Source organism: Eucyclogobius newberryi, unplaced genomic scaffold (genome assembly GCF_026437365.1).
Source record: "Eucyclogobius newberryi isolate DKJ021-1_F unplaced genomic scaffold, fEucNew1.0.hap1 SCAF_2, whole genome shotgun sequence".
Lineage (NCBI taxonomy): Eukaryota > Metazoa > Chordata > Actinopteri > Gobiiformes > Gobiidae > Eucyclogobius > Eucyclogobius newberryi.
The window spans coordinates 20,206,607-20,320,115 of NW_027315834.1; the positions used below are offsets into that span (position 1 = coordinate 20,206,607).

At 40.9% G+C, this 113,509-nt stretch overlaps 8 protein-coding genes across 18 annotated transcripts; 4 read left to right on the plus strand and 4 right to left on the minus strand.

Annotated features, from left to right (window-relative positions):
• Positions 1-3,877: 3,877 nt before the first annotated feature.
• On the minus strand, positions 3,878-16,075 carry mctp1b (multiple C2 domains, transmembrane 1b). 7 transcript variants are annotated; one of them, XM_072454214.1, is made up of 23 exons: positions 15,542-16,075; positions 14,863-14,874; positions 10,553-10,682; positions 10,343-10,485; positions 10,189-10,268; positions 9,504-9,627; positions 9,346-9,390; positions 8,586-8,624; positions 8,147-8,314; positions 7,952-8,082; positions 7,079-7,265; positions 6,912-7,005; positions 6,748-6,850; positions 6,559-6,661; positions 6,391-6,492; positions 6,256-6,330; positions 5,967-6,086; positions 5,772-5,882; positions 5,490-5,543; positions 5,309-5,418; positions 5,130-5,239; positions 4,949-5,046; positions 4,085-4,451 (listed from the first exon to the last, which is right to left on the minus strand). In XM_072454214.1, exons 1-23 carry the CDS (start codon positions 15,971-15,973, stop codon positions 4,380-4,382), a joined length of 2,643 nt encoding a protein of 880 aa, XP_072310315.1. In that variant the 5' UTR covers positions 15,974-16,075; the 3' UTR covers positions 4,085-4,379. The 7 variants fall into 7 exon arrangements, 6 of the variants coding, with proteins under 6 accessions (XP_072310310.1, XP_072310311.1, XP_072310313.1 ...); XM_072454209.1 differs by lacking the exons at positions 14,863-14,874; positions 15,542-16,075 and adding an exon at positions 13,372-13,699 and having other exon boundaries at positions 3,878-4,451; XM_072454210.1 differs by lacking the exons at positions 14,863-14,874; positions 15,542-16,075 and adding an exon at positions 13,372-13,698 and having other exon boundaries at positions 3,878-4,451; positions 8,147-8,311.
• Positions 16,076-17,837: 1,762 nt separating this feature from the next.
• On the minus strand, positions 17,838-23,038 carry septin5b (septin 5b). Of its 2 annotated transcripts, none has more exons than XM_072454217.1 (11): positions 22,752-23,038; positions 21,528-21,618; positions 20,959-21,045; positions 20,757-20,880; positions 20,208-20,342; positions 20,020-20,137; positions 19,468-19,569; positions 19,290-19,386; positions 19,071-19,206; positions 18,356-18,458; positions 17,838-18,194 (listed from the first exon to the last, which is right to left on the minus strand). In XM_072454217.1, exons 1-11 carry the CDS (start codon positions 22,797-22,799, stop codon positions 18,132-18,134), a joined length of 1,104 nt encoding a protein of 367 aa, XP_072310318.1. In that variant the 5' UTR covers positions 22,800-23,038; the 3' UTR covers positions 17,838-18,131. The 2 variants fall into 2 exon arrangements, with proteins under 2 accessions (XP_072310318.1, XP_072310319.1); XM_072454218.1 differs by lacking the exon at positions 22,752-23,038 and adding an exon at positions 22,599-22,746.
• A 13,632-nt stretch (positions 23,039-36,670) lies between these two features.
• cldn5b (claudin 5b) lies at positions 36,671-37,375 on the plus strand. Its single transcript, XM_072454220.1, has one exon. The coding sequence runs from the start codon at positions 36,699-36,701 to the stop codon at positions 37,344-37,346; it is 648 nt and encodes a 215-aa protein (XP_072310321.1). The 5' UTR covers positions 36,671-36,698; the 3' UTR covers positions 37,347-37,375.
• A 1,099-nt stretch (positions 37,376-38,474) lies between these two features.
• Positions 38,475-42,451, minus strand: acads (acyl-CoA dehydrogenase short chain). Its single transcript, XM_072454219.1, has 10 exons — positions 42,363-42,451; positions 41,353-41,513; positions 40,524-40,673; positions 40,333-40,444; positions 40,070-40,221; positions 39,790-39,960; positions 39,579-39,716; positions 39,344-39,439; positions 39,220-39,276; positions 38,475-39,135 (listed from the first exon to the last, which is right to left on the minus strand). Exons 1-10 carry the CDS (start codon positions 42,388-42,390, stop codon positions 38,983-38,985), a joined length of 1,218 nt encoding a protein of 405 aa, XP_072310320.1. The 5' UTR covers positions 42,391-42,451; the 3' UTR covers positions 38,475-38,982.
• A 198-nt stretch (positions 42,452-42,649) lies between these two features.
• crybb1 (crystallin, beta B1) lies at positions 42,650-44,937 on the minus strand. Its single transcript, XM_072454222.1, has 6 exons — positions 44,779-44,937; positions 44,430-44,572; positions 44,111-44,229; positions 43,843-43,975; positions 43,607-43,749; positions 42,650-43,117 (listed from the first exon to the last, which is right to left on the minus strand). The coding sequence occupies exons 2-6, from the start codon at positions 44,550-44,552 to the stop codon at positions 42,940-42,942; spliced, it is 696 nt and encodes a 231-aa protein (XP_072310323.1). The 5' UTR covers positions 44,553-44,572; positions 44,779-44,937; the 3' UTR covers positions 42,650-42,939.
• Positions 44,938-46,068: 1,131 nt separating this feature from the next.
• Positions 46,069-47,701, plus strand: cryba4 (crystallin, beta A4). Its single transcript, XM_072454377.1, has 6 exons — positions 46,069-46,188; positions 46,439-46,482; positions 46,730-46,848; positions 46,998-47,139; positions 47,223-47,365; positions 47,473-47,701. Exons 2-6 carry the CDS (start codon positions 46,444-46,446, stop codon positions 47,618-47,620), a joined length of 591 nt encoding a protein of 196 aa, XP_072310478.1. The 5' UTR covers positions 46,069-46,188; positions 46,439-46,443; the 3' UTR covers positions 47,621-47,701.
• Positions 47,702-50,355: 2,654 nt separating this feature from the next.
• grk3 (G protein-coupled receptor kinase 3) lies at positions 50,356-83,540 on the plus strand. 2 transcript variants are annotated; one of them, XM_072454225.1, is made up of 21 exons: positions 50,356-50,745; positions 55,766-55,842; positions 70,925-70,998; positions 71,167-71,268; positions 72,075-72,149; positions 72,357-72,418; positions 72,495-72,546; positions 72,986-73,077; positions 73,156-73,255; positions 73,333-73,411; positions 73,708-73,838; positions 74,182-74,276; positions 74,362-74,469; positions 76,047-76,113; positions 77,578-77,678; positions 78,330-78,396; positions 78,634-78,729; positions 79,167-79,329; positions 79,401-79,537; positions 80,220-80,333; positions 80,405-83,540. In XM_072454225.1, exons 1-21 carry the CDS (start codon positions 50,633-50,635, stop codon positions 80,564-80,566), a joined length of 2,067 nt encoding a protein of 688 aa, XP_072310326.1. In that variant the 5' UTR covers positions 50,356-50,632; the 3' UTR covers positions 80,567-83,540. The 2 variants fall into 2 exon arrangements, 1 of the variants encoding a protein (XP_072310326.1); XR_011928131.1 differs by lacking the exon at positions 80,405-83,540 and adding an exon at positions 79,638-79,673 and having other exon boundaries at positions 79,167-79,537.
• Positions 83,541-84,390: 850 nt separating this feature from the next.
• On the plus strand, positions 84,391-110,550 carry LOC140367662 (unconventional myosin-XVIIIb-like). 3 transcript variants are annotated; one of them, XM_072454226.1, is made up of 44 exons: positions 84,391-84,530; positions 85,483-85,624; positions 87,118-87,266; positions 87,336-87,716; positions 87,876-87,939; positions 88,460-88,569; positions 88,642-88,809; positions 89,010-89,220; positions 89,296-89,438; positions 89,518-89,618; positions 89,707-89,770; positions 89,882-90,026; positions 90,143-90,310; positions 90,421-90,511; positions 90,583-90,775; positions 94,898-94,978; positions 95,054-95,174; positions 95,263-95,410; positions 95,668-95,851; positions 95,921-96,071; positions 96,509-96,618; positions 96,688-96,753; positions 96,837-96,965; positions 97,131-97,274; positions 97,417-97,506; positions 97,571-97,690; positions 97,830-97,935; positions 98,244-98,368; positions 98,441-98,595; positions 98,668-98,791; positions 98,870-99,070; positions 99,144-99,254; positions 99,770-99,874; positions 100,308-100,469; positions 100,554-100,667; positions 103,320-103,436; positions 103,515-103,598; positions 103,790-103,927; positions 104,004-104,189; positions 108,237-108,370; positions 108,454-108,495; positions 109,007-109,189; positions 109,313-110,247; positions 110,345-110,550. In XM_072454226.1, exons 2-43 carry the CDS (start codon positions 85,588-85,590, stop codon positions 110,235-110,237), a joined length of 6,381 nt encoding a protein of 2,126 aa, XP_072310327.1. In that variant the 5' UTR covers positions 84,391-84,530; positions 85,483-85,587; the 3' UTR covers positions 110,238-110,247; positions 110,345-110,550. The 3 variants fall into 3 exon arrangements, with proteins under 3 accessions (XP_072310327.1, XP_072310328.1, XP_072310329.1); XM_072454227.1 differs by lacking the exon at positions 108,454-108,495; XM_072454228.1 differs by lacking the exon at positions 85,483-85,624 and having other exon boundaries at positions 84,397-84,530; positions 87,120-87,266.
• Positions 110,551-113,509: the final 2,959 nt, after the last annotated feature.

Genomic DNA, 113,509 nt, shown 5'->3' on the forward strand with positions numbered 1-113,509 from the left:
CCTCACCCATGCTCTCACTCAGACCCGTGGAGACTTCTTTCATTCTTTCATTCTTTCATTCTTTCATTCTTTCATTCTTTCATTCTTTCATTCATTCTTTCATTCTTTCATTCTTTCTTTCTTTCGCGCTTTACTTTGCAGGTCTGCTCACAGCCTCATATAAAAAGCCCTCAAAAGACAAGCATGGAATTTTTCATTGCAGTATTTTGCTCAAATAAGATAATTAGATCCAAATAAAATTTTAATTGTCGTTTTTCTTTTTAAAGAAAATATTGTCCTATCAGTTCAATTATGAACTACATCTATTTTGTTCATTGTAAACTGCAATACTGATATAAAGCGGGACTTTTGTATTTTTTATACAATATATTCATCATATTTATGAGATTGTTGGTTTGGGATTAGGTTTGTTTATGTTTAGGAATAGTTTATTGAGATTAGGAATTTTGGAATGTTAGAGTTCATTGAAATCATCAAATTGTTTTTTTTAATTGACTGTTTATTTTAGACAAAATTATTTCACATTTTGGATAACATTAGGGTTAGGTTTGGAAACCATTCATTGAGTTAAACTAAGAGCTTTGGCACATTAAGTGCTGAATGTATAGGTTTAATAATAACAATAACTTCCTGTTCAAAACTGCAGAACTGCAAAGCCCCGCCTTTCATAGCCACATTTCACAAGCAGCAGATGTCATCTTCAGCTTGTAAACACCCAGCAACAGTGGTATGTTTAAAACAAATGTACTTTAATGTTGATAGCACAATAATGAAACTGTTTTACACCGATTTTTTTTTTAACTCTATGCATTCAGTGCTAAGGTGCAGCGGTGTCCAAAAATAAAATAAACTTGTAGGGCTAGGTGGCAAGATATTTCAAATATAGACATACCTAATTGTGTGGAAACTCATCCCTTGTGGACTGAATAATGTCTCCCCCCCTTCCGGGCGAAGGTTTGTAATGCCTCGATTGAAGACCAAGAGAGGCATTACATCCTTTGTCCCACCAAGTATTCTCAATAAACACTGTATTTGAATGTCACCTATCTGTGTTCTTCAGCAGTTTCTATATGTTTTCCTTTACCTTGTGTAATGTTTTTATGTGCTCTCATGTGCAGGACAAATTCCCCTCAGGGAAATAAAGGTTTGCACTAATTCATTCATACATGTTTTTAAATTTACAAAGTGCTTTCATGACATTTTAGAACACTACATGTGTAAGTCGGAGTCTTAACTTTCCAAATGATCAGAACTAAGCTCAGGGATGTAGGTGGGAATAGGGGGTAGGTGAAAACAAGACTTTTGTGAACACTTGAGCCTGAAAAAAAACATGTATGAATCAATCAATATATAACTAAAACTAATGATGCGGAAACACTGTTTATTATAATGTATTTTGCATTCATGTTTCCTTTAAGGGTCCGAATACCAGAGAGTTCACGTGTTAGACATATATTCTTTAACCCAAAACTTGTATGTTGTGATAGCTTCCCATTCACCAGGTGTTAGCTGCACTACTTTATCTACAGTACTAATGTCCTCATTAGAATATAATTCACAAACTATATTAATATATGTATTCAGTTAAAAATTCACAGTGCTGGGTGTTTTTTTTTTATTACAATGTAATATATTGAATGGTTTTCTCATCCATTAGAGCACATCTTGAATTGATGCACTCATTGAAAACTGTGTTGAGTTGAACCAAACTTGTATCTGTATTTTTTTATGTCCTTTAGCCCCATATAGGCATTGTTGGACAGGACAGTGTAGCGTGAAATGGGGACTGGGGAAGGACATTGCAGCCGGAATTTAACTCACAACGCTGCGGCCTGGCATGTGTGCTATGCTCACTCAGCCACCAGACACATCCTGAATATACTCTCACCTCACCCTCTGCGGGTGGTCCCCCTTCAAGCTCAGGTCCTCTACCACTGTGCAGTATCTTTTCTGTTCCTATCACTGCACTTTTCTGGACCGAGATGTCTGATGTTTTTCTTGGGATCTGCTCAAGCCATTCCTCCAGTTTGGGGGTCACTGCCCCATGTGCTCCGATCACTACGGGCACCACCGATACCTTCACGCTCCAGACCTTCTCCAGCTCCTCTCTAAGGCCTTGATATTTCTCTAGTTTCTCATGTTCCTTTTTCCGGATGTTTCCATCCCATGACACTGCAATGTCCACCATCACGGCTTTCCTCTGACCCTTGTCAACCACCACTATGTCCGGTTGGTTCACCATTATAATTCGGTCTGTCTGTATCTGGACCTTGGCTCGGTCGTTCTCCACCACCTTTGGAGATGTTTCCCACCTTGTCGTTGGGGTCTCCAGCCCGTACTCTGCGCATATGTTTCTGTACATATATATATATATATATATATATATATATATATATATATATATATATATATATATATATATGGCCTCGTCCCTTTGCTGTTCCTAGCACTGAACTTCTCACCATGCATGGAGGGTTCATCCCGAAATCCAGCACCCTGAGACTGTACACTAGCCGTAAGGAAGGAGGCCATGAATTAGTGAACACCAGATCAATAGAGGCCCAGATCTACCACACTAGACAAGACCCAAGGTGTAGGCTGTGCAAAGGGGGCCCTGAGACCATCCAGCTCATAAGATGCAGGGACAGCATACATGGAGTGCCATAACCAGGTGGCTGCCATAGTGTACAGAAACATCTGTGCAGAGTAGGGACTGGAGACCCCAAGGACAGAAGTGAGAAACACTTCCAAAGGTGGTGGAGAACGACCGAGCCAAGGTCCTCTGGGACTTCCAGATACAGACAGACCGAAGTGGTAGTGGTGGACATTGCAGTACCATGGGATGGTAATATACAGAAAAAGGAACATGCTGGAGATGCTGGAGAAGGCCTGGAGCATGAAGGCGAAGTACAAGAAATAATATACGCTGCCATTCAAGTAATTGTGGATTAGTAAAACAGTAACTACACTAGACATGCTTCACATGGCAGAACACATTGACAAACTATTAAGAGTGAGGGCAAGTAAATGATCAAACAAATGAGCTCAAACTTTGTTTCAGTGACTCACGGGGCGGTAGCTCCAGTTGTTGTTTTGAAAGAATTAATACCAATAATATAATGCACAAACAGAAACACAGAAACAACAGTTAGTCTGGGCTTTGAATGGGGCAGAGATTAGCTGCTGGGACTTGATCTTGACCTTATACAGTAGATGAGATACAATGAACTCGGGTGTGTTTGTTCATGAGGTGATAAGGCAAAGAATTAATTCACAATTCAGAAGCCGAAATGTAAAACATGTGAACATGCCATGTTTTTCTCTTTAAATTATATGTTACCCTTGGTTTATTCAGTTCAGAAGTCTCGTGAGTATGAATGAAAGCTTATACCATAGACCGTGTTAATGTGAGTGTGTTCTGAGTTGCCAAGGTGAAACTCTCACTGCTCCAAGTACTGGAGTATGGAGACGGGCGCCCTCTGCTGGTCAAACACTGACTCACACTCTTCTACTTGAAAAAACTGACAATTGAAATGTTTTATTACGTTGAATGTAATGATAGTGAAAGACAGAACGCAACTTGCGCAATTATCAACAAAAAATAAAACATCAGAGAGTAAAGTTATAAAATACATCTGATTTTAATAGTGACGTAAAAGGCTAACATTATTTTATAAATGCTCTTGAATAAATATCTTGCTTTTTGTGTGTGTTTATTTCTTCAAAAAATAGATTTTCATGCAAGTTTAGTTCAACTTTTACTTGATTGCTTTTCCTCGGAATACTGAAAATATCTACAGGTGCAAAACAAAGACGGATCAGGTTGATTTACACATACATGCAGTCCATTCACAACACTCAGAATGGGGCAAACGTTCACCTCTGTAAGAAGACAGTATCAGGCAGATTTAAGTAAAGAAGGATCAATGATGTGGTAATAACAATGTTCCAGCATGGTGGATTTAATGGGGTAAAGGGCAAATACAGGTCAGTGACCACATATGCAAATATGTCTGTCATGAGCATAATGGATGAGATGGTAAAAACAGTGCCAGTCTGTCACACTGGAGCAGAAACACCACAGACATGCAAAAATATGTAACAAATGTTTTGGGATACAAAAAATCCCATGCAACATCTCCACACCTTTGTACAGGCATGCTTGTAACAGACACACATGCATTTGCATAATAGTGCTGTATGAAAATAAATGTATCCAATCCATTTTTTTTTAAATGTTAAAATATATTATTTTTTCCTTCAACAAAACAACTCAAAAATACAGCACACAATCCACACGTATAACAAACATATAGTGAAAATAAAACAGGTCATAGTAGTTTTGTTTTGGAGTATTCCCGCAGAGGAATATCACTTGGTTAGCTGGGATAAGTCCTTCTGCGTTTGTTGGGACTTTGTCCAGGCTCCACTTTGAGCTCTCGATACTGCATCTAAGCACAAACACATATCCAGTGTGTTCAGTTAAGATTCTGATTGGATCAGATCACCTCTTTGTCAGGATGCAGACATAGATGTTGTGATATCCCAGCATAAGTAGCACAGTATCTCATATATCAAACATTGCCCCACAACATTGTAAAACAGATCTCACAGTGACTCTGACATAAGGGATTAGTACACCCCGACCTGTTAGTGGGTTGGATATTGGAAGCAAGTTTCAGGCGTAAGGTTTCCTTGATGATGTGAAGAAAGTAGAATAGGTAGATAAACATAAGGATTTTGAGAGGGTAATAGTGATAACTGTCACAGATAAATTATCTGCAACTATTGCTTTTGTTGTCCATTTCTCACAAAACTGTCAAATGAACCAAAATCAATAAGAGAATGGCACAAAAAGCTATATTAAAACTATGTGTTGTACATAGAGCTAACATTTATAAAAACATGTCCATATTAGACATGTTAATGGTGTATGATCTATACCTACCATTTGTACATCTGAGGGCACTCTGGAGAGGAAGTCAAGAAGCTCGTTGTTGTCAATCATGTACGGATCCCGAAGCTTCTTTGTAAATTTATTTATACCTGAAGAATAAAAAAGAGTTTTTAAAACCAGTATAAGATTATACAATGTTGTGACAGTGTTTGAGTGTATTCAGAAGACCCACCCCAGGCGAGCACGAGGTATCTCAGTGGTATGAGGTAGAGGAGAACAGTGGACAAACATAAGGCAAAAATGGCCAACCAAGAAAGAAAAGGCACTGTCCAGTTTATTGTGCTACAACAGGAGCAACAAGAAACAGTTAGATAATGTAGGAATACCCACATGAACTTGCAAAATACCAACTTTTTGATCCTCTCTCCAAATGACGCCACTTCATCCAAAGCATTCTGCACACTGACAAACACATCCTGGATTGCATAGAGTTTATCCATGAAGCCTTTGGGCTCTGATTCCTAACGACAAACAGAAAATAATAATATTGATTTTCATATTAAATACATATGAGGTTAAAGTTTTACAATACCTTGTCATCTTTGTCTTCATCTTCATCTTCCCATTCAAACATGGCCTCCACCGACTGTGAGATGGCACAAAATATTTGTAAGATTTTTTAAGGCAACAATATCTGATTCAAATGTAATTTGTACTGCACAGAATCATCCATTGACATTTTTAAAGTTCCATTGAATCAAACAGACAATCTGAATGAAAGTGAACAAATATTGAACTTTTGTATTTGTTCATATAATGTTAACATGTAATTGAAACAAGTAAAAGCATGTGTGTAATTAGTCTTGTATCTCACCGTGTCAGCAGGGTCTCGGGTCATGGAGAAGATGCAGTTCCAAATGAGCAGCAGCAACAGCGCAAACGGCAGCATGTACAGCTCAAAGTTCCACACAACCACCACAAAAATCTGAAAGGACCGAGGACAAGATTATAAAGGACATTTGTACATTTGCTGATGATAAACATGCATTTGTGTCTTATTACAGCACACCACAAAGGACAAGAGACTCCTCTGTGCAGATTCCCATTCAAAACAGCTGTTGATATACGTCCCATAACTAAACAGGACCATGATGCACCTCTTCACACGATTAAAGTTCTGCTGCAGCAACTGGAAGGCACAAAAGTACGAGCAATTATTTTTGTGTTGCCTTTTCTTTAATTTGACTGTATAGATTGAAACTAGATTTAAAATTTAACAAAAAAGTGCCTATAATAACTGCATTAAGTTTGTTATTTGTGTGTCACAGAAGAAACTTGGGAGAAGTTCAACGCAGTACCTGCTTTGAGACTTTATGCTCTTCTTCAATGTACTTCTGCTCTGCTGGTACTACAGACCTAAACGCTGCCTTCACCTGCGAAAAGACACAACATTGAATGGAACCGTTATCTATGTTCAAATATCAGACTCCTACTTTGTTGTAGATCACATCGATTTCCAGAAAGAGGAGGCCTTTGGTTGGTCCCGTCAACTGTTTGTTTTTCAATGCGTATCCCTTTTGTTCACCATTTCGTACCTGCATTTATACAACAAAATTAGGCTGTACTGCAGTTTGTCAACCACACCAGGAAGCTTTACTCACTCGTAACAATGGGATGGCTACTTTCCCCAAAAAATCTGCACTTCTGTCTCTGTCTTCATCAAACACGGTCACCTCCAGTACAGAGTGGATGTCCTTTACGTTACTGACAACACAAACAAAACCAATACATAATAATACATTTGTTTGAACCGAATGCAACATACATCTGACTAGACGACAGAGACTTACAACGTGAAGACTTTGTTCCACTCAGGGCTGAGGTTCTTGTAAACAGTATGTGTCTGTAATCTGTCATTATTCAGCTCCAAAACACAGAATGGATCACTTTTACCTGAAAGAAACCAGATGTGTCACACTCTCATTGGCCCATCGTATAACGGAGAAGCCTTTACCGGTGACGTCTGCAGCCATGAGGGCTTCAGCTCTCAACACCTTCACTTGCACAATGCCAACATCTTTCATCTTGGAGAATGACTTGAGTACACCCTTGAGGAGAATAATAGTTTATTAACAGGTCTTTCCACCAGTATTTCCATTGACTCTGATGTGTTTGACGTACATATCGCCGGAGAATCTCGCTGTGCTCCAGGGGGTCGTCCAGTGGCGTCACAGAAAGATCAGCGATGGACACGTGTGATGAGGCAGTGAGTGTGACCAGAAGCACTACAAACCCCCGAGACTCCTCGAGGGGGAGCTCCAGGTGATGAGTTTGCTCCTTGGCCAGAGTGGACAAGTCTAGTTGACAACTACAATAAACAAAACAGATGGGACAAATGTATATGAGGTGGATGGATTATCACAGGCAGCAATTTCAATATCCTTCATTATTATAGATACATTATGGCAGCTTTTTGGTAGCATCAGGCATTGTAGGCTGTCAATTTCTCTATGTTTGGACATTTTCACCCACATAAAGGTGTCATGATGGTCATAATGGCTCAATTTCGACACTGAAGAATATTATAAAACAATTTAAATACAACAACGGTAATTTAAAAAAAAAAAAAAAAAAAAAATAGGTCAAGGTTTTAGACAAGAGGCAGAAGTTTTAAACACAAAATATTTGTACTTTCTCTCTTAAACATTGTGGTCTTGTACTAGTTCTGACAAAGCTCAAGACCATTTTAAACCTGTTCAGGAAAGAAAAAATGATGTCCTGTTATTGTGTTTTTTTCAGAATCAATACTTCAAATAAGTATCTAATTCTAACATTAGTTTTAGTATCGATTCGTATCTGATTTTCACTTTTTGACAACCCAAGTCCTGATCTTACAAACTTTGTTCAACAATGAATTTCTACTCATAAGAGAGATAAAAGGTTGATTAATCTGTATTATTAACTTTTTGTGAACTACGGTTATTGTTGACTCAAAACAATAACTCACTGTTTTGCTCATTAAGTCAGTGCAAAACAGTGAGTAAAAGCATTTACCGCCCAATGAAGTCATCTCTGCGCCCCGTGTCCCTGTCCCACACTGTGATCTCCAACACCTCTCCAGTCTCTTCGTACAGGTGCAAGTCAAACTGCTCCCTCCACTGGGGATTCAGAGTCTTTGGCATGGTCTACAGACAGAAAAAGGTTAATATAAAAGTTTAATGTCGTGACACAGCAAGGAGCTACCCTTACCTTGCTCTTGTACTTCTGGTGTCCCAGTCTAAACCTGGCGTACGGGTCACTCAGCCCATTCGGGTCCATGGGAGTGAGAGTTCGACCCTCAATAAGTGCAATATTAACAATCCCGCGCCACAGCTGCGATTTCCGGTGCTGCTCGGACAGACGTGTGGATTGCTGCTGCTTGTCAACACACAGAGAAGAAAGGTGCATCTCAGAACATGAACCTCCTCTGCACATCAAAAAGCAGTCGCGGATTTGACAGATTTGACAAGTGATGAGCTGCCGTGTTCCTTCAGTATCTCTGGAGCTTGTGAATAGTTGTACACCTTCAGACCGTTTTAGGATAAAATGTTGTCCTACTTAAACATGGACAATACAAGGATGTAACATGCACTGACCACAACACAGATGGGAATAGAGTGCACAGTCTCATGGCAACAACATCCTTTACCTTAGTGGACCGTTTCCAAGATCTCCTGAGCAGCATTGTCTGAACATACATCAAAGTTATTAAAATACATACGGCCATAATACTGTTTGTGTCTTTAGAACCACTAGAGGGAACTTCAGGACCACTACAAGGGCTACTCTAAAGCACTATGGCAGCAGCTCATTTATGATAAAAAATGATATGTTTTAAAATACTTTTGTCATACACACTGTGGTCCATATTCTTTCCTCACCTGCGATGTCCCAAATCTTTATTTTTTATGTCTGACTCGGCCTACTTGGGATGTGACTGTGCCTCCTCTTCCAGACGGGATAAGACAGCGCATGATTTATTTTAAAACACTGAATAAAACATTATACTGAGAAGCTGCATTTAAAGTCTGGATACACTGGCCCCATTTGCATGAAAGTTAAATGTTGGTTTATTTAATTTTCATAATTCAGTCACAAATCTGAAGAATAAATTAGGATGAGAGTATTAATTAAATGTACCAGAAAGATTCTAGTAAGAAAAAATCATTTAAAAACCCATGAACTGGGCCAAAACGAATGCGTCAGGGATCTGCGTCTATTACTAATCTGTTTTATTCATTGGACGCGAGCTACAGACACACTTTGGCTCAAAATCACAGTAAATCACACATAATCCAGCACAATTTTAGCTCATTTATGGCCTGTAGTATTGATCTAAGGGAAGGATTCTATCAAGGACGTGCTATTTGGCATTTCAAGGACTTTCTGTTTATTTCTACGAGACTCACTTTATTCACATAGGGTTTCCACCGATAAGCCTTAACCTCAAGTTGCTGTAGAAGAAAAGCGGCCCAGAAACGTTACCCTCAATACCAAATATAATGCACTACTTGATTTTGTAAGGCTTAGATTTGATTGAAATATGTGGGCAAGTGAAGTTACAAACCATTGAGTCCCGCCGTTCCTCGAGGGGACTGTGTTTCGGGGTGAGTGTGACATTGATCTCCAGACTGCCCAGATCTTCATCCGGCAGGTGAGGATCCTTCAAAGGCAGAGTGATGGGAATTGTCCTGAAATATGGACAAAATATAATCCAGGTCATATATATTTAGATGTATTTGAATACACTTATATCACACAAAGGCACAAAGACAGAGATTATGAGGTAAGTTCTTCTGATATCTCTTTGGGTTTAAATTATTTTGAGTGAGATTTCTGTGCTATACGGCAAATTAGAGGGAAATAATATCACGATTTGTTGTTTAAAAAGTTCAAAAAGGGCTCATTCCGGTCACCACAGCAGGCAGCGGTCTTACATTGACCCTAAGTGCATGGCTTGAAAAGAATATCTACATATCGTCATCCACATAATCAAAGAAACAGGGGGATGTGATTGATACTTCTTTATATCCCAGGCCAACATTGTCAATAAGACTTTGCCCCTAATGTTTTGCCTGGTAAAATAAGTTTAAATGCGTGTTCAGCACCGTGTGACAGTTGTAAATTGAAATGTGTAAAAGCCTCGAAACATGATCAAATATACAAAATATAAATTATTTACAAATACCTGCCCATTCAAGCACATAAAGGCTCATTTGTAATTATTAGGCCGTTACAATGACGTGTCCTACCTTTGCTGCTCTAAAGATTCCAGGTACAGGTAAGCTGAGCCCATGAAATCGTCTTGAAGGCCAAAGTCATAGTCAAAAACCTTGTGAAGTTATAAAACTGTTGCAAATTACTGACATTTTTTGTAGAATAAAAAGGTTTTCCACATTTCTTTACCTTAATATACAAAGGCTCGGATAAAGAATCCAGCACCAATGTTGTCTTCTCATCCCACACAGGGTTGAGATTTTTGTGGATTGTTTTGCTCTTGAACACTTCTTTACCTCCAAGCTTAAACTTCACATAAGGATCGCTGGTACCTAGAAGAACAAATAGAGAGTTTCTACAGATCCGTAACATCAATAAACACTACAGGTTGTAGTCTACCTCCTCTGTCCCGAATGGCCAGGTTGTGGCCCCTCTTCAGCTCAACTTCCAGTTTGTACATCCCGGCACAGGACACTTGATCCTGAGTGCCGCAGGCTCCTGCCCCGCTGGCGGCGCCGGCACCCACTCCCTAAAATCATAAATAATGTAGTTATCATGAGCACCACAATATAAAACGGATGTATCAGGTCAACATCCACATGAAGATACAAACAAGTCACTTACAAACAAACAATTAAAGCTTTTTCTGAAGAGTCAAGAATGAGCCTTCTCTGTTGGGTCTGCACCGCATCTGCCAACGACTTACACTGAAATGTCTCATTCACACTGCAACCATCTCTAGGGTAACCACTGACAGGAAATTACACCAGAGCTTCCTCCCAACCTCCAAAGTGCTGTTTATCTGATATTCTGTCCATTTAGTGTATGCTTTCTACAGCTTGCATCACCTCTGATGTTGAAGATTAGATGAAGATCATCATCTAATTTCAGATGCTGTCATTAATGTCAACAGTGTTACAGAAGTAGTTTGATGTAAACATAAGAGCAATAATATTGCTCTTATGTTATTATTATTATGTGCTTGAAGAGTGTGAGTAGTGCTTTCAAATATTGCAGTTTCATTCCATCTATTGTTATTTCTTGGCAGAATGTATCCAGGTCTGATGGTGAGAGAATGTCAATGCAACCATTCACAGCACAACAGCCACTTCTTGAGATTATGAAAGACCGATTGTTTCAAGAATTTACAAGGTGTGACAAGATTTACGATCCTAATGGTAACTTATACAATAGCACTTCTACTAACATAATATTGTGTTTCAGATGTGTAGAATTGGATGAGCTGTATCTGCCTCATTAAATATGACTATATACATGACTATATGTGACTGTGAATGTAATAAATGGACTAAATCCAGTTCAGGATGAGATTATTAAACCTGTTTGATAAGAATATAAGGTTTAAAGCTGCTGGTATTTACTGTTTATATCAGTCGATGTAACATCGACAGACAGGAAACACACATTCAAAGTAATCCATCAAGATGATCTCATCCATCATGTGAACTGTGGTGTGAGGCAAAGGTAGATGTGTTCTACACTATTTTGGCACCAGATTGTGTTGCAGATGTGCAAACACGCTCACCTATTATAGAAACACACTCTGTGGCTGGGGACCTCCTCTTGACCTAACACTATTCTCATCTCTGTACTTTGCTTCCTGATTTAGTGCCACAGGACTTAATCCACAGTAAGCTGCTGGTTAACTCTGGAAGCCCAGTTATTCCTGTAACATAAACACGGGTCACTGTTGATTTGACTCTTTTTTGGGCCCTAGAGCCATCCCCACAAAGTCAATTTGACTACCAAAAGATCGATACATTTTAACCTCTGTGCTATGAAGAGGTATTTTAAATGAAAATGGCCACATAAACAAAATGACCACTGTCTTTGTATAGCACACATTTACATGTTAACACCGCTCTGTACCCATGCCACTTTTGAGCTGATACACGTCTGACCAAACAAAAGCAGAAGAACCACAATGTAATGTGTTTGATATTTAGGTGAAGCCTTGTTGCATCGACAGCACATTGGTCATTAAGATGAGCAACTGCAGCATCACCACAAATCTTCTTCATAGCCACACCACTCACTCTCTAACAGGCTATTCCAGCCTCAAGAGATCATTAACATTAATAATGCTTCCATGATCGACAACAGGGATCAATACAACGAGAGAACAAGAGACAGCCAAACACACATTTTATTCACAACACCCACAAAGAAGTGCAACAGTGTGAAACTGGAAGAGATGCTGACGATGTTTCTGAAAGAGTGCATGTCAGCAGGAGAAACACAGAGACAAACACACACTTCTGAAAGGGTTATTCAGCTTGAAATGTCTATCAACCACATCGTTCCAAGCCTGGATAAATGTCAGTACCAAGAAGAGCATCTGGGAGCATCTGGGTAAAGGTATGGAATATCAATATATGGATTATAGCATTTAAGAAATCAAACTTTCTGAATAATAAATAAAATAAAAGTATGATCTGGCCACATAAACAGCCAGATAAAATGCAGTTTGACTTTTTCAAAGTATCAGATCGAACTGAAATTGTTGCTGCTTAGGATTCTCGCCATTAGTATTTTTTGGTTCTTACTAAATATGACTGAATATTATTACTGAATATTATGACCTGAATAATCACAATTATCAATTAAATGAATAAGCTTTACATCACTAGATTTGTGTAGCTGCATCTAATGTGATTTTATGATATGGCAGGACAATTTTGAGAATAGTATCTTCAATTTGTAGTGAATGTTTTAATTGTACAATAATGTTCAAAGTTCACATTTGAAACAAGTCCTGGAGCAACATTTGAGAGAAGACTGACATATAAAGTGCTAAACATAAGAATCCCATCATGCGTTTCACTTTGTAGAGATCTAAACTATAGGTGTAGCAGGTTTTAGACATGATCACACAATATTTAGTTTTTTTTTGCAGAGGAAAATTGTGATTTAGATTCTATTGCGACATATTCCCCATTGCCCTACTTTATGGAATTCCCAATAGCCAATAATACATTCACACTTGGATTTACAAAGAATATGAAAAATAAAAATGTAACCGTATGGATAATATAATACTCACTTGAAACTCAAAAGTGTCACTAAACATATATAGAAGTACTTAAGTATTAGCAGCAGGCGAAAGGAGAATAAAAGCAAGACAAGACTGTACTGAAGCCTGCTGGAAACACTTCTACATTTCTCTACACGTTGTAAGGTGAAGTCAATGCCCTCACCGACAGCAGGCGTCCACATCTTGAGACCAGGAAGGACTCATCTGCCGACGCACAGCGGAGCAAGCTACGTAAGGCTTGATGGGACTCTGCCACCGGGGCCTCTCTTACAAAACGATCCAGGGTCAGTCACAGCGCAGCAATATTCATACAGACAAAGTGGTTGAATAAGGTTCTGAGAGTTCGAGGATTTCACATGAGATGAGAATAAGATCTCGCTTCCACGACACAGATCTGAAGTCTAGGTCCACACAAACAGCTAAAGTAGTTAATGAAAACCAGCCCTCATCAGCAGCCATGTGCAAGGAGAGGGACAGAGGGAAAGGAGGCAGGAGCGCAGTGGGAGGAGCGCGGAGATCGTCTGCTGGGTTCAGTGTTAATCCTTCAGTGAGTAAGCCTAATAACGCTGGGTTACAAAGGTGTCAGGGTGCTAAGTCTCCCCAGGTCACTTTGGTGCAGCCTCATTACACAATAAAATGAATAACATTTAGCACTAGCAAAACACATTTTAACACATCTTAATAACTGCTAAAACTGTTTGCTCAACATGAGGAGATGAATATTGGCAAAGTCGTGCATTATGCTTATTTAAGTTATTACGTTATTGAGAAAGGCTTTCATAAGGAATCACAATTTAGATTTGTATCACAATTCATGCACACATAAAGGGACAAGCGTGAATATACATTTCATAAACATGACCTATCTGTGTCCCCACATACAAGCTAAACACGGTCAAATCAAATATACGTTTCACTGATGATAACTACAATGCTTATTTAATCGTATGGAATCAGAAAGCAGAATGAGCTTCACACGAGTCTCTCATTTGTGTTGCCAGTTTGAGCGCTGACATCCACATCTCTCTGATCTGAATGGTCTCTACCTAAAGCACCTGCACCACTCATGAATCGGAGCTAGTGCAGCCTCTGCAGCTCTGCGAGGAAACTCTGCAGCTTCTGAGCTAAATATGAGGCCTGTCCTAAATACTGAGAAGGAGAAAAACATGTGTCCTCTATCTGCAGGTTAAGGCTCTGGCCACAGGTTCAGTTGTGATTATAGTTCATTTTTTTAAACCAGTAAGAGCATGGGTTATATATGAATCCTTTAATATTTTAGTAAAGCTTATAAATGTTAATATAAGATAGGATCGTTGAAAAATGGTTATATCCACCTGTTACTCACTCAGAGCACGACAGAGGCTGACCAATAGGACGAGGGGAAGAGGAAAAGTGTCTGTGTTTAGTTTGCTGTAAATTAAACTGATTAAACACAATCTAATTTTCTTCATCTTCTCCCCCAGCCCTATATCCTGTTCAGGAATATACTCAATACCAATTTTGATACTGCAGTGATCATTTGAAAAGGCTCCTTTTTAGACATTAGATGTTTTCAACACAATGTAATAGACTTTATTTACCGTGCAGATTTATACTCGATAAAGATCATTTAATTGATTTTGAGAACACTATTTCATACTAAATACAATACTACAGCAGAATCTCTCTGGTCAGTTAATATCATTCATTATCAATATATTATCAATGGTGCTAAACTGTTGATTGGGAGATACAGATGTGTGCATATGTGTAAACGGTGTCTCATGTAACATTGCTCATTGTGCACTAGGTAACGAGTCAACTATTACAAAGAGCTGATCAAATCTCCCAGAGCAGCCTTCTGCTTTAGGTGACACTGACACAAAAAGTCCTCTGTTTGACAGACAAAGCCGGATTAAGACCGTGTAAGATTAAAATGAGTTAAATAGTGGTCTGTGAAAGCAGTGTAGTGTGCTTTTGTGACCTTTATATTTCAAATATATAACAAATATTTAAATAATTCTAATTTGTATCATTGCATATGGGCTACTGTTCTGTATTGTTACACATGCCTTGGAGGAGTGCACATCTTATCAGCCTCTGCTCATGAAGCTGGAGTTAAAGGGGAATATTGCAACAATCTAAAGGCATATTTTAGAAAATGGGGACGTGACTCATCATGCAGCTTCCCTGTGATGCTTCTTAAAGTCCAACAGGCTGTTGAATGGGTTCATAGTGTCACTACAACATGCTTTAGAAATCATAGTGATGCTGCTCACGAGCAGCCTGCAGAGGTCCAGTCTCACCTGTGCGTCCTCCTCCTGCTTCTCCCGCGGTGTTTGCGGCTGTGACACGGCCGCCTGCTTCTCATCTGCCCCGCTGTCCTCACGCCTGGTCGGCTCTGGCAGAGCCTCCATGCACGCAGAGCCCAGAGACGAGCTCTTGTGGTGGCAGTGCACCAGCTGTGCCACAGTGGGCTTGTGCGGGCTGCTCGGGGGGCGTCTTGGGCTTGGATGAGCGCGGACATTGTCTCCGTCTGGAGCGTCCAGACCCGCGGCGTCAGGGAAAAGCAGGTCGGGCTGAGAAGAGGAAATCACCCGGTCCAAAGCAGCGCTTTGCTTCCATTTGATCTTCTTGAACATCCGCATACCTCGCTCTTTTTTGTCCTCGGACTCCCTTGATCCCAGTTTCGGACTGAGCAGCGGTTTGGCTTTGGCTTGAAACTGCTTCCATATTGTGTTTTGTTGGGACGAGCTCTCGCGGTCATCTTTCTCACCCCGCTCCATTTCCAGACAGGCTGGTGGTCGCACAGGAGTCAAAGCCACAGCCCCCGCGGTCTCCAGCTCCTCTCTCAGTCCCAGTAAAGACCCTGCCTCTCAGGCGGGACCAGCCCCTCTCACAATATTTACTAGCGCAGTGTCCCAGCCACATAAACTGCGCCTCGGGCACATTACAGGGGCCAGAGGACAAACCCCGGCCTTTGGGGCCATGGCCAACAGAGAAACTTTATTCATTTGCTTGTTGTTATTTTAGAGGGGAGACTTGACGGTTTAGTCTTTCCAAACGTACAAATCACAGCTTCTTTTTTTATTCTTTATTGCAAATATGCTCCTAAATCATGTACAAAATGTCCAGTGGGTTTTCATGCACTACACATACACCTAGTATTAAAATACTCACAATAAATGAATACATTACAAAACATAGTGTGGCTTTTACCCTGGTTCATATGTGTTTGGCCAAAAAAGATACAGCCTTGACACAGAAATGAATGTCTTTAGCAGGTTTGTGGTATTCAAACTAAAAGAGTCACAACCGGGTAATAGATCATTCAGAATGGACATGACTCATTTTCAAAAAGCACATGTTGGAATGTAAAAGACAGCAAATAAAAGTGCAAAACATTCAATTCAGGTTATTAGTGGACAAATCTACAGTGGCCTAACAAAGTGCACATCTTCTCATACTCGCTTGGCTACTGACTGCTTTAAAAACGACATTCCTAAAGGTCTTGCATGCTATAATTGTTTGGAGACATTATATTTGTGTCAGTGGTTATTGTGTGGTATAGATCTGAGTAATAGATTAGTTTAACATTCGTCACAGGTTTTTATCTGAGGAATAGGCAGTGGTGGAATTTTGTTACTTGAGTAAAAGTACAGATATAGGACCAACAAAATACTCAGGTAAGTGCTGATGTGGAAAAATATAATCTGGCCCTTTGCCTTTTTTAATTTTCGATTCAATTCAATTTCAATTTGATTTATTTTTAACACCTAAAGTCACAGCCTGACACAACCCCTCCTTGCCAGGAAATTTACATGTCCGGACATCCTGGATGACCAGGATGACCAGGATGACCAGGATGACCAGGGCCAGGCCCTCGTTTGATTTCACACTAGGACAAAGACAGCAAGACATGTGAATTGAATTAATGCAAATGTTAATTCGCCACCTGATTTACCGGTATCTCTCCCTGTGTGTTGGGTCATGTGACTTATGTATATTTATATTGGGACCTGGGACGAGAGAAGAGAGAACATGTAATGTACAAGAGAGAGAGAAATGCCTGATTAAATCATTGAGACAAAGTAACTCGCTTCCTTGCCTTATTTTTGCTACTACAGTGCATATGACAGGTTCTCTAAGGATGACTTTGTTTGGTGGGATAGAACCTGTGGTGAATATTTATCATAGTTTTGCATCAGTCAAGTTGCAGTTTGTGCAGAAAATCAAAATCAAAAAATCTAAATTTTCAATGGCAGGAAGTAGAGCTGAGTTCTAAAACAGAATCCCTCTGTGATGTCATCAATAAGCGACGTTTCAAAATAAAGGGACAATTTACACGCAACTGACACATTTTGTCTGACAGTTTAAACAACAATTTAACAAAATAAATGTAGTATCAGATATTATTATTTGTCAAATTATAACTGTTGTGCAATTTATATGAATTTTGGCTCTTGGTTATGGTATGGTTGTAACAGTCGTGGGATTACATCTACCTCTATCACATCTGCTGCTCATGTCCAACCAGGAAGTAACATTATAAAGTCACCAAAATGTTCAAACTGGGGAAAAACAGAAACCATAAATATAATCATGTATATTCTACTCTGTCACATGCACTTTAAGTAAAAGTATGTCTGACTCCCTTCTATTGGAAAAACGACACCTCTTTCGCTGTAACTGCTGCTGTGAGGATTGTCACTCATAAAATGTCCGTATTAAAAAGCACTTGCACAGTCTATGGCTTGAACTCAAAACCTTCAGGTAGAACGTCACCATGAATGTGCTGAAGTATTTTCTACTTTTCAGTCAAGTAAAACAACATTTTTAGTGGAATAGAAAGTACACATACATACAAATTCTACCTAAGTGCAGCGCTTTTACTTTTATACTGCGTAACTTTCCACCACTGGAAACAGGTCAGTGTAACATCGGTCACAGGTCCTGCTCGTGCATTTGCCGCTGCATCTTCTGAAGCATCTGCTGCATCCTCCTCAGCTGCAGTAACACAACACAGAAGACGTTGTGTGAGAGACAGCTTACATAAGATAAGAGCACATGTGGGTCGTGCCTTCTCGTCAGCATGTGCGTTACATAAACCCCGGTTCAATGCATTATCCACCAAGGGATTATTAAATTGGCCATTGTTGTAAATTCACCTCTTCGTCTTTCTTTTGGATGAGCTTCTCTGTCTCTACGTCTGGTGTGGGCAGAGGCAAGATGGGAATGGGGCTCTCCACTCTCGTGTCCGAACTCATTTTGCTGTAATAAAAATATATTATTCATAGTATTGATCATAATTTGTAAGGGAAATGCACTAGCGATAATGAAAAGCACTCCTTTTTCAACACAAAATAACAGCAGCTTCTGTAATATTAGAACGTTTTCTTTTACTAAGTCAAGACCATTTTAAAACTGCTTAAATACCTGTTCAAATTACTATCAAGTTTTAAATTAATTACTATCCGGGTATTGATTGTTTTGAGCATAACAATATTCTAAACATTGTATATTTAAGGTAATACAAAAATAACAGCACAGTTCAATAATACAAACTAGCTCTACAGATTAATGAGATTTGTTCTTTTCTTCAAATTTAAAGATTGTAGTAATAATACAATATATACAAAGAGAGGATGCAAATGCCCCGAAATAATCCCGCACACTTGTAACAGTCGTTTATTTGGTATCTATCTTAATTTGTTGAACTAGATGTACATTAAGAATTAAGCCTTTGTTAATGCTTTATTTAGGCTATTAAAAGAGTAGTTAGCATAAAGTGTTACCATTCACTTTGACGGTGAGAGTCAGAGTGACTTTTTTATTCCTAGTATCTAAAAAACGTGACTGTGACCTCATATCTGCTCCTCCCACCTGGCCATGGTCTGAATGCACTGTGCTCTGTAGTTCTCATAGTGGCAGTCGTTGGTTATGTCCTTCAAGTCGTGCATGTGAGTCCTTATTAGCATGGTCCTCAGCTTCACAAAGTCACAGTGGGCGGGGTTCTCCACTGTAAACAGAACGCCATTAGCATTGCCGTGAGCACATGCATTTCTGCCACGTGGGATATGCAGAGATTTCCCATTTCTTTACCCTCCACAATGCCCCACGGGTACAGCCGGCCTCTCACTCTCTGACCCCGGGCCTCCACCACTGTGTTGCTGCCAATCACGGCAAACGGAGTGCTCTCCTACAACACACCAAGAGCCTTTTAATGTAATATTCATAAAGGCAGATCAGTTGGAGTAAGCACATTTAGGAGAGGGCTCACCTTCAGCTCTCTATCTTGCTGTTTGAACTCTTCGTCCTCGTCAGAGTCGCACTCTGGGAACTGGTAGATCTTTATCCCACACTTATCTATTTCCTCCCTCAGCTGCAAATGCAATGTGCTCGTATTAATACAAATTGCTGTCCTACACCAAATGCCAACATTAAGAGAGAGAGCGCAAGTAATCTGAGTCACTCGCAGCTAAAATGAGAATGGAAACTGAATACAAATCTAATCACCCACACTCCAGAACTTGATTGTTACTGCATTACAAACATAAACTGTATTTACCAGTCAACCTGAGTGTTCACTCCCAACCTTTTCAACACATTTATACATGTCATTAGCAAATATTTTCTGTCTGCATCCCTTCCTATTTAATTAACCAGGCTGTGCACAATGCAGATTATATGTGTGCAGGGTGACACATCAGATCAGCCTTGTAGCTGTAGAACCAAGATTTGCGTTAGAAAAAACTAAAACAACTTAATTTAAATGTTTTTCGACTATTCAAAAGAGTTGATTTTGCAAGCAGAATAATTATCCAGGCTTTACCCGCTCTTTAAACTTCTTTATCTCGATGGGGGTCAAACAGTCGGCCTTCGCGATGAGAGGTACTACATTAACTTTATCCTGCAGTATTTTCATGAACTCCATGTCAACTGGGCGAAGTCTGTAGGGCAAATTATGCTTCATGATGCAAATAAATGAGTAAAATTGACATTAACTGTGCAGTGTGTTACCCATGTCCAAATGGAGGGATAAAGTAGAGGCAGCAGTGCACCCTGTTGTCCTGGATGTTCTTCCTGTTGAGACCACTCTCATCTCTAAAGTATTGCTCAAACTGCTGGTTGATGTAGTCTGTGACCGGCTGCCAACTGGGAAACACAATGGATGTGTTATTTATTTATTATGGAAAGTAGGTCAACTGTCTGACCAGATTTGTTATAAGAGTTGATAAATCTTCCACCTAGCATCATCATTTGCATATAATGTGGCATACGTAGATGGTGGAGTGGTAGAAGCTGTTTGCTTTCACCCAGCTGCCCACATGAATGTGTGAGTGGTCAGAGGCTGTAGGTGCAAGATTGTCTCTACTCCTAAGATGCATTGGCTACAGAGAGAAAATAATGAATGAACTTGTACAAAACAAATCATTAACGATATTGATACTTCTGCCAAGCGTTCTTCCTTGTATGTAAGATTCTCCTCGAATACAATAAAAGTCTATGTGCACATTTGAGCAGGATAGAGAACCCTGTTAATTTTGCGTACAGTGAAAAGGCTGTTACCATTCCGTGTTGTTGACTGCATCTCCAAACCCTGGCGTGTCCACTATAGTTAGTTTGAGCTTCACTCCCTTCTCTTCAATGTCCACTGTGTGCTTGGTGATCTCCACTGTCTGACTGATTCGCTCTTAATAAAAAGACACAGTGTGTTAGCTTGATTTATTTTGTGCACAATATTACGCACTTTAAGAGACAGGCGACTCACCCTCTGCGTTGAGAAGTTTGCGGTCCTTATGCAGATCTGTCAGGAACAAGCTGTTTACTAAGGTGGATTTACCCAGACCAGACTCACCTGGGACACAAACATGAGGAGGGTGTTTTAGCATTTAATTACATTTATATTTAACCATGCATATACGTAGTACTTTTGAATAAAATCAAGACATTTATTTAAAAATATAATAAGTATCCAGGTTTGGAACCCTTAAGCTTTGGAAAGGCCAAACCAAAAAGATACGACCAAATTATTGGAAAAGTAATAAACTAACACGAAAAGTAGATTAAATTTTAAGTAGATTACATTGCTTGAATGTAACTTGTCTGTTCCTGCTTTTCTACATGGATATTTAACCTATATATGTCATAGACATGCTGTGATATTTTCTAGATATTTTAGCAAAGAGAAAAAAAACTGTAATTTAAAACATGCAAGATAAGTGATTTAAATGCCATACTGTGGAACATTCAAGGCACACTAGCAACCTCTCCATGGAGACAAACAGGTGACCAACTCTCCACCAGAAAAGTTACAGTGCACTTTTAAATTGTTCTTACCTGCAACCATGAGGGTAAAATCAAATCCTTTTTTGACTGACTTCCTATGCAATTGATTGGGCAGTGAAGCAAACCCAACATACTCTTTTTCCTAGAAAACACACATTTAGGAGTCAGGGAATATATTTTCTACTGTCATGACTTGTCTTTAATAGTGCCTTTAAAGAAAGGTTTTTTGAAGTATTCATAATTCCTTCTAAAGTTCAAATATTGCATCTATCTGTATGAAAAAGTCTTTATTTAGGTACAAAGAGTAAGGATGCATCTACAATAAAAAGTAAAATAAAATGTAAAATAAACATTTGATATGTCCAGTGAGGATATATCTTGTTTCATGCAGAATACATCAGTGTCTTTGGAAGCTCTGATAAATTGCACCCACACATAATTCACAAATAAACACCAATCCAGACGGCTGCTGTGTCTGTGTTCCCTGGTCTGACTAAGCCTCAGCACCGGCCACCAACAGGACATGGAGGAAGATGCACGGATGAGAAGTAGAACTGAGACTCAAGGAAAACATGCTTCTCCCTCTATTATAAACTAAACTATAAAAATGATTTGCTAAGTCACTGTGCATCTCCTCCTGTCTTTTTGTCTCAGATCCAATCCTGACATAATCATCTCCAAATAAGCAGCATTGGGGTAAACGTGTGTGTAGTGTGTCCATCTCATTAGTAGAAATCCAATGTTAATTATTTCAACCTTCAATTGATAATCAAAATACTATCATTGTCAAACAAACAAAAGATAAATACATGAGTTTATTATTACTAAATGAGTCTGATTAGCCTGCATTGTGCCTTGTTCATTATTATTGTAGGGTTATTCATAAATGTGTATATTCGATCATACATAAACTGAATATTGTTCATGAATATCTTTGCCTAGTCTGCTGTGTTATGTTCATAATTATCATCATTATTACTATTGTTATATTATAAGCTGTAGCACACATTTGTATTGCAAGATCACTGCAATAGGCCTGGCTGATACAGTGTATACAAATGTACTAATCTCATTGAAAGCTTAGGTACGATGCTAACCAATGCAAGCAGGAAAGTGGCCTACCTCAGGATCTTCTGAGCCATAAAGTCACATTCCAGGGGAAAGCAGCAGTTCATCAGAGAGCGCGCGCAGCAGCCACGTCCCAGCATTGCAGACAAGAAGCAGAGCGTTTAAAAACAATAGGAATATTAGTATGTTTGAGATGATGTGCAGCACGTGAGGCTCACCTGCCCGGGGCGCGCGGCTCCTGTACCTGCCTGACATTTTGGACACAGTGGGTAACAAACGCGTCGGGACTGCTGGAGGAGGAGGAGGGCTGGTCCTGCAGGAGACGCGGCTGTCTCGTGATGCCCTGTGGCGCACAGCGAGCGGCCCGCACAGCAATGGACGCACACGAGCACAAAACGATCTCGTCACATAACAGTGAGCATCCCCTGTAGCGTTTTTGGACCAAAGCTTCACACGACAAGTGGAGCGGACCGTAATTTTGTATTGGCGTGAACAAAAGAATGGCAGTTCAGTAATAGCGCCACCAGGGGGCGGTGTTACTCCGCTGGCGCGACGTGAACGAGTGACCCAGTTATTTACATCTAATATGCAGCATCGACTGTTTAAACATTCAAACAGGCCTACATTATTTTTGACTGACGTTGGGACAAGAGGATTGCATTTTATGTGTGGTTTACTGCAGTGCATTAAATACTCAACATCCAAGATTGTAATTGTCTACACGGTTTCTTTCATTTTCAATCTCCCCTTTTTCTTTCCAAGATTACCCCTCAAAACTGTCAATATAGTGCTAAGAAATAACACTTTAAACTACCAATTTAGTGCTCCAATATCTGCTCTCAAGAGGCCTATACAACAGACAATAGAGCGTTAGGCTACCACAGTGTGACGCCGTTCACCTAAATATGGATCAGTGTAAAGAAATCAATGAACAAGTGATGGAATTAAGCCTACATGCCACTCCTAACGTGTAATTGTGAGTGTGTCTTGTTCAAAAGGAGGCGGTAGATTGGGAAAGTTTCTTCTAATTGCAAACAGCCAGAAGCCAACAGCTGCTCCACATTCAGTGCATCCCCATAAACATGTCAATCACATCCCAGCATCCTGTTTGTCTGACACTTGCTAATCTCCAAGTAAAGTGCTGGTGCGGTCAGTGACAGGAGGTGATAGACATTGCAGTGGGACGGAATAGGGAGGCAGAGGAGAGCACAGTCGTGGAACAATGATGAGAACGAGGAGTTAGGGGCGGCAACAAGCCACCGTAACCCAGTGTGTTTCCTGTGCTACCACCCCAGCTGCTTCTGGTGGGAGGCACACAATAAGACCTCCGAGATGATATATATGGACCTGCAGAGTGGTGCATGCAAGCCATGAATCAGATGCAAAATCATGTGTGAGTCCTGGTTCATTTCCTGAGGTTTTTATATATATATATTTAGTCAATTAATAAATCTCTTTGTTTTACCCAAATATTTAACAGACGGCGAAAAATGTATGATGAAGTTGGGTCTATGTTATGAAACAAAAAAGAAGCCATATCGTACCTGTATTAGACTATGGAGATGTTTTATACATGCTTTAGACACTGTGTACCGTGGAGCCCTGAGATTTGGGACAAACTTAAAAGCGTCCACGCATCGCTGCTTTCCCATGGGAAAGTTGGTTGGACTTTTATGTCTCTGCACAGACTGAAGCCTTTTTGCCTCTTCATTCACATATTTCCCTTGGTCTCTGACTTGGTGAACAATGGTCTCAGAGCCTCTTCATGCTCCGTCTCCAGAGTCAGGGCTGAGCTGCACCGTCATAGAATATAGAATGAACTGAAAACTCCCAAATTAGACTTTGCACAATGGTTTCAAAAAATATGAACAAGGCACTGACTACAACTGAAGCTTTTTCTACTAAGGCACTGTTAAATGTCTTGGAATAAATGCTTTTCATGTTCCTACTTGAATTGAGCTTTCCTTGACAATGTGTGATCTTGAATGTGGATTGTCCCAAGGATTCTCTGTTGTTTGATGAATTGAAATGAACTGCCTCATGGACAGGACTCTCAGAAATATATATATTTTTTGTCTTTAATTAGGCTTTCCTGTTGAAACAGTTAAAATAAATAAAAATAAATGTGGGGAAAATTCTGAAAAGAGGCTAGAGAAATGTGGGGGAATGCAATGGTCTCAATGCTAAATCAACTATTCATTAGATTACAAGCAGGCAGTACATTTGTGTGGATTATAATTGAGATATATCTCCTTTCACATTTATTCAGGCTTGGGTTTGGGCACAAATCTCAGATAATATTGCAACATGGTATAGTAGCATTACAAGAGCGGCAGGATCAAGTTACAGAAGGTACCGTCTGTGTCACTTCTGTCGACTTAAGGACTGAAACAACTGTATTTTAACGTCTGTATTTACAAGTGGACAAGTGGATCCTGTGTGCATTGACTTGGATCAGAGGGAGCCTGAACATTCATGAGGCCAGGACGTGTGCAATGCATCCCTGTCTCAGCCACCACCAGCACGCATTGGGGAAATACTTATTGTTCTGACCATGCTGTTTCTGCATTCTGCAGAGACTGCGGAGACGTAAAACCAAGGAAGCAAAGGAAACTCATTACTCTTATTTATTCAGAGTGTGAGTCTGCTGAATACCAAGAAAAGCCTACATCAGTCAGTACATGTAAATCAACAGTCTACAACTATTATAAGTCTAACACAGTTATGGTAATTATCAAAACGAAAGTTAAAGAAATGACGTGTTTTCAAAGAAGGGAAACTGTTGGAAGACAGAATGTGGAAGAAGATATGGATTGATTTTGTTTACCTCTGTGATTGTGTCGGATGGAGACAGGAAATAATACTGACACATAGGAAATGGGCTGATGCTCTAGATAAGGCCAGAAAATGGCTCCAGGATTGAAAACAAGCCCACACTGGAGTGGCCCCATGGTCATCAGAAAAGGAATGACGTGTTTATGTTGTTTACACTGTGGAAGCTCACAAGAACGGTAATGACTAATGTGTGTTCAAATTTAAATTTGACTGTGAAAACTCATTTGACTACGGTTTGTGTTTCATAGAAGTATAAATTGCACAAAATATATATCTGCTCATTCATTCAAATAGATCATATGAACATTTGGCGTCATATCCCTCAATTGTCCATGTTCCATCGTAGAAAAAGATTCAATTGTAGTTATCTGGACACTGTTTTGAAGACGTTTTGATTATATTTTGTACATTTACTATGTTATGAGTGTAGGTTTTCACAATTTGCTTGAAGCCAGATCACAATTTTGATTTCATCTCGACTGATAGGTTCTGTATCTTTAAAGTGCTTTAGAGACGTTAATAATGTAATCTGCTTCTTCTGAAAGTTGACACCTCACATTGATTTGTCACTCACTCAACTCGAGAAATCTTGTTGTTGTTGTTGTTGTTGTTGTTTTATGTCGGTTGGCATCCGAGTGTTGCATTACCGCCAGACTTTATTCCTCAGACGTTTCGTAGTCCTCAGACTCTGTCGTAGTCCGTAAAAGTACTCCTCCCATTGCTTTGGTTGTTGTTGTTGTTGTTGTTTTATGGCGGTTGGCATCCAATTGTTGCATTACCGCCAGACTTTATCTTTTAGCAGACAGCTGCATTAAATAGGGGTTTCAGAATTATGGGAAATGATGACCGTGTTGCCCCGACACTGCATTCTCTTAGACTTTATTCTCTTAGACTTTATTCTCTTAGACTTTATTCTTTAGGCTGTATTCCTTAGACTTTATTCTTTAGACTTTGTTCTTTAGACTTTATTCTTTAAACCCCCTCCTTCCTGTACCTCCGTCACCAACAGAGACCCACCGCTAATGCTGATGCTAACGCTAATGATAATGCTAAGACCACGGCATGAGAGGAAATGTTCCATCAAAATAAAAGAGGAAGAGGAAGTGAAGGCATTCATTGCACGCCTGCAAGCCAATTGTGAAAATACACAATATCTGCAATGCACTTTTTTTCATGGCGTCTCGAGGAGAATATAATCCATGAGTTTCAAACAAATCAGACAATGTTGAGTTTTTCACACAATGGGTAGGGGGCGCTATAGAGTAAATTTATTACATGGTATTAATTATTTCCAGTCAGACCATAAAAACGCATTAGTGAGTGAAATATGAGCTCCGTAGATCAATTCCTTTAGGCGTGACTTGTCCTTTAAAAAACAGGAAATAAAGCCTTTTTTGGGGCGTGTTACGCAGAGACCGTAAGGAATATATTTTTTTTCCCCAAATATTTATTCAATATCAATGTCTTTAGATGCAAAAAGTGTTGTTTTGAGTTGGATCGAACAAAAAACCTAGGACAAGTACGATTTTGGAAAAAAAAAAGGTGCCACTTTGATTCAACATGGCTGACTTCCTGTTTATCATAGAGCACTGCTGCCAGGTGTGTTTTACTCGTCAAAGGTTAAAGGTAGCTCTATCACTGTCCCAAGTGTCATGTGCCTAGGTCAAAGATTAAGAGTTTTATGTTTTTTTCTTTTTTGAACTAGTCGGCACTTTTGCGACGGGCGTTCTCGCAAGCTCCATTTTATCCGAGTTCGGGCCGAGCCGATCGCGTCTATGTCCCCATGTGGGACATTCAGCAATGTTCAGGGGGTCAAAAATGCCCGAGTTGTGGCAAAATGACCATGATTAATAATAATAATTAAAGCTGTGGTAGCAGCGATGATGGCTCTTGCCACCCGCGCGACCACCTTCCCGCCCGACCGCCTTCCCGCCCGACCGCCTTCCCGCGCGACCGTGTTTTGATCGCAATTGCCCCGACGCTGCATTCTCTTAGACTTTATTCTTTAGACTTTATTCTTTACACCCCCTCCTCCCTGTACCTCTGTCACCTAGCAACAGAGATCCGCCGCTAATGCTGATGCTAACGCTAATGCTAAGACCGCGACACGAGAGGAAATGTTCCATCAAAATGATGACGCGTGCTTGCCCTTATGACGCGGTCTTGCCTCCACCGATAGAGGTGGGGGGTGTTGGAGACTGAGCCGAGGATGAGGAGCAAGAGGATGTTCTAACGCGCTTTGACTTCATGGGCCTAGAAACACCAAAGTGATGGAAGAAGGACTTCTAAAGGATAAAACGACAAAGACGTCCCATGACCTCATGGGCTTTGTAAAACAACAAAGACGTCCCATGACCTCATGGGCTTTGTACTTCCAAAGCACCGAACGTCAAAGAGGGAGAGGAAGATGAAGAAGAGTCTCCCTGGAATAAAGCCGGTTGGTCTCTGGCTTTACGGACTACGACAGTCTGAGGACTACGAAAAGTCTGAGGAATAAAGTCTGGCGGTAATGCAACAATTGGATGCCAACCGCCATAAAACAACAACAACAACAACAACAACAACACAACAACTATTCTAGTCACAAAGACATATCATGACCTCATGGGCTTTGTAACACCAAAGCAATGGGAGGAGTACTTTTACGGACTACGACAGAGTCTGAGGACTACGAAACGTCTGAGGAATAAAGTCTGGCGGTAATGCTACACTCGGATGCCAACCGCCATAAAACAACAACAACAACAACTACGAAACGTCTGAGGAATAAAGTCTGGCTGTAATGCAACACTCGGATGCCAACCGCCATAAAACAACAACAACAACAACAACAACAACCGCCCGTCAGTTTGGAGATTCGAGGAAAGGAGATAGTCTGTATCAGTCTGTAAACACTGCGGGAATCAATCAAAAAAACACTCTGGGTACATGTATGAAGCACAAATAGCAATGTAAGAAGGTTAAAAGCTCTGAAAAGTCGATTTTGCATGTTATGGGACCTTTGAGGAAGGAATATCTTTTTTTTTAATATATATTTTTTTAAATTTCAATGTCTCTAGATGCAAAAAGTGTTGTTTTGAGCTCGATCGGACAAAAAACCTAGGACAAGTTCCTATAAGTGATCTGTTCTTCTGTATCTACCTCTGTATCTACCTGCGTTGCACCAATGAAATTTCCCCATGTGGGACAATAAAGGAATATCTTATCTTATCTTAAGTACGATTTTCGCGGCGCCACAGAGTTTCATGTTTTTTCTTTTTTGAACTAGTCGGCACTGTTGCGACGGGTGCATATTCGAATTCGGGGCCGAGCCGATCGCATCTATGTCCCCATGTGGGACTTTTCATCGATGTTCAGGGGGTCAAAAATGCCCGAGTTGTGGCAAAATTACCATGAATAATAATAAGAAGAATAAGAAGAAACCAGGCGAGAACAAATAATATATCTTTTGAATAGGAAAATGTCCTCAAAACGTCACATATAACAGAAACTGAACTCCATGAATATACGAGACAGGTGCATCCTGCTATAACCATGTTACCATGTTATCCGGCTAGTGCAGTGACACATGCCTTAGGCAACTCCCTCTACTGTGTCACTGTGTCACGATGAAAGCCCCATTAACCTTCATGCTTAGTGACCACATCTCTTCCTCAATCACACACACAATACCCAAATGATTCATATTATGAGCAGAGGCTGTGAATCATGACTCATTTCATACACTTCAATATCCAAAAGCAAAGTAGATCACAAGGAAATGGTTAAAGTCACAGAAAGCTCTATTATTTTAGACATTTCTCAAATAAATCCAGCCAATTAAGTATCAGTATTTTTGGTCGCTTTAAACAAAAGTTAGGAAAGGCTAAGATTTTTTTTAACTGTATCATTCAGCAGGGTAGGGAAGGTAGATAACACAAAATGTATTTTAAACTGACGTGCAAAACAATGTAATCTGATGACAACATTACAGAGGCCTAACACATCCACCAGCATCAAAAAATGCAGCCGGTGACTCCAAACTGGATAATAAAAATGTGTATTACAGAGAGAAGGTGAGAGTATCCTCAGTGGCTCTTGGAACAATGGTGTGGAAGGAAGTGAAAAGAGACAGGACATCCTACAGCGGCTTCTCTGACCTGCCTGCAGCTGCCCACACCTCACTCTCTGTATGCATTTGTCACTTTTAATAAAGGACCAAATCATCACTGCAAATAAACAACTATAACTGTTGACAACTGTTGATGTCACAGATAAGTATAAACCCTAAATTCTCTTTTATCTTTAAATATTAAGTTTTAACCTTTAGGTGGTTTCTTCTAGAGAGAGGAATAGTGTTACAAACATTCGAACAATGCATGTTTCCTTGCTTAACTATGGTAAACAAACCCAAAAAAAAGTAAACTTTGGTTTGGTTGTACATGTAAACTTTGTGTTTTAGTTGTATATGTAAAATTTGTGTTTTAGTTGTACATGTAAAGTTTGTGGTCATACATGTAAAGTTTGTGGTCATACATGTAAACTTTGTGGTCATACATGTAAACTTTGTGGTCATACATGTAAACTTTGTGGTCATACATGTAAAGTTTGTGTTATGGTTGTACGTGTAAACTTTCTGTTATAGTTTCATATGTAAATTTGTGTTATGGTCGTATGTGTAAAGTTTGTGTTATATTATGGGTGCACATGAAAACGTTGTGTTTTGGTCGTGAATGTAAACATTGTGTTATAGTTGTACTTGTAAACGTTGTGTTATAGTTGTACTTGTAAACGTTGTGTTATAGTTGTACATGTAAACGTTGTGTTATAGTTGTACTTGTAAACGTGTTATAGTTGTACATGTAAACATTGTGTTATAGTTGTACTTGAAAACGTTGTGTTATAGTTGTACTTGTAAACAATGTTATAGTTGTACATGTAAACGTTGTGTTATAGTTGTTCTTGTAAACAATATGTTATAGTTGTACATGTAAACGTTGTGTTATAGTTGTACTTGTAAACGTTGTGTTATAGTTGTACTTGTAAACGTTGTGTTATAGCTGTACATGTAAACGTGTTATAGTTGTACTTGTAAACATTGTGTTATAGTTGTACTTGTAAACGTTGTGTTATAGCTGTACATGTAAACGTTGTGTTATAGTTGTACTTGTAAACATTGTGTTATAGTTGTACTTGTAAACAATATGTTATAGTTGTACATGTAAACGTTGTGTTATAGTTGTACTTGTAAATATTGTGTTATAGTTGTACTTGTAAACGTTGTGTTATAGTTGTACATGTAAACGTTGTGTTATAGTTGTACTTGTAAACGTTGTGTTATAGTTGTACATGTAAACATTGTGTTATAGTTGTACTTGAAAATGTTGTGTTATAGTTGTACTTGTAAACAATGTTATAGTTGTACATGTAAACGTTGTGTTATAGTTGTTCTTGTAAACAATATGTTATAGTTGTACATGTAAACGTTGTGTTATAGTTGTACTTGTAAACGTTGTGTTATAGTTGTACTTGTAAACGTTGTGTTATAGCTGTACATGTAAACGTTGTGTTATAGTTGTACTTGTAAACATTGTGTTATAGTTGTACTTGTAAACGTTGTGTTATAGTTGTACTTGTAAACATTGTGTTATAGTTGTACTTGTAAACGTTGTGTTATAGCTGTACATGTAAACGTTGTGTTATAGTTGTACTTGTAAACATTGTGTTATAGTTGTACTTGTAAACAATATGTTATAGTTGTACTTGTAAACGTTGTGTTATAGTTGTACTTGTAAACATTGTGTTATAGTTGTACTTGTAAACATTGTGTTTTAGTTATACTTGTAAACGTTGTGTTATAGTTGTACATGTAAACATTGTGTTATAGTTGTATTTGAAAACGTTGTGTTATAGTTGTACTTGTAAACAATGTTATAGTTGTACATGTAAACGTTGTGTTATAGTTGTTCTTGTAAACAATATGTTATAGTTGTACTTGTAAACATTGTGTTATAGTTGTACTTGTAAACGTTGTGTTATAGCTGTACATGTAAACGTTGTGTTATAGTTGTACTTGTAAACGTGTTATAGTTGTACATGTAAACATTGTGTTATAGTTGTACTTGAAAACGTTGTGTTATAGTTGTACTTGTAAACAATGTTATAGTTGTACATGTAAACGTTGTGTTATAGTTGTTCTTGTAAACAATATGTTATAGTTGTACATGTAAACGTTGTGTTATAGTTGTACTTGTAAACGTTGTGTTATAGTTGTACTTGTAAACGTTGTGTTATAGCTGTACATGTAAACGTGTTATAGTTGTACTTGTAAACATTGTGTTATAGTTGTACTTGTAAACGTTGTGTTATAGCTGTACATGTAAACGTTGTGTTATAGTTGTACATGTAAACGTTGTGTTATAGTTGTTCTTGTAAACAATATGTTATAGTTGTACATGTAAACGTTGTGTTATAGTTGTACTTGTAAACGTTGTGTTATAGTTGTACTTGTAAACGTTGTGTTATAGCTGTACATGTAAACGTTGTGTTATAGTTGTACTTGTAAACATTGTGTTATAGTTGTACTTGTAAACGTTGTGTTATAGTTGTACTTGTAAACATTGTGTTATAGTTGTACTTGTAAACGTTGTGTTATAGCTGTACATGTAAACGTTGTGTTATAGTTGTACTTGTAAACATTGTGTTATAGTTGTACTTGTAAACAATATGTTATAGTTGTACATGTAAACGTTGTGTTATAGTTGTACTTGTAAACATTGTGTTATAGTTGTACTTGTAAACATTGTGTTTTAGTTGTACTTGTAAACGTTGTGTTATAGTTGTACATGTAAACATTGTGTTATAGTTGTACTTGAAAACGTTGTGTTATAGTTGTACTTGTAAACAATGTTATAGTTGTACATGTAAATGTTGTGTTATAGTTGTTCTTGTAAACAATATGTTATAGTTGTACTTGTAAACATTGTGTTATAGTTGTACTTGTAAACGTTGTGTTATAGCTGTACATGTAAACGTTGTGTTATAGTTGTACTTGTAAACATTGTGTTATAGTTGTACTTGTAAACAATATGTTATAGTTGTACATGTAAACGTTGTGTTATAGTTGTACTTGTAAACGTTGTGTTATAGCTGTACATGTAAACGTTGTGTTATAGTTGTACTTGTAAACGTTGTGTTATAGCTGTACATGTAAACGTTGTGTTATAGTTGTACTTGTAAACATTGTGTTATAGTTGTACTTGTAAACAATATGTTATAGTTGTACTTGTAAACGTTGTGTTATAGTTGTACTTGTAAACATTGTGTTATAGTTGTACTTGTAAACATTGTGTTTTAGTTGTACTTGTAAACGTTGTGTTATAGTTGTACATGTAAACATTGTGTTATAGTTGTACTTGAAAACGTTGTGTTATAGTTGTACTTGTAAACAATGTTATAGTTGTACATGTAAACGTTGTGTTATAGTTGTTCTTGTAAACAATATGTTATAGTTGTACTTGTAAACATTGTGTTATAGTTGTACTTGTAAACGTTGTGTTATAGCTGTACATGTAAACGTTGTGTTATAGTTGTACTTGTAAACATTGTGTTATAGTTGTACTTGTAAACAATATGTTATAGTTGTACATGTAAACGTTGTGTTATAGTTGTACTTGTAAACGTTGTGTTATAGTTGTACTTGTAAACATTGTGTTATAGTTGTACTTGTAAACATTGTGTTTTAGTTGTACTTGTAAACGTTGTGTTATAGTTGTACATGTAAACATTGTGTTATAGTTGTACTTGAAAACGTTGTGTTATAGTTGTACTTGTAAACAATGTTATAGTTGTACATGTAAACATTGTGTTATAGTTGTTCTTGTAAACAATATGTTATAGTTGTACTTGTAAACATTGTGTTATAGTTGTACTTGTAAACGTTGTGTTATAGCTGTACATGTAAACGTTGTGTTATAGTTGTACTTGTAAACATTGTGTTATAGTTGTACTTGTAAACAATATGTTATAGTTGTACATGTAAACGTTGTGTTATAGTTGTACTTGTAAACGTTGTGTTATAGCTGTACATGTAAACGTTGTGTTATAGTTGTACTTGTAAACGTTGTGTTATAGTTGTACTTGTAAACGTTGTGTTATAGTTGTACTTGTAAACATTGTGTTATAGTTGTACTTGTAAACGTTGTGTTATAGCTGTACATGTAAACGTTGTGTTATAGTTGTACTTGTAAACATTGTGTTATAGTTGTACTTGTAAACAATATGTTATAGTTGTACATGTAAACGTTGTGTTATAGTTGTACTTGTAAACATTGTGTTATAGTTGTACTTGTAAACTTTGTGTTATAGCAGTACATGTAAACATTGTGTTATAGTTGTACTTGTAAACATTGTTATATTGTTGTACATGTAAACTTTGTGTTTAATGTCGTACATGCGAGCTTGTGTTTTGGTTGTCCATGGAGGAGGAAGCATCTGTGCTCTTGTTGACGTGCATGTCCCAGATGCACAGGGCTAATCAGTGGTCATCATGCAGCCAGCGAGGACACTTTTGAGAAGGATTATGATTGTTGCACTTGTGTTATTCAGTCAACAGGAACACATTTTCTAAAGCCTCAGCATTCCATGTGAGTGTGTACGTGACCGGACCATCTAAAGTGAAGGCTTATAATGAGGCTTCCAGATGCAATTTTTAATTTTTATAGTTTTTCAGTTTGAAGACACACAAAACACAACAACAGGGGGACACGACCTGGAGCACTACCCTGCCACTACCCCTTTCCAAAATCAGTGAGTGAGTCAAGTGATTGTTAATTTTGATTCTTAATATTGGACCATCGTAGAGGGTCCCAATATTTTTCATTATTAAATCATCTATTTTAAATTTGGTTACTGCACTTTAAATTTGGTTACTGCACTTTAAATAGATTAGTCCAGCTAACAGAGTCAAAAGCTTTCTCAGCGTCCAGACTTCTTATTACTGCTTTGGTTTGTTGTTTCTTTATATGGTTCATATGTGTAAATATCGTCTTCTGTTATCTTGTGTTTGTCGTTTGTTAATAAATCCTGTCTGATCATCATGAATAAAATTTTGAGCATTTGTTCCTTTCTTTTGGGACATAAATTTGTCTATTTGAGGCACAGTCAAGTCGGTCCTTCCCTTCTTTAGGTATTAACAATATGATGGCTTCCTTCCAACTCGGAGGGATCTGAGCTTTTCTGGGCCCAGTTAAAAGTTGATAAAAGCAAAGGAGTAAGTGTGTGTTTAGAGCTTTATAGCACACTGAGGTAAACCAGTTACTCCCTAGAAATGTATTGTTTTTTTAGTCTTTTGATTGCATTTTGAATTTCAGTAGTTGTTATTTCAGCACACAATTTTGTGTTTTGTTCTTCGGTCATAGCAGGTAAATTGAGAGTGTCCAAACATTTTTGCATTTCTCAGTCTTTGTTTCCTGATGTTTGGAGAAAGGATTCAAAACTGCCTTTGCTGCGTCCCAGAGGATGGGTGAAGAAACTTCACCATTGTCATTTTCCTCTATGTACAATGTTCTTTGTGATAATTTTCATTAATTGTGGGTCATTAAATCTCTCATTAAAGTGCATTATTTTTTTGGTTATTTTCCAAATCTACAGTGGTGTAAATAGGAGCATGCTCACTTAAATCTATTGTACCTATGTGTACCTCAGTAATTTTGTTGAAAATAAAAAGTAGTCGGAAAAATGTGTATATTGGCGGACATTAGCCTCTCTCCAGATATTGATCAACTCTATCTTATGTATTAATTAACAACATTTATCATTTATAGATTTACCAGCACTTTGTGAACTTGAGACATCCAATGTCAGCTGAACATGTAAGTTCCAGTCGCCGCGAGGCTTTAAAATGTGAAGCTTAAAGATTATGTTAATTAATTTGACCAAAATTAAGTCCATACAGTGATTTTATTTTGTCCTAGGGGACTTCATACACTAACATTGCTTAACATAATATTTGTGTTCACCTTGTGGATTCTTCCACACATGCATCACGCTCTTAAATTAAGTTTTGCTCTATTTCAGGACAAGCAACTCAATGCAAGTAATGTAGAATTGTTTTGGCTGAGGGCTACACTTGTTAATGTGAACTGTTTTCAGTGATTGTCTGCTTTTGATGCATAGCATGAACAAGAACCTGCTTGAAAACAAACTAGAAGCATTTTAACCTTTTTTTTCCTGTATTTAAAAAAAAAAAATCTAATGAAGTACACATTTACAAAGACAGGCTATGTAGTGGGTTATGTAGTAGTATCATGGTTGATCTTGAAAACCATAAGATTACCGATTCATTAAAAACAGTCAAACAAATGATCATTGATGAATTAATAAGCTGTGTATAGAATTTACTGGAAGGCCATTTTATCTCATTTTACATAGATGTTTCAGCAAATGTCACACACATCTGCCCTAGGCATCGTTTGAGTGGGCTGAATAGTGTCCAGAGCATTCTGGGATGTAAACAGTACGGTTGTGGCTAAATTGTGCCAAGATCGTGCATCCCATAAATAATCAGTGCAATTAGAAAAGGTGTGGTTCTGCTTTTATCACTACATCACAGAGTAGAGCGGGGTCACATAAACTGGGACAGATGAGGATGTGCTTTATTTAAAATCTCAAGGAAAATACATCATAATTACAGAGACTTTAAGTGTGTCATGCAGAGGATATGTATGTAAGGTGAAATCAGGCAAAAAGGAGGTCCTCAAAAAACACAAACAGACGGAGCTGAGGGAACATTTCAACAGCAGACTGGACACAATAGAGCATTTCAACATGTGCTCTAGTCCTTGACAGTATCCTGTAGGTGTGTGTGTGGCAAAAAGGGTATAGAGTTAAAATCGGTGACGCTCACAAGGGGAATGCACCCAGAGGTTGCTTATGGGTAAAGAGAAATGTTTTCTCTCGAGATTTTATCGGATAAACATTACAAGGTGTGCCAAATGGTTTGAAAGAACATATATTTTTTAAATAGTATGTAATTGTTTTGTATTATTATTTAAAAATGGATTTGTATGTGGACCAATGAAAGTCTGATGGCCAGAAAGATCAAGTGAACCGTCTTTATTGCGCTGTGCCAGTGCCACACGCGCTAGCCCCCGCTGCTCTTCTCTGATTGGCTAAACCAAAGATACGGCGATCGCTGATTGGACCAAAGTTTTAGATTTTAGCAGCTGTCTTTAGAGTGCAACACTTTAAATGGAACGTTCACCTCAGTGAACCCAAACTTCAGAAAGCTGACCGAGGAGAGCGCAGCTTCATAGCCAAGAGATCAGACGGAGGTGAACCATGCTCGCCGCGTGCCTGGAGGTCCTCGGTTTGGCCCTGTGTGTGGCCGGTTCTCTGCTGGTGATGATCGCCTGCGGGCTGCCCATGTGGAAGGTTACCGCTTTCATAGACTCCAACATTGTGGTGGCTCAGACCATTTGGGACGGTCTTTGGATGTCCTGCGTGGTTCAGAGTACGGGGCAGATGCAGTGCAAAGTGCATGACTCCGTCCTGGCCCTCACTCAAGACCTCCAGACGGCGCGCGCACTGACCGTGATCTCGGCCGTGCTCGGGGTGGTCGGGCTCACCGTGACCGTGGCGGGAGCACAGTGCACCAACTGCCTCAAGGACGAGATGGTGAAGGCCAGGGTGGTGAACGCTGGCGGAATCATCTACATCGTCAGCGGGCTGTTCGTGCTCGTGCCTCTCTGCTGGATGGCCAACAACATCATCGTGGACTTCCACAACCCGCAGATCCCCCCGTCCAAGAAGAGGGAGATAGGAGCGTCCATCTACATCGGCTGGGCGGCCACGGCCCTGCTGCTGCTGGGGGGGACGCTTCTGTGCAGCTCTTTCACACAGGGCGTCAGAGGCACGTACCCGATCAAATTCACACCTACCAAACCCATCTCAACCAACGGAGGCTTTGATAAGAAGCACTATGTATAAACTTTAACCTATGATAGAGGACATTTGTTTTTGATAAGGTGTTGAGCTGAAACATCTCAAACATGGACATTATAGTGTCTGAATGCGCTCGTGTGGGTTTTCTCATCAGCAGTATGCTGAAATCACATTTTAAGCGGCTAGTCTACTATGACATTTAAAACAATAATTTCCAAACGAAAAATGATAAACAGTAGCCACCGGCGGAATAGGCCTAGACAAATAATAGTGCAGTGATAATCTGACATCTGCTGTTCAGTTGTAGGGTTTGGACGCATCTCCGCTCCCCATTGTAACTATTGTTTTACTTGTCCCACTGGACTCATTTCAGCTTGGTTCCCACAGTGCGCTACAGCTGACCCTGAGGCCTGGTCAGACTTTGTATACAGCCGGTGTAATGAGGAGGAAGGACCATGTACATTTTTACTCTGTGTTTAATGTTGCTTGTTTTGTAATAAAACCTTTTTTTCTAATAAACTATCAACTCAATTATAGTTCAATTTTTGTAATGGCCAAAATCACAACAGCGGTTGTCCTGGGGGGCGACAGTGAAAAGGGAATAAACAATGTGCATAAGGACTTGGCAATGTTTAAGGGTCCCCTTTCCTTAGACCCCCCTTCTCGGCCAGGAAAAACTACAAAACCTTCTTGTGTGCTTTACTTTAATACACCAGTCAAAATTAGAGCATTATTGTGAAGTTCAGTTGATTATTGGGTGAGTTTCTGTTCTCTAGCTATTAAGAGAAACAAAAGCAGAGCATCAAGTAATATCTGATGATGTAGTCATTGAGCGCCTGGTCACTTGTGCAAGCACCAAGAGTTCCATCAAGAGACATGACCTGTATCTAGAGCATTAAGACCTTTATCCTGGACCAGAAGTACGTAAGCAATTTGATACACAGACAAATATTTTAGCTTAATTTATAATTCTCTGCCAATAATTTGTATTTAGATTTCCAGAATGTAAAATTCTGAAAAAACAAAAAGATTCTCCTAGAATGCCTTTCCAAACACCTAGGCAAACTGCAATTTCTGTTTATTACAAAGTATAATATTAACATTATTATAAAAATCCTTATTGTCATTCACCAAACACTTTAAAAGGCACAACATTGCACTCTAGTGGTGACATGTAGGCATTTTCAACCATAGTATTTACTGGTAACTTACTTTTATAGAGCTCAGAATTGAAGGCTGGTGAAGGCCAGGTGCAAAATGTCCATAGGGTTACATTAGAAAAAGGGTCATGAAACAACCCGATGGTACAGTAAATACATTCGTCACCAATGGTGAATATATTCAACACACTGTAATAAGTTAATGAATGAATGCTGCGTTTAGTATTTTAGCATATTAAAAACTCCATTGGTGTAACATTTGGCTGATTGAAAATGCAACACAAGGCCTATATGACCATACAATCCAGAGGTCTATTCTTGAGGCAAGAATGTCCTTGAGTTCTCAATCAAATATTAATCCACAATCGTCACCAGGATGTTGGTTTGTGATAACAAATATCATAAATTAACCTATAAACCAATTTATTTACAATGCACTTTTACAGGTTCCACAGAAGCTTTTTAAATTATTCAGTTATTGAATGCTTTCCGATTACAAATCACACCCAGTCTCACCATTGTTATTGTTTGTATTCTTTCAGTATCTGTCCTGCGATTACCAGCCTTTGGATCTCACTCGTGCCCTCATAGATTTCTGTGATGCGAGCATCTCGATAGTGTCGTTCCGCTGGCATGTCGTTAACATAACCCATTCCACCCAAAATCTGGATTGCCTAAATGTGAAATTACATACACTGTATAAATCAAACTGTTTCATTTCTGGCTGGGACCAAAATTATATATCCTTTTTTTCTCACCTGATGTGAGCAGAAAGTTGCAGCCTCTGATGCAGCTAGCTTAGCCATTGCGGCTTCCTATGGAAATTAAAAAAGGGCCGTCAAAAACATATTGATGCGCAGTTTCTCAATGAGACTCATGTACCTTTGTGTAAGCTTTCTTGGAATCTCTGAGAAGTGCCGCTTTCCATGTGAGCAGACGCGCACTTTCAATGGCTACAGCCATGTCAGCAAGCTTGAACTAGAACATTCAAATATTTGTTTGCAATAAATAAAAGTATTAGTACATATTATTTAAAAAAAATAAAAAGTTTTGGTTTTATATTGATTTACTAAATAAACACAATAACGTCAAAAACATGTTTTTGACGCTTCCTTACCTGTATTGCCTGCAGCCGGCCGATGGGTGCTCCAAATGCAGTACGTTTGTGTGCATAGTCTGCAGCGCAATCTAGTGAAGCCTGAGCAATACCCAGAGCCTGGGCTGCTATTCCTATACGTCCACTGTCAAGGGTTTGCTGCATTAAGTCACACAATATGTTATCTAAGGTCTAAAAAGTGATAGAATTGTAAATGAATGATTTTAGTTACCATGGCAATCTTAAACCCAGCACCACGAGGCCCCAGCATGTTTGTGAGTGGTACCCTGCAATCCTCTAGGATAATGTTGGCAGTTGATGAAGCTCTAATTCCCAGCTTATCTTCCTTCTTCCCAAGAGACAATCCTGGGTGAGGCATCGGGACGAGGAATGCACTGATACCCTGAGATATTGCAGACAGAATTTTAACTTCAGGAGTAGGCACAAAGGGGACAATTACAGAACATGTGGATAAATGTAAATGAATATTATTATTTTTTTAAATGTCATGCCTTATGTTTTAGTTTCTTATCGGTTGTGGCAAATACTACAGTAGCTGAAGCATCCCAGCTGTTGGTGATCCAGGCTTTAGTGCCGTTAAGCACCCACTCTTCTCCCTCTTGGTGTGCCATTGTAGAAGCAGCACCCGCATCACTGCCATTACCTAGAATCAAGGACAAGTGTAATTTTAATGTATATATTCATATGTCCAAATAAATGTCTCCCCATGATCTGGAGAAGTAGTGTAACTACAAAAACAATGAAACATAATTACCTGGCTCACTAAGTGCAAAACAGCCTACTTTCTCCCCTGTAGTGAAAGGTGATATCCACTCCTTTTGCTGCTCTTCAGTTCCAAATTTCAAAATTGGCCCTATGTAAAGTGACTAGCAAGATGAAAGATTGGGGACAAACGTTTAAAAGTTTAAAAGAGTACACACATGTGCACACAGACTATATTCTTACATTATTGACAGAGACGACGACTCCAGTGCTGGCGCATCCTCTGCTGATTTCTTCCATGGCCAAACTGTACGCAAGATAGTCCATTCCAGCTCCACCCAGCTCCTCTGGCACTTCAATAGACATTATACCCATTGCACCCAACTCATGGATCTAGAGGTGAACATTTTGATTTAGCGTTGCAACAGTGTCTAAACACTTTTATTATTATATTTATTTATTGTTCGACAAAGAGGGTCTTGACTTTTTTACAGTTATGAAAGGCCTTCATTCATTCCCACATTGAGACTTTTAGGTAATAAGATTATTTTGTGGAGCCAATCCCTAACAAAAATGATGAGTTTCAACATTTGTGGATCATAAGTTTTAACATTTCTAAATCTCAATCTCCCATAGGTTTAGACACCTGGCCTCCATCTGAAATTATCACAATATCTATTTATAGAATGTGAAAACAACCAAAAATACTTTTTTGTTGACAGTGTTCATCTTTGTAAAACACAGATACATACATTATATACATATATATATATATATATATATATATACACATTATATATATATATATATATATTATATACATTATATACATTATATACATATATATATATATATATATATATATATATATATATATATATATATATATATATATATATATATATACATTATATACATTATATATATATATATACATATACATATATACATATACATATATACATATATATATATATATATATATATATATATATATATATATATATATATATATATATATATATATATATATATATATACACACACATACATATATAACAGTTAGATATACTTGTTTGACTGGGTAAGAATGCTCTTTGTCTAGTTTTGAAGCAATGGGGAACAGCTCTCGGTCAGCGTAATCTCTGCAGGTTTGTCTCAGGATTTGATGCGTCTCTGGTAACTCTGCTAACTGAGACAATCTCCGACAGCCATTTGCACCTAAGGCAAAAACTGTGGAGAAAACAAGGAGTTATTGCACATATACCGTTATTAAAATGCATGTCTTTCTTCAGAAAAAGTGCTATCTGGATCTTCCCAGCCCTATTCTTTTATGATAATAACAATACACTACATTGCATTGTATAGTTCACGACTAGCTGTCATTTCTGAGTAATAAGAGCCAGCTGAGGCCACAAATTGCCCAAAGCAACCAGAAGGGACACAAGGTTATAATGGGCTCAATCATTCACATGGTTCATGTTATGTCTAATTCAATGTGATGGAAAGGCATTTGATATTAGACGCCAAAGAACTGCACATTGACTAAGGTTTGTATAATAGTTACGTTGCTGCAGATGTTATAATTTCCTTCCATGTCATAATATAGGTGAAAGGTCACCACTAGTCACCTTGTTTGGAAAGAAACAAACTGAAACACAAAGATGTGTAGTATTATATTTGGTAAACAAATTATGAGCAGCTTGAATTATCTGCACGTAACTAACAAAGATTTACATGTTTTACAGACTATTATGGTCACTGCTCGTGGTAATATTGTGTATCCCCAGGCAACCTCGGGTGCAAACTAAAGTAATTTTGCTTGCTGTGAAGAGGGAGTATGTTTGATATAATATTGTTAGATATATGTGACGGATATAGCTTTTTTATGTTATGAAAGGTTTCCCGAGCAAACTGTTACATAGCCCCGGCTATGCTAACCAAACAAATGTAGCCCTATGCTAGCCTGAGGACGTCCAGCTAAAGTTATGTCTAAATTGAAACCGATTATTCAATACTACGAGATCATTATTCATTCAGCTAACGTTTACAAATCACACACTGAGTATGGTTGACACGCACCTCTTCTTGCTTTAAAAAGCGCCGCCATAGTTCTCACTAACAGCACACGACCAGAGCCCGTGAAGTAAACTGCTGCGTTTGAGTGCAGTCGGAAACACTACTGACATCCCAGGCTTATGTGTACCTCGTCTAGTATGTCAGTTCAAGTTCAGAGAATGTGAACTTATGTTTTTATTTGTTCACAAATTAAACAATAATACAATTATATAAAGTATGCGTCAGTGCCTTTTGTCAAAATAAGTGAATAATGTATTCCCATAATTAATGAAAATGTAAAACTTGAGCTCATCCAAACAAGAAGATCTTTAATAAAGTCTATCCAGCCATGATTGATTGAGATTTTTCACAAGATGTTTATTTTTAAGCACCAGTGGATAGATATATCATTGGTCCTGCAAGAAATTCAGGCATAAAAGTCACTTAATGTTGTCCAGTGTATTGCTCTGATTCTGTCTTTCCTTTGGGATGGAGCAATGACAATAAAAGCTTTAGGAAAGAAATGGTGAAAAAGCCTTTGAAGAAATAAAAATATTAGGGAGCTGGAGACAGGACACCAGACTGCCTGAAGGTGTCACATTCACTTGCTGGCAGAGGTGAAGGTGAAGCATCCTCTCTGGTGGAACTGCATGTCCCTGATGCGACGCATGGACTGGATCTGGGGCTGGAAAGCGCAGAAGTCGTTGTAGTGTCTGTAGTCACCACACTCAAACAGGTACTGGTAGCCTCTGTAGCCAGGGTACTGATAGCCCACCCAACTGTGTTAAACAGAAGAGAAAAATAGGTTAGTTTTTTGGGACTTTTTGTCTCTATAAAACGTTGTGACTGATTTCGGAATTTGTGTATTTTAGTGACTTTTTCGTGATTGGATTTTCTGTCATAAATTGATTACCAAATTTCCAAGTTACTGTGTCTGTATTTTCCATAGATCAACAAACCTAGACACAGACACAGAAAACACCATGCAGTCAGCCTTCAACCTTGTGATGACATGGCATGGGGGTTTTCATAAACCACTACATTGTAGAGACATTCCAGGCCTGCAGCTTCCTCTAAAATAAAGGTCTACACAACAAATATTGCACAGAGTTTGGCCTTTATAAGTATGAGTTTCCAGGCTGTGTGATAAAGCCTTTTCTCATGGTCAGACTGTTTTAAACAGAGGCATGCTGTTTGACTTTTGTGAAAATTAGCAGTTTAAGCAGTATGCACTGCAATAATCACGGTTTGTGTGTTTGTGTACTTACGCTCCTCCAGGCACCCTCACGCTGCCCACTCTGTCACAGAAGCCGTGCGCCCAGAGGGTGGGCACATCATCCTCCTGGATCTCCATCTTGTTGCCCTTGAAGTCGGAGAGCTCATACAGGCAGATCTTGTGCTCCATGCTGTCCTGTGGGATCAGACAAATGTCAAGGTTTTAAAATTAGTTTTGTGATAACAATGTAACATAATATATATATATGATGATACTAAAAACATATACCATGCGGATGGGCCTGAGGGACATGAGGCAGTCGCTGCGGTAGGAGTTGCTCCAGGTATCCCAGCGAGGATACTCTCCCTTCTCCAGGATAAACATCTCCCCACGGAAGTTACTCTGCTCAAAAGCAACAAAGCTGGAGAAGAAGGGGCACCCGGTGCAGTGGAGGCATAAGTCAGAGGAGGACAAAAAAGGGAAGATATCAAGAATATGAGTGATTGGTATGCAGATAGACTAAGTAAACCTGGGGGATGTGCGTGTGTTTGCTTACGGGCCACACTCCACGATGATACTACGCACTCTATCCATGCCACGGTCACACATGTTCATGCACTCATTCTGGACTTCAATCATCCTGCCCTGGAAGTTCTCCTGGTCGAAGAGCATGATCTACCAGGGAGAGATACCAAATACTCATCAGCGGATAACAACACATTTTAATACAAATGAAACCACCTGGATACATATATAGGAAACACTTATTTTAATTTCAAGTCAGTTGTTGCTAATTAAACAGTACGTTTGTGTTTAATAAATTACAAGTAAAGTCTAATTAAAATCCATTGACATTTAGGTGCCTATATACTCACCCTGTAGGATCCCATTCCAGGGTCTCCGGTCTTGGTGGCCTTGCTGGAAGCAGCTGGAGCAGGGGTTCCTTTGTCCTTGGCATCAGTGCCCTGGCTGGAGGCGGACTTGGCAGACTGAGACATGGTATGGGGCTCAGGAGAGTCTGACATAAAACAAATAGAGGCAAAGTATGAACGAACAGAACAGGGGGAGTTCATGATGTTTTTAGGATTTTAACATTTGAGCTTTGGGTTTTGATGCCATTATTATGGCTACTTTCCCGGTGGAGTTTCAGTATGGGCAGTCACTCTGCAGTACATAACTACACGCAATATACATGTTATGGCGTGTGTCTGCATGTATCCTTACCTGCGTTAGTATAGCTTGTAGTGCCGTGTTAGAGTGGCTGGCTCGTGCTGGTCCCTTCAACCCACTACACAGGCTTTTATACTCTGGCAAAGGCCAAACCTGGAGGCTCAACGCACAATAAAAAGGCTCTCGTCATCATAGTGGCCAGCATCAAAGCCACGGGTCATCATGAAGCCTAGAAAACACTGCTAGCCTCTCTCTGGCAAGCCTGTAAGCATTTCATTGTCAAAAGAAACCACTGAGTAAAGCATTTCCTCCATGTGTGGCAGGGCTCAAGCCGTATGCTATAGAGCATGTAAAAAAGTGGAATGTATAGGTAATCCTTCTTCTCTGTCACCACCACAACTAATCTTCTACTATACTAGCTTAGGTTTGAAATAAACTTTGTTCCATAATAGAAATGTATATCCCAACATCTAGACAAGCAGCCATAAAGTGTGTTTGTCCATTTTGTCTTTTATGTTGCGCTTCCCCTATATTTTCCGAACCGAGTCTTTACAACGGTAACATGTTTCTTTAACAATTATGAAATAACACTGTGTTAAAGACGTCTTTAAAAAGTATTTGATTGCACACAAACCCCTGTATCATATGATAAGAAATAATTGTCATTTCATGTCTGGGTTAATCTATTTTGTTATGAAATGTTAACCATTCTGGGTTTTTGTTTATCACTGCACAAGAAAAGCCTACTTTTTCCCCTTAATATATAACGAGAACTGGGAAAACATTTTATTTTTACAAATTGAATAAGCATTGATAATAAAAATAATAACAACATTATTATTATTATTATTATTAATGTTATTATTATTAATAAGATAAGATAAGATAAGATATTCCTTTATTGTCCCACATGGGGAAATTTCATTGGTGCAACGCAGGTAGATACAGAGGTAGATACAGAAGAACAGATCACTTATAGGAAGTCTGAAAAACACTTTCAGTAGAAGATCTCCTATAAATAAATAAAAACTCCCATAGACAAATAAATAAATACCATTTCATGTTATTAATAATAATAACATGCTTATTATAATAATAACATGCTTATTATTGATTAACAATAATAATAATAATACAATTATTAATATTCACTTTATGCAGAGGAAAAAGTACAACGGATAAGCAAATTCATTACTAAAAGACAGTTATGAAAACTAAAGTCTCATAAATAATTTACTTCCAATTACTAAATGACTGGTGTCCTGCTGCAATAATGTGAGGTTTGCACTTCTACCCCAGTACAAATTAATGCCACTTTTGTTATGAGTGACAAAGACTAGGCCCCTCCCTGCTGCTGACCCGGAGCTTTCAGCATGGCCTCTTGCCAGGGGAGGCTTTAAAAGGGTGGGGGCGCGTGGTTGCTCTCACTCTCACAGCAGGACATCCCCAGAGCATCAAAGCAAGGTGAGTCCCTGTCCCACAGACAGTACAGGCATCTGCCCCAAACACAGGAACCTTTCGATGTCTATTCCCTGTCAAAACTAAAGATTGTGGAGATAGATTTTTATAAAAGAGGCTACCTATGCTACATATATATTTTTAACGATATACATCTTAATCAGGTAAATCAGTCATATTGTAACACACACCTCTACAACTACATTGTGTCGTTTGCAAGCCTAGATTTCAATTATGATTTATCTATTTCTTTCAGACAAGATGACTCACCATTGTACCAAGTTCTCCGGCCACTGGAAGGTAAGTTTGAGCTTTAAACAGTGTTACATTTTACAGTTAAACATTTGACCAGCCGTGTTGATAGTGTTGAATGCTGGTATAATCTAGAAATAAGTTTTGTCATCTGAGAATATTATTTAATATGCGATCCTCTTGTTCAAATCATCTAGATAGAAGCTTTATCTTATTTCTTTAAAGTAGATATAATTAGTAGTCCTACAACATACCATTTGAGTGAATTAAAGCTGTACATGCACATCTATTCCAGATCATCGTCTACGATGAGGAATGCTTCCAGGGTCGCCGCCATGAGTTCACTTCTGAGTGCTGCAATGTGATGGAGTTTGGATTTGAGAGTGTGCGTTCCCTAAGAGTGGAAAGTGGAGCGTAAGTACTGTACAATACATAAACAATATCAACAATAATGTGTAATGTAGAACTTGAAGGTTCTTAATTGTGTAGTCTTTTCCTTCATAATGCAAACAAGCCTCTTGAGACAAGTAATGAAAGAGTGTTTTCATTAATGTTTTCTTCAGCTGGGTGGGTTATGAGCATGCCTCCTACCAGGGACAGCAGTTTGTGCTGGAGAGGGGAGAGTATCCTCAGTGTGATTCATTTGGTGGAAGCAATGCCTATCACATCGAGAGAATGACCTCCTTCAGACCTATTGCCTGTGCTGTGAGTCAAACATTCCAAATAAACATCGAATAATCTATAGTATCTAACCTATAATTCTGACATTTATGTTTTATTTTTTGCAGAACCACAGAGAGTGTCGTATGACTATCTATGAGCGTGAGAACTTCCTTGGCCGCAAGGGTGAGCTCAGTGACGATTACCCTTCCCTCCAGGCCATGGGCTGGTGCAACAACGAAGTTGGCTCTTTCAAGATCCAGTCTGGAGCGTAAGCGTCCTCACTAAATACAATTGTTTTCTTTTATTTTTTGAACTTTTAGAAATAATAGTAAATCTCTTTCAGAATATGTTTTAATGTGTTCCATTTATTTACAGATTTGTGTGCTACCAGTACCCTGGTTATCGTGGATACCAGTATATCATGGAGTGTGATCGTCACTGTGGAGAGTACAAACACTTCAGGGAGTTTGGGTCCCACTGCCAGACCCCTCAAATCCAGTCCATCCGCCGTATTCAGCAGTAACCACATATGCAAAGCCTTTTCCCTTCTCTTTTGACCACTGCTGCTTCCAAGTGCTGAATAAACTGTCTTTCTTAAACCCTATTCCCTTTTACCAATGTATTTGTTTTACATTGAAAAAACAACACTTTTTTAAACTTTAAAGTAAAAACAATGATGCTGTACAAAACATTAGCCAAAATGAAACCAATTTTGAATGCTTAATCTTATAATATAAAATACATTTATTAAGTAGGCATACGAAGTGTTAAGCTATTGATTTATTTGAACACCTTTATATATATTATATGGGTTTCTAGACAAGTGCACATGCCGTAGGCCTCTACTGACCGCATTACAGGAGGAAGTCATGTTTGGCCCTCCATGGTTTGGCCCTAAATTTACCAACTTTATTGCATTACCACAAATGACCAAGGGAAGGCGGTGTAGTCCCATTAAAACTACGAGTGACGCATTGAGCTCAGTGTATACCAGTATTTATTCAATTCAATTTCATATTCAATGTCTCGCAGTCTCGGTATTGGTGGAAACTTAAAGCAACATTATGTAACTTTCTGTATGTCACCTGCATCATTTTATGGAAATAGAAAGCTAAAACCACACTTCTGACCATTCGCCATGGAGATAGATAGGGCAGGCCAACGCGTCATGGTATACTGTGGGAAATGATTTCCAAAGAAACAACATTTCCATGGAAACAAGCAGGATGGTGGGGATGTAAACCTGCTTCAAGTTTTCTGTGCAATTAAAATACACGTTTTAGTAAAAAGTTACCTTCTGGGGTTTAAAGCTACAGCACAGTTTCTCTTCTCACAAAATCTCTTGATTTTTAACTACTACTACTACTACTACTACTACTACTACTACTACTACTACTACTACTACTACTACTACTACTACAACAACAACAACAACAACAACAACAACAACAACAACAACAACAACAACAACAACAGCAACAACAACAACAGCAACAACAACAACAACAACAACAACAACAACAACACATTACCCATAACAGAGGCCTCCCTTTCAACCCGGGTTCAGTTTCTGAAAAAGATCCAGTCCGTGTTTTGCAATTCTCCACGTCGCAATGAGAGGAAGTTGAAGCACCAAAAAAGCCCAGGCAGGAGGCATGTGCACACCATGGTGACACTGCACTCCAAAATACTGACATGACTATAATACTCACTGTACTAAATGTATTGTCCTTGTGATCTATAAAGGGCGCTTATTACTTGCCACTCAGCGTCTGTTTATTCAGCCCCTTTAAAAACACCACATTCAACTCACAGATCGTGCGTCTTTTGTCGGACTGTGAGAGAAGAGTGTTGCCAATCCTCCCATGGTTTAACTTGTTTGTTCACTTTAACCACGACAAAAGGGTGTCTCGGTCACAAATGAGCAGTGTGCAGCCCAGTTCCATCATCTCGCCGTGAGCCCTCCCCTCGTCCACCGTCAGTCTGCGCCACCATCAGCTCAGAGGTGCTGTGCAAAGTGTGCATGGTCTGTGGGCGAGCGGGGACTGTCTCTGGAGCTCTGGGACAAGACACGCACACATGGATTAACTTCGACTTTTTGCAGTCTTACGCCTTTTTCCACCTAGACTCGCTCTAACTGCTCTGGGAAGGGTACACACACTTCCCCTTTTAGACAGGCCACTTAAGTCGCCTCCGCTAGCGTTTGAACCAACTAAATCGGTGCCTGAAATCGTGCCCGTGCTAATCTCCCCGTGAGTGCTAATGCTTTCGAGCAGCGAGGCACACCGGAGGCTTCTGCGGGAGCTGAAGCGCGTAGACGCGCACAGCGACTGATCCGCACCTCGCGCTGAGTTAGCTACGGGCTAACAAGTCTCATTTTGCTAGCAAGTCTCGTCGAAGCTAACGTTAACTAGCACATGAATCTAACACCAGACACACCGAGGGGAAAACGGCCCTGCTCTGGATGTGTGGATTTTACTTTCCCTCGTAACCAAGAATAGTTGTTTTTTCCCCCTCTCTCAGCTGTTTTTGGTGCTAGATCACCCGATTCGCTTCATCTTTTCGCCGACGTTTTTAATGATTGATGAGCCGATAAGGAACCTTAACCATTACACAGGAAGCGGCGACCACGGGAACATAAACAACTGCAGTGCGTGGATTTCTGGGGCTTCAATCATGACTCTCTGGGCCACTCTTTTTAGCGGTGCGTGTGCGGGTTTGCTTCTGACGTGTGTCGAATCTGTGGCTCTTTGAGGGGAGAAAACACACGGAGCCCAGTCACTTTAGAGGAGAGTCGTCGCCCAGCATCGCTTAAGTTTTTTCGGACGCGAAGAGGTCTCACTGCGCCGTCTTCGCCCGGCGCAAGAACAGACTCATCTGTGCAGTGCAAACCGCGAACGCACGTTGTCTCAAAACCGAGGACATCGCCGCTTGTAATCGAAGGAAAACGACGGGCTTGTGCCGCTCAGGAGGCAAAACCAGCGCGTCTCCCATCAAGTGGACTGGGCCGACAACCCCCCCCGGAGACCTGTAGGAGTTGACAGCTGTCTCCAGACCATCTTCGTGTGTGTGTGTGTTTGAGCCACATTGCATCTGTATGAGGAAGTGCTGCGTAAAACCACGACTGCAGCTCTGCACGCACCATCACAATCTCCTGTGCAGATTTGAGCCTAAATGACGCTGCAACCATTAGAATCCGAATCAGAGAAGGTTTATTGCCATTGCCAATGAACAGAATTCACAAACGTAGGCGCTTGCTTTGTGACCCTGCGTATGCCTTTTGTATTGACCTGTCACCATTTGGGTTTATGGCAACACTTTGGGTTTCTGGATCATGATTTGAGGGGGAAATAAGCCGACCAAGACAACGCCACATTTCCACTCATATCGACGGTGAACTGTGCCATTCGCTCCGCTGGTGCTGTCACCGCGACCATTGATGCTCCTCACATCTGATGGACTTTGTTTTCTGATCCCCTGAAACAACTCTCTCGAACCCAGTGTTTTATCGATTTGATCGTTCCAGGGTCGAAAGATGGCGGACCTCGAAGCAGTGCTCGCCGATGTGAGTTATTTGATGGCGATGGAGAAGAGCAAATCTACTCCAGCGGCCCGGGCGAGCAAGAAAATTATCCTCCCTGAGCCCAGGTAACCCGATTTCATCAGGTTATTTTTTCTTGTTTTCCCCCCCCATTTTGTTTATAATCTGTTCTATCTATAGTTGTATGAGACTTGTGTTAGGTTTCCTCTCAAATATTGTACAGATATTATTTGATATGGGTTAATTAAGATACAACTGGAGCTCCTACGTGTGACAGCCAGCGTGTTGTCTTATTCACCTGCCCCACTGACACTGCACTACAAAAGGGGTATTATTGGGTTCTTATAGCTCATCTGTTTGTTTGTGTCAGTCAACATGCACTGCTTGTTGTGTTGTAGCCTTTTTTCAGAACAATGTGGCCACAGGCCAATACTAGATTAGGGTTTGTTGGCTTAAATGGCCTAATTCATTCCTAATACAAAGATGCAACTCACTTTTGTGTGCTCAGTGCATACACCTCTGGCCCAAGGCCGAGTGGAGGCTCTTTGTAGCCTGGTGGTGTAACATGCTACAAGAGTGAAGAGGATGTGGTTACAATTTGGTTATTTGAAGTTACTTTTCATAGAGGGTTTAGTGAGCTGATGGAACTATTTGGTTATAGTCAAATTACTACTGTTGTATGCAAGACGCGCCTACTCCAGTTATACCTATAAAATAACTGCATATTATAGTATTTTGTACATTTGTGTACAGTGTAATAGATTTTACATTAGAATCCAATGAAACAAATGTTGGTATTTATTTTAGTTGCTAACTCATTCAGTTTGTTTGCTTCGCAATATGGTGCAACACTGATATGAATAGGATTCCCCCCAAAAAAGTAAACTATAAAATACACTTTTAAGTGGCATTCAAATAAGATATTAAATAAAAATAGACTTTGAATATGAATAGACTCGGAATATAAACGCAATGCATAGTGACCCGTTCTGCTAGGCTGTAAACCACATTGACCCATGCATGAGATCAATTACAACATTGTCTTGTGACAACATTTTATACTTTATATTTTAAAGCCATATGTCTATATTACAGATGATAAACCAGTAACTTAATTGTTGTGCAAACATTGACCTATTATAGAAAGGAGAAGAAACTATTTCATCAAGTCTTTAGATTCTGAGGTAAAATGTTAAAAGCATGCAATATTTTCTCATCAATTGCTAATTTTCATTTTAAAGTGTTAGATTAGAGTTTCCTGTCATGCAGCAGAGATGTTCAAGAAAATGCACCAGCCCATATAAATGCTCTTCAACAGAAACGCAAAGCAATTGTTAAGACTGACAAAACCACTATCATTTTTTATGTCCGTGTAATCCCTCATTCGCCCAGGAGTGTTCCATTGTAGAAAAGGATTCAGTTCTGGAGACATGTTTTTAGAAAATTATGACTACAACTGAATTTCTTTCTACAATATAATGCTCAGCACCAATGAAATTTCCCCATGTGGGACAATAAAGGATTATCTTATCTTATCAGTGCTATTTTAGTTGTGTCACAATGCTCTGCTAATTTACAGTAAACTTACCAGAAGTTGAAGGTGAGTCTGGGCTTTTACCAGTGAGTTACTTATGCCCCCTTTCCTCACCTGAACAACTCTTTCAGCAAAAATCATAAACTTTGCTGAAGATTCTTCCACGTCTGAACAGTGTTTTTAAAGAATAGTAAGTATATAGGTTAGTCGATTTGAAATCGGTCTTATTTGTCATCACAAAATCTTGCAACAATCTATACAACATTTTATGGACACTATATCTGATATATATGATGATGTTATACATTGTTACAATAGACTGCTTTTTATTTTTAATATATTTAATCAAGGCATCAACAGAAGTAAAAACACAATGGAAATAATTATGGTAATTTTAGTGAAATCATGATAGCAACATAAAAAGATAAATGAGTTCATGATGATCTGAATCCCGAATGCCCTCTGATGATTGAGCCTCATCCACTGAGTCTTCTCTGGGATCTACAGGTCATAACATGGAACGCCATCACTGCCATCTGGGTTTGTTTTCTCATTGTAGAGAAATACCTTTGTGCACTGCACTTTCAAATGTACTTAAAAATGTATCCTGATGTTTTATTCTTAAAGCCCCTCTCATAGATGCTGTATTGTGGTTATTGAGCTGCAGTCAGCATAACCCTGAGCTCAGACTGCACGCGGAGCAGCTGCGGTGCGGAGGCGCTAAAGCATTTTTAAAAGCATTCAAAGCAAGGAGAGTAGCTCAGACCAAACTCAAAGCACTGCAGAGGCCGTAGCAGAGGTGCCACAGTGCTCTGCATTCTTTCTGTTGACTGTCTAGTTTTACCTAATTGAAATGGTTTCTTCTCCTTATTCCTATATAAATGGTTACCGTAGTTAACTTATGGCATTAACACACTCACAAATAAGATAAGATATTCCTTTATTTAATGCAACTTTTTATTTTATTTTTTTCAGTCAACAAGCATGGATAATCCTAAAACAGGGCTGCTTATTTAGATAGATCCCATTAACTGAAAGCGGTGCAATCAGCAAGTCTTCCTGTGTCACTTACGTGATAATAATATTGTGGTTATCTGGTGTTGATGTTCTACTCCTATTGATCAGCGGAGCCATTGCCGCGTTAAATGCCTTTTCACTGGATAACTCAATTAGATCTCTTACATTACACTCTATACAAACAGTTTACTAACTATGGGTTTTTGGGGGTGCCGTTAAATGTACCATTTGGAAGATCGTGTGGTGCTGCAACATTCTCTACAGGCCAGGGCTGTGTCCTCTGGCAGAGAGGTGTGATTTTGAGAGCAATACCAAAGACGGTCCAGATGAGAGGCATGGGGGAAGGCTAATGGAAATGTTGTCACGTCAGTGAAAAAGTTCAGCTTAATGAAAGGTGTACTTTTGTGTTTTCATTGTTGAACTTGAGCTTAATTGCAAGGTCTACACAGGAACAATGGTTGGCTAAGATGTGTGAAGCATTTGGATTGTTTTGTACAAACTTAATCTATATTGACATTTCAAGAGAAAATTGTAGAATTTTGCTAAACATGGAGTTTTGCCCATTATCTAAAATTATGGAAATGGATTTCATTATATGAGGTGTTTCACAAAATAGTAATATTGAACTTTGTCAGTGTTTTTTATCATCCCAAAATCAAGTAGAAAATTATTCATTTTGTCAAAACCTAAAACCACCCAAAAAACACATGTTGGTAAAAAGTACAAACACTATTGATAGAAGTTATTACTTAGAAATGTATTTACTTGTACATATACAACTCTATATATTTGTACCTTATTTTACACAAGGTTTCACAAGCAGAGAAGTGGCTGGAGATAATGGGGCAAAGGGGTATGTTATTCCAGGGACTGTGGGGTCCAGAATTAGACTTTCTTCCTATTATTATATTGTTTTTAAAGGAGGCCCACATGAGCTTTCTTGCCCCAGCTCCTCAAAAGTCTATCAACCGGATATTTATACTGTAGTTATCTACTGCAAAGTTTTAATTTTCAGGCTCTCAATTGTGTGCCTTATGCAATACCCTTTGTCAGGTACTCCAAGCACAGAGGCAGCCATCATGAGAGGAGTGGAGCTATGTTTGACTTCATGTTCAGAAATGACACGCCAGATCAAATAATGTTAAACATTTGCTGTAGTCTCTTTCCATCTGAAATGGCTCTAGTCTATTTGATGGGCAACCCTATAGCTTTATCACTAATTAGGGAGATCTGAAGCTGGACATATACTGGACACATTGGACACTCAACAGCACCCTTCTCTGGGCCGCAAAACGTGACTGAAGTAAACAAAAAGAAGAGGATGTTCCTCTGGGCTTAATGTTTGTACTAATACATAGATGACTTGAACATGGTTCTATGCAAATGCTAACAATGCTTCACTATTTGTTAAAGCCTAAACTCTCACCCATCAATGGGGATAACTAAATAGGATGTGATCACTGTAGCCTCTCTTGGTGGTTATAGTGCAGTTCTCTTTGTATGTAAAACATGTTATGATTTAACATATTACTCAATACAGATTATACAATTATGAGTAATAAAATTATCATTATTACATTTATGCACTGGCAATTGTATGTCTGTTTTTGCCATCCATTTTCGGGTGAGTGTTTCAATTCAATTTATTTTGTAAAGCCCAAATTCACAACAACAGTTGCATTGGGGTGCATTCCTAAATTGTTGTTGTTATTCATTTACACAGTGTATTTTTATAAACAACAGTTTTTCACCTTCAAGGCATTGGTCAATAAGAGAAGCATCTTAACCAGCTTTCACAGGAATTAAGCAAATTAATGGAAACTGTCCCAGAGCATCCCCTGTCCATAGACCCTCCTGCTCAGCAAGGAAAATATACAAAAAACTCAGTGTGAAAAAGTAGAAACCCCTGGTAGAACCACAGTGAAGGACAGATCCCACGGACGGACAGGCTGCAGATGATCCAGGACTGACACGCTTCTATTTGAAGATGGTTTGGGGAAGATGATTACTATAATTATTTATTATTATTTATTTAATAATTATTATTTATTATTATTAATTCAATTTATTTTGTAAAGCCCAAAAATAAATTGTAACGGGCCAACTGATCAATACAAGATGAAACAAAACACTCCACCATGACTATTCGATGTGTGCCTGTTGATTTTATACCGTCTCCAAGATAAGAATCCATATGTAAAATTATATTGCTTGGACATGAGAGCCTTGTGGAGGTGTTCGTGGATGCAGCCAAGCCTGGTCAGTTCCCTTATGTGTCAGTTCCCTTGGCATCATGATGCTGTTGTAGTGTTAATGGGCCCGTGGAGGGGGTGTTAATTGTTTCTTTCTCCCCACACTCCTCATTAAAGCTTGTTCCCAGGGAAGCATGTATCTCTCCAGGATCCCCTCAGTTTCCCCTGTGGCTCTGCTCTCTTGTGGAGTTAATTTTGTGTGAGGACTGGTGCAATGTGACTTCTTAACCTAGTCCAAGATCAGGACATGAACTCTAAGGTTTCTTATTTTATTCCAAAAATCTCTTGATTCTGATAGATAATACTTTTTTTTTCTCTCCACAGTATTCGCAGTGTGATGCAGAAATACCTTGAAGAGAGAGATGAACTAACGTTTGACAAAATTTTCAACCAGAAAATTGGTGAGTTAAATCTCTCATAATACTGTATGCTAATCTGAATACTTGTTTTAATTCACACGTTCATGGTCACACAAAGGGTGGTTCCACTGGTTCACATACAGTAATTTCTCGGATGCTTTCCTTCTAGGGCTGTAGTAGGGGCAGGCGATATGCCAAAAAACCTTATCAACATTTTCTAGAGCTAAAATGTCTCTGATCTGCACAGCGTTTGTTTTTGACTAAGAACACAATTTAGATTTGATCATGAGTACCATTTTATATACCGTATTTTCCGCACTATAAAGCGCACGTAAAAGTCTTTAACGTTCTCAAAAGCCGTCCGTTCGTTTAATAGTCCGGTGCGCATAATATATGGTTTATTTCTGGTTGCGCTTACTGACCGCGAAGATATTTTGTGTGGTACACGGTGTATAAAGAAGATTTGGGACACGAGACGCGGATGCGCGACTATATTTACAGTACTCCGGCACACGGCACACGCGACACTTTGTCAAAACGTAAACAACATTTTCAGTCAGGCACAACGCAGACACCTACCGGTGATGGCCCAAGATGGCTGCTGCCTAGAGACCATTGGAACTCTTATATTATGCGCTTACGGGCTGTGGGAATCAAAAGGCCGGAATCATCACTGAACTGGCGCGTGGATCCGAGATGTGGGATCACATGACCAAAGAGATTTTAGCAGGGAGCACTATCGGCGCTTTGGCTGCTTTTACCATTATGCGCCCCAGCAGACATTAAACCGGGACACGGGGCGTAAACAATCGGGGCTGTCCCAGGTAAACCGGGACGTCTGGTCATAGCTATGCAGGATGTACTTCGGCACATTTGAAGGATTTGATGATGAGGAATGAACTGAAAAAGTGAGTGTATTGTGTTATATTTTACGTGTTGCAACTGAACGAGGCTGGGAGTTGTTGTGAATACGCTCACGTGTCTTTTAGCGATAGCAGAGTGTGTTTTGATGTTGAACAATGTTGATCTGAATGAGTTGAACGCGTTTCATAAAGCTCAACTGACTCTGACTTATCGTCTGTTTTGTTTCTTATGCGCTTTATCGTCCAGTGCGCTTTATGTTTGGACCAGTACAAATGGTACACAGATAGCTGATGGTGCGCTTAAAGGTCCCATAACATGCAAAATCGACTTTTCAGAGCTTTTAACCTTCTTACATTGCTATTTGTGCTTCATATAATATATTCCTTTATTGTCCCACATGGGGAAATTTCATAAGTGATATATATATGTACCCAGAGTGTTTTTTTGATTGATTCCTGCAGTTTTTAGCTATATTACAGACTATCTCCTTTCCGCGAATCTCCAAACTGACAGGCGGTGGGGCAAGACCGCGTCATAAGGGCAGGGCGGGCGGGCGGGGCACACACGCGCTCTGAGACTACGTCACGGGTTGGGCGGGGGAGCCAGATCGCTCTTCGCAAGGGTGGGAGCGAATATCAAACCAAGCCGTTTGCATTTCCGGGTTGGTGAGGGGGTCCAAGGTCTGGGTGATATTTCTTAACTATTATGTTAAGGGTGTTGCACAACCCTTATTATTATCAATTATACACTTAAGATAGACTACGAAACGTGAAAAAAGCATGTTATGGCACCTTTAATAATCCGGTGTGCTTTTTCGTGTGCAAATTACGGTATGTTATTATGAGGTTAATGATGATAATCTCCTTACTGTGATTTATTTGAATCCACCTGTCTTTCACTCAGAGCCTTATGCCCTGTTCACACCAAAGCGTCAAAAGCATTCAGTTTGCATTCAAAGTCTATGTAAATGTGCGTCTTCGGCGTCCTGCGTTTTTGGCGGCGCGATTCCTCAGTTTTTGTGGCGCAAATCCTGCATTTGAGCGTCGTACGCTGGGCGTTTTGGATGCACTGGACGCATGTCCAGAGGGTGCGGCGCGGCAGCCAATCAGAGATTACGCTCCCGTGACATGCTACGCACTACCCGGAAGAAGACTCGAAACAAACCCTGCAGCGATTAAAAAAAAAAAATCCTTAAGACGCAGCTCCTGGAGCTGTCCCAGACATACCGGAGCCCTCAGTTTTTGGAAACCAAAAGCCACTCTACTCTCTCAACTTTGTTCGCCATAACACCACGAGAAAAGCATCACGGCAATACTCCTCCACTGCACATGTGCGCTGGACGCCTCGGACGCACGTCTGCTGGTGAGTGTATTTTTCGGACGCGCGTCCAGGGCATCTGCCTTCAATTGTACAGGCGTCCAACTTCTGCGTCGGGCGCGAATTTGACCCCCGGTCTGAACGCACTATTAGGCTATGATCAGACTGCTGCGCCAAAATCACACAATATGTCTCTAGTTGTTTGTACTAGACACTAGGGGTCTCAACACAATGCATTGCACACAGGGACAGAGAACTGGCACAGAGCACATAAGTATATCCGGAAAAACATCTGACCAAACTGCTCTAAAGACCCAGAAACGCGTGGAATATCATAAGCACAGGCTAAATGCATCAAGGCCTTAGACGCTCAAGATGCGCCGCGCCAACCGCCTGGAACGTACCGCAGAAATAATGAGCGGCCTAGACGCGCATCCTCCATAGACTTTGCATGTAAACATTCTGAATGCAACATTACAGAGGCTGGCCAATAGGACGAGTGGGTAAAAGTGTTGTCTTAGCGTAGAGCTGAATCACAGTAGAGGCTATGCACCTACATTCATTTCTTGATGTGGCAGAGAGTGGCTTTGCTTTTTTGGCCTAATTTTGCTGGCCAAAAACTGAAAGTAGTAAGTCGTCATAGTTTCGACCTAGCAAGCGCATTTGCTAAATGGCAGTTGGAGATTTAGGACATTTCAACTTGTTTAACATTAAAAAACTGCGCATTTAAGATGATGGGTAACAAGTTCAACTATGTATTGTCTGTCTGTATCAGCGATATATGTGAGCGTAACCTGCAATGTTGCTGTGGTTTTTTACTACTGATGACTTGATGTGCTTTTAGATGTTCGTTACAAGCTACCGTACTTTTCAGGCTATACAGCGCTCCTGAATAAAAGCCATGCACATAAAATTCATGAAGAAAATAGAACTTGTACATATACGTGGGTACCTGACTATAAACCGCAGGTGCCCACGTTGTAACATGAGATATTTACACTTAAACGCGGTAGTGCTGCGTCTTTTGCACCCGGGGCTCTTGCGCTGCGGGACTAATTGGACAAATTTCTCGGTGAATATGAGTTGGATTGTAATAAAACACAGCATTTTGAAGATTAATAAACAAAGAACATGCTGCAGCTCTCCCTACTGTCCCCTCTGTCCTTGATTACCTGATTAATGTATTTACCTGTGTCTGTGTCTTCACATAGGGAATCATCTGCTCCTGAGCTCGTACTTATAAGATATTCCTTTATTGTCCCACATGGGGAAATTTCATAGGTGCAACGCAGGTAGATACAGAGGTAGATACAGAAGAACAGATCACTTATAGGAAGTCTGAAAAACAGACTTATTCATCGAGTGTTACGTTGTAACATGAGATATTTACACAGAAATATGGTCCACAGTAGTGATGCACATGTTGGCTTTTGGCTCGTGGAGCAGGTCGGGCCAAGAAAGTCTCATTTCAATGCTGCAGGTTCTAAACTGCAGATTGCTGTAAATCGCATGTCATGTTCCGCGTGTATTTGTATTCTGCCACGTCTAGATTCACTTCCTCATTAGACTCATTTCTCCGTGAATATGAGTCTGATTGCAATACAACGCTACACGCATTTTTGAGCGAGTGTCCCCCTACGTCTTCCTCTACAGTGTGTCAAACGCTTGCGTTTTCTGCTAGAGTGCCCCTTGGTGGCCGTTAGCCAGTAACTGCACCGTTGTAATGACCGCAGGGTGGTTCAAAGCGTGGGAAAAAGTAGCGGCTTATAGTCTGAATAGTACGGTCTCTCTTATTTGACTGCAGCAGCTTTCACATTTTATATGTGTGTTTTGGCTCCTCCAGGAGACAATCTCATTGACTCGCATTCATTTTTGCCACTCAAGGTGTAAAAGGTAGAATGCTGGGATGTCACTTGCATAACCTGTGTATGACGATCTCACCAAAATGAAAACGTATGGGGCTTTGATGCGCATGCTCTGGATGAGGCAAATAACAAATATCTTTAAAATGAATCACTCAGAGTACATTAATTGTCACTTACAGATCATTCTCAGTTACATCTCAGCATTTGTGTACAACCCCATTCTCACTATCAAGAAAACCCTTGTGAAAAAAAAAAACTTGTTCTGCTGACACACGTACAACTTTCACACAGGTCGGAGTTTGTGGCAATTTCTGCCTATTTTCATATCTTGAACTTTTTCTCTGTTGTATACTCTGAAATACTACCCTGCTCCGCTGCAGCTCTTACTCTGATTGGTCAGAGCGGTCCCGCACCTCGCATGTGCTTGTGTGGGAGAAGACCACTACTGCACTTTTTCGGTGGACCGAAAATTAGCCTGAGACTGTATTCTAGCTTTTGGGCTATATCTTTGTCATTAAATGAAGCCATAAATAATACATCTTAAAAACTAATCACATTAAATGTTAGCGATCTTTAAAGACATTGAATTTCAAAGATTGCGTCCTAAATGGGCAAAATCGGGACATCTGATTCACTTCCCACCTTGTTTTTGAGAAATATTATTTTTTAACCCGGTACAGATAACATGTAAGGATAGTGACAATTATGATCTTGTGATTTTGATAAAATAGTGAAAGCTGTTCTAGGCTAATTCACTAATATCAATGTAATAAATAACACACATCATTGGTTTAACTTAAGTTTGTGATTTTATTGATTTAGTTTAGATTTTATTTAGTTGTGATTGTTTCCCTTTAAACTACTCTCTCTCTCTCTTGCCTAATTGATTTATCACATTCACTAATACACAATTTTAATAAAGATTTGGAATAGTTATGAGACAATGGCAGAATCTTTCCCCAAATGAAAACCCAAATCGATGCAGAAATACATTTGTACTTTCATTAATGTGCTGTTTGACTCCACTTTTCTCGTCAATCTGGAGCTTTTTCTGGTAAAATTCTCCATCTCTCTTCGGCGCATAATCATTTGTAAGTCCCGATGTACAAACATATTTGAAACTCTGTCCGCGCTACACTACCATTTAAGCCTCTTTTTCACAGCATTTGCGAAACAGGACATAATCTATTATGCAATTGATATTAGTGTCACAGATCCTAAAAGGACACAAGTAATTGGGATTGAGATTCAGTCATTTGTAATCATCAGTGATATGCTTGGGTCTTTCCATGGCTAATCCTCTGTCAAAAAGCATGTGGTTTGAAGTAGAGTTCTGACTTTAAAGGAAGAAACACATGTGAAATCTATTCGTGTTGAAAGACAGTATTAAATTGTTTGTCTTATTTTTTGATAATAATTAAAGACCGCCTTCCCGCGCGACTGTGTTTTGTTGTTGTTGTTTTATGGCGGTTTGCATCCAAGTGTTGTTGTTGTTGTTGTTGTTGTTGTTGTTGTTGTTGTTTTATAGCGGTTGGCATCCAAGTGTTGCATTACCGCCAGACTTTATTCCTCAGACTTTGTCGTAGTCCTCAGACTCTGTCGTAGTCCGTAAAAGTACTCCTTCCATTGCTTTGGTGTTACAAAGCCCATGAGGTCATGATATGTCTTTGTGACCGGCTTTATTCCAGGGAGACTCTTCTCCATCTTCCTCTCCCTCCCCGACGCTCGGCGCCTCCATCGCACAGCCCCACCCTTTAGGCTTCACTCCATAGGCCCCAACATGTCCACTGATGTCGCCGCTCGGCAGCCGTGCGTCCACGAGACCGGGCGAGGACAGGAGACCACCCCCACCCCCATCCCGCCACTCCGATCACTCCGACTCCCCAAAAGCAGACCCCCATCACTCCGACTCCCATTCAGCGCCCCTAGCCTGTCTTCCACATCTGCCCAATCAAGCTCCTTTGCTCCAAGGAATCTCCCTGCAGCCCCAGCAATGATCCCGATCCTTTCAGTCCCGCCCTGAGTCTGAGCAGCACAGTCCACAACATCCACCACAAAGAGCACAAAATCCTCTCCATCCACAACCAGGGCATTCCCACCAACCCTGGAACCTGCACACCTGGGACCTCCACTCCCGAAACCCCCACACTTCTTGGGAGCCACGCTGGCCTCTCTCATTTCGCCCTGGCTGGGAGCAGCGCTGGCTCCTCTCTCTGTATTTACTCCAAACTCGCCACCTGAAACCCTCCCGACTGCATCTGCATAGGATATACCTTGAGAGACCCCTATTTTCTGCACCTCAGCAGCTCCTCCGCCAAACCTGCATCCCCCGCAGGCAGAGCCATGCTCTTCCCCACAGTCACAGCACCCCAGCTCTGCACCCACGTCACACCTCCCACACTCATGATCTCCTGCACATCCACCACACCCCTGCCTCCCTCTACAGACCGCTGCAATATGCCCAAAGCGCTGGCACTTAAAGCAACGCAGGGGCGGCGGAACATATGGCCTGACGCTATAGCACATGTACCCAATGAACACCTTACTAGGCAGGCACCTCCCTTCAAGTGTTACCATTACCGACAAGCTGTCACATCTTACCCCAAACCGGGTCACCTTCAAACGCCTAGCGTCCACCACCGTAACTCCCGTCAAATTCTCCTTAACTTCATCCACAGACGTCGCCGTAGGGACACCTACGATAACTCCTCTGACCGTGTTTCTTTCAGCATTAGACACAAGAATGTCCTTTCCACCCAGACGTTTAGTTCCAATCGCCTTCCGTTGCTGAGCCGCGTCCTTGCACACGACCAGCAGCGAGCCATCTCTAAGGACACTCGCACTCTTGATCACTCCCACAGCTACAGTTAGGCTCTTTGACAATGCCACTGAATTCCACTCCTTAAAGGATGCACTATCCTGTGCAAGCTTTATGATCACCTTACAGTCTCTGCTCTCACCCCGGACATCAATAGCTTCAGCCTCATCCTGCTGCTCATTCCCAGAACCCTCGGACGAGCTAAGGGACATTTTACGTTTCCGGGCACGTGCAGGCAGAAAAGGCTGCTCCTCCACGCCGTCCAGAACGTCTTCCATCCCCGATCCACTCTCCTCCGCCATCTCCCGTCTCTCCAGACCGGGTGTTGAGCAAGGTTGTTGTTGTTGTTGTTATTGTTTTATATCAGTACATCTAGACTTTAGACTTTTGTTTCAGAGACCAACCGGCTTTATTCCAGGGAGACTCTTGCAGTACCGCCAGACTTTATTCTTTCGACTTCATCTATCAGAGTGTCCTCCTTTGATGTTCGGCGCTTCCGCTGCACAGCTTTATTCTTCAGGCTTCATTCTTTAGGCTTTGATACTTCCACTGATGTCGTTGGTTGGCATCTTTCAGAGTCCGACCGGCTTTATTCCAGGACTGACTTCCTCCGCTTCTTTGATGTTCGGTGCTTCCGCCGCACAGTTTTACTCTTCAGGCTTCATTCTTTAGGCTTTGGTAGCTCCACTGATGTCGATTGCGATTGCCCCGACACTGCATTCTTAGACTTTATTCTCTAGACTTTATTCTCTAGACTTTATTCTTCAGACTTTATTCTTCAGACTTTATTCTTCAGACTTTATTCTTCAGACTTTATTCTTCAGACTTTGTTCTTCAGACTTTGTTCTTCAGACTTTGTTCTTCAGACTTTGTTCTTCAGACTTTGTTTTTCAGACTTTGTTCTTTAGACTTTATTCTTTAGACTTTACACTGTACCCCCTCCTTCCTGTACCCCCGTCACCTAGCAACAGAGACCCGCCGCTAATGCTGATGCAAACGCTAATGCTAAGACCACGGTACGAGAGGAAATGTTCCATCAAAATAGAAGAGGAAGAGGAAGTGAAGGCATTCATTGCGCCCATGCTGGCCAATTGTGAAAATACACTATCTGTAATGCACTTTTTCATGGCGTCCTGGCCAGTCAGACAATAAAAACGCATTAGTGAGTGAAATATGAGCTCCGTAGATCAATTCCATTAGGTGTGACTTGTCCTTGAAAAAACAGGAAATTAAGCCTTTTTTGAGGGCGTGTTATGCGTCCTTAGGGATCATCTCAAAATAGGTTGAAGCTGAAAAGACGACATTTTTTTAGTCTCTCTCTGCTTTCGTCTCGGTGAGAATCTCACGTGTGATTGGCCGAAACCTCAAGCAGGGTTTGTTTTGTTTCCTTCTTCCGGGTAGTGCGAAGGCACGTCACTAGAGCGAAATATCTTGATTGTCTGCTGCGCCGCGTCTTGCCTCAAAAAAGCTTTTCCAACTTTTCTGCACCCGCCATGCACCCCGCCGTGCACTCCGACGTGCTCCCTGCAAGCACCGTGCCGAGCTCCGCAAGCACCGTGCCGAGCTCCGCACGCACCGTGCCGAGCTCCGCACGCACCGTGCCGAGCTCCGCACGCACCGTGCCGAGCTCCGCACGCACCGTGCCGAGCTCCGCACGCACCGTGCCGAGCTCCGCACGCACCGTGCCGAGCTCCCCGCACCCGCCGAGCTCCCCGCACCTGCTGTCCAACAAGCAAAGTCATGAGTGTCTGATGTCAGGGATGTTGGCCTGATGCTCGTTGCTGAGACAGTTTTTTAGCATTTCTAAACAATTACTGCCACAACGATGTATTGAAGCTTCAAAGCAACAAAAAGACGAAATGTAGGTTCTATTTATATCTATAATGAGCCAAAATATATACGGTATTGAATACTTACTCAAAGATATTTATATGGAGGCATTTTGCACTGTTGATATGTGGTACCCTGAGCAGAAAGAAGTGCCAGTGTGTGTGGTGCATTATGGGACTAAAGTGGCCCTGCAGGCTTCAATGAGGTTTACTTACTCTTGTCTCAGCCCCTGTGAGAATTGAATAGTTAATTCTATCTTCCGCCTTCACGCTGCTTTTGTCCTTATTCTGTCTCACACTTGTTGATTCCTCCACTTCCCTCTATCTTATTTTACTTGATATTTCATTTAAATCTAAATAAAACAGCTAGGTCGTAATGGGCTCATAAAGCGTTGCTCTCTTGTGTTTACTACCACAACCTTTGTACATTTGTACAAAAGTATTATTTTTATTAATTGCACAAACTAAGTTGGCCTCATTGGTAAAAACACCACATGCTAGACTAGTGTTAATTTGAAATGCAAATGAACACTGATTCTGATGTTTTGCATGGCATACACACTGAGCTATAAATGTAGTTTGGCTGGTTGTTTAATATAAAGATTTGTTTTTAAATTAGAGCAACCAATCGTGGTCTTCAAAGCCTTAAACATAATATTAAACTTGATAGTGCCAATTTCATCCTTCTGGAACTAAAAGATGCTTCAAATAAACTATGACAAGTGATAAAGCTGCTGCTTTTGCAGATCCATTTTATCGCATTTATATTTTGTCTAAAATCGAGCCTTGATTTAGTCTTAGAAATGTTTTTTGTGTGTGCTTTGAATGTTCCACTGCATTCATCTTTTCTATCGCCATGGAGATATACAGGCACAAGAACGCATGTTTTTCAATTATGTTTGAGCTTTAGAACTGCTCTTTCAGACAGAAGTGAAGCAGAATGGACCAGCTCTCATCCCAAAGCATCGTATAGTGACTCACATGGCTCTTTCTTACTAGTTTGTGATCTATTAAAGGTTTTCTAATAGATTTTTCTATTTCAAGGATTCCCATAATGCAAAATTTACTTTAGGAGCTTTTAACCATAATTGTTTTCCGTTCTCATCAAACACCTTGACGTTGTATTTAGAGTGATTCACGCATGTTTGAGTCATCTTTATTCTCCCGCTGACCAAATGCAACTGCTCAGACACTCCCCGTTTCACTGCTTTCCATATTCCCTGTAGATACGCACCCTCCGCTCTTTACTTGCCGGTACTTTGTTTAACTGCAAGTTTGTTTTCTTAAATGGGGACATGCGTAGGATTCAACAGCGTTGTGTATCCATTATCACGACCTGCAGCTCTCAAAGGCGACGTACCATAAAGATGCAGGTGGAAACCCCGGAAGTAAGCAGACTCGTTTAGATTTTGTGTAATATCGCAATTTAAAATGTCCAATATATTACATTATGATCCACAGTGCAGGAAACCTATTTCAATTATAACTGACCAACCTTTGTACGTCAGTTACATTCTTTGATTAAAGCTGGGGTACCACATTTTCAAACTGTGAATTAGGAAGTGGGTATTTAAACCTTTCTAACTCATTCCCAGCTCTCGCAACGCCTTTGGCATATCACTAGTATTCACATGCATACACAGGCCACTAGCTTTAGCTTTTTCAGGCACAAAAGTGAAGCAGGCGATATCCTTAAACTGCCAAATGAATCAGCTCTCATCCCAAAACAATACAGAGAGAAGCACTTGGTTCTTTTTTGAATAGATAAAATGTTTAATAATGATATATATGTATATATATATATGTATGTATATATATATATATATATGTCTAATTGAATTTATATTTTTTCCCCCACAAAGTTCAGACATTGTCCAAATAGTTCAGATTTTTTTCACAAAGTTCTGCTTTTATGATACACTCGATAACATAATACATTCATGGATACACTTAACACTTTGGACACACTTAACACGTGGAAAGTAAATTGACTAATTACAAGAGGAAAAGAGTTTTAACTACGTAATGTGATTTATGTGAATTTATTATACCTGACCTCAAAAGTCTCAAGTTCGATAAGAATTTAATTTCTACTGGAACAAATAGTATCATGACGACAAATAATAAGATGACAGTGTGTAGTGGTCTGGTTTATAGTCACAATGTTCTGCTTTTACACTTTCTGGTGGGAAAAAGTTGAGTAGGCTCAGCTTCAAGTCTGAAATTGTACATGTACTTTTGCTACCAAAAGGTTCCGTCTGATTGAAAAGTACCTTCCCCACTGCAGGGACTAAAAGAAGTTCCCCCGCTGGGGATGCAGTCTCTAGTTCCTCTTGTGTGAACGCATGTTAGGTAATGAACATCAAAATGTTCCTACAGTTCGATCTTATATAGTGCATATTTAACAGATTTCACTTATCTGCATTTGGATCGTTCTCTCTTTCAGATTTGGATTCAAAACAAAAATTATGTAATATACAGCAATATGTTTTATTGCTATATTAACCTAGTCATTGTATATGGCACTAGGCTATATTCCAACATGTCCAGGTGTTCTTTTGGTTTCTTAAAGCTCAACCTCCTGAGCCTTAACATTAAATAAAGCATCACTTTAATCTCTGAGTTTGATGCTTTGTCCTTGAGCTCAACAGACCTTGGCCACTGTCATGACGACCACTGTCAGGCAGATGAGGGTGTTTTTATCCTCAGGGGTAGTGTTACAAGTGCTCTTTTGCTAAATGCTGTAGATCACACTCTTTTCATGATTTGGCCTGTTTACAACTACCCCTTGTTTACATACTGTCCTCATGGCTCCAAATTCGAAGTATAATTGCCAGAAATTTTGAGTGTTCAAGCTGTTGCCATCTTATTAACAGCTATATGTGCTTAATCTAATCTTTGTCATATGAAAACTGGTGCCTCTCTCTGTGCTTGGTTATGATCGCATCCTGTGAGTGCAGTTTGGGTCAGATGTATAGCCCGATCAGAGAGATACCAAAACGTCTTCAGACCTCGCTCTACACCCGCCTTGTCGACTTATTGATTTACAGAGTTTTATTAGTTGTTAAGTCAACTGCAGCCCTAAGCACCAAACTGTTTGTTTCCCTGTTTTGGTTTTTATGATGAGCTTGTAGTTAGAATACGGCTTCACTTGTTATCTCTTTTGTTTGGTTTCTAATACAATATACTTTCCAGTGTAATCCTTGTGTGCTGCTTGGTCTACGTTTTAGTAAATGTCTAACCTGGAGCTTGTATGAGCAGTTGCACACCATTAAACCAGTCCAGAGAGTATACTACTGCTTTATATGGCGCTGGACTAATTGAGGAGGATATCCATGAGAGGACTAGTCAATTGGTTTAATGTTCCTCTGTATTTATTTCTTTTATTGCATCATTCCCCTTCTGCATTCGGTTTTACCCAGTGCGACGGCTTTATTCATCCTAATGTACCCCAATGCTCTCATCTCTCTCTAGCTGTGTTTTTGCATTCTCCCTCTCCATCTGTCAGACTTCTGGAATGGATGATGGAGAGTTGTGTGTTGCCTAGCAACTGTGGTTGCCATGGAAACCCCACCAGAACTGCTGCATTTGCTTGTCGACAGGGAGAAATAAAATTGATTAAAGAAGGAATAAAATAGATGATGAGAAAAGAGTGTGGAAATAGAGAGACTACCTGGCCACAAAGCAATAAAGGGCATAGACCAGGGCTATTCAGTTGGTGGCCTGTGGGCCAAATCCGGCCCACTAAGCAATATGGGCTATGGGCTATGGGCTGGAACATATTGCTCAGTAAGATGGAATTTGTTCTTCGTTTACAGTGTTAGCTTTGTTATTCAATAGAACTATGCTTCTAACATCAATTGAATCAGGTTTGGTCTTTGTATAGTTCTGCTTTTTTAAGTGACAGAGCAATATTATTTTATGTTTTATTTACTTCAGTGAAACAAAAGATTTCTGTTGAATAGAACCATTGGGAGTTATTTGTAGATATTGGATATACATGATACAATTGTGGTGCAGCTTTTAAGCCTGGCTCCCAGAAAATAGTCCTTTTTTCTTTTGTAAATTTGAGCTCAATACATACAATTCTTGTGCCTCTAATGTCGAAACCGATGCAGAAGCTAGAATCACTAAAGCGGGTTGCTTTCTTGCAACTAATGTCACATTTATGGTGCCTATTCAATCATATACTGGTAATAATGTATTTTGTGTATTTTACTACGGTACTATATTCTAACAATAACCTGTTGTCTGTCTTTTGTCCTGTGATATTGGCAGTTTGCTTAAGTAAGATGTAGAGTAAGGAACGTGACTGTATAAATATCTTTGGCTCCTTTTATCATTTGCATATTGAGACATATTTGTTAAGCGTCAAGGCTTTATTTGGACTCAACTCTCAGTTGGGTCATACTTTACCAATGTGCTGTTTCCAGGTAACTTAACTAAAATGCATTGTAACGCCATTATTTCATTTTAATGCTATCTTGCGTTACTATACTACAATATTTTTGAGTAACACGTCAGATAAGCATTATTTCAAATCAAAATTTTGTACTTGTTCGCCGAGTGCACCGCTCAGGCCTTTACTCACTAAATCACAGTATCATTAATATAGAGCAAAGCACTCGGTCTACAGCCTGTTGCTTTCAAGTCTTTTCTTCAGACATTTTGGCCGTACTGTAGAAGAGTGGTCAGCGTTATGTCGGTCAAGTAATTAGTTTCTCTTTACTTGTTGTTCAAGGACCAGGACTCTGTAAATGAGATTCTGAATCTCAATGAAATAAAGTATAAAATAAAACTGAATTGATTTATTTTCATTAGATGGCAAACGTGAAACCTTTTCACTCTTCCCCACTCCCTTCATCTGGCTTTTCATCAGACTCACAAGGAGATTTGTGTTCTTCCATTAGGCCCTGCTGCCAGACAGAAGTATAGGGCTGGGGGAAAGAAAGTCAAGCTATTACGAATGCCCAAAAAGTGGTACCAAAAAGCTTTTTAAAACAAGCTTTACAGCCCAAGAGCAGAATGTTTGGTGAACTGTTTGGTCAGTGGTCACTGATGCTCTGTTTCTCACAGTGGGCACAGGTGTGGCCCTGCCGGTGCTGCTGGGGACAGAGATCCTAATTTCAAATGCCAGCATTCTTGTAGTGAAACATAAACACATATGACTTGGAATTAGCACTGAATCCTATAACATTTGTTGTTAATATTCTATTTAAGGTAGACTAGGAATTTCTGCATTATGGTCAAACTTATAGTATAATTTCTCATCACAGATTCACCAGGTGTTAGAGGCCACAAGAGGCTGTCAGGACGAGCAGTTTGTATTTTTAGATCTTTCAGGTGATCTCACTAATGAGACAAAGCTCTGTGGAACTTCTTATCTGCACTAGTTGTGCACGTGCGTGTGTGTGTGTCTGTGTGCGTGTGTCCTGGAAGAGGCTATTTGTTGAATTAGCTGGGCAGTGTTGAAGTATTCTGTGATTAAGTTTAATCCTGGAGTGCCCTTTCTCCATTAATACCTCTTGAGCACTTAGATGGTGATATAAAAATCAAAAATGCTATTTGATTGATGAGTAGGAGGAGCAGTAGTACCTTCAGAAAACATGTTTGGCCACTGTTGACTCATAATGTGAAAGAGTGCTGTTTGTGTGGACTGTAGTTGCTCTTGGAGAGAAGGGGAAGTGATGCGTCACATCTGGACAAGAGATTAAGCTGAGGGGAAGAAGTGACACTTCTCGATAGTGGCCATTTCAGCATGGGTAAATGTTCTGAGTCTTATTTTTTATTTACGGTAAATATTAAACAGCAACAAGTCTGTAGTTCATCAAATGCATAATCCAGTTTAATACATTTAGGTTATTATGAAACAAACAAAACTAGCACGACTTGTATAGCTGAAATATGTTTATTATTATTTAGACTATCTTTGGGGTTTAAGATGTTTATTATTGATTTTGTGTAGCTATTTGACTGTAAGATACCCTCAGCGACTGAAGAGACAAAGTGTGACCTAACAAATCAACAGGGTCTTGTCAGCGGTCTATTTTTGCTAATGCGTCATGTAATCAGGTGAAGCTGTTTGAGTCGATTGTGTCCTGGACCTCACTGGCCTCTTACTTTACCAAATACCGCTGATGCATTTGTTCGACTTGAATATATTTAAGTAGCAAACGGTCAGTGTCCTTTTATATCTCAGGTCCATAGCCTTTTATCACGCGCAGAAAAAAACGTCATACATCTTGTTTGTTTGTTTTGGTCCATGATTTAGAGTAGAACTAATTACACCTTACCATGCTAAACTCTGCCATTCTCTTAAGAGTACAGGCCACGTCAATGTCGGACAGGTTTTTAGTCTTAGCTTTAGTCTTACTTTATAATAAAACTAAGCACTCCACACCATATGCTAAAGTTTTTCTTTTTCTTTTCAGGTTTCCTATTGTTTAAGGACTTCTGTTTGAATGAAATTGACGAGGCAGTGCCACAGCTCAAGTTCTACGAAGAAGTAAGTCTGTCTTTGAAGTGTCCTGTTGGTGTAGCGCTGGATTAGACCTGTGTGTGCATGGGATGGGCGACTGATTAAGGACATAATCCCTAATTCAGATTTAGCCCAGGAAGGTATTTCAGTAGTTGTTTTGTGGCTCGTTGGACGACCAGGTGACTCTTGTTTCAGATTAAGGAGTACGAGAAGCTGGACTCGGAGGAAGAGAGGTTAAGCCGAAGCCGACAGATTTACGACGGATACATCATGAAGGAGCTACTGTCCTGTTCACATGTGAGCACACACTCCGCCTGGGTCAGAGCAGAGCCTGCGTGGCTTACTGGCACTGCTTAAGGACACAAGACAGGACTGGTGCACATGTTCTGTTTAGATGTTTGCGTGTGCGCTCAAAAAGCCATTTTGAAAAAATGTAGTCCATGTTGAGACAGTAAAGTATTATTGAGCTCCCATCAGCCTGCATCAGACACAAACATGAGGCAAATGGAGTACAAATGGAGTACTGGTTATTCATGTTCATCCATCCATTTGTACTGCTTATCCGTAATTCATTAAAATGTAACTCTTCATGAAGAAACCTTCTCTTCATGAAGATGTGGTTTTGTCTGGAATGTTCAGCAGAATGGCATCAAACGGTGTCAACTCCATGAGACAACCAAGTAACTCAAGTATTTTTGGCTATTAAAATAAGATTAACTTAACAAATTTTTGTGGAACATTCCAACAACACATTCTTGAAAAAGCAGGTGACGGACCCTCCTCCAGAAATATTATGCCGTGAACTATTAAAGTAACCTTTAACAAAGCTTGTGTGTACGGAAAGGGCTTTGTTTATCATAATTTCTTCTCAGAGTCATTAAAAGAGAGTACAAGACTGATGGCGCTCCCTGATGCAAATAATCTTTTTGTGTACTTAAATATGAGCAACAATAACAAATGGCTGGTTTTGCTGGGGAGCACCTATTTTCATTATGTGGTGTCCTTCCTAATGGCTGCACCCTGCTCCATCTAAAACTCTGGTTTGATCTATTATTAAACTTACTATTTTTAAATAACCAATATTAATTTTCTCTCTGACTCAGCCTTTTTCCAAGAAAGCTGTGGATCACGTACAGAGTAATTTGGCCAAGAAGCAAGTTCCCCCAACTCTTTTTCAGGTAAAAACTGCTTTTGTTTGCCTTTTTGTTCAATAGCATTTCTTAAATTTAGCTGTACTATGTATGCAAATATTATACAGAAATTGGTTGAATTTTTTTCTCTTCAGAAGCCCTGTAAATTCCCACATTTATATAAAAAAAAAACTAAGTAGTCTCTGATGAAATGCAAAAGGCAATAATACATTGATAATTAATGTTTGTCTGCAGCCATACATCGTTGAGATCTGTGACAGCTTGAGAGGGAAGATCTTTCAAAAGTTTATTGAAAGGTGAGGCGGTGGCAGATATTGGCTTATGGCTGTTAAACATTGACTCATTATATAATCAAATATTTTTTCCCTTTAGTGACAAATTCACTCGTTTTTGCCAGTGGAAGAATGTGGAGCTCAATATTCATGTGAGTAGTGGCTTTGGCACTCCTTAGGTAAACAAGAAGTGCAACATTGCTTCCTCTTTCATGATCCACTTAAGGTTTACCCCAAAACAATCCATGATGTGTCATCGTGTACATTGTCTTAAATCCGCGGTGCCCACACTGTCATAAGATTCACCTTTAGCTAAAGTTATTATTATCAGTGAGCGTTTAACAGGGTTTTTAATTATTTATCAAGCAGAAATGGACTATAGAAACCCTGTGTTATACGTTTACATTAATGACCTAATAATGAACCTGCAAAATAGAAGAGGAAAATAAGTTAACTGGTGCTTATATCCACTGTCACTTCTACACCAGACATGAAGTTGGTAAAAGCGCCCCCACTGCCTGAGAATGCAGTTGTACTGACATGCAAGAGTTTGAGGATTCAGTCTCGTTCATATGCTTTGTATTTCTCCAGCTGACCATGAATGACTTCAGTGTTCATCGGATAATTGGCCGAGGAGGTTTTGGAGAGGTGTATGGCTGCAGGAAGGCAGATACAGGAAAGATGTGAGTTCATATTTTCAACACAGATTTATTTGAAGAAATGTTTGCTAATCCAGTCATTTTGTATTTTCTCTTAATCAGGTATGCCATGAAATGTTTGGACAAGAAGAGAATTAAGATGAAGCAAGGGGAGACTCTTGCCCTCAATGAAAGAATTATGCTGTCACTTGTTAGCACAGGGGTAGGCGGTCAAAAGTATCATTATTTTGACAAAGGTTGCGCTTCTTCTAAAATGGTTTAATTCATGTATTATTGCAGGATTGCCCATTCATTGTATGTATGACCTACGCTTTCCACACCCCTGACAAGCTATGCTTCATCTTGGACCTTATGAATGGTAAAGTTTTAAACCTCCAAAAATACACAGTATATTATATAATATAATATAATATACAGTAGCTGACTCACCAGAACTGACTGCAAATATTAATAACTACTATAAATTGGATTGTTTTTGTTCTGTGTGAGATAGTGAGATATACAGAGAGAACTATATAGATATAGAGTAGATTAGATTACTACCATACACTGTTTCATTTATTTTATCTTTTTATTCTTTCTCTTTTTGTTGATACTATTGGAGTGTGGGTTTTTGACGTCGGGCACTTACTACGTTGTTCTTTGTATGTTCAGGAGGTGACCTGCACTACCACCTTTCCCAACATGGAGTGTTCAGTGAGAAGGAGATGCGTTTTTATGCAGCTGAAATCATCTTGGGACTGGAACATATGCACAATCGTTTTGTTGTCTACAGAGACCTGAAGGTAAAGAAACTATTTCTTTGACTGATAATCCAGAATTTTCTTTAGAACGTGCCTCTAATTGACTGGTTGCTTTGATAATAGACATATTTTTCTGGAAGTAAGGGATCAATCCATCTTAATGCAGATAGTACTTTGAACGTTGAGTGAAAGTGAGTGAGGGATGTGGTTTGGCTGTACAGCATTACCAGGCCAGAAGACAATGACACATTTTTCCAAGCCAACGGAAATTGTAGATTAAGTTGTGACTTAATGCACTCTTCAACAGTCTTCCCTGTACTGAGGGTGTTATCTCACATTCTGTATCAGCTTTAACCTCAGTATCCTGCTTTTTCTCTTTGTGCAGCCTGCCAATATCCTGTTGGACGAACATGGACATGTTCGCATCTCCGACCTCGGACTGGCTTGTGATTTCTCCAAGAAAAAGCCTCATGCCAGCGTGTGAGTAGAATGATAAATATTCATTACTGACGAGAGTAAAAACTGGTGGTGGTGTTTGACATAAGTTTTGCCTCCTCGTTTGCAGAGGCACTCATGGTTACATGGCTCCAGAGGTCCTGCAGAAGGGAACGGCGTACGACAGCAGTGCTGACTGGTTCTCTTTAGGCTGCATGCTCTTCAAACTGCTCCGAGGGTAAGCAGCCTCCCTCTTTGACCCTCAGTGCTGACATGCATCTCCCTCCCTCTCTCCACCACTCCCACTGTGTCCTGACTTCCTGTCTGGTTCTAAACCTCTTCTGCCACTCTCAGAAAACCTCTTTGAGTCCGTTCTAGCCCTTTCTCTGTGGTCCTTTTCTTTCTTTGCCTATTGGGTGTGTTTGATCTTGTTTAGTGTGCAGCCGTCTGTGTGTGTATTTGTTTGATCCGGAGTGTGTAAATGCCAGAGGTCTGAGCCCAGTAGGTCAGCGAGCATGGAGAGACGTAGGGCGTGTTTGAGAGGAAGGTGAAAAGAGAGGAGAGCGTGACGTGTCTTTCCATTGATGTTGGGCGCTGTCTGTTCAACACTTAAAAGAGGAATACAGAATGGGCCTTTCCTTAAATGTTGGCTCAAAGGGATTCTTTTCATTTAAACAAAAAGTATTTTTTGCAGTTTACATTACACTACAGACCCTGGACAGTAAAGGCTTTATTGGTATTGTCAGTGAACAAAAGAACCAGCTAGGAATGTGCTTTGATACAACATAAAACAAGAACTAATAATTATAAAGACTAAGTATGATAAAAATAAAAGAAATGCATAAAATAATGTTCGGTATTAGAAATAAAATCAACCCTGACTAAATGAAAATACTAAATATTTTCTATAACCGGAATAACAGTATAACAATAGCAGTGCAAATGACATGGACAGACTTGTAAAATAAAAATGAAGTGATGGCTCAGTTACACTTGAAACAGGACAGCTTCAGTACACATTTTGAGCAGTTTCCTTGTGGGCTGCCTGCGGTGCGTGTCTGACCAGTGCTGCGCAGGTTCACGTGAGTTCTTGCAATAACACAGACTTACTTGTCAAATGACCAATAACCGCTCTAGACCGCGGTGATGTCCTCTCCTGCTCCCACTGGGCTCTGATGGCATTGATTTATGACTTAGAATATTTTTTTACATTGGGTGTAAACCCGACTTTAAAAACCCAAAATTAAAGCCACAGGTGTATTAATTCCAGGGTTACCGGGTTAACGTTTTAATATGCTTGTCAAACCTTTTGAGAAATTAATTTTGTTTGTTTTTTTGAGGTTTTAATTAACAATTACGCAGTAACACAGCTGTTTGGAGACTGCATGTCTCTCCTAGTAACACTTGAGTTTTTGCGTAGCTGCAGTAACCATGTCCTACTTTTAAAATGACTTTTGTCTGTTGTTTAGACATTCTTTCTTATACAAAAGCTTTTATGCTACATCAAAATCCCCTTTCAACACATGTGAGCGTGAACTGTCTGTAATGTCTATGTCTCTGTGTTGGCCCTGCGACAAGTTGGCCACTGTCCAGGGTGTACCCCGCCTAAGGCCCGAAGTCACTGGGATAGGCTCCAGTCACCCGCGACCCCGAAAGGGAACAAGCGGTAGAAAATGGATGGATGGATGAAGTTTAATACCTTATTTTTTGTTGGGCATTGCCTGCACTTCCCAGATTAAAGTTCTGGACCTCACATGATCCCGTTAGGTCCCTGTAGAGATGTGACAATAATACTTCCCTCCTTCTCTTTTTCAGACACAGTCCGTTCAGGCAGCACAAGACCAAAGACAAACATGAGATCGACCGTATGACACTCACTATGGTAAGACTCGTCTTCCTTAAAGACAGGTGTGTCCAGTGACAAAAGGCACACAATGGAGGACACATGCTGTACATTATAAGAAGTCACTGTGTCAACACTGTAAGATTACTAGCCTTTACTCAACCCTGCTCACATGGGTTTGGTCCTGTTTACCTTACAGTAATACAAAATGCACACAACTGTTTATATGCGTACCACATTATGTGTATGGTGAGCAAATGGCTTCTCATATAGTATTTGGAGAGCTGGTTTCTCAATATCTTCTTAAAGCTGGGCCACCCAACGTTTGCTCATAAAAGATTCTGTTAACATTTTGAAATGGTCTAATACGCTGCTGTGTTACTTTTTGGAATTAGAGTGGATTTGCTGTGTGGTGGCGGCCCACCCTGGTCTATGCTCAGGGGCCATCTTAATTGCCAAACTCTGGAGACCTTATGAAAGGTGTAACCGAGCAGGGAAAACAACAGGAAGCAAAAGGCATGACGAGGAAACTCCAATACCGCCTTACTTTATGAGTTATAGATGAGGCACCTGAGGATGTTAACTAACTGCACAAAGTCAGTTGCATGTTTTTGTGTAAATAAGATACGTTTAGACTTTGAAATCTACAAAATGACATCTAGCTTTATATTTGTACTCCCCCTGAAGGAAGTTGTAGGCATTGTTCATCACCATTGAACCATTTATTATCCGTAAAATAAACAAGACCTTAATCCAGAACTGCATTCCATCCAGACAGTCTGTTTTAAAGTTTGTGCTGTGGAGACCTTAGACTTAAATGTTTAAGTAGATTTCTTGAACAGGAAGTTGGGTGAATGTCAGATTTTTTATGTATTATGTTCTGCAAGTTATTATACATTTGTATCTGATTTCAGTAGAATCCAACTTTTTCTCTCTCAGTGACAAGTAGAGACACTTTAGACCCAAATGACATTTTCATTCCTATTGTTTATTCCAATGAAACATATTTTAAAGAATACCAATGGTTAATAAATATATTAATGGACAGTTATCAATAGAACATATAATATGGCTATTTAAAATGTTATCAGTTTGTTCTGTCTCCCTTTTTAAAAAGAACCTGCAAACTTTGGGGACCCCAGGTTTGGGTTATGACCCCTTGGTCGGGAGTCACATAAAATTAGAGTTTAACTGCTGTCTTTCCAAATCTAAAAATACTGCTCTATATGTCTTTGTGTTTATTTAAGATGATTAACAGTTTAGTTTCATTAAACAGACGGTGGAGAGCAGGGCTGAGAGCAGAGCAGGACAGGCACAGACAAAATGAGGAATAGCAGGACTGAACCTGCTCGATCTAAGATGTGGTCACAGATCAGACGGAGCGATCCATGGCACGTCTGCATGAGATTAATTGATTTGAAAACAAATGTTCAATTGGGTACAAAAAGTGTCAAATGCTTTTCCTCGCTTGTTTCTGATTAAACTTCCTCTGATCTCTTACAGAACGTGGAGCTCCCGGACTCGTTCACTGCAGAGCTCAAAGACCTGCTGGAGGGTTTGCTTCAGAGGGACGTATCCAAGAGGCTGGGTTGCCAGGGGCAAGGGTAAGGAAAATTTACTTTCCAAATTATGTTTTATACAATTTAAACTGGTAATACATGTATGAATATATATATATAAATGTGTTTGCAAATTCAAACATTTGACTGTAAGCCATGAATTGTAACCTTGCTAGCACGATGAATTCTCCCAATTTTTCTGAATTCACAAACTCTTGAGAATGCATTAGGCTCCTGCTGATTCGTTTGCAGTCCGCCCCAGTAGTAAACGGGCCAATCACACAGCATTTAGGGGCCACAGGCGGGACTGGACAAATCACAGAGCAGCATTTTGGTTTGGGTGGAGGTAAAAACTGAACCAAAACAAAGATAATTACGTCGACAGCGCTTTGCACATTTGTAGATGAGAAGGACTGTGCTCTTCTGAACCCTGGATTAAAAAAATGTTTAGATTTTTCTGCTGCTTCCGCGGTTGTGACATTTCAACCAATCAGCGTCAAGTATTTTTTTTGACGACATAATGGCTTTCAGCGAGAGACTTTTCAGATTGATTGTGAAGAACTCAGTTGAGAGTGAGACACAGATCCATCTGGCGTGAGCCAGGTTACACAAATTGAACTTTGTACAAACACTTCTCGTGGTAAACAGCACCACCTTCTGTTGAAAGTAACAATCGCTGCTCCCTTTTCCACGCAGAGCTCAAGAAGTAAAGGAACACCAGTTTTTCAAAGGCATCGATTGGCAGCAAGTGTATCTGCAAAAAGTAAGACACACCAACAATAGAAAATAATTATTGTATTGGATTCAGGGTAATTTATGAATCCTGAAATAAAATAAACAATTGTTTGATATAAATTCCTGGTCAATGTTATGGCCATATTTATAAGCACCATTGATCCTAATGGTCAACTAGTTGCTATGGTTACAAGTACTACTCTGAAAGCTGTCACTGTTCTGCGTTCATGGTTTCCTATGCTCTCTCCTGCTGCCTCCCCTGCAGTACTCTCCCCCGTTAATCCCTCCCAGGGGAGAAGTAAACGCTGCTGACGCTTTTGATATTGGCTCTTTCGATGAGGAGGACACCAAGGGCATCAAGGTACGACTCTGCATAAGTAACTGCTCACGAGATCTATAGTGAGGTTCTGATCTCATTTGTGTTCAAAACAGCCCTCGTTAACATTTATGACACATGCCCTAACATTCCCCCGCAGAAGAAAAAGATATTGTTAACTAATTTGCAGTGTGACTATTGACAGGGAAAAGACATTTTTTACTGTTGTTAATCCATCAAGTCAGAGCATTTCCCATTTTAAAATGAATCAAATTCCCTACAGCACACAAGCTAAAATGCCAATATGGATTTCAAACAACTCAATCCATCATTAACAATTTATAGCCTATTAGTGACCCCCAAGCTGTCAAATGAGATCAAATGTGTGTTCATGTTGAAGACTACCAGGCAATATCAGGAATATTTGTTTTACAATATGATCCCACATACATTTTCCAGTCATTCTTACATATTTCTTTCAGTTGCTGGATAGTGACCAGGAACTTTACAAGAACTTCCCCTTGGTGATATCAGAACGCTGGCAGCAGGAGGTGGCAGAAACCGTATACGAGGCTGTGAACTCTGACACAGACAAGATTGAGGCTCGCAAACGGGCCAAAAACAAGCAATTAGGCCACGAGGAAGGCAAGTCAAATGTTAAAACTGTAACTCTGCACAGTAGATTACATCGCTGACATTTTCTTGTGCATGCACAGATTATGCCTTAGGAAAAGACTGCATAATGCATGGATATATGCTTAAGTTGGGGAACCCCTTCCTAACCCAGTGGCAGCGCAGATACTTCTATCTTTTCCCAAACCGTGTGGAATGGAGAGGGGAAGGCGAATCGCGGGTAAGTTACCCAGTTCTTATTTTTATCATGTACGCCTTGTATTGCTTGTCAATTTGTCAGTGAATACATGTCTGTCTGTTGTTGTCCGCCCTCATTAAAGGAATCCTGGCTAGCACAATTAAAAAAGCTCAGAGGGGTGAGTGTTATATTTGCCAGGTGATAATATGTCCTGTTTTAGAGCCCGTCATAGACTCCCTGCTTCAGTCTGTAGCGTGCGTGGCTCCTTTGACTACCTCCTGCGGGTAGAAACACAACAGCTATAACAAGAACTGTTAAATGTTCTTTGAGGTCAATGGGAACAAACATTTGATGTATTCATTCATTTAGATGTTTTTTTTTTTTTGATAAGGACATATACACCAAACATAGATGCACATCTAATGCGCTCCTTGTCACCCTGTTTTATGTAGAGTTCATACCATTGACTGATCGATACTTTCTCATCTTGTTGTTACTAGGGTAGTAGTTGAAAGGGGCTTTTCCGATTGCATTTGAATAAACAAATTCACTGGTTTTGTTGCGCTACAATCCCTATTCATGTCATATAAAGCAGATTTCAGATTAAATACATGTGCGCTAGTGTGTGTCATTCAAATAGGAGTAAACCGTAGTCGTGTAACGTGATTGTAAACTCTGTCCTGCTGTGCTTCTGTTTTACACTCATTGCCCTGTTTCTTTCCAGCAAAACCTGCTGACGATGGAGCAAATAGTGACCGTGGAAGAAACACAGATAAAAGACAAGAAATGTATCCTGCTGCGCATCAAAGGTGGAAAGCAGTTTGTGCTGCAGTGCGAGGTAAAAATATTTAGCTGTTGTGATTTCTCTGTTAATGAACCTTAAAGTAAAGTAATTTTTGTCATTGGTAGAGCGATCCTGAGTTTGTGCAGTGGAAAAAAGAGCTGACTGAAGCGTTTACAGAGGCCCAGAAGCTGCTGCGTCGTGCCCCCAAAGTCATTGGCAAGGGCAGGGCTGGAGTGGTTGAGCTGTCTAAACCTCCGCTCACACACCGCAATAGCAACGGCTTGTGAACCCGCCCGCTCATGTCCATTTGTGCACACAGTCTGACACACTGCACACTCCTCCCTGTTTACTCACTAGCCTCAGGACATTAGGACCTGAACCCTGTCCATCCCTCGGAGCCCGACTCCTGTGTGTGTTTACGGACCTACGGCACGCAGCCTGCTTTGTGACCAATCATCTGTTGTTTGTACCTCCATGGGAACTTGGCCGTCATCGTGATGGAGTATGAGAGCTGGAAATCACATTTAGAGGTCTTCAGCATGTAAGAGGCCTGAGTGAATGGCTGTGTCCAGGAAAATGTCCCATGGCTTCATTTTTTAAAAAAATTGCTTTATCTTAACAACTATTTCCCCACACTTTGTACCCAATTCAAATCAGAAGGCTCACATTGAACCAGCTTTACTGTGGATCAGATGAAAGACATTCCCTTTTCCTTCAGAAGAAAATCTGAAAAGTATTTCTTATGTATATGTGTATTTTTGAAAGGCCTAACTTAGAAAAAATGGCTTCTCAAAATGTTGTTCATTGTGTCTGTAACCATTCCTCCCCTCCACAAGTGAAGTGCGTGAAGTGCCAACATTGATGTACTTGAGACACCTGGACACAACAGCCTGGTGGTGACTTTCATCACAGATTCACAGTGACGGAGAGAACGCCGGGTGTTAATGGTTCAGTCCTGATCATTCCATCGCCAGGAAGTGCAAGGACCTCAGACTCTTCTGATTGGACCTCGGACAGTCAGTTACTATAGAGACTGCCCTTCCATTGGGTGACGAGCAGCAGTTGGTTACTATGGGAACCCTGTAGACTGGTATCCAAGGACAACATTGTAACTTGGGCTACACTGAGGTGAAAAAATGAAGCAGAACGACAGAACAGGGAGTGACTCTTTGAGTGTATATAAGTGACTCTTTCTCTGTGCATCTCCAGTGTTTTAGTCTGCTACAATGTGTGTGCATCATCCAGGACTTCTCTGTCTGCCTGTCGTGAGTTGTCCATGTATTGGGCTTTTGAAAAAGGGGCTGGGTCACTTCATGTGGGTGGGAACAAGCAGTGGAGCTTTCGATTACTCGCAGCGTGCATAACCTTTTTGGACAGTGTCTGTTTAGCTGGGCTGAGTGAGAACTTTATTTTATGGGCCAAATGTTCTCTGTGTGCAGTGTGTGTCTGAAAAGTCATTGTGTCAATCATTAGAGAAACAATCCACCTCTGATTTTAGTTTGAGTATGAAGCGGACCTCCTGAAGATAATTTAAAGATTATCCACTCTTGAATCTGTTTAATTCATTTTAGGGGCATTTCTAGTTACTTTTGATATGGTTTGAAATGTTCTTCTATTTGCACTCTTTATCCAGCCTTGACCTCAGCTTGTTTATTCGTTTCCTTAATGTAATTGAAAATACCCTGAAAAGAATTGTTTAGTTCTGATATAGCACTAGCTACAGAGCAACACTTCTCTATAAATGTTGTATGGGTCCATGACTCATGACAGACCCAGTCAAGCCCAATATCACGTTATTAGATTAACTGTTCAAACGGCCCTGTTACAGGCACATCCATATCACAAGTTCCTCCTCAATCTCCAGAAATGGTTCTGAGGCTCTTAATGTAAATATCTGAGTTGTTTGAATTTGAATAGTATGAAATTGTTGAATTGGGGAACAAGTGCTTGTATAAAACGGTTCACATTACCTTCCAGTTGGCCACACGAGTCAATCAAATCTGTTTGCTTCAATTTATATTTACTTAATATCAGCAAACATGTCATAATTTTAGGTATAAACAATTTTAAAACTTTTTTATGAAATTACTGCACACACATTCACAAATGACAATTATAACGTATTGGAGTTTTAAGTATTTGATTTGTCAGAGTTTATACAGAAGTGGACAGTAGCTTGAGACGACAAAACAACTGAGAATGACTCGTGTCTGTTAAATCACTCTAGTCAGGTTTGCATTGCTGCAGTGCTACTGTTGTGATGTCCATGTATTTCCACAGTTAATGTTTGACTTTATAGGAAAGTGTTAATTGGAGTGCATATGTGATTTATTTTCTTTTTTTCATTTTTTTACTCTTTATTATTCAGGGGAGATTTGTTGTCTAGAAAAATGTGTCACCTTTCAAGGTGGCTTTTTAATTTTATAAACCAAAATGGTTTTGTGGTTTTATTCTTTGAAATTCAAGTTGTTGCACCTTCTAGCCCACTGTGTTACTTATTAGTTATTAAATGTGCCAAATAACTTTGAAAGCTTGATGGGAACCAATTTGGAGCCGTCCTCCAGGACCTTTGGCCCCTGTCACTGTGGACTCTGTGGACTTGTTGGGTCAGCAGTTCAGTTTTGGTTCAGCGCAACAGTCAGGAGCAGGGGTGCAAAACTGTGACCAATTGTGTTTTTCAAGGACTGAACACAACCGTGTGCATAAGTCAGACCTCTACCAAGTTGCCATGAAACGTTCACCCCAGTTCACCTCTGTGTGTATGTGTGAGCAGATGTGTGCTTATTGTATGTTTGATCCGTGAACTTTTGTGTTTGTACACAAATCTGCCCAGATACCGGCTCAACAAGACCCTTCAAAGGGTGTGGCATATAGGAAAAATTAAAAGTATATATAAATATATGTGTATAATATGAAATGAACATTTTCTCTAGATTTATTTAAGTCCATTATGTAGAAAACAGAAATTGTTGCCAGGGGTTTGATGTGATTATATGTTTGTTATGAGTTCAGCTCAAACCTTGCACATAAACACTTAAGATATTGTACCTGGAGTAACAGATGAATATTTTTGTTCAAATACCGGACTCTTTCATATTTATTGTGGAGACTTTGGTGGTAGATCCTCCAGTTTACACCCAACAAAACCCCCTTTTCAATGTTAAACACAAGTACTACTGGCTTTAGGTTATTGCCATTCAGGTTATGATGATGCTGAAATATAAGTGATATTATTCAACAATTAAATGAATTTTATTTCAATGAACTTGTTCTTATGGTTTCCAAAACAGGAAGTTGGACTGCTTGTGCAAACAGTTCATGAATAAACATTTTTTTTCTCGTGTTGCTCGTTGTCACATGTTGCTTTGTCGCTGGAAAAAAAACGTATTCTTCTTTGAATGTGACCACTATTGAACATCTACACAGAACATGCTGTCATGTATGCTATGTGGTGGTGTAAGTCCCTTATTCGCTCAGTCTTTTATGATGATGTCCTTCAAAGATATTGCTCAAATGCCAAGCACCATGATTCACAAACAAGAAATGTACCCAATGCCATTTCTTTTCCCACAACCCATGTAAGCACAACAGTAACCCAAACGCCCTCTTTGATGTTAAGATAGAAGATAACTGTCCTGTAAGCACACGGTCCTAACTCTCTGGACTGAGGAAATGCCTGAATATGATGAAATAGGTTAAATATGTCAATGCTTGGGCAGAATCAAGTTGAAAATGTGAAAATATGTTTTTAATTCCAGAGTTTCCCCACCTCCCATTCAGATCCCAGGCTCCTCCCCCTCAGCTGCAGCTGTCACTCAAACTGAACAGCTGACTGCAGATCTCCAAACATCTTTCTCACCCTGTGCCTTGAAAAGATTATCTCTTCTTAACACGAGAGGCCCTTAAGAATCAGAGAGACAATGGCAATTTCATGTTTAATCTGTACAAATATCACGAAGCAAATGCTCTGCTCTCCTCCTTGAAGTAATTCTCTAAACAGGGAACAGTCTCAACCCCAGCCCATAGGTGTATTTATAGACGCGTCTGCTTTCAGTGTGTTTGTGTGAGGGAGAAGGGGAGATTGGCTGGAGCCCCTCGTGTGACTCTATTTCTGACCCCATTGCTACATGCCCCTCACAGACTGTGCTGCTGTGTGTCTGTGCTGGTGTTTGAGGCAGAGAAGGCCTCCAGTTTTTGGCCCCAGGATTTCCATCAACAAATCTGAATACACTCACATTTGGATCTTGGAAGGTATGTGGTTGACCCTCGTGTAGGAGCTATTTGTTCATATACTGTACACATAGAATACAGTGACATTCTCTGGGCTATATTTATGTATGATATGAGCTCGGGCCTGACACTGCTCTGGGGTGTGATTTGACATTGCCTCTGCCACCATACACAGGCAAGCAAGGTGTGTTACTTTACTTACTGACATTATCCCTATTTTGACTGTAGGAAAGACTTTGAGTCGTTATGGTCATTTCTGCCTATAAGAAAGCCACAACACTAACAATTGACCTAATAAGGTGCATTGGTACTTTCTGATTTACCATTTGTTGGCACCAGATGTTTCCTGGCATTATTGACTGTTTTTGCCTCTGGGACCAGGATAAATGGTACTTTAGCTTGGACTAATGTATTAAGAATAATTAACAGTAAGATTTAAAATATGTGTTGAGCTGAAAATACTTTTATGTTGTATTTGTGTTGTTTGGGACATGTGTTCCTGACTGACATGAGAAAGTCCCCACATGAAACATGAGAGTGAGAAATAGTCAACTGAGGAATCAGTTTGTAAAAGTTGTGGATGAAGTGTGAGTTACAGAGATGAGGAAAGGTTGAGTTAAGTCAAACGAGCAACATTTTGTTAAACTTAAATGTTTAGCATACTGTACATACACAACACAAAATTGACTGATAACAGATAATGTTGAACAACAGCTGTCATACTGTTAAAAAGCTGTAAAACTGTATAGGAGAAATATTAAAATGCTTGCATAGCACATCTTTAAACCATAGTAAGACAAAATGGTACAATTTTCTCTGGATAGTTTTAGTTACCTCCAACATAGACACTTTGGTCACTCTTGACCGAGGTCTCTGTAGCGTCCCAGATTTCTGCTTCACCCTTGTTGAACATGAAGAACATGTTGCTTTTATGTTGTCCTTGTGTCCTCACTTTTCCACCTTTTCACCTCAGGTGCATTGCATTTGTTTGTCTCTGGGCACACACACCTCCACACCACGCTGACAGCACATCTGGCAGACCCCCCACTGTGAACACCTCTTACTTACACCAGGCACCATGGCGCTGTCCTCCAGGCTCAAGCTGTGGGAGCAGAAGGGAGGTCCAGAGTTGCTGCATGTTGTGTTAACACAGCATGTACTCAATACGTACTGTATGTGTGTGGAGTAGTCTCTGTGGTACTTAAAGCTTGGTGAGAAGACCCCCGTGTTCTGCCCTGACTCACTCTGGCATGTCACCTGAGGCTGCCCGCTGAGCCTCAATTAGTCATCATGAGTTTGACGCTGCCCACTGCATCTTCATTCATGATAAAACCAACTTGTTTCCATTTTTAAATCATCTTCTAAGCTCAACATGAATGAGTTAATTCTTCTGAGTTGATTTTTAAACTGAATGGTGTGTGATCAGAGGTGGGTATGGTAAACGAACATTTTACTCAATTAAGAGTAAATTGTAGAAAAAGGTTCAGTTGTAGTCATCTGGACTCATTGTCAATTCGTGAATTTAGACCGGGAACTCAGATATTTATTATATTCTGTGGTAAGCCCAGCCCCTGCCCACTGGGCGGGCTCTCCGGAAGTAGAAGAAAATGTTTGTTTCAACAGAAACTTACACCTCTTTGTTTTCTATCCAGCTAGCCTCTTGTTTACTATCAGTCCTTTAAGGGGCTAATTAGTCTCCCTTTTGTGTCCCTGGCTCACCTGACCAAATGCCCTGGACGTCTACCTCTCCAGGGATTCAAAATTCCATTATAAACAACAGGAAGATTGAACCTCAACCCTCCATTCCTGTTTAAAGAAGGTCTTTTTTTTTTTTTTTTAAACAAAATAGCCTCTTTAACATCTCTTTCAAACCATCTTTTTCTTTTTTTCTTCTTAGAATCTTCACCTTTAAACAGGAATGGAGGGTTAAGGTTCAATCTTCCCGGGAACTTCCTGAGTTCGGGTCTTAATTCGCAAATTGACAATGACTCTTGGATGAGAGTCGAAACGTCTTGTTTTTTTCTAAAACTGACTCCAGATGATACAACTGAACCTTTTTCTACAATGGAACACTCCTGGACGAATGAGTAAAGATTCTTCAAAATAATACTGTTAATAATATGTGTGGTACTAAGAAAGTAGAGGCCCAGGAAATAACTCAACAGTAAAAAAACATATTTGTGGGAAACAACTTCTGAAGTAAGAGTAATTGTTAAAGCAATGGTTTGGACGTAATACCTGATTTATAAGTTTAAGCCAATGTGGTTTGAAGTTAAAAGTATGAAAATAAATACCTTGTATTCAACAATTATGCCACAAACATTAGAAAAATATCTGAAGGAGCGGTGCAGGAAATGTTCAAATAATTTAATATTGTCAACATAAAGTCTTTGCCACTTGTGGATTTACAGTGGGAAAATAATCAAAATTTTAAGATACTTATACACTTACATTGGAGTAAAAGTATGGTGTCAGACACATACTCAGAGAAGAACTTAAGGAGTAAATGTGAGTACTACTCACCTCTGTCTGATGGAAGTTGTAGTCTTAGATGTGTCTTCATCATATCTCATAATTATAACATTTTCTGTGGTGCACTTAAAACAACAGATAAAAGAGGAAAAGACCCCTGTGGCCACTCCAGTTGCACCAGCGCCTGTGTCAGCAGTACCAGGGGGCTTCCTCAAGCAGCTGGTCAGAGACTCAGAGAAGGAGACCAAATACAGAGAACCCGAGGTCAAATCAGACGATAAGGCAGTAAGTGTGTTTTGTGTCTACTCTCAGTGGGTTGTACAAGGATTTACCTGATGGAAACTCTCTCTGCAGCCAAATAAACTCAGTAACAACCTCGTACAACAGTTCCTTCTCCCGGACCAGACCCCTCCAATCCTAGAGGCCGAGATGTCTCTTAAAGCAGAGCAACTCTCAGATAATAAGCAACGGAACAATTCGGCACAATCAGAACACAAATCTCCATCTCCGAGGCAACTAATCACTCCTGACAATGTACAGGTTATAAGGCAAGAGCTGATATCGCCGCAGCCCAAACACAAGCAGCACGTGGTGCCAGAGGGGAAGAAAGTGAACAAGGAGGACAGGATAGAAGAGATGACACAGCTGGTGATGAAAGTGGACGGGATTGAGACGAGACAAGAGCCAGAGGGACAGCAGACAGAAAGCACTGTGGTGGAGCCCGAGAGAAAACCGGTAAGTCACTGTTATAACAATGTCATTGTGGCATTCAAGGACATAAAGGAAAAAGTAGCACTCACTCACTGTTAACAGATGACAGCAGTGATAGTAGTGCAGTATTCGTAGTAGTGAAATAATTAAATCATATGTTACTCATGGCTTGAATTTGAATAGGTCAGAGATGTTTGGTATGAAGCTGGGACTGTTTGGTATGTCCACAAAGATGGATTCAGTCTTGGTAAGTGCACTTTTTCTGTCAATTTTGTCATTTCTGTCATTAATAATCCTTTCATTGATGACTGTTGCCACTAGCCCATTATTCCCTCTGTGCCCATGTGTATGAACAGTAAAATAATCTCCTTCATTTAGCGTAATATACTCTGGGATTAACATGGAGCCTGTTAATCCAATCACAATCTTTTATAATCTGCTAGTTTATTACAAGGCACTTGTATTATGTGACATATTAGCTGCGGCGATGCTAATCCATATGTGCATGTGCATCTCCTTTGTCTATCTTTATCCATGTGCGCTCATTGTGTGTTGTCATAATCTAAAACTCAAATCATGGCTGAATAAACACATGACCTGCCTCACTTTTACATCCTGGGATTCATTAAACATTATAAACGGCGATGGTCTTGTTTTGTTCCAACTCAGCTCTTTTCAAACTCTTGTGGTTAATTAGCAAAATCAGGTCACAACAAATGTGCTGTAATGAAGGATTTTAATGTCAAATCTATAATGCCTTTTATTAGCCACTCATCTGAAGCCAGATGAAGGCACCCCTGATCTGCCTGACGGTAAAGTGAGGGTACGTCTGGCCGACGGAACACTGCAGGACGTTTCTGAGTTTGTCATAGAGAAGGTAGATCCTGCTCCAGCAAATGTTTATTTCACAAACACTTGCAAAGCAGCTCACTCTTTTCTTTATCCACAGTGGAACCCAAAAGAGCTGGATCTCTGTGAAGATTTGAGCCACCTCCAGAGTGTGAACGAATGTGGTGTCCTAAACACGCTCATCAGCAGAGCTAAAGCAAACATGCCCCTCACTCATGCTGGACCCAACCTGATCAACTTCTGGCCCCCACAGCAAGTTAGCAGCAAGGTAACCTTTATGTAAACAGTCTTATTGCTTAGATGTTACAATGACAACTAAAAACAGTTCTTGTTTAAGTGCTCTGTTATTGGTGTCACCTGTAAATGTCTCCTAAACTCTTTTCTTTATCGTAAAATAAAGTAGTTGTAGAACGTTGTAGGAGTAAACTGACAAACTTCTGTCTGTATCTTACTCACTTTTTCCTCAAGACCCCAATGTCGCGACGTGGAGAGTCTATGTGGGATGCTCCTCCTGCTCTGGACGTTCTAGTCAAACAGGTGTATGTATCCATGGTGGGCACAAGGAGGGACCACAGTGTGTGCGCGCTGGGCCGCAGTGGGACAGGCAAGACCACTGCCTGTCAGGCCTTCAGTCTCGCCCTGCTCAAACAAGCCGGGACAGCTGGGAACAACATCAGCTGTGGGTTCAGCAGCTACAAGAGTCATGAGCACCTTTACTATTGTTATATTTAATCATTTTGATTAACTTCTCCAGTTGAGCGAGTGAAGGCTATGTTCACCATCCTGAGGTCTTTTGGCTGCGTTGCGTCCCATCACAGTGACGCGTCAACACGATTTGCGATGGTCTTCTCGTTGGACTTTAACCATGCAGGCCAGGCAGCTGCTGGACACCTACAGGCATGTCCCATGCACCTGTTCAACAAATACACATATTTAAGTCTTCTTCTCTTGAACCCTGACCATTCTATATCCGCAGACCATGATGCTTGACAAGTGGAAAGTGTGTCACAAAACCCCAGGAGAAAGTAACTTCCTGGTTTTTGCCCAGATGCTTGCAGGACTCAGTACAGAGATGAGGTACAGTATATCTTATATTTTATTGTCATGACATCCAAATCTGATATTTCAGTTTCAACATTGAACATCTTTTGGGTTATTTTAACAGAACAGACTTGCAATTGCATCAACTCCCTGAGGCCAACTCCTTTGGTATTGTTCATCCCGCCAAGGTAAAGTAAGTGTAACAGAGAAGTCTGTGCTAATGTGAAGGAACTTTAGGGAAGAACTATTCAGACTCAGGCAATTAACCAAGAAGTCCTATTCTGCTTTTCTCTCTGCAGGTTGAAGAGAAGCAACGTGCATCCGTTGCTTTCACAAAGCTGCTAAGTGCCATGGAAACACTGGGCTTCTCTCTCAGTGAACAGAAGGCAATATGGCATGTACTGGCTGGTATTTACCATCTGGGAGTTGCTGGGGCCAGCAAAGGTAACGATACATCATCAACACCAATTACATTACCTAAGCAAGTCCAAAACAAGTCCATCATTCTTATTATAGCAAACACTACAACATGTTTTCTCTTTGTTTCCCTGTTCGTTCAGTGGGCAGGAGACAGTTTGGTAATTTTGACAGTTCCCAGGTGGCCAGCAGTGTGTTGGGCTGTGATGGAGACGATTTGCACACTGCTGTGTTCAAGCATCACCTCAGACAGCTCCTACAAAGAGCCACTGGGGGTTCTAGAGAGAGGAATTCTGTTGAATCTGATGAAGGTGCGAAAAATTGACATCTTCATCATCACTGCCATCATCACTGCGCCTATTTCATTGTCTTTATATCACATACATAATATTTAAACCGCATGTTGCTTGTTTGCACGCAGGGCCTCGGCTGACAGCCACTCAGTGCCTGGACGGAATGGCTGCTGGCCTCTATGAAGAGCTTTTTACTGCTCTAGTTTCTCTCATAAACAGGTAATTTGTCCGCCACAACCCAAGTTTAAACCGTTCCGTGCAGCTTGTGGTTTATACTTGTGTTGTTACAGAGCCCTGTGCAGCCAGCAGCTAACACTGGCCTCTGTGATGATCACGGACACACCAGGGACCCGGAACCCCAGACACTGTGGGGAAGAGCGCGGCGCCAGCTGGTCAGAACTGTGCCACAACTACCTCCAGGAGAGACTGCTGGAGCACTGCCACACACACACCTTCAGACACACACTCGAGAGATATGAGCAGGTACTACAGCTGAGAGAAAAGCACTAATCTACTCCAACAAATGAAAATGGACATGATCAAGAGCCACTGACCGGAGGCAAGGGCGTCCCCCAGGAACTATATTCAGTTTCATGATACCACATTTTGTGACCAGGCAGGTCAAAGTTTTTAGTTTACAAAATAAGTGTAATTTTTACACTTTTTAGTCACTGTAGGACATAAATGCTCACTTGCAAAAACATATTTAAAAATATTAAGCTATACATTTATGTTTTTCATACTTGAAAATTGAAACATTTGAAATAAAAAATAAAATAATAACACTTTAAACTTTTAATGCCAGTTTTAAAATGTTCAATTTAAAAACACATCTCATCCATCCATCCATCTTCTGCCGCTTTATCCGGGGCCGGGTCGCGGGGGCAGCAGTCTGAGCAGGGACTCCCAGACTTCCTTCTCCCCAGACACTTCCTCTAACTCGTCCGGGGGGATCCCGAGGCGTTCCCAGGCCAGCCAAGAGGACATGCCTGAAACACCTCCCGAGGGAGGCGCCCAGGAGGCATCCGGAACAGATGCCCGAGCCACCTCAGCTGGCTCCTCTCGACTTGGAGGAGCAGCGGCTCTACTCCGAGCTCCCCCCGTGTGGCCGAGCTCCTCACCTTATCTCTAAGGGAGCGCCCAGCCACACGGCGGAGGAAACTCATTTCGACCGCTTGTATCCGCGATCTTGTTCTTTCGGTCACTACCCAAAGCTCATGACCATAGGTGAGGGTAGGAACGTAGACCGACCGGTAAATAGAGAGCTTTGCCTTTCGGCTCAGCTCCCTCTTTACCACAACAGTCCGATGCAAAAACTGCATCACTGCAGCCGCTGCACCGATCCGCCTGTCGATCTCACGCTCCATCCTTCCCTCACTCGTGAACAAGACCCCGAGATACTTGAACTCCTCCACTTGGGGCAAGGACACCCCACCCACCTGGAGAGGGCAAGCCACCTTTTTCCGGTCGAGAACCATGGCCTCGGATTTGGAGGTGCTGATTCTCATCCCAGCCGCTTCACACTCGGCTGCAAACCGTCCCAGTGCACGTTGCAGGTCCGGGTTTGATGGAGCCATCAGGACAACATCGTCTGCAAACAGCAGAGATGAGATCCTGTGGTCCCCAAACCGGACACCCTCCGACCCCCGACTGCGCCTAGAAATTCTGTCCATAAAAATTATGAACAGAACCGGTGACAAAGGGCAGCCCTGGCGGAGTCCAACATGCACTGGGAACAGGTCTGACTTACTGCCGGCAATGCGAACACAGCTCCTGCTCCGGTCATACAGAGACCGGACAGCCCTGAGCAAAGGGCCCCGGACCCCGTACTCCCGAAGCACCCCCCAAAGGACACCCCGAGGGACACGGTCGAAAGCCTTCTCCAGATCCACAAAGCACATGTGGACTGGTGGGGCAAACTCCCATGAACCCTCGAGCACCCGATGGAGGGTATAGAGCTGGTCCAGTGTTCCACGACCGGGACGAAAACCACTCTGCTCCTCCTGAATCCGAGGTTCGACTATCGGTCGGATTCTCCTCTCCAGTACCTTGGAATAGACCTTACCTGGGAGGCTGAGGAGTGTGATCCCTCTGTAGTTGGAACACACCCTCCGGTCCCCCTTCTTGAACAGAGGGACCACCACCCCGGTCTGCCAGTCCAGAGGCACGGTCCCCGAACGCCACGCAATGTTGCAGAGACGTGTCAACCAAGACATGCCTACAACATCCAGATACTTTAGGTACTCAGGGCGGATCTCATCCACCCCCGGAGCCCTGCCACCGAGGAGTTTGCGGACAACCTCAGTGACTTCAGCTTGGGTGATGGATGAGCCAGCCTCCGAGTCCCCGGTTTCTACTTCCTCTTCGGAAGACGTGACTGAGGGATTAAGGAGATCCTCAAAGTATTCCTTCCACCGTCCGACGACATCCCCAGTCGAGGTCAGCAGGCCTCCACCCGCACCGTAAACGGTGTTGGTGAGACACTGCTTCCCCCTCCTGAGGCGCCGGACGGTTTGCCAGAATTTCTTTGGTGCCGACCGATAGTCCTCCTCCATGGCCTCCCCGAACTCCTCCCAGGCCCGGGTTTTTGCCTCTGCGACAGCACGAGCCGCGGCTCGCTTGGCCTGCCGATACCCCTCGATGACCTCCGGAGACCTACAAGCCAGAGTGGCCTGATAGGCCTCCTTCTTCAGTCTGACGGCATCCCTTACTTCCGGTGTCCACCACCGGGTTTGGTGGTTGCCGCCACGACAGGCACCGGAGACCTTGCGACCACAGCTCCGAGCAGCCGCATCAACAATGGAGGCGGAGAACATGGTCCACTCGGACTCAATGTCCCCAGCCTCCCCCGGGACATGGGAGAAGCTCTCCCGGAGGTGCGAGTTGAATACCCTACTGACAGAGGTCTCCACAAGACGTTCCCAACAGACCCTCACAATGCGCTTGGGTCTGCCAAGTCTGTCCAGCTTCCTCCTCCGCCAGCGGATCCAACTCACCACCAGGTGGTGATCGGTTGACAACTCTGCCCCTCTCTTCACCCGAGTGTCCAAGACACGCGGCCGGAGGTCAGATGACACGACAACAAAGTCGATCATTGACCTCCGGCCTAGGGTGTCCTGGTGCCATGTGCACTGATGAACACCCTTGTGCTTGAACATGGTGTTCGTTATGGACACAGACACAGCACAGAAGTCCAATAACTGAACACCGCTCGGGTTCAGATCGGGGAAGCCGTTCTTCCCGATCACCCCTCTCCAGGTGTCACTGTCATTGCCCACGTGGGCGTTGAAGTCCCCCAGTAGAACAACGGAGTCCCCGGTCGGTGCACTGTCCAGTACCCCTCCCAAGGACTCCAAGAAGGCCGGGTACTCTGCACTGCTGTTCGGCCCGTAGGCCGCCACAACAGTGAGAGACCTGTCCCCCACCCGAAGGCGGAGGGACGCGACCCTCTCGTTCACCGGGGTAAACTCCAACACGTGGCGGCTGAGCTGAGGGGCTATCAGCAAGCCCACACCAGCCCGCCGCCTCTCCCCGAGGGCAACACCAGAGAAGTGGAGCGTCCAGCCCCTCTCGAGGAGATGGGTTCCAGAGCCCAAACTGTGCGTGGAGGTGAGGCCGACTATATCTAGTCGGTATCGCTCAACCTCCCGCACAAGCTCAGGCTCTTTCCCCCCCAGCGAGGTGACATTCCATGTCCCCAGAGTTAGTCTCTGTGTCTGGAGATCTGGTCGCCAAGGCCCCTGCCGTCGACTGCCGCCCAGATCTCTCTGCACCGGCCCCTTATGGATCCTCCTGCGGGTGGTGGGCCCACGGGAGGGCGGCCCCACGTCGCTCTTTCGGGCTGTGCCCGGCCGGGCCCCGTGGGGTAAGACCCAGCCACCAGGCGCTCGCCATGGAGCACCCATCCCAGGCCTGGCTCCAGGATGGGGCCCCGGTGACGCCGATCCGGGCGACGTAAACTGCCTTGTTCATGTTGTCATCATAGGGGGGCTTCTGAACCGATCTTTGTCTGACCCGTCACCTTGGACCTGTTTGCCTTGGGAGACCCTACCAGGGGCTTGAAGCCCCCGACAACATAGCTCCCGGGATCATTCGGGCACTCAAACCCCTCCACCACGTTAAGGTGTCGGTTCATATGTCTTGGAAATAAATAAAAGAAATCTTAGAAAGGTTCAAGTTTGTCTAGAATGTTCTGTAATGTAGAAAGGTCTGAAGCCTTTTACTTTTTGTGGGATCAGATCAATGATAATATAATACATATTTTTTTAAGCGTCACACATTTTGAGAATATAAATGTCCACACACATTAAAATAAAAACACTAAAATTATATATATATATAATAATAAATCTTTAGATTCAGCCAATATATATATATATATATATATATATATATATATTGGCTGAATCTAAAGATTTATTATTATTACTAATAATAATAATAATAATTAATTAAATGATAATCATAATAATAATGATTATTATTATTATTACTAGGCACAGCTACAACAACACCCAGTTCACGGTCTTGTCACAGTCTGCTCCTAATTTGTGCTGATGAGTAATTTGGCATTTGAAAAATGCTTTAACACATGTTGTTGTTCAGGAGAGCATTCCTGTCCAGTTTGAATGTCCAGAGAACAGCCCGTCTGAGCTGGTGTCGGCCATTGATCAACCTCCTCCGCAGGTGCACAACAAACACAACTGAATTACTCTAACACTGCATAACACTGTGTTCGATTGGTATGTATTTGTGTTTTAGATCCGAGCAGCAGATGGAGACCCTCGAGGTCTCTTATGGGTTCTGGATGAGGAGATGGTGACACCAGCCTCCAGTGAGAGCATTGCCCTGGAGAGAGTCTGCCAGTACTACAGCGGCACTGGTACCTCTGCTTTGAAGGATTTATACTGCAACCAGTGGTGAAAACTGAACTGACGAAGTTAGAAAAATAAATGTGTATATGCTTGTAGTACGTCAGTGTGAGCAACCCCTTCAGTGTGAGCTCAACCACCTGATGTCCGGTGATCCGATCCGCTATGACATGACCGGATGGTTCGGGCTCATTCAGAATAACCCTTCTGCCTCCAACGCCATCTGCCTGCTGCAGAACTCTACAATGTAAGTGTGTAGGGCCCAGCAGCCTACACTGACGATGCATTAATCATGTCAATGTACTATGTTTGGGAGCAGCTGGCTCCTCTGTGCCACCAGTGAGTCAAGCTTTACCCTTGAGCTTCAAAACATATATTTATATGTGTGTGATGGTGCAAATGTGTGCACAGATCTGTGTGGTGTATTTACTGTATATGTGTAACTTAATAGAAATGTGTTTTGTGAATCTTATTAATATAATAACACTTTTATGTTTTCCTCAGAGCCCCAGTGAAGGCCATGTTCGCCCCAAAGGTGTCCGTGCCTCCTCTGTGTCGTGGTCTGGGTGGGTTGGAGGGAAGCAGCCAGCGTTCACTGCAGAGAAACGGCACAATCAGAAAAACCTTCAGTGGGGGAATGGCAGCCATACGCAGACTCTCGCACTGCATAGCTGTTAAACTGCAGGCTGTGAGTATAATGTAAACAAGAGTGTATGATTAATAATAAAATGTCACACTCATGCTGTCTGTGGCGTAGGATGCTCTGGTGAACGTCATTCGCAGAGCGAGACCAGTCTTTCTACAGTGTGTGAGTGCTAAGTCTGAGGGAGGAAGTTTTGATGTCCCTGCACTCAGGGTCCAGCTCCACTCAATTCAGATACTATCAGCGCTGCAACTGTACCGGACTGGTGAGTCTTGTTAATATAAATCTCAAGACTCATAAAACTAAGAAAGAAAGGACAAAGGCAAAACCACACTGTATCTCCACATGTCACAAAATGAGTACTTTTACTTCATTCACGTCCACACCCCTTTACTTTGAAAATCTCCTTTTTTTAACAGAACCAACTCAAGTTTACCAAAAAACCAAAAGCACAACAAATTGTTGATACTTCCTGGGCCAACAACAGCCTGTAAATTATAGTCTTATCACAAACATTTATTGACCTAACCCTGAACTGATTCAATCAGTAAATATTCTGGTATCGAAGCCAATACCCTATTCAAGTATTGTTTCTCTGCATCCTTTCTGTTTTGTTTTGTGTTGGGACTAAGTGGGTTGCATAATAACAATTTACTCAAGTACAAAAATAATGATTTTGTCTTCTGTCTCGCCGTCTTTCAGGATATCCTGATCACATGACTCTAAGCGACTTCAGGTGTCATTTTCAAGCTTTGTCTCCTCCAATTATGAAGCGCTACGCTTCAATGTTTGTAATGCATGATGAGAGAAAGGTCAGAAAGATGATACAAAATGTTCATTTGTTCATTGTCTTGTAGGTTAAAATGTACTATTTTTCTCAGGCAGTGGAGGAGTTGCTGGTCGAGTTGGATTTGGACAGAAAAAGTATTGTTTTGGGAGCCAGCAGGGTGAGAAGCTGTTTCTGTGCTCCATGAAATAAATAACATGCATATAAAACAGTTAACAGTGCTGAGTTTGTGATGTGTTTTAGGTGTTTATGAAGCGGGGTGTACTGCGGTACCTGGAGCAGCAGCGGGATCAGCAGGTGACTGGGTGGCTGGTGCATCTCCAGGCCGCTTGTATGGGACATCTGGCTCGTCAGAGATACAGGAAGCTCAAAGTGGGTTCCACTGCATTGTTGTACCTGTGTGTGTGGAATATTATTGACCACAGCCAATAAGACTAAGAATCTGAAAAGTGATCTGATGTGCTCAAACTAATGAGAGTAAAGACTTGGTGAACTCACATTTGTGTTCTTTTGATTTTTTGTATGCTGCATGCTCAGGTACAGCAGATGGCAGTGAGTTGTCTGCAGAGAAACCTGAGAGCTCTGAGGACTGTGTCCAAGTGGAGATGGTGGAAATTGTTCTGTCGTGTCCGTCCTTTGCTGGACGTCAACATGGACAATGAAAGACTTGAGGCCAAAGAGGTACACGGAGTCAGAATGCATCTGTATCAAAACATTTGATTCAATCTTTAGTGCTTGGGCATCTGTGGATCTTTTATTAAATGTTGTAAGTAAATTGAAGTGGACGTTCCGTTAGTCATTTTTTGTGGTTTTCTCTTGTCAGGATGAGATTTCGGCTCTAAGACGGCGTCTGGAGAAATCGGAGAAAGAGAGGAATGAACTAAGACAGAACACATACAGCCTGGAGACAAAGGTTTGACAATGCATTTATAACTGTAATGTAAACAAGTGAAAGCAAAGTTTTACTATGTGTCCAGGTCACAGCCGTGACATCTGAGCTGAGTGATGAGCGTTTCCGTGGAGATGCAGTGGGTCAAGCTTTGGATGTAGAGCGGGCTGAGAGACAGAGGCTCACCCGGGAAAACAAGGATCTACAGGTGTCGTTACTACAAGTTGGAAAATGATTTAGTATTCATGAGACTTTGTAATAACCTTCACATTTATACAGGTCTGCTTTAAAACCTTGTGTTGTATTTGTTGAGTGTTTTATTGCAACTTTGTGTTTTTTAACCCAAGCTTCGTGTAGAGCAGTGCAAAGTCACCATGGAAACCCTGGAGAAGCAGCTTGAGGAGGAGAAACAGAAATCTACCATCGCACAGAGTCAGAGAGGTGCAGGGACAGGTAATAACTTTAGTTATATGAATTGTCATCATTTAAAGATTCTTTCACCTCGAACTTCATAACCAAACATGCCACCAAAAAAGTTAGTGAATGTTCAATGATTGTATTTATTTATTTGGGGGGAGGGATGAATAATTCAATGTATGTCATTAGTGAAAACATTGTTGAGTTAAATGTGGAAAAATACAGATCTGGTGTCAGCAGGTCAGATGTGGTTAGACACAGTCTCTGGCTGAATAAAGACATCTGACTTTGTCTGACTGTGACCACCACCTCTGACAAAGTGGCATCCATCTTGTCCTCCTCAGCGAGTGAGCTGGCCATGCAGCTGGAGTGCTGCCAAGCAGAGGTGGAATTTCTCCGCAGACGACTGAAGCAAACTGAGGAAAAACTTGAGACAGAAAGAGAGACACGTCAACAGCTCGATGCCAAGGTGAGACGAGACACTGTTGCACAGCATCTAAAGAACAGTATTTATGTAAATACAATGAATGTGTGTGTGTAGGTGGTTACTTTACAGGCTCAGTTGGAACAGTCCAGGAGGAGTGTAATAGAGCTGAAACGTCACTGTCGCCGTGTGACCTCTGAGCTTCAGGATGCGAGGGTCCTCACCGACAGCCTACAGAGCCGTATGCACGAGCTGGAGCGCAAACAGAAGAAGTGAGTCTGCACAACATGCAGCGGGGCTTCCTCTGCTGTACATTGCCTAATGTGCTGTGTTGGTGTTCACAGGTTTGACAATGAGTTGACTCAGGCTTTACAGGAAGCTGAAAATGAGAAAGAGCAAAAGGACAAAGCTTTTCATGAAAACACTTCTCTGGAGGCAGAAATATATACACTGCGCCGCACCCTACAAGTGGGTCCTTTTTATTTATTTTAAACAATTTTGTCTGAATCAACATGTTCATGATGTATGTTTATGGTTTGTGTGCAGGAGACTCAATCAGAGGTGGGTCATCTGCAGAAGCAGAAGGACGAGTTGTGTGCTCAGATTCGAGACCTCAGTCTGCCTGTTGACCTTGCCTCAGAGTCACTGCCTGACCTCAAAAAGCAGCTGCGCCTGCTGGAGAGCCAGGCGTGTGAGCAAGTAGAGGAGATCACCAAACTCACTGCTAAACTCCAACAACAGCACCAGGTGCTTCCATTGCTCATGGGTGATTTCAAAAAGGGCTATAAGCTACATCCTCACCTACTTTGTTTTACCATAGATTCACATGCGTTTTGAAATGGAGATGGAGCGCATGAAGCAAATTCAACAAAAGGAGCTGGAGGACAAAGAAGAGGAGTTGGAAGATGTCCACAAGTCCTCTCAGAGGCGGGTCAGTCCACCCTAAGCATTAATATGGCAAATGTTTAAATCCTTTGGGGGATTTTCTCCGGACAGTCCTGTTTCCCCCATTAACATGCACAATAGGCTAAATGCACCAGCTAAGATTCTGAAAAGGCCAAACTCAACATCTGAATTTGGGCCCCTGAGCGCTGTACGGCAGCAGCTCTCTGCTCCTGACAGGCTGCCCCAGTGACACAGAAGGGTGGGTCAAATGCAGAGAAGCAATAGCCCTCACAAGGGATTATAAAGTACACCTTTACCTTATGTAAATTTCATCTTCACAGTAAATAAGATGAAGTGCCACTCTAAGCCAGATCTATTCAGATGAACATTGTCATTAGGCTTGTATATTTGTCTTCAAAGGTCTATAGATGATGATCGTTTTTTATATTTATCATTCCAGTGCACCATCCTGCAGGAATACATTTCCTGTCTGGAACAATGGAAACTCATTTAGCTTAGCCAGTTCATAAAATCTGTCACTTCTTTTCTGTTTGTCTGCAGCTCAGACAGTTGGAGATGCAGTTGGAACAGGAGTATGAGGAGAAACAGATGGTGATTCATGAGAAGCACGACTTGGAGGGACTTATTGCAACACTGTGTGATCAGGTACTCACCTCAATGACCCCCTGCTCTCTGTGACACGTCCGTTTGAATGCCGTGTGAAGAATCAACTACAAACAGAATTAAGTCATATTTTGAGTGACAACAATTATTTTGCCTGAGAAATTGCCTGAAATTACTGTTGAAAATGCAAAGAAATTAATATCATAGAGTGAGCTATACTGTACACACATGAAAGTCAGGTCAATTCAATACATTTAAGTATTCAAGTAAATTACATTGCTGAGTCATGTTTTTTTTCTTTCCGTTTATTCGACAAAGCTTTGTTCTGTAATAATTGGGAGATAACGAGGCACGCTCACTGGATCACTTGATTGTAGTAAAATCAGGTGCTCTTTGTCCAGATCCGGGACAATATGAGCCAAATGATTATTATGAATTGTTTAGATAGTAACTACATTACAACATTTTCTTGTAGGTGGGTCACAGAGACTTTGATGTGGAGAAGAAGCTCAGGAGGGATTTGAAACGAACTCATGCCCTACTGGCCGATGCCCAGCTGCTGATTGCCACCATCAACAACACAGAGGACAACAAGCCCAGCAGCAACAAGGACCAGATCGAGCGCCTCCACTGCCAGGTCTGCACCACTGACACTATGTGCTGCTAAAGACTGCTGCTCAAGGCATTGATTCTATGTTTGTTCATGTTCTGCTGTAAATAGTTTGAGGAGAGTGAAGTGCGACGACTGGAGCTGGAAAACATCCATGTGACTCTTGCCCAGGAGCTGGAAAACAGTCAGATTGAGCTAGAAACCATCTGCAAACAGAAGAGTGTGGTGAGTAGAAATATAAATCCTTCAGAGAACTGTGCAATGAATAAAAGATTACCAGCTAGAAAGATCATGTATTTGTACTCTTTACGGACTTCCCTATCATTCATAAACACTGGACTGAGATTCCATTTGACTTCAAAACAAATGTATCTTGGATGTAAAACTCCTACAACGGAGAAAAATGATGGATACATTTGGCATGTACCTTTGGTATGTACCTTTGGCATGTACCTTAATTTGGCCGCAGCAAAAAAGGTAATCACAAAAAAAAATGATGACAGGGACAGAGACTCTTAAAGGCGGTATGGACGATTTTTTGGCGATTTGAGAACGTAGGCGGAAGTGCGCATGCGCACTCCCCCGTGCGGACTGATACAACACACACGTGCGTTTGTTTATTAGCGCAACGGAGCGCATCGCATCGCTCGTCTCCCGTAGATTTCTGTCCACTTCTGCGTCAGCTCGAACTGTCTTTCTCCGTCTTCATTTTGCCCCGTACACTGAGGGAACTATATTATGATAGATCCATGCGCTTAGACACGCGGAAACGTGGGGACGAACCGCACGCAGCTGCAGGTGAGCGATAGGTGCGTTTTATGATTGATACGTGGCAGGACAAATGATTTATCCACGCCACGAGGAAATATCATAAAAAAATTTGCTGAAAAAAAATCGTCCATACCACCTTTAAATAACTTTGGACATATACAAAATGGAAAAATAACTTTTACTTGAGTCTTTATTAGGCCCGAGCGCCACAAGCTGGCGAGAGGCCTATTAATCTCGTAAGGCCATGCGAAGCACGGCTGCAAAAGTGCGCACGTAGTGCGCACGAAATCGAGCGCGAAGCGCTCGCCCACTTCCAAACACTCACTAACGCACTCCTTCACTCATGCACGCACCGTGCATACTAATTAGTAGTAGGAAAATGGAACATTACCGTTGTAAACGGGCGAAGCCCGTGCAAAAGTGCGCACTAAACGAGCACTTTACATTGAGATGACGACCGCGAAGCGGTCGTCATCCCCATATAAAGCACTCATTTGCGCCAAGTAGCTCATGAATACGTTCCCCCGTCTCTTGCATGTTCCGTGCATATAAGCATGTAATGCAAAAATTGAACATTATTACTGTATAGAGGGCCAAAAACACAAAGTGGGCGGAGCCCACTCAAAATTAACGAAAGTACCCGTCAGTGACCAGGGACCCACACCATGAGGTAGGAAAGCGCGAGCGCTTTCCGAAAATGTATAGTTTATGATATTTGAAAAATGGGAAACATTGTTTTCGCATCGGAATATTATTCTTTCTTCTTCTTCTTCTTCTTCTCGGGACCAACCCCCCTATTTTTCACCCAGTGAACATTGACGAAAAGTCACAAAAATTTGCACACCTCTAAAAATCGTGCCTCTCTACATTCTGGCTATTTTCCTTTTCTAAAATAAAAAAATTGGCGCGGCAGCGCCCCCAAATGTACCAAAAATGCATTGAGAGATGGGAAATGACCCAAAAAAAATTTGATCGTAGAATCATGAAATTTGGTGCAGAGGTAGATGGTGACAAGAGAAGTAAAAAATATTATTACGGCAACGCCGTCCGCCCAACCAAATGTCGGCCATATTGCTTCAAAAATGGCTAAACATGACTTCGGAGTTTTTCCAAACGTCGTACTTTTACGAACTCCTCCCAGGGCGTTGGCCCTAAAAAGCTGAAATTTGGTGAAAATGCTACTGAGGAGTGGGACATCAAAAGTTATCCAAATTACATTGATATCTGTCACGGTCTCTGTGCGGCGAAGCCGCAAACTGTAGCAAGAATTTCAGAAATCTCCCAAATTTAACATTTCTGCCGTTTGCGCAGATAAAGTCCGAATTGCGTCAAATTAGAATCAGTTGTTAAACTCTTTGCCCTAAACCTACTTGAAGTGAAATAAATTAATTTGGAGCCACAGCGCCCCCTACAGATTTTATATGGAGGTTAAATATTTAGTTTTGCGAAATTATATGAAATTTGACACACAACTCAATTTTGGCATCCCCATCAAAAAAGTCAATGAGACCCATGTCATAATTGTTATGGCTTTGCCGTAACGATGACCGAAACCTTCCATGTTATTCCAATGGGGAAATCGCCAGAACATGTTTACACTTTAGACTTTCACAAACTCCTCTTAGGGCGTTAGACATATTAACCTGACATTTGGTGAGACTCATCTTCAGGGGTGGACCATCAAAAGTTATCCACATTTTTATTCAAAGAGTCACGGTGTATGTGCGGCAAAGCCGCACATTTTGCCAAGAATTCAAAATAAAATTGCTTTTTGATAGTAAAACAAAGGGGAGAAGATGTGACCGCGTCACAGATTCAGCAGTAGATGTAATAAAAGGACAATTGGGGCGCGTTAGCGCCCCCTCCTATTGCGGCGTGGCGGCGGCGTAGCGAGGGCCGATCATTGCCGCTTGCGGCTATATTTTTATTTTATTTTTATTTTTACTTTGCTTATTTACTCTCTTGGCTGGTTCTGTTTTATCTATTATAGAAAGTATTTATTTATTTTTAAAGTTTTTTTTAAAACTTTTACACAGAAAGATTATCCCATAATTGATTTGATTTTCATGCACAGCGTCTGTTTCTGTGCCATATACTTGTGTCCAGGTGGATGACCAGCTGGCCTTGCTCCAGCATGACAAAGTGGACTTGCTTAAGAGACTTGAAGAGGACCAAGAAGATCTGAATGAACTCATGAAGAAGCACAAAGCTCTCATTGCACAGGTGTTAAAAGACGTATATACCTAACAGCCATGTTTACCATGACGATAATACTAAATGTCTTTTCCAAATGTGGTTTAGTCCTCTAGTGACATTGCTCAGATTAGAGAGCTGCAAGCTGAACTTGAAGAAGTGAAGAAACAGAGACAGTCCCTCCAGGAAGAGGTAAATAACAAAATCATTTAGCTCCAAGTGCTTTGTGTTTGCCCTGTGCGTATGCAACTGCACCATTCGATTTTTAGAGCTTACTTAAACTTCTGCACTACAGATCTTAACATGACTACAGGGTGGACTTCTCCTCTCACAAGTGCATAATTTGTCTCTTCAAATCTCTGTCTCACGTTTTTACAATGCAGCTCCAGCAATGTGTGTCTCGGGTGCAATTCCTTGAGGCGTCCACTGTGGGGCGCAGCATCGTCAGTAAACAAGAGGCACGTGTTTGTGACCTGGAAAACAAACTGGAGTTTCAGAGAGGACAAGTCAAGCGGTTTGAGGTTTGAGGATGCTTACACGTGACATCAAACATTGTCTATACTGTTTTTATGGGCCTGATTCTATCTTTGTGTTCAGGTGCTGGTGTTGCGTCTCCGGGACAGTGTGGTGCGTCTGGGGGAGGAGCTGGAGCAGAGTTCTGAGGCTGAAGCTCGGGAGAGAGAGAACGCTCGTTACTACCAACAGCGTCTGCAGGACATGAGGATGGAGATGGAGGATCTGATCCAGAGAGAGCAGGATAGCAGCCGCAAGCGCATGGAACTGGTAGCCTATATCTGCATTGAGTTTCACCGTTACAAGTTACACTGCATTGAGTTTCACCGTTACAAGTTACACTGCATTGAGTTTCACCGTTACAAGTTACACTGCATTGAGTTTCACCGTTACAAGTTACACTGCATTGAGTTTCACCGTTACAAGTTACACTGCATTGAGTTTCACCGTTACAAGTTACACTGCATTGAGTTTCACCGTTACAAGTTACACTGCATTGAGTTAGACGTTACAAGTTACACTGCATTGAGTTTCACCGTTACAAGTTACACTGCATTGAGTTTCACCGTTACAAGTTACACTGCATTGAGTTACACCGTTACAAGTTACACTGCATTGAGTTAGACGTTACAAGTTACACTGCATTGAGTTACACCGTTACAAGTTACACTGCATTGAGTTTCACCGTTACAAGTTACACTGCATTGAGTTAGACCGTTACAAGTTACACTGCATTGAGTTACACCGTTACAAGTTACACTGCATTGAGTTTCACCGTTACAAGTTACACTGCATTGAGTTTCACCGTTACAAGTTACACTGCATTGAGTTTCACCGTTACAAGTTACACTGCATTGAGTTAGACGTTACAAGTTACACTGCATTGAGTTTCACCGTTACAAGTTACACTGCATTGAGTTTCACCGTTACAAGTTACACTGCATTGAGTTACACCGTTACAAGTTACACTGCATTGAGTTAGACGTTACAAGTTACACTGCATTGAGTTACACCGTTACAAGTTACACTGCATTGAGTTTCACCGTTACAAGTTACACTGCATTGAGTTAGACCGTTACAAGTTACACTGCATTGAGTTACACCGTTACAAGTTACACTGCATTGAGTTTCACCGTTACAAGTTACACTGCATTGAGTTAGACCGTTACAAGTTACACTGCATTGAGTTAGACGTTACAAGTTACACTGCATTGAGTTACACCGTTACAAGTTACACTGCATTGAGTTAGACGTTACAAGTTACACTGCATTGAGTTTCACCGTTACAAGTTACACTGCATTGAGTTAGACGTTACAAGTTACACTGCATTGAGTTTCACCGTTACAAGTTACACTGCATTGAGTTTCACCGTTACAAGTTACACTGCATTGAGTTACACCGTTACAAGTTACACTGCATTGAGTTAGACGTTACAAGTTACACTGCATTGAGTTTCACCGTTACAAGTTACACTGCATTGAGTTAGACGTTACAAGTTACACTGCATTGAGTTAGACGTTACAAGTTACACTGCATTGAGTTTCACCGTTACAAGTTACACTGCATTGAGTTTCACCGTTACAAGTTACACTGCATTGAGTTACACCGTTACAAGTTACACTGCATTGAGTTAGACGTTACAAGTTACACTGCATTGAGTTTCACCGTTACAAGTTACACTGCATTGAGTTACACCGTTACAAGTTACACTGCATTGAGTTAGACGTTACAAGTTACACTGCATTGAGTTTCACCGTTACAAGTTACACTGCATTGAGTTTCACCGTTACAAGTTACACTGCATTGAGTTACACCGTTACAAGTTACACTGCATTGAGTTTCACCGTTACAAGTTACACTGCATTGAGTTAGACGTTACAAGTTACACTGCATTGAGTTACACCGTTACAAGTTACACTGCATTGAGTTTCACCGTTACAAGTTACACTGCATTGAGTTAGACCGTTACAAGTTACACTGCATTGAGTTACACCGTTACAAGTTACACTGCATTGAGTTTCACCGTTACAAGTTACACTGCATTGAGTTAGACCGTTACAAGTTACACTGCATTGAGTTAGACGTTACAAGTTACACTGCATTGAGTTACACCGTTACAAGTTACACTGCATTGAGTTAGACGTTACAAGTTACACTGCATTGAGTTTCACCGTTACAAGTTACACTGCATTGAGTTAGACGTTACAAGTTACACTGCATTGAGTTTCACCGTTACAAGTTACACTGCATTGAGTTTCACCGTTACAAGTTACACTGCATTGAGTTACACCGTTACAAGTTACACTGCATTGAGTTAGACGTTACAAGTTACACTGCATTGAGTTTCACCGTTACAAGTTACACTGCATTGAGTTAGACGTTACAAGTTACACTGCATTGAGTTAGACGTTACAAGTTACACTGCATTGAGTTTCACCGTTACAAGTTACACTGCATTGAGTTTCACCGTTACAAGTTACACTGCATTGAGTTACACCGTTACAAGTTACACTGCATTGAGTTAGACGTTACAAGTTACACTGCATTGAGTTTCACCGTTACAAGTTACACTGCATTGAGTTACACCGTTACAAGTTACACTGCATTGAGTTAGACGTTACAAGTTACACTGCATTGAGTTTCACCGTTACAAGTTACACTGCATTGAGTTTCACCGTTACAAGTTACACTGCATTGAGTTACACCGTTACAAGTTACACTGCATTGAGTTAGACGTTACAAGTTACACTGCATTGAGTTTGAGCCACAGCTGAAACACAAAACCCTAGATATAGTAATGAAATCATGCAAAGTGGCTATACAATGGAGAACACTATGGCATTATCACCACTAGGATGCTGTGGTGTGATGCGTGAGCGTAGCAGGACACGACCATTACACACGTTTATGGTGTGTCTGAACAATTGATAGAAGCTAATTCTGTAAAGTGCCAGTACAAAACTCCTTCCCCCGGGCAATGTTTGCAAATGTGCCCCACTTTCAAAATGTCTTGGCATTGTCATTAAGAAAAACAACAGCTGCTGAATTGTCTGAACCATTAACACATCACATTATATTTTCATTATAGCTACAGTTACAACATCAGCAGACTGCTTAAACACCCCAAGTGCACATGTCAGCCAAATGAAGGATTGCTCAGTTTGTCCAAAGATGTTTTGATTAGATTTACATTGCAGTTGTGGTTTGTGATGGCAATTTCTTTAAAGCCCTTTTTATCATCCAGTGTTACAGGGCTGAAATGTTTGTCATTAGTTTAACTACAATAGTCAATGGTTGGTACAAAATCCTCCACCATTTTCACATTTCAACACATCTGAGACTTTGAGGCAGTTGAAGGAGCAGTTGGTCTCACATGTTAAATACAAATATGAAAGGCACGTAGACAAATTTGCATATCTTTATTAGGTATTTTTCAACAACTAAGAAAAACGAATGAAACATGCGTGCTAGTATGTACAGAAGTAAATCACTTTCCTAAATATCCCCATTACCCCATAACAAATCATTCTTATTCCATTGCAATTATTCCATCCTATTAAATTTAGTTTATATAGTGTAAATAGCCATTTGGAAAAGTCATTTCCAATACACACGTTTCTTGTTTCTATAGACTTCCTATTCCTTTCAGCAGTTCAACCACTTGTATCTTCTGACATTTGACCTGTATAAAGAAGACATCACTATTTATTTTTGTATTAATACCAAGCTTCACTGACACAAAGTTATGCCCTTTAACACCAGACACATGCACAGACACTTAATCGACCTCCACCTTACCTTCATTCTCCCTTCTTCACATCATCTCTCCCTCTCCCTGCATTCTTCCTCTCTGTGATTAATCCTCATTGTCTCCTCAAGGTTATGGGCAAACACACACACATTCATACATGCTTATGTGTCTCTATGACAACTGCTGCACCCACACCCATCTTCTGAAGCCAACAAAGCCAATAACTTTGAAAGCCTGGAAGCTTGTGTGTGTCTGTGACAGACAGACAAAAGACAAGATGACATAATAAATCACATTATTCTCTCAATGTCATCGCGTGTAGCAAACAATTTTCTTCAAACTAACCTGATCACAAATACCAGAGTCTGCGGTCAAACCGTTAGAGAGGACACATGCCACAGGACACTCCGTTTGACTGATGAGGTAATATGGGACAGAGCGGGTTTAATTGTTGACTGGAATAGCCCTCCAGTCCTTAATAGTTATCAGGGGCTAAACACAGCTGAATACTAGAAGGTGAATAAGTGCTTGTACCTCACAACCTTGAAATGGTGTGTGTTTGTAGGAAATGCAAGTGGAGGAGCTGAATGCTGTCAGACAGGCATTACAGGCTGATCTGGAGACATCCATCAGACGCATCGTAGATCTGCAGGCCGCCCTGGAGGAAGTGGAGTCCAGTGATGAGAGTGACACTGAGAGGTGACTGACTGGGTTGAACTAAGAGCAACAAATATGCCAACATTATGTACCCTAAATATTTACTTTACGTCCCTTCAATTTAGCGTTCAAACTGCTGTGGAATCTTTAACAAGAAAGAAGGACCTGTAAGACAGTGATATGTGCCTGTGTGCTCCGTTGATTTATTAATCCGTCTAAATTAATTTGCTTGTATCTTGGGACTTTGAATATGCTTACTTTATTCATTTTAAGTCTTCCAGTGGTACAACAAACGGACATGGTGAAATAACATTTCAATAACAAGGAAACATAAAAGTAGCTGTGTCCATTGGCCACTAACAGTGTCATGGCCATCTATTTGCACTACTTTTGCTTTATTCGTTATGCCAGGCTGACTATAAATTAGGCTTATTTTCCTAATTTTAACTGGCTGATTTTAAATGTAACCATCTTGCTGGCTGGCACTAAGTCTAGATGCAGAGCAAATATCTGTTGGAGTCTGCCAGTGAAGATGATTTAAATACCAAAAAGTTTAAACTGACCAAGAGTCTGCAGTGTTTTCTTGGAACTGTCCATCATGAGTCTTTCATGTGCTGGCATGTTTTATTCTGATTTAGACAAAGAGTGGTACTCATTTAATATTCCCCTTTTCTCTAGTGATTCAGTCTCTAGTGTGGGCTCCATCGGAACAGAGGATGTGGGCGAGGGCATCCGTCACTGGCTGGGTGTACCCAGAGCCCGGTCTCAAGGTGGCAGCTCTTTTTATGACACTGGTAGTAACATCAGTGGCCATGGGGGGCGCCAGTCTGTCGCAGACACTGCTAGTACCTACAGTTTCCGGTACATTTTACTTTACCTTTCATCATGTTATGTCATCATAAGTTTTAATGACATCTTACATGCAGAATATATTTGACTACACTTGGATACAGTTGACCTGTGTTTCTTAATACTGTTGTGTAGCTCCTGTGTGGATCTCAAAGATGAAGGCTCTGAGGCAGGGGCCGGGAACAGAAGTCTAACTCGAGCTCCGTCTTCCTCTGCTTTGTCCGAGCTGTTGGAGGGTCTTCGTAAACGTAGAGGCACGACTGACCCAGCAGATGGGGCTGGCAGCACTGCTTCTCTGCCCATTTACCAAACAACCGCTGCATCCACTCTTAGACGCAGAGCCTCCGCTATGTCCTTGAGTGCTGAAGACACACAGGAGCTCCAGCCAGGGCCCAGCATCTTGAAGTCCTCCTCTCCATTGCTGCCTCGAGCTTCTAGTTTGCACTCAGTTGGTGAAGTGTCTACTGGGATAAAACAATTGAGCTCCAATGATCCAGTCTCATCCCCTCCATCGCTGCCTCGTCTCTCCTCTTTGGCCTCCTCTCCAGCAGCTCATCACCTCTCTCCGTCTCTGTCCATCCCGGAGGAGGACTTGGAGGAGCCTCTGCGGTCAGTCTCTTCGGCCCAGCGCTCCCCGCAGCCCCTCAGGCGCAGCATGTTGGGACGTTTGGTCTCAGAAGATGGTGGTGAGCACTCGCTTGGATCAGAACCTTTAGTGTTTCAAAATCGTAGGTTGGCTGGTGACAGTAGAGATGATGCAGCTTCAGATATCCTGCCTGCCATCAGAAGAGCCCAGTCCACCAGCAGTCTGACCAGCTCATTGAGAGGGGGGCGCAGGTCGCTGAGTGTACACTTTGGGGAGCTGCCTCCATCCATTCGCAGCAGGAGGTCCTCAGAGACAGAGTCGTCCAGTTCAGGAGGTTCAGGGGGAAGTTCACAGGGCAGCGCGCCAAGGCGGAGGATTGACAGACCTCAGGGAGAAAGACTAGAGGCAGAAGGCAGCGAGGGAGAAGATGTGGCTTCAGTCATGAAAAAATACCTCAAGAAGGAGGCAGACTGAACAGATGATGGTGAGCCTTTTCTTCTTTGACCTCTATATCATTCCTTGTTTTTTCTACAAAATGTAAACTTTTTTTTTATCTGACCTATTTTCTCTCTCTCTCTCAGCCTGTACAAGAACCCATGCCAGTTGTGTGCACTTTACAAACCCTCATAAAGTCCAGCTGCTGCAGTCAAGGCTCGAAGGAATTCTTCGAACATGACGGGTCTATTTTTGAGAATACTAAAATAAATGAAAAGCCAGATGTTGATATGTTTGTACATGAATAAAATACTAAACATGTTTGAACTCTCTTATTAAAAAAATAAAATAAGTATTTCATATTTAATTTATTTATTGCATGCGAACCATCTGCGCCAATGTTCTCAGTTGATGTTATTTGATCCACTGAAATCAAAAGCAACTCACATTTGGGACTCGTTTCAGCCAAAGCACCATTTCTCAAGCTGAGAAATCAAACCTCAAATTAAACCCAATGGAGTAACTTGAGTGAACTAGACTCAAATTCCAGACTCCAAATTCAAAGTATTTGCAAATGTTTGTTACAGGATTTTGTATCATAATTTATTCTGAACGGCTCACTGGCAACAAGGGCGATGCTCTGCCTCATTAGGTGGAAGTGGTGTAAGCTTTACATTCACTGAACCACATAATGCAGTGTTTTTCAAACTGCGGTACGTGGGCTCCTTCTGGTGGTACGCGGGGATCAATGAAAGTCTTTGATCATTATGTGGCTAGATACATTTATGTCCTCCTTTGGGTTACTCCTTGCACAAAACTACTTAGATCTAGTATTATTCCCATTTAAGACCTTATTTAATGATTTATTCCTATTCATTTTATAGGCGAGGTTTAGATCTGGCACTCGGAAGGCCAAATATTTGCTATGGTGGTACTTGGTGAGAAAAGTTTGAGACCCACTGACATGTTGCATACACACGAGATATTACTGATGAGTTTAAAGAGAAAAAGAAAAAAAAACAGCATGAATTGAGGCAAAAACTAAATTATGAATATACCACAAGAACTCAATACTTTTGGGCTGATCATTGAAAAGAACACCATTTTGCTTCAGTACACTATATTCACAAAGGCGTCCCCTCTGTCTCCCATTCAAACATTAACCAGGCCCTGCCCTGCTTAGCGTCCGAAAGCTGACGAGATCGGGCATTGCAATTAAACAGTTATCACATTTACACATTTCACGCTTTGCCTGATTTCTGTTCTGTAAGAGTCTTCTGCACTCCCAATGTCAGACTATAATTATAAAGCCATGTTTACACACAACAAAAGTCATTATATTGACAGCTCTCATAATAGCACATTGTTGTTCATTTTTTAATCATATTTTCCCTCTTTATTTTTTATTATTTGTATTATTTATTATGTTCTATTTCCTTCTTTGTTTTGCAGGTCTCAAGTCTGAAGGAGGCTTTTTCTTATTCTGAATTAAAAACTGCTAATGGTGCAGTTTAGATTTGTACAAACAAATTCTGAAATTCATGTCATTGTTTGATCAGTTTCTTAGTTCATAGGCCTACTTCAGTATTGTTTTCTTCAATTCTCCTGGAAATATTTGAAAAAACTATGAATAGAATCCTGTTATTGAAACATACATTTAAAATCTAATCGCAAATAATGACTCAAGTCTGATCAAGTCCAAGTTTAGACGTGCAAGTCCACAGCTCCAGTTATAAGTCAGTTATGGTCAGTTTGAACCCATGCCACACCAGTGAGAGACCTTCTCTGTGATTACATCCCAGCAACGCGACACAGACCAGGAATTACAGCGATGAAGCCTGATTGTGCCTGTAATTGCAGTATGAGGGAAAAGGCTGGCAAACAGGAGGGTGCCACAAGACTGATATTTGCAACTGGACAAGTCCCTGCTGCTAAATGACTCCAATGAATGTCCTGTTTGTTTATAATGAAATATTGTGAAAAAGGAGGAGAGTACAATTTAGGGATGTGCATCGTTGGGACTGGCATTAATCAGGTGAACCTCAATATTAGAGATGCCTCAGGGTTTCTAACATGGACATGAGCAAAATGCTGCCTTATTCACTCACATCTGGACAATAGCTATAGAACGGTGCATTGTGTCTTTGCTGAAAAGCCAATCCAAAAGAGTACTTCTACCACTTCAACTGTGTCCTGCTCAGTGACCTAAAAGATAGTCTCCAGTTTCTTTTGTACATGCAACATTGTGCGAAGGGAGCTTATTGTTATTCAGAAGGAGTAGTTGTTATACCTTTTGTTGCCTTTGTCAATTTGCATATAAGGATTCTACTTTACAACAACTCCTGCTGGCATTCTTTCTCTTAAAAATAGATTTTTGGTAACACTTTGGAAGAGTAAGAAATATTTTGCTTAACTAAAATGTGGAATTGTTTTTTTTTTTTCTTTCTTTCTTTCTTTGCTTTTCTCAGTTCAATGTGACCTCCATTGCACAGAGGAATAGAGTGGATAAGAAGGGCTGGCTCAGGCTTATCCCCACCATGTATCTGTGAAGACGACACACAACTGCAGCACGAGAACCACATACAGCAGAATGCAGATAAAAGAGGCTGGATTGGGGTAAGAAGGGAGCACGGGATGAGCAGCAGCAGTGCCAGTGAAGCCTGTTTACTGGAGGAATAATCATATCTGTCTCCTTCCGCGGCTGTTGTCTGCTCCGATTCTGTGGTTATCACAGATGAGCGAGACGGCACTCACTTAACTCCAAACACGCCACTGGATGTCTGAGGGGGGGAAATCAAGGCGTTCATTCATGTGAGCGCTGATAGTCCATAGAGAGCCTGATAACAAAGACAATTGCTGTTACTGACTCTGCTTTGTCACAGGACACATCTGCATTATATATTTTTTTCAAACGTGCTTTACAACATTTCAACAACACAGACTGAACACTGCGATCTCTGGTCCAGGATGTACTAAGGATGAGAACATTGGGCATCTGCCATTATGTCTCAGAATTCTAGGAGACAAAACAAAATAAGTACAACAGACTGACAGAGAAGCCTATTTTTAAACTTTACCCTACATCTACTATTTTCTGTTTTCCCCATATGAATTTGCCTCTTTTTGATAGGCAGGCAGTTGTTGTTGTACCCTGTTATGGACATGTGGTGTAAAATAGGGTGTCTTTGCCACAGTGATTCAGAAAAAGCCAGCTTGATGAGTGTAGATGCAAACAGCAAAAGCCGATGTGTTGATATCAAATTAAAGGTACATTTGAATTTCTACTCTTTTATTTATAGGCCTGATGCCAT

Coding starts and splice junctions, on each gene's coding strand:
- mctp1b (XM_072454214.1), bottom strand. CDS start 15,973: ATGGAGCGGGGTGAGAAAGATGACCGCGAGAGCTCGTCCCAACAAAAC. Junction 8,315..8,585: donor CTTGGAAACGGTCCACTAAG/GTAAAGGATGTT, acceptor TGTGTTGACAAG/CAGCAGCAATCCACACGTCT. Junction 5,419..5,489: donor ATGAAGACAAAGATGACAAG/GTATTGTAAAAC, acceptor GTTTGTCGTTAG/GAATCAGAGCCCAAAGGCTT.
- cldn5b (XM_072454220.1), top strand. CDS start 36,699: ATGCTCGCCGCGTGCCTGGAGGTCCTCGGTTTGGCCCTGTGTGTGGCC.
- crybb1 (XM_072454222.1), bottom strand. CDS start 44,552: ATGTCTCAGTCTGCCAAGTCCGCCTCCAGCCAGGGCACTGATGCCAAG. Junction 44,230..44,429: donor CTGGAATGGGATCCTACAGG/GTGAGTATATAG, acceptor TCTCCCTGGTAG/ATCATGCTCTTCGACCAGGA. Junction 43,750..43,842: donor CCCTCAGGCCCATCCGCATG/GTATATGTTTTT, acceptor CTGATCCCACAG/GACAGCATGGAGCACAAGAT.
- cryba4 (XM_072454377.1), top strand. CDS start 46,444: ATGACTCACCATTGTACCAAGTTCTCCGGCCACTGGAAG. Junction 46,483..46,729: donor AGTTCTCCGGCCACTGGAAG/GTAAGTTTGAGC, acceptor CATCTATTCCAG/ATCATCGTCTACGATGAGGA. Junction 46,849..46,997: donor CTAAGAGTGGAAAGTGGAGC/GTAAGTACTGTA, acceptor TGTTTTCTTCAG/CTGGGTGGGTTATGAGCATG.
- grk3 (XM_072454225.1), top strand. CDS start 50,633: ATGGCGGACCTCGAAGCAGTGCTCGCCGATGTGAGTTATTTGATGGCG. Junction 73,078..73,155: donor AAGGCAGATACAGGAAAGAT/GTGAGTTCATAT, acceptor TCTCTTAATCAG/GTATGCCATGAAATGTTTGG. Junction 77,679..78,329: donor CTGGGTTGCCAGGGGCAAGG/GTAAGGAAAATT, acceptor TTTTCCACGCAG/AGCTCAAGAAGTAAAGGAAC.
- LOC140367662 (XM_072454226.1), top strand. CDS start 85,588: ATGGCGCTGTCCTCCAGGCTCAAGCTGTGGGAGCAGA. Junction 87,717..87,875: donor TGGAGCCCGAGAGAAAACCG/GTAAGTCACTGT, acceptor GAATTTGAATAG/GTCAGAGATGTTTGGTATGA. Junction 97,275..97,416: donor AAAGACTTGAGGCCAAAGAG/GTACACGGAGTC, acceptor TTCTCTTGTCAG/GATGAGATTTCGGCTCTAAG.
- septin5b (XM_072454217.1), bottom strand. CDS start 22,799: ATGTCAGGCAGGTACAGGAGCCGCGCGCCCCGGGCAGGTGAGCCTCAC. Junction 21,619..22,751: donor CCCGGGCAGGTGAGCCTCAC/GTGCTGCACATC, acceptor TGTGTTTTCTAG/GAAAAAGAGTATGTTGGGTT. Junction 21,046..21,527: donor TTTTACCCTCATGGTTGCAG/GTAAGAACAATT, acceptor TTTGTGTCCCAG/GTGAGTCTGGTCTGGGTAAA.
- acads (XM_072454219.1), bottom strand. CDS start 42,390: ATGGCGGCGCTTTTTAAAGCAAGAAGAG. Junction 41,514..42,362: donor GCTTTTTAAAGCAAGAAGAG/GTGCGTGTCAAC, acceptor TTTTCTCCACAG/TTTTTGCCTTAGGTGCAAAT. Junction 40,674..41,352: donor ATTCTTACCCAGTCAAACAA/GTATATCTAACT, acceptor GTTCACCTCTAG/ATCCATGAGTTGGGTGCAAT.